General features: G+C 30.9%; 13 protein-coding genes and 1 pseudogene across 15 annotated transcripts; 6 read left to right on the forward strand and 8 right to left on the reverse strand.

The window, feature by feature from the left end:
• Positions 1-12,914: 12,914 nt before the first annotated feature.
• On the reverse strand, positions 12,915-16,262 carry LOC115697840 (uncharacterized). 2 transcript variants are annotated; one of them, XM_030624981.2, is made up of 3 exons: positions 16,101-16,262; positions 13,364-15,396; positions 12,915-13,245 (listed from the first exon to the last, which is right to left on the reverse strand). In XM_030624981.2, the coding sequence occupies exon 2, from the start codon at positions 15,335-15,337 to the stop codon at positions 13,409-13,411; it is 1,929 nt and encodes a 642-aa protein (XP_030480841.2). In that variant the 5' UTR covers positions 15,338-15,396; positions 16,101-16,262; the 3' UTR covers positions 12,915-13,245; positions 13,364-13,408. The 2 variants fall into 2 exon arrangements, with proteins under 2 accessions (XP_030480841.2, XP_030480842.2); XM_030624982.2 differs by lacking the exon at positions 16,101-16,262 and having other exon boundaries at positions 13,364-15,429.
• A 4,247-nt stretch (positions 16,263-20,509) lies between these two features.
• LOC115696781 (uncharacterized) lies at positions 20,510-20,932 on the reverse strand. The gene is made up of 2 exons (XM_030623665.2): positions 20,838-20,932; positions 20,510-20,744 (listed from the first exon to the last, which is right to left on the reverse strand). Exons 1-2 carry the CDS (start codon positions 20,930-20,932, stop codon positions 20,510-20,512), a joined length of 330 nt encoding a protein of 109 aa, XP_030479525.2.
• A 4,261-nt stretch (positions 20,933-25,193) lies between these two features.
• On the reverse strand, positions 25,194-29,379 carry LOC133039925 (two-pore potassium channel 3). The gene is made up of 2 exons (XM_061119052.1): positions 27,623-29,379; positions 25,194-25,828 (listed from the first exon to the last, which is right to left on the reverse strand). The coding sequence occupies exons 1-2, from the start codon at positions 28,765-28,767 to the stop codon at positions 25,681-25,683; spliced, it is 1,293 nt and encodes a 430-aa protein (XP_060975035.1). The 5' UTR covers positions 28,768-29,379; the 3' UTR covers positions 25,194-25,680.
• An 11,181-nt stretch (positions 29,380-40,560) lies between these two features.
• Positions 40,561-42,818, forward strand: LOC115697502 (very-long-chain enoyl-CoA reductase). Its single transcript, XM_030624530.2, has 4 exons — positions 40,561-40,947; positions 41,162-41,201; positions 41,678-42,432; positions 42,533-42,818. The coding sequence occupies exons 1-4, from the start codon at positions 40,879-40,881 to the stop codon at positions 42,599-42,601; spliced, it is 933 nt and encodes a 310-aa protein (XP_030480390.2). The 5' UTR covers positions 40,561-40,878; the 3' UTR covers positions 42,602-42,818.
• A 14,363-nt stretch (positions 42,819-57,181) lies between these two features.
• On the reverse strand, positions 57,182-60,021 carry LOC115696237 (uncharacterized). Its single transcript, XM_030623143.2, has 7 exons — positions 59,891-60,021; positions 58,660-58,725; positions 58,465-58,514; positions 58,312-58,376; positions 57,692-57,783; positions 57,533-57,604; positions 57,182-57,449 (listed from the first exon to the last, which is right to left on the reverse strand). The coding sequence occupies exons 1-7, from the start codon at positions 59,891-59,893 to the stop codon at positions 57,411-57,413; spliced, it is 387 nt and encodes a 128-aa protein (XP_030479003.1). The 5' UTR covers positions 59,894-60,021; the 3' UTR covers positions 57,182-57,410.
• Positions 60,022-72,108: 12,087 nt separating this feature from the next.
• LOC115697674 (probable methyltransferase At1g29790) lies at positions 72,109-75,101 on the forward strand. Its single transcript, XM_030624765.2, has 2 exons — positions 72,109-73,635; positions 74,726-75,101. Exon 1 carries the CDS (start codon positions 72,458-72,460, stop codon positions 73,610-73,612), a length of 1,155 nt encoding a protein of 384 aa, XP_030480625.2. The 5' UTR covers positions 72,109-72,457; the 3' UTR covers positions 73,613-73,635; positions 74,726-75,101.
• Positions 75,102-76,799: 1,698 nt separating this feature from the next.
• LOC115696245 (pterin-4-alpha-carbinolamine dehydratase 2, mitochondrial) lies at positions 76,800-80,122 on the reverse strand. The gene is made up of 7 exons (XM_030623155.2): positions 79,905-80,122; positions 79,759-79,805; positions 78,472-78,569; positions 78,082-78,167; positions 77,837-77,960; positions 77,665-77,733; positions 76,800-77,168 (listed from the first exon to the last, which is right to left on the reverse strand). The coding sequence occupies exons 1-7, from the start codon at positions 79,950-79,952 to the stop codon at positions 77,080-77,082; spliced, it is 561 nt and encodes a 186-aa protein (XP_030479015.2). The 5' UTR covers positions 79,953-80,122; the 3' UTR covers positions 76,800-77,079.
• Positions 80,123-81,707: 1,585 nt separating this feature from the next.
• Positions 81,708-84,668, forward strand: LOC115698159 (coatomer subunit zeta-1). Its single transcript, XM_030625337.2, has 6 exons — positions 81,708-82,066; positions 83,088-83,247; positions 83,668-83,815; positions 83,939-84,016; positions 84,100-84,184; positions 84,267-84,668. The coding sequence occupies exons 1-6, from the start codon at positions 82,064-82,066 to the stop codon at positions 84,324-84,326; spliced, it is 534 nt and encodes a 177-aa protein (XP_030481197.1). The 5' UTR covers positions 81,708-82,063; the 3' UTR covers positions 84,327-84,668.
• A 530-nt stretch (positions 84,669-85,198) lies between these two features.
• LOC115697727 (uncharacterized) lies at positions 85,199-89,362 on the reverse strand. The gene is made up of 9 exons (XM_061101616.1): positions 89,207-89,362; positions 88,044-88,682; positions 87,277-87,465; positions 87,086-87,177; positions 86,945-87,004; positions 86,788-86,857; positions 86,137-86,340; positions 85,594-85,893; positions 85,199-85,451 (listed from the first exon to the last, which is right to left on the reverse strand). Exons 1-9 carry the CDS (start codon positions 89,297-89,299, stop codon positions 85,350-85,352), a joined length of 1,749 nt encoding a protein of 582 aa, XP_060957599.1. The 5' UTR covers positions 89,300-89,362; the 3' UTR covers positions 85,199-85,349.
• An 8,784-nt stretch (positions 89,363-98,146) lies between these two features.
• On the forward strand, positions 98,147-101,850 carry LOC115697726 (uncharacterized). Its single transcript, XM_061101617.1, has 2 exons — positions 98,147-98,408; positions 99,561-101,850. The coding sequence occupies exons 1-2, from the start codon at positions 98,343-98,345 to the stop codon at positions 101,724-101,726; spliced, it is 2,232 nt and encodes a 743-aa protein (XP_060957600.1). The 5' UTR covers positions 98,147-98,342; the 3' UTR covers positions 101,727-101,850.
• Positions 101,851-102,310: 460 nt separating this feature from the next.
• LOC115696938 (uncharacterized) lies at positions 102,311-107,298 on the reverse strand. Its single transcript, XM_030623833.2, has 8 exons — positions 107,019-107,298; positions 105,219-105,444; positions 105,011-105,145; positions 104,282-104,504; positions 103,924-104,110; positions 103,133-103,317; positions 102,910-103,047; positions 102,311-102,563 (listed from the first exon to the last, which is right to left on the reverse strand). The coding sequence occupies exons 1-8, from the start codon at positions 107,113-107,115 to the stop codon at positions 102,435-102,437; spliced, it is 1,320 nt and encodes a 439-aa protein (XP_030479693.2). The 5' UTR covers positions 107,116-107,298; the 3' UTR covers positions 102,311-102,434.
• Positions 107,299-108,662: 1,364 nt separating this feature from the next.
• LOC115698073 (uncharacterized) lies at positions 108,663-110,905 on the forward strand. Of its 2 annotated transcripts, none has more exons than XM_061119053.1 (3): positions 108,663-108,843; positions 109,766-109,975; positions 110,428-110,905. In XM_061119053.1, exons 2-3 carry the CDS (start codon positions 109,790-109,792, stop codon positions 110,617-110,619), a joined length of 378 nt encoding a protein of 125 aa, XP_060975036.1. In that variant the 5' UTR covers positions 108,663-108,843; positions 109,766-109,789; the 3' UTR covers positions 110,620-110,905. The 2 variants fall into 2 exon arrangements, with proteins under 2 accessions (XP_060975036.1, XP_060975037.1); XM_061119054.1 differs by having other exon boundaries at positions 108,709-108,843; positions 109,772-109,975.
• Positions 110,906-119,195: 8,290 nt separating this feature from the next.
• On the forward strand, positions 119,196-122,599 carry LOC115696784 (wall-associated receptor kinase 2). The gene is made up of 3 exons (XM_061119055.1): positions 119,196-120,267; positions 120,430-120,582; positions 121,165-122,599. Exons 1-3 carry the CDS (start codon positions 119,292-119,294, stop codon positions 122,439-122,441), a joined length of 2,406 nt encoding a protein of 801 aa, XP_060975038.1. The 5' UTR covers positions 119,196-119,291; the 3' UTR covers positions 122,442-122,599.
• A 5,520-nt stretch (positions 122,600-128,119) lies between these two features.
• LOC115697923 (wall-associated receptor kinase 2-like) lies at positions 128,120-130,869 on the reverse strand (annotated as a pseudogene).
• Positions 130,870-140,650: the final 9,781 nt, after the last annotated feature.

The raw sequence follows: 140,650 nt of genomic DNA on the forward strand, positions 1-140,650 counted from the left end.
GCTATATATAGCCCTAGCTAATTAATTCTTTAATTAATATATAAAATAGAAGATTACACATTATTAGATGTATTAGCATTTCTTCTAGAATGACATTAATTTTTTTGTTCATAAAAAAATGACACATTCAAAATAAAAATACTTAACAAAACATATTTTAAAACTCATAAGCAACAACATGATGAAACCAAATTAATGATTGTATTTTATAATTACTCCGTAACCTTAAAAAATTATCGAGTAATTTTACCGACTAACAACTAATTAATTAAGCAAAAATTATTTCGAAATTTCTAATTAAAAAATTGTTCAATTTAATGGCTTATAAAATATTTAAATTTTAAGCATATGTCTAGCTAATTATTAATAATTTTCTTGGTTAAGAAAATAAAACAAATTAAATAAATAAATTATATATCTAGAAAATGAATTTAATTTTGACATAGGATGAGGACTAAACATGCGTCATTAATGAATAAATATTTATATATATAATAATTCAAAAAAAAATTATAATATGTCAATTTTGGAAGGTAAGAAGGTTGGATTTTAATTGGATAATATATATGCAAAAAGGCAAACATAAACAGTTGAATGATAATAATAACCTTTTTCGAATTTTTCATATTTGTCATGATAAATTATGTGAAATTAATATAATGTATTTAGATTAAAATTGTAAAAATAAAAACATATTGTTGAGTATGTTTCAAAATGGAATATTTTTAGGAGTGAAAGGATTAGCAAGAAAAGAGCCTGAGATTGTTGACTTTTGTACTGTACTTTGAGTTTGTTTGTGACTATATAGAATTTGTATATATATATATATATATAAATTAATTAATAATTTACATGTGAATTAATATATGATTATTTTTATATGTAAAAACATTTATTGTACCATTGTTATTGTTTGTTATTGGAAGTCTTTATCAGTTTGGAAGAGGGCAGGTTTTTTGTTAGGTGTGTATCCTAAAAAAAATCATATGGATGTTGATATAATTTATTTATATATATAAATATATATATATTTTGGGTTGCAACTAACCCTAACTTTGTGGCTTGAGCTAGTATTAATTAATTCTAATCCAACTAGTTTGTATTATACTTAGATTTAGTAAAAGTCATGTAATGAAACTTAGACTCTCTAAACTTTGAAATAAGGTATTAAAAAAAAGCCAATGTTGCTAGGGTTGCAGGGTGTGTATACATCCAGGTTGACAAATTGAGTAGCTCATTTTGTAGCGAAAAATGCTTTAAATAAAAATACTTGGAAAGGGGGTGTTCCTCCTATAGCAACTATGCTGCTTTAGCAGTTGATTTATCTCTTATAATATCTTTGAGCATTGTTATTAAATACCAGTGGTGCCCAACACTTTCTATAGGTGGCAACTTATGATTAGTTATTGATATTACTTAAAAACTATTTTTTTAAGTTATATGAGATCCGATACTTAATTAAACAAATAATAGTATAACATCAAAGAAGGTCCTAAGCACCAATAGTACATTTTAACAATTCTTAATATCTTTTTGATTTTTGTACTAGAAAAAAGAAAAAACTTTAAAGTTTGAGGTGAGGGAAGACATTTATATGATTAAAAATAGATTTATACATTGTTAATTTTGTATGTTTTTCTAATAATATAGAGAGAGTGTCATTGGGTTAGAATGGTGGTGGGAGCATCAAACTCTAATTGGTTTCTCAAAGTGAAAGTAATAATATTGTTGTTGTTATTTTTTATGGTGTGGAGATTTGATACTTTTTTTTTTTATGATGTTCTTAGTAAAGTTTTGCAGATTGAAAAATTACACATGGAATTGGGAACCATTTACACCTTATTATGTGTTAAAAATTAGTATAGCATGTAATGATATTCAAATAGAAAGGGAGAGAGAGAGAGGGTGATATGCTTTTGAAAAGGCTCCTTTTTATATATAATTGAGAGTTTCATAGTTTACTTGGTCAAAGCAAAGCATGGGCTTTTGGTATATTTTTGAGACAAATATTATTCCTTTTCTGCATGAGAGAGAGAGTTTACACCTTCAAAGGGACAATATTTCAATTTTCAATTCCCTTCTCATCTTAGTCTAAAGTCATTCAAAGACCAAGGCATTACATTATTGAGGCTACAAAATAGAAATATATAAATATTTTTTAAAAAATAAATAAATATAAATAAACAATATACATATATGAATCTCATTCATATTGGTATTTGTTGGCTAGGTTTTTAAAAGTTATTTGAAGCTCTAAAATCACTTACACTATATTTGGTGAAAGGGAAGGAAATTAAGAAGGTAGGAGAATATGATGGAATGATAGGATTAATTAGAAGGATGGAAAAATATTTTTTATTAAAATTACTATATTATTCTCTTCAAATATATATTATTTATTTGTTATAAAATGTATTTAAGACATTTAATACATTAATTTTGTCCTTTTCTCCATTTCTTTCACTTATGGAAGGATTGAATTTTGTACATTTAGAGAAAAAAAATATATTTTTCTATATTTTCTCTCTACTAAATACATGATTTATTCTCTCCTTCTAACTCTTTTTCTATTACTCTCCTTCCACTCAAAACTCATTCCTACCAAACCTAGTGTTATGTTATTAATTGGATAGCAAAATCATATCCCATCTAATTAAATAAGATATTTTTTCTTCTTTAATTTACATTTTATTCAAAACAAGTTTATTGCTCACTTCTATAAATATGACCACTTTTCTTATCTAGTATACTTGGAACTAGTCTAACTATAATGTAGTGCTTTGCTTTTTTCTTTTCTTTTTGTATGTGTTTTTTTCCCCTTTTGTAGTTAGTTTCAAGAATATATAAATAAATAATCAAAATCTAACAAACAATCAATCTCCATCATCAAAAACTTTATCCATCTTGGACTGACTTTTTTCACACTCTTTTGATCATATTTTCATTTATTTAATTTTCCCTATTATTGACTTGAAAGCCAAAGTCAACATATTCACCATCCACCCCACTTAGAATGTTCCTCACATAATTCATATAAAATATAAATTATATGGAAAGTAATTAATTAGTGAAATAATTTTTTTTATTGTAAGGTTATTTTGTATTTCTAAGATAGTTTTTTTAATAACAAATTTTACTTTTAGTCGCAATTTAAAAATTGCGGACTAATTATAAATATTAATTCTTATATTTTGACTAAAAAGTTTGTGACTAAAAGAATTAATCACAAAAATTACAATTTATTATAACTAAATTTATTTTTAGTCACAATACTTGTTATGATTTAACCTAAATTAGTGACAATTTGTATCTAAATACTATATTTTAGTCACAAGTAACTTTTTGTTGTAACTAAAAATTACATTTAGTTATAAAAAAATTATGTTGTGACTAAAAAATTATTGATAATGATAATTTTTTTATAGTGATTATTTATAAATAATAAAATTTGACTAGCTGTCTAAATACTTCGATCATTTGATAAAATTCGACCAATGTCTAGAATTTTGAAAACTAGCTATTTTTTTTTTTAAAAAAGAACACTCATGCTTTTTCCTAGAACATATAATATTGTCTCTTAATTATAGATTACATAAATAATTTTTTTTTTTTAAAAAAAAAAAAAAAAAAAAAAACCTTTAGGGCTTTGTCTTATTATTAGTATCCAATTCCTATAGTGTGAAAAAATACCCTCTTGGTTTAGATCCTTCAATATAAGTCAAAAAAATCACTTGACTTGTTCTAACAAAAATTGATGAAATGAGAGAAGCTTTTAATATTTCTTCCTCTCTTCATTATTTTATTAATTTGAATTTTATATAATATAATGAAGTAGAAGAGACCATATTTCTTTTCAAAAAATACTTATTTTTTTAATGGAGTCATTATGTATGTCATAGTTCCAATAAGTAGAGTAGTTGACTAGAGCTCAGTCTATGAATTATCATATTTATAAATATACATAAATGATATATTTTAGTAATTTATTTGGTAATTTTTCTTCTTTGATTTGGGTAATCTCACTAGATAGATTCTCTAATATTAGAACATGGTCTTATTAGCTACACTAGTCAAGACACCACTATTAAAAGACTGTCTATTTTAATTAGAAGAATTCAAAAAAACCTTGTCATGTTTCTTTAATTGTCAAATTAATTCCTAAGAGATGACTAGGTATGCACTTGTTTTGTTTTTTTGTTTTGAGTATTGTTTCACCATTTGTGGGGTTTTTTTTTATGATATGATAGAAATAAATTTGATCAAGAATTAAAAAAGTAAATACCCTTGTGAAGAGCCAAGTACTAAAGCAAGTAACATATACAAACATATATAAGGATAAATAGCAGTATAAGTTTAAAAAAATTTAAGTTTATAAGTAGTATAATTTGATGTTTATATTTAGTGGTATAAGTAATCAATACTTGTAAAACTGTAATTTTTCTCAAATTTGGTCAATATTATTATCTTAAATAGAGCACATATAAGACTTAGATTTTAGATTATTTGGTTTAAATAAAAACATGTAGTATCAGTTACTTTCAAATGTTCTTTTTATAAATTCAAAATGGAGTCTCTGTTGATGAACTTTTAGGAAAATTACAGTTTTACAAATATTTATTACTTATGCCGTTAAAATAAATATTGAGTTTATGCCGCTTACAAACTTAAAATTTTAGGTATTTAGCCTTATATGTATAAAAATATTACACATAATTATTTGTATTAGTTTTTTAAATTATACAGTCAGTTTATTTAAATAAATGTGATTGGTTAAAAAAGAAGAGATTATTTCATAAATACCAAAAACTAATGAAGAATTTACATTTTTATGGATCTACAATTTTTTTTTCAATGGAGTGTTATTTTTTCGTTGTTTTGAAATCAAAGTATTTTTATGTTACTTTAAAAAAAAAAAAATGAAACACCTATAAAAAAAATGGAATCCATAAAAAAAAAAATTAATTTTTAAGTGCATTGTGTAAATTTTTGTGAAAAAAAAATCATGTCACATAGATTTGACTTAAGGAGAGTGAATGGGCCTACTAGATTCAAGGGCCCTCATTTTGGTCCAATTTTTTTTTTTTTTTTTTTTTGAAATTATTTCACAAATACACAAAAACAATAAAAAAAAGTTACAAAAATACGATTTCACGGAATTTTAAATATTTTTATATTTTTTTTAATTTTATTTACAGAAAATACAGTTTTTTTATGTTGTACTCTTGTTAATTTATTGTTGATTTTTTTATTTTCTGTATGTTATTTTCATGTTACTTTTATGTAATTTTCTTGTTGTTTCTATAAAAAATCGTAAAAAAAAAAAAAAAAAAAAAAAAAATTCTAATTTTTTTTATAAAAAATTGTATCTTATATTATCCCTTCTGTTTTTAGAAAAAGACCATTTCTTTTCTTTCAAGAGGGTCTATTTTAGATTTGTGACAATGTATTTTAAGAAAGAAAAAATCATACTTTTATAGATCAAAAGAGATCGAATTTAAAAGGAAAATTTGATTTTTTATGCTTATATTTGATTAAAATTTTTTTTTAAACAAATAATAATTAATATTTGTAAGATATGACAACTTTTATGATATCCCTAAAATATCCCCATTTACATCACCCCATTTACACCATCGGACCACCCATCGGGCCACCCATCGGACCCATCGGACCACCCATCGGACTACCATCGGACCAAATCTGCTACTAATTTTTTTTTTTATATTTTTGTACATACAAAAGTAGCATCAGGTGACCATCGGACCACCATCGGACCCCATCGGACCTCATCGGACTACCAATTTTTTTTTTTTTTAATGTTTTTGCACTAAAAAAAAGTATGAAAAATTTGAGAGGGGTATTTTTAGGTTTTAGATAAAGTGGTCATATATTTTTAATGGTGATATGTATTAGTTTAGAAATAAAATATTAGGTATATGTAAGTATTAAAATCAAATTTCCCATTTAAAAAAGTTACCCAAGCCCCAAAATGTTTGAAGTATCCCTAAAGTCATTGTGTATAATAGTTCGTACACTTTTCATTCAAAGTTTTTTCTTAAAGTTGTAATAAATTACAAAAGTGAGCTTTGATATATTATACATCAATAATAGTATTCTTTATAAATAAAGTTGAAATGCAAAAGAAGAAGAAATAACAAAATAATTTTTTATTCAAAAAAAAAAAAAACAAAATAATTTTAGTCAATAAATATATATTATTTATATATTCCTCAAAGTTCAATGTATACATTTGGTAGGTTTGATTGGTGGTACATATAGTGTTTTTGTTTTGATTGTGTGAAGTTTTTCTTTTTGTTTGAAAAGTGAAAAAAAGAAGAAAAAACAATGAATTGTTATAAAATATTAGTATTATGTAATATTATAATTTAGAGAAAGAAAATAGAGAAGAGATGAGAATTTTCTGAGTGATTTATTCCAATAGGTGATCTCCTATTTATACACATACAAGAGTCAAATATTAAGAAACTAAGAGAAAGGGAAACTAAGAAAAAGGGAATGTTGATTACATTAATGGAAATAAATAAAAGATTTGGACATCCACATAATTAATACTATTTATAACACTCCCCCTTGGATGTCCATAATAACTGCCTCATTAAAAACCTCGCCGAGAAAACCCAGTGGGACAAAACTCGGTCAAGGAAAAAAGAGTGCAGTATGAAATTACTCCCCCTCATTTTGGCATTCGTGGAGATCCTTTAATCGACGCATTCCAATCTTGTGAACCATCTTCTCAAAAGTTGATGTTGGTAATGACTTCGTGAATAAGTCTGCAAGATTATCGCTTGATCGAATTTGTTGAACATCGATATCACCATTTTCTTGAAGATTGTGTGTAAAGAAGAATTTTGGTGAAATATGTTTAGTTCTGTCTCCTTTAATGTACCCTCCTTTAAGTTGAGCGATGCAAGCAGCATTATCTTCATAGAGAATTGTTGGTACTTCTTTATTAGATGTTACTCCACATGTTCCTCGAATATGTTGTGTCATTGATCTTAACCAAACACATTCTCGACTTGCCTCGTGAATTGCAAGTATCTCAGCATGATTTGAGGAAGTAGCCACCAGAGTTTGCTTTGTTGATCGCCAGGATATAGCAGTGTCACCGCAAGTGAACAAATAGCCAGTTTGAGATCTGGCTTTATGTGGATCAGATAAATATCCTGCATCTGCGTAGCCAATAAGTTGTGACCCACAATTATTAGAATAGAATAATCCTTTATCAATAGTACCATGGAGATAGCGGAGTATGTGCTTAATCCCTTTCCAATGTCTATATGTTGGAGCAGAACTAAATCTTGCTAATAAATTGACAAAGAAAGCTATATCAGGTCTTGTACAATTAGCAAGATACATCAATGCTCCTATTGCACTAAGATATGGTACTTCTGGACCAAGGAGCTCTTCATGTTCTTCTTTAGGTCGAAAAGAATCTTTTTCTACATCAAGTGACCTGACTACCATTGGGCTACTCAATGGGTGTGATTTATCCATATAAAACCGTCTCAAAATTTTTTCAGTATAAGTTGACTGATGAATGAAAATTCCACATTTTAAATGCTCAATTTGTAGACCAAGACAAAATTTTGTTTTTCCTAAATCTTTCATTTCGAACTCTTTCTTTAGATATTCCACAGCTTCTGAAAGTTTTTCAGGAGTTCCAATAATATTCAAATCATCAACATATACAACAATGATAACAAACTCAGGACTTGAACTTTTTATAAAAACACATGGGCAAATAGGATCATTTTTATATCCTTCTTTTAATAAATATTCACTAAGTCGATTGTACCACATGCGTCCTGATTGTTTTAATCCATACAATGATCTTTGTAATTTAATTGAGCACATTTCTCGATTGCTTGAATTATATGCATCAGGCATCTTAAATCCTTCAGGGATCTTCATGTAAATATCACTATCTAGTGATCCATATAAATAAGCTGTGACTACATCCATTAATCGCATATCGAGTTTTTCACTCACGACGTGCTAACCAAATATCTTAATGTTATTGCATCCACCACGGAGAATATGTCTCCTCATAATCAATACCCGGCCTTTGAGAAAAACCTTGAGCTACAAGTCTTGCTTTGTATCTCACAACTTCATTTTTCTCATTTCTTTTACGTAAACATACCCATTTGTATCCAACGGGTTTCACACCTTCAGGTGTTTGGACTATAGGTCCAAATACTTTGCGTTTAGCAAGTGAATTCAATTCTGCTTGAATTGCTTCTTTCCATTTTGGCCAATCTTTTCTATTTTGACATTCTTTGATAGATTTAGGTTCAAGATCCTCGTTTTCATTCATAATTTCTAGCGCTACATTATAAGCAAAAATATTGTCGACAATTACTTCGAGTCGGTTCCATTCTTTTCTTGTATTGACATAATTTATTGAGATCTCATTATTGCTAATATTTTTCAGTAATTGAATCTCTTCAAGAGATTTGTTTATGTCAACATCTTCCTCGAAATTTTCAGCCTCTTCATTAGGGCCATCTTGATTATTTGCTCCCTTTCTTTTTCGAGGATTTTTATCTTTGGAACCGACTGGTCTACCACGTTTCAAACGTGCTTTAGAATCATTAATTAATTGTCCTTCTGGGACTTCAATTCGAATTGGAGCATTTTCAGCTGGAATATGTGATTTTGTAATTTTCTTTGGGTCAGTGAATGCATTTGGTAATTGATTTGCAATATTTTGCAAATGAATTATTCTTTGAACTTCAAGTTCACATTGATTTGTACGAGGATCAAATTGAGATAATGATTGTGCATTCCATATAATTTCTTTTTCCAGCTGTTTCTTTTCCCCTCCCCCTAAAGCTGGGAAACTTGTCTCATCAAAATGACAATCAGCAAAACGTGCTGTAAATACATCTCCAGTTGTGGGTTCGAGATATTTAATGATAGATGGAGATTCATACCCAACATATAGTCCCAGCCTCCTTTGAGGACCCATCTTTGTTCGTTGTGGTGGAGCAATCGGAACATATACTGTACAACCAAAGATTCTTAGATGGGAAATATTTGGCTCCTGACCAAAAGCCAATTGTAGTGGGGAGAATTTGTGATATGATGTTGGCCTAATGCGTACAAGTGCCGCAGCATGTAAAATAGCATGTCCCCAAGCTATAATTGGGAGTTTTGTTCTCGTAAGTAATGGTCTTGCGATTAATTGGAGGCGCTTAATAAATGATTCTGCTAGACCATTTTGTGTATGTACATGAGCAACAGGATGTTCAACATTTATCCCTATTGACATACAATAATCATTAAAAGGCTGTGATGTAAATTCACCAGCATTATCAAGGCGGATTGTCTTGATTGCATAGTCTGGAATTGTGCTCGTAATCGGATTATTTGAGCAAGCAATCTTGCAAATGCTACATTACGAGTAGATAATAAGCAAACATGTGACCATCTAGTTGATGCATCTATCAATACCATAAAATATCTGAATGGTCCACATGGTGGGCAAATAGGCCCACATATGTCGCCCTGAATTCGTTCAAGAAATCCAGGGGATTCAATTCCAACCTTTACCGGTGAAGGCTTAATGATTAACTTTCCTTGAGAACAAGCAGCACATGAGAACTCACTGGATAAAAGAATCGTTTGGTTCTTCAATGGATGACCATGTGAGTTCTCTATTATTCTACGCATCATAATTGAACCGAGATGGCCTAACCGGTCATGCCAAATCACAAATAAATTTTTCTGGTTTGCGAACTTCTCGTTCACAATAACATGAGTTTCTATTGTACTTATACGTGTAACGTACAAACCTGAAGACAAACCAGGTAATTTTTCTATTATGCATTTCTTTCTTGAAACAATAGATGTAATGCAAAGATATTCAAAATTATTTTCATCTATTGTCTCAATATGATATCCATTACGACGTATATCTTTGAAACTCAACAGATTCCTTTTTGATTTGGTGGATAATAAGGCATCATCTATAATAATTTTTGTTCCTCTAGGCATCAATATAATGGCTCTTCCGGAGCCTTCAATTAAATTTGCAGTGCCTGATATTGTATTAACATTTGCCTTCATTCTTGATAAATTTGAAAAATATTTATCACTTCTAAGTATTGTATGAGTGGTTGTGCTATCCACCAAACACATATCATCACCATTATTTGTAGAATCATGTATAGAATGACAAATGTCCATTACTTGGTTAGAGGCTCGTGCTGATAACGTGTTATAAAATATTAGTATTATGTAATATTATAATTTAGAGAAAGAAAATAGAGAAGAGATGAGAATTTTCTGAGTGATTTATTCCAATAGGTGATCTCCTATTTATACACATACAAGAGTCAAATATTAAGAAACTAAGAGAAAGGGAAACTAAGAAAAAGGGAATGTTGATTACATTAATGGAAATAAATAAAAGATTTGGACATCCACATAATTAATACTATTTATAACATGAACTTAAATTTGTTCATATTTATGATGATGATGATGATGATGATAATGTCACCATGTGATGTAATAGACCAAGTTTGATGATTTATGAAATTATGAAATTAGAGTAATCATATATATATATATATATATGTGTGTTTTTTTTTAAATAATCACTTAATATGAATTCATAGTTTAAGAAAGTACTAGCATGTGATATTGGATATAATGTTTTTAGTGCATACTTGTTTAGTAGAGGAGAATAGGGAGAGGAAAGAAAAGGGGTTAAGAGGAAAATTATCCATTTTATTATATATTAACTAAATATAACTTCACAATAATAATTTAAATTGATAAATACTTTTTTTTATAATCAAGGTACTAAATATAATCTTATATAATTTATTAAAATTAGGGTTCTTAATGTACATAATGGAGATATAATCTATAAAAGTGGGTATAAATTAAAGAGTAATAAAATAAAGGTAAAAATTAAATTAAAAAATAAAAAATAAGTATAAAGTGTAATTTTCTAAAAGAAAAGCTTCGAAGAAAAAGTAGAGAAAAGTAAAAAAAAAATTGCTTGTTGGAAAGGAAAGTGGAGAGAAGAAAAAAATGGATAAAAAATTTGGGAAATTTACATGGTATACTAACTTTTGCTATTTTCTTACAAAAATACTGCCAGGCGATATTTATTACTTTTTTACTGTGTTTTTTTATAAGTTTCATACTGCAGTATACTGTGTTAAGTTTCACTGGTGTTCTACTAGTGTTTTACTAGTGTTCTACTGTTGTTTTGAGTTAAACTGCTTTGTGTTTTACTGGTGTTTTATAAAAACACAGTATTTTTGAAAAAAATTCCGTGTGACAGTATTTTTGTAAAAGTTAACCCAAATTCCAGTATTTTTGTAAATTTCCCAAAAAATTTTGAGGTGGGGACCCACAAAAAATGTTCTACTCCAATTTGGAGAGAAAATGGAGAGAAATTTTTTTACAAAACAACATCAATGTAAAATTACTAATTTGTTTTTGTAAGAATAATTTTGTTAATAAATTTAAGGGTAATATAGTAATTTTACAGCAACTTAACTTTCTTTCCTTTCTACTCACTAAACAACTAAGTAAGAAGGAAATAGATTTTCTATTCATTCCTTCTAATTTTCTATTGGTACCAAACATAGTGTTAATTAGATAATAATAATTAAATTAGTTAAAATATTTATTAGGATTTTTATTTTAGTACCCATAATTCAAATACATCCCTTTTTATAGACATAGAGACTGCATAATATATACAACTTTTGGAGAATAGAAGGAAATATAGTGATTGTTTGATATGTGTTTCTATTATTTTGGCAAAACAATATAAGAAGGTACAATTAATTATAGGTGTGGTCATAGAAAAGTGTAGCTATAGTATACCTTTTCATGCAATTATGCAATATTTGCTTTATTTTCATCTCATTTATTGACCTTAGAGCTCCCATAAGCCACTGCATTTATATTTTTAATTGTTCAGTCTATGTAAATTATTCAAATTTCACATTTTTTTTCTTCTCTTACTTATATACATGTTAGTGGTGCAGGTGGTGTAGTTTTTAGGTAATTTTTTAAATTATATCGTACGTGTAATTTTTATAATTTTCTAAATTGTAAAAGCTCAAAATTGCAAAAATTACACCGCCAAAATGTGATAGAGTATATGTTGCAATGTAGACATTTTGTACTATCACAAAATAATTCATTTTTATATTTAAAAAGAAATAGTAATTAATTGTTTAAATTTTCAATAGTTTTTAATTTTATAGTTAGAGGAGGTTGTCTTTTTTCTCCGGTGTGTCAGTCTTTCCTGGACATGTACAGCTTGGTTGGGGTTGTGTTTTGTGTTTTGATATTGCGATTCAATTTTTGCTACTATAATTAGTTTTGTCTCTGTGATATGATTTTTGAGTATTTTAGCCTTGTCTCTGTGACATGGTTTTGTTTTGTTTCGTTGTTGGTTCTTTTTTATTCTTCGATGACTTGCCATCAAATCACTGTTAGTGGTTGCGAAGAACAAGTTCTCTACGAATGAATAGGTTGTTAGTAGTACATTTACTTACCTTTCGATCGTATCTTCAACGAAAAATGTTTTTTGATTAAATTATATTCTATTATTTTAACAAATTATTATTAATAAAATTACCCGATTTATTAAAACACATTACATTAAAAATATTCATTGTAAAGAAGTGGATTGGTTTTGATAAATAAATGAATTGTTAGTATATGATAAAATTAAAAAGTATATTTAAAAATTAGTGTTTTGTAATATTATAGTACATAGTAATTTAAATCTCAATTATTAAATTCAAAACTACAAACTAAATCTCAATTATTAAATTCAAAACTACAAACTAAATCTCAATTATTAAATTCAAAACTACAAACAGCACTAAGCGGTTTGACAAAAATACAAATTTCATAGTACAACTAAAGGTTTAAATTAATGGAAAAAATAAATGATCAAATCCAAACAGTCAATAGGACAAAGTTTATTTAGAAGTTAATTCTTAGTACTATATTTTTGGGTGAAGAATGGAGGGGACATGTATTACACCATCTCCTCAAATCAAAATTATAATAGTAATACAAACTAATTCAAGATATTTGTAACTCAAATCAAAATTATTATAATAGTAATACAAACTCATTTAAGATATTTGTAAAGCTACAACCCCACCAAATGCTCTTCATCTTCATCTTCATCTCCATGTTCATTGTTCATGATTTTACCCCAAAAGAAAAAATGACCTGTTGAAGATTCAATGTTGAAATATTACAAGAATGTTAGTCAAATCAATCTTGTCTAAAACTCAAGAACATAATTGTATCATTCATAATAATAAGGGAAAGTTCATGAAGGAATTACATTTCGATACGGTGCCAAAATTGCTTGCTGCTGCTGCTGCTGCTGCTAATTTTCAGTACTTCGTTTCCTCTTCTGTTTTGATTCCCGCTTTTCATATGCCCCGAGTCTGGTGTTTTCTAGTTTAAATTTCGATTGTCGTTGCCTTCTCCTAGCTTGCCTAGACAAATTGCTCTCATCACCAGCAGATTGTTCTAATTCTACTTTACTATCTTCCAACTTAGCATCTGCAGAAGATGTTGCCTTGTTAGCATCATCATCATCCTTCACTCTCTTCTTTTTACCATGCTTTTTTCGATCATGTTTATCTCCTCCTCGAAGAAGCTCTTGTGTCATAAGCTTAAACTGGTGCCTCTTACTATTGGGTACCTTCCATTCTTTATCTTTATAGGGAGCCATCTGTTTCAGAGACACATACTTGTTTAACTCTTTGTCATCTGTTACAAATATCTCAGCAGCACTCAACCCGAATCTATTAGGTTTTATTTTCGAATACTTGAATCTTGTTTTCAAGTCTCCAATTGTATCTTCATAGTCTAGTTTATAGTATTCCTCCAACATGGCCTCTTTAGCTTTCTCCAAAAGAGCTGTTTTTCGCTTCCTCTTTCGCTTTTTTTCTTTACTCACTTCCTCTTTTGCCTCTCCATCTTCATCTTCATCATTACTATCGCTCTCTAGACCGTCGATCTTATGCTTTAAACTTCTTTCCCTTGCAGCTGAGAACCCGTCACCAGTTCCAAAATTGTCCCAATCTTTTGGAAGTCCAAGCAACTCATCTTCTTTATCGAAATCTGGTTTTTCCTCGTCTTCATCAGTGCCAAAATCTGGTACAGCATCTTCTGCCTCGTAGTACTTGTTACCAAACGCTTTCTTCATCATTCTATCGTACTCCTCGGGATCAAACTCATCCTCTATTTCTTTGGCGCTCAAAGGGAGAACCTCGTCATCTCCAATTCCAGCAATCTCCATGATTTTCTTAACTCTTTCATCCATCTCCTTCTTCTTCAAATTCTTTAAATGCCTCAATTCCTCTTCCCTCTCCAACCTTGCAATCTCCATCCTCTCCTCCTTATGCTTCCGCTGCTCTTTCCTGGCCTTCAATTTCTTCCTAACCGAGCCCTCCACTTCCCTAGCATGACCCAAAACTCGATCCCCGGGATTCTCTTGAAACCTATACTCATACTCCTCTTGCTTCTCAATCGCCTTCTCATCTTCCGACAACAGTTCCAAGTCCTCACCCTCAACACCCTCATCATTGTTCTTATCAAGCCACATCTTATTCATAAAGAACTTCTTCAAAAACATTGACTTTTCATGGTCTTCATCAAAAACCTCATCCAATGTCTTATGATACTCCTCATCATCACTCCCATCCTCATCCCCTCCACTCTTTTCCTTCAACTTCAACAAATCTCCTTCATCCTCTTCAACCTCACTTCCTTCAACGGCTTCAAGAAAAGCCTTACGCAACTCCTCTTGCTCCTCATTGTAAACAAGTTTAGTCTTGTTATTCTTTTCATCTTTATCATCAAATTCAGCACCTTCTTCAATCAAATGCTTAGCTACCACATCCTTCAAATACATAGCCTTCTTTTTCTTCTCTTTCTTCCCTTCTTCACCTTCTTCCTCATCAGACTCAGATTCGGATTCAAACAACTTGACATCCTTCTCCTTCAAACTCGGATCTTGCTTCCTAACCTTAAGCAAAGCATTAAAGAATTCCAAATCCTTCTTCTTTATATCAACATCGTCCTCATCATCCGACGAGGATGATTCATCCGAAGAATCATCTTCATCTCCATCAGCATCTGGACGTGCTCGACGAGGAATAAGTCCCTTCTTATTCAACTCCTCGTACCTCTGAAGATCCTCGCGCTTCTTGTTGTGCTCGTACCTTCGAGCAAACTCCTTGTCAACCTCAATCTTCTCAAATTCTTCATTATCTGAATCACTACCGTCGAACAGCTGCATAACCATTGTTCCTAAAAAATCACTGAATTAAACCAACTTCCCTAGTTCTGGTTCACAATGGCAATCTGCAAAAAACAGTTTCAATATAAAAATATGATAACAACATAAAATCCCCCTTACATATACTTTGTTTGGCTTAGGAGCATCTGGATAAAAAATATTGAATTTTTCAATTCAAAAGTCCTTTAGGGAGAAGCTAGGATGAATTATTTTCAAAATTACAATAATTTAAATCATTCATAATTGTTTCACAAGAGATCATCCAAAAAATTTAGTTAAAATAAAAGTAGAAAGTTTAGCTAAAAAGTCCATAGTTTTAATTAATTAAAAATATTATTACAGCATAAACAAAAGAATCAAATCAGTATATTATCATATTTCAAATTCAAACCCACTAACTAATGCTCTTCTTCTGAACTATTTTTCACAAAGGTACTGAATCAGAATGACAGATTATAGCTCAAAATAACATTGCAAGATATCACCTTTTCTTTTCAAATAAACATATATTACTTGCACATAATACAAATCTCTAGCTATATAATACCAATGCACAGAACAAAAGATTAAAATCTTAACTATAAAATATAACCTACTCTATCTCTATATCTATGTATGTATATATATACAAAGCTACAGAATGAATGATAACCCCATTATAGTTTATAATTATACAATAATACAAATTAAAACACAAATTGAACAAAACAATAAAGATTAAACGAAGATTACGAAAGAAAAATAAAATATATGGTTCTCCAAGTCTGACCTGAGAGAGAGAGAGAGAGAGAGAGTAGCTAGTGGTCCGGTCTGAAAGTCCGGCGGCGAAGGGGACGAGAGAGAATGGTCGAGTAGAGTACTGAGACAGCTGAGAGAAGAGAGGCCGATTATGGTTTAGGGTTAACAATGGAGAGTGAAAGAGAAAGAAAGGCGTTAAAATAAAATAAATAAATAAATAAAATTATTCTTTCTTAAAAAAAATGGAATAAATAAAATTATTCAATAGAAAATAATTTTAATAATAGGATTATTTTTATTTTTACACGTTAAATTAGTATTTTTATTATTTTGGAACAACTTAAATCACAACCAATATTTATATAGCAATATATATATAAATTTTCGGAGCAACTCAAACTGTAAATTTAAAAAAAAAATAATATATATAAAGTAATTTCCCTAATAAAAAATATTTATAGTTAGAATTTTTTTTTATTTTTTAAATACGATAGTTAAGATTGTTTAAAAAAAAAGTAGTCAAAAAACAACTATAAAAAATATATATAATTTGGATTTTTATCCAATTTTATTCAATGTTATTAATTTGGTGATAAATCATCTTCTTGAAATTTAATATGTATCAAATTATGCAATTTAATTATGTTGGACTTTTTTTATTAAAATTAGACAAAAATCTTGAAAATTTTTAAAAGACTTAAAAGTTTATAAAATATAATTTAGTACATGTTAAAGTTTAAGGCTAAAATCATAATTAGCCCAAAAAAATTATGTAGTTAGGAAAAATAATTAATAAATAAAATACTTAAATTAATTAAAAAGAAAAGTCACTCGTAAACACAAAAAAATTATAACAAAAAAATAAAACAACCTAGCTATAAGAGAAAAATATTATTAGAAATTAAAATTTGTTGTTCCAAAAAAATATATATGTGTTTTTTATTTTTATTTTTTTTATAAAAATATGTTTTATTAAATTAGCTATTTTTTTTTTTAAGTTTAGTTATTTTCTCTAATTTAAAAATGTTATATGTGTTTCCAGACGAGTGACACGTGGCATAGAAAGAGAAATACAGCCTCGAGCGGTCACTAATTAGATTGGGTTAAGGAAAAGGCTTGCGAATCCAAGAACAGATCAAGCCCAAAAGCTATGTGAAGATTTGTCCTATAGCACCTTGCCATCTGAAATTCGAAAGTCTTACTATCCCTCCAGAATCCACAGAAAACTAGGCTTAAGGTATGTCCAAAAGACACTCGGAAGGCTACTCAAAGGGCCTATCACAGACATTGACTACCCAAAAAAAGGTCGTACGTCTACAGTCTACCATGAAGAGAGACTCGGATTGACTCAACGACGATTATACCTTTGTCTAATATAAGATCAAATCTTGTCCCCTATGTCAGACTATGGTAGTGTGTACGTCCCACCTCTTAATACCTTTTTGCTTGACGATTTGTCCAGGCGTTTTTTTTTCAAGGAGAAATTTTTTGGCGACACGTGTCCAATACCAATTGTGATCCCCTATTGCCCAACTGCTTCTACGCACGGGCAAAAACTTTATTGGGGGCCCAACAATCAGATTATTACATGCATTTTACCCTAATAGTGGGCTTTTTGCAAAAACCCAAAGTGGGTCATGAGCATGTCCATACCTGAAATTTAGCCTATAAATACTCTTTGATTTATATACAAAGGGAGATCAAAAAGGAGATAGCTGAAGCTCTACCAAATTTCTTCTAAGCTTTCTTCCTCTCTAAGAGAAACCAAGAGGGCAGAATTAAGGTTTTCTTACAAACACTATTGTAAAAATATTACACGAGCCTATTAAGTCCAATACACTGACTCGTGGATTATGGCTCATTAACGCCTGAACCACGTAAAAATCTTTGTCTTCTTTATTACTGCATTTAGTATTTATCAAGCTCTTATTTAATTAGTTTTTGAAAAATTCAGTAAACAAAATTAAATATTTTTTAACAGTGTGAGTATTTAAGTATAAGAATTTTTATATATTTAAAAAATAATAAGTTTAATTTGTGGTGAAATCCCCATTAACATTTATAATTGTTACACATATGACTCTAATTAAAAAGAGTAGCGACAAAAGTACTCTATCTTACGATTTTGTTACAGCCGTACCTTTTTATGGGCATCAAGTGTCAACTCAGAAACACGTGGATACATATTATTGGACCACGTATTAAATAAGCTAAAGAAATATGTCGTCCCGTATTTCTGAGTTGGCACTTAATGGGCATAATTGGCACTTAACAGCAAAAAAAATATTACGACTGCAATAAAATCGTAAGATAATGTACTTTTGTTGCCACTTTTTTTTTATTAGCGTTATATGTGTAGCAATTGCAAATTTTAAGGGGGTTTCGCCACAAATATCCCTATAATTTATTTATAGTTGTATTATAATTGTCATGAAGTTATTTTTTTTAGTTGTTTTATAATTTATTTATAGTTGTTTTATAGTTGTCATGAGATTGATTTCTAGGTTTTTTTTAATTGTTTTTTTTTTTGGTTGAACAAAATATATTTTTGTAATTTTAAAATTTTAAAAGTATTTTTATTAATAAAAACTTTAGGTCGTAAAATTATAAATAAAACATAAAAAATAATATTTTTGAAAATTTCCCCTTAGATGATTTAATGTTCATCCATGACTTAGATTGTCAAGAATAATTTCCCTCTCACAAACTCACATTAGCTTAGAATCAATGTGAAGTAACTAATGTTGGTATAATCAATGTGTGCTTATGTTAAGGCTCCCATTAGCCCTTAAAAATCAAAAATAAATACATAATCTTATTTTCATACAATACAAAAAGACCTACAAAATATTAGAATAAATAACAAAAAATTGTTCCACAAAGAAAAAAAAAAAAATTGTATTGGGCCACACCCATCATTGTATCCACCATGTATCAAAGTGAAAATATACACAAATAAATCATTGTTATTTGCACTTGTACAAAAATACACCAACAAACAAGTGAACATCCAGAACAACGCAGTTAATTCAGTTGTCCACAAGGGTTAAAAATGCTTTAACTGTGTCTAACAATATTATTTGGTGACCGAGTTATCCTGATTGTATTCGTTACTTGATTTTGACTGATGTCATTATTTATTAATCCATGTCCTCAGCCTCTTTCTGAGTTTTTGTTTTGAAAGTCAGTGATTCTTGAGGCATTTTTTTCAAAAAAAAAAAAATAAATAAATAAAAATAAAAATAAAACAAATGAACATGTGAATTAGTGGTTCTCATAATAAATAGAATTGAGTTCTCCCTTTAGCCCTTTCCTACTACATACCCTATATTGGCCAACATGCTCATCACCAATCCACATTTTTTTGCCCTCTTCACACCATTTTCATCCATGTCCTTTCCTCATTTCCAACTTAAGAGTTTCGGTCAGGGCGTATCTTGTACACACTGAAACTGTTAGATTAATAGTTAGATTGATCGAACGGTTGTTAATCATTAATAGTACATTAAACAAATCTTGTAGTATAATATTAATATGTATTATGTTTTTTCAGGTAAAAATCCACATTTATAAACAAAACACAAATAAATCATTTTAAATAATTGAAAAAAAAAATCTCTTTTGGGGTCCTTGAAAGTAACATTTATGCAACTTGAGACTTTGTGAAATAGTTTACTTGTTTTTTTTTTTTTTATTTAAGCGTTTATATATTACATCGGCATAACTTGGGACTCGAACCCAGGACCTCCAATACACACGCACCTCCTATGGTCACTTGAACTAGCCTCAAGTGGTTAAAGTTAATGAAATTGAAATAGTTTACTTGTTTAGTATATATATAAAAGTAGAAAATTAATCAAAGAATATGCAAATTGTACCTTAAAAGTTTCAAGATGGTGAATTTCTCCTTTAGATCTTGTTATAATCTCCTAAAATTCACTTTTATTGTTTTTATCTGTAATCATGAAGAAGAAATATTATATTAGAAAATGATCAATATATCAATATAATATATATATATAATGATGACATAAAAGTAGTAAAAAATTGATAATTTTCTTACATTCAAGAATTTCATCATTTTTCTTATTAAAATACTCAAAAGAGGTACAAAAACAAAACAACATGAAACATGGGAAAAATATTATTTTCAGCATCACATTATCACTTTTTCATTTATTTTTTTTTCTCAATTATTGATCAAACATAAATGTATTAATAATGATCAACAAAAAGACATTATTAATTAGTACATTATTTTCAATTACATGTCAATTCTTATTTCTTTGCAGACATTTCTTACAAATACTCATCTAACATAATAATATTACACAAAAAAGAAAAAAATTAGGAAGAAAGCAAAAAACTTGCTAAGCAAAATTACAAAAGAAATTAAGGAAAAGCATAGAAACTCAAAAGAAAATAATAAAAATACTTTATTTATAGATGAAGAGAAGTATCAATTTCTGAATTTTCAAAACTTTTTGATGAAGATGAGCTAGCATTAGCTTTGGATGATGATGATGATGATGATTTGGTATTTGGCCATAGACTTGTAAAGGCACAAATATCATCATCATTATAAGATTGCTTGGAATGCAAGTCAAGTCCAAGTGAGAGTGATTGATGATTATGATGATCAAGATGAGAAGATGATGATGATGATGATGATGATCTTTTTTCATTAGTTGACTCAATCAACTTCTTCTTCTTCTTTAATTGTTCTTTCTCTTCTCTTCTCTCCTTCACTTTTTGCAATTGTCTAAACCTTTCTTGTAATAGAACAATTGAGGAGCTAATGACTTTGGTGTTGGCATCACTACTACTACTACTACTACTTCTACTATTGCTATGCCTTCCCATTTTTGTGATTGAAATCGAAATTGAATTCGAAGAAGTGATTCGGCTTGTATTTTTTTCTTGATGGGGTTGTTTTTGAAGGGCCAAAAATGAAAATTGATCTACATAATATATAGAGAAGAGAAGAAGAGAAGAGAAGAAGAGAAGAGAAAGAAAGATGTTGAATTGTGTTGTAATATGACTTTTGGTGTGTTGTAAAATGATTTTTTTGGGGGTGTGATGATGTATTCATCATGCTTGAGAATCAGCTTCTTGGTAACAAAATCCAAAGGGAAAGAGTCTAAGTGGTGGATGAGTGAGGAAAATGACTTCCATTTTTTTTCTTTTAATTTCTTTTTCATATTTTGGAGAGAGAGAGAGAGAGAGAGAGAGAGAGAGAGAGAGAGAGAGAGAGAGAGAGAGAGAGAGAGAGAGAGAGTGAGAGAGTCCAAAATGGAAAAGTGGAAAGTAGTATTTGGAAGGGAGTTGATGAGAGGAATCAATGGTTAGGTAATGGCTTGTGGCCTCTTGTCTTTAAAGAAGGTGTTTGTGTTAGCTTACAACTTTTTGGGAGGGATTTTCCTCTTGTTATGTTTTATCTTACAGAAATAGTAAAAGGCACTAGTAATAAACATTATTATAAGATATCAACAGTGTCTAGTACTACTTATAGTTAGTGTCTTATAAATAGTTAACGATATTTTATAATAATTATAAAATTAAATTATATAAGATTTGATATTTAATTACATTAATAGCTAACAAAAAATATTTATAAGAAGATCAAAGTGCAAAAGAAAAAATTTTAGGGAGGCTAAAAAATACATTTTTAAATAAAAAATTGGAAAAAAAAAATATTTGGGGGAGGCAAGACCCCCATATTAAATATACATATTCGTCCTTGCAAACAACCACATGACATTTTTAAGTGGTGTTAAGAATTACTAGTATTTTTTAGTATTTTTCTAATAATAGTGCTCGTACAACACCATAAAATGTCATACTTTTATTAGTATAATTAAAGATCGAATTTTTATATATTTTAATTTAATAATTATTAAAAAAGCTGCTAATTTATAATAATATCGAATACCACTAGTACTTTATAAGAATGCTACTCTTAAAAACCATAAAATTTAACCATTATGTCTTCTTCTTTTAGTGGAGAAAGGAAGCCAAAAAAGACAATGACTAAAGGAATATTGTTTTGGAGGGTTGGTGTCTATGATTAGGAGTTTAGGACCTTTGCACATGGTCATATAAAATATATATAAATATATATATATATATTGGTGTAGGGAATCCTATAGCAATTGCTAATTCTTTTCTTCCAAATAATATTATATATTTATTTATAGTTTACTTTACTAAACTATGTGTTCACTATCATTTCATGCACTCTTGTACGTAGAGCTATAGTCAGCAATTGCAATTGAATACTAGAGTTGAATATATACAATATTCAACCACTCCAAGATTATATAACATAATAATTACTATTATATTCGAGCTCAAATGGTTAGACATGTGATTTGTTCTTACAAAATTTAAGGTTGGAATTACCTACGTAGTGCATAGTAATTATTATTTCGGTATCCTAGAGTTGGATGAGGAACGATATTTAATAATTAGAAGATTTCGAGTATAATTGTTAAAATATTTAGTACAATCAAAATAAGTAAGAAATGTCTTCATTTATCACACTTTTAGGCGTGTTTTTAGAAAGTTACCATGTAATTAGCGATTATTTAAAAAAAAAAAAAAACATAAAAATAATAACAAAAAATTACAAAAGTACTGTACAGGATTTAAAATAATTTTTTTACTGTTTTTATGATTTTATTTACATGAATATTGTATTTTGATGTTATACTCTTGTTATTTTTTGTTATTTTGACTTATTTTCTTGTTACTTGTAGGTAGTTATTTTGTTGTTTTCTTGTGTCTTTATAGAATACTGTAAGATATTAAAAAAAAAACTTTAAACATAAAAATGTAAAAGTTTTGCCAAAAATAGTAATTTATGTAATTTGTAATTACACAATAACCACATAATTGGAGTACTCTCTAATTCTCATGGATGTAATTACATTGTATAATTACAAAATGTTACCATTTTTTTTTGCTAATTAATGTTATTAAATTATGTAATTACTAACTCATTTGCCAACACATAAAAATAAGAATTCGTATGAAATTACTACTTAATATTTAAATACATTTTGCATTTTAAAATAGAATGTAATTACTAAAATAATATAATTACACAGTTACTTTTAAACGTTGCTTAACGAATTTTGTTAGTTACACAAAATGTTGAAGAAGGAGCTTGTGAAGTGCAGTGTGAAAACAAGTTTTATTAATTATAAATTAAAACATTATAGTATTTAAAAATCCCATATGGTCATAAATTATAAACAAAATTTTTATATGTGGTAGTCAAACTTATTTTTATATTCATATGATTAAATATTTCAAACTCAGTAAATATAAAAAGTGAAGTGATTGGGTTTAATTAGAATTCTTGGACTATTTTTTTCCAACTTAAACAACATATTTTTATATAGTTGTTTTTTTGTTAACAAAAGTGGTTGATATATAGAATGAGACACACACAAAAGTGATTATCTAAGATTACAAAAATACCAAACTAAGACTTGCCCACACTCACTTGTTTTTATTTAAAACAATTAAAAAGAAAAAAGAACAACCTGAGTGAGATTTGTATGTTTGTGATAAATTTTTAGTTGTGAAATTGGAATCACTAGACAACTTTACCTTGTAAAGTTCCAAAAAAAGACAAGAAGAAAGAAAAGAAGAGAATATATAGCAATTATTTTTGAGTGTGGTACATTTAATATCAAAGTGTATATGAAATGAAAGGGGGGCACAATCCCTCTCTCCCAACACAATAAGAATCATAAAAAGAAAAACATGCCAAAGCATAAGATCACATCTTTCAAATTCTACAACATAACTACAAAATGGTAATGACAAAAGTATGTGTTTCTTTATCTCGAGCATTGTTTTGGGTATCAGTGGTGTTGGATGGTGATACTTAACAAATGATTAGCGATGTTACTTAACAATTATTAAATTAAAATATATAAAACACGTTATTTAATTAGATATATGTCAATATTAAATATGGAAGTCTTAAGTAAATCTAAAAAAAATAAGGTAAATACTATATTAAACTATACGTTTTGAAAAATTATTGATCAGTCGTATTGTTTTATAAATGACAATTTAAATTCTATATTATGCAAAAGGAACATAATGGTACCCTATGCTCGGTTTTGGTCGAACTATTTTTTTTTTATCATAACTTCTTAAATTCATATTCCTATTCCCTAACTCAATAGCTTTAACAATTGTAGTTCATTTTCTATCCTACTCCTAACTCAATTTTATTTTTTACTAAAATCATATTCAAAGTATAATCTGAATTGTCAGTTAACAAAACAGAAAATTCATGGTATTTTTAATAGTTGGTCTAGAAAGAAAATTAGTTTGATTGTTGACATTTGTTGGGCAATTTAGAAAGCTCGTAATAATGTGACACGTCTAGTATGGAAAGTAGGGAAGAGTTGAGGACTTGTGACATTGACAGAAGTAAACCTATTAACGGAGGAAGGCTCGTGAAATTGATATTGTACCATCTCTAGTAGTGGGAGAACACAGAGATGAAAGTGAATCCTATGTGAAACCAAATGAAAATAATATTAAGGTAAATATTGGAATCGATTTATTTGAGGGAGAAGGGAAGCAAGGAATGCGTTGTGTAGCTCGGAACCACCGTAGAATTATTATAAGGGTGTTTACTAGATGCACAACAAGAAGGGTGATGATAGAAATGGCCAAAATCCTTGGTATCAAGAAAGCTCTTAGTTAGATAAAACAAAAGAGATAAGGCCATGTTAAATTGGAGTCTAATTGCTTAGTTACTATCTAAGCAATTTGTAGCCATTAATACAATTGACTTCTAGATTAAGAGATGTCTTTATAGTTTTTATTAAACATTCTACAAATATATTAGTTCACAAATTTACTAGAACCTCACGTTTCTATTCATATAGTTTGTTCATTGGGTGTGATGTACTCTCTTGCTTGCCGAGAGAGTCTAAAATAATATTTACCCAAAAAAAATATGTTTCAAATACAAAAATTTTAACAGCATACATCCATTCAAGCATCATTACATGGTACCTTGATATTTAACAAGTAAATCAAGTTGATTCTAAACTTTTAACATTCAATAACCAAATCAAACCCCTCTTAAACCTTTGGGAAAACATATAGTAATGATTATAACAAACATATATTTACATACACATATATTGAGAACTTGAAATTTACATTTACATTGACAAGAATGGGATAGGAAGATTAATTTTTAACAATTCTTATGAAAAAAAATTCATCTGTTCAATTCAAAATGTAATTTTTATACTCAAGAAATGATAAATGAACTAATTTTCTTTTCTTCTTATTCGACTACGCTATAACGAAATAGTTAGTCACTCATTCACGCATCCAACCACTTAAGTTAGATTCAAAAACGCGATCTATAAAGTCAAAACTTTGTACAAAATCCCCAATCAGAAAAAACACTTTCATCAATTGTTTATTCTGATCATGCTGCAATCACCCGATGATCACGTGGCAATTTTCTTTCATAAACCTCAAATTTCGCAGACGAAAACGAGCTTGATGGATAGGAAACAAAACATAAATTTGAAAGAAAGAAAGAAAAAAAATGTTAGTAGTGATTAGTGATGACTGTCCATGAGATCTGCAAGAGTAATCTTTCCGCAGTTTCCGGTATCGAGCATATCAAACTTGTTGCAGATCAACAAGATATCTTTCTCTGATATCTTCCCCATTTCCTTCAGTTTGTATATGACAAATTCTGATTTACTGCAATACAAAAAAAACCAACATATGATAAGGCAAAATGGAAATTTTTATAGCATAATTAGATTCATATGGTAAAAATTTTTAAGAACTTGCTGAGTTCATATAAAGAAAAATACATAAGCATTTTCACAAGGACTCTTTCGGGAAGAGCAGGAAAAGTGTCTTTTTTAGCTTTTACTAGATCGTTCGCTCGTTTATTCTCAATCTATAGAATTACTTAGGCTTTTCGAAGAAAAGAAAACCAATCTACTATGGTTTTCTATCCTGGACTTAATGCAAACCGAATTAAGAATTTCCTTATAAAAGTGCTTAACGGTAACTAAATATCGATTACAGGTAAATATTCTTTCCTAACACTATCAAAGATAGCATTGTGCATAACTAATCACTTTCTTAAGCATTTCAACTCGATACAAGCTAACCAATATGAATCGCATGCACTCACGCATATGTTTATAACGTTTATTCCTCTTATGTAGATCGAAATCAACATTTCAAATATAATAATATGTTAATCTGTTCTAACAACATTACAGAAACAGCAGAAAAATCTCCTTCCTAACTACAAATGTTTTAAACAAAATCACAAGTTTTTCAACATCAACATCTTTTGTGAAACTATTCGACGTCTTGAGATAACCTTTCATAAACAACTTATTCGAGAAAATATTTAAAAATTGAAATTTTTGGTCAAAACCTTAAAGGGTATGTTTAGCTGGGGGTAATTGAATGGAAAAGGAACCGATTTTCATTTCATTCCTTTGTAAAGTCATTCTTTCTAATCGAAAGAGGAAAGGTCATTCCAATGTTATTCCATTCTATTCTTATTACCTTTCCTAAGGCACCTTGAAGATCTAATATACAAACATGAGAAATTATTATGAACAAACTAAACATCTTACTCAAACCGAGTGCTTTAGTCATTTCTTAAGAAAAAAAAAACAAACTAGACTCTCTGCCTAACCCTACAATATTTGGTTACCAAAAATCTATGCTATAGCAATTACTATATAGATACCTAGAAGGACTTGAACCTCAACCAGAAAACTATAACTTATTTAAAAGTAAATTATCGCTCTGTTTGGCTTAACTTCTATAAGTTTTTTTTAGCTCTTAAAATTAAAAAAGTTTTTTCATGGGTGTTTGGATAAAAAATGAAAAGTCAATTTTTAATTTTAAAGTCCTAACTTCTTGCAAAAAGACTTTTGAAAGTTATTTTTAAAATTAAAATAATTTACATATTTTCTAATTTACTCATAAAAGTTTTTTTTTCTTAATGATATCCACACATTGAAAAGTACTTTTCATTAAAAATAAAAATTCATATAATAGTTATCCAAACAGTAAAAATAACACAAAGCTTTTACTTATTTTATATTTCTAGTTATAAGCAAAAGTAGAAGATCAACCAAACAGAGCCTTAGCGCTGAGAATTTACATTTGGTTGTCAATTGGATGATGAAGTCAAACAATCAACCAAATGTCCTAGTAAATTTGAATATTTCATTTTTATTCCTTTTTTTGTTAATATTTAACATTGACTTTCCCACCAATTTTGGAAGGGAAATGAATAGTATTCTCACACACAATTTCATTTCTTGATGTCTTAAAAATCATGATACTTTTTCCCTATGAAAACTTCTTTGTTAAAGAACTAAGATAGTGATAACTAACATCTCAAGTCAAGCCTAAACAACAAAAATAAGCACTATATAATACCAAAAGAAAAATTTTCAAACAAGTTTACCAAATTATCAAACATTTGAGAGTCTATAGAAACATCCAAACACATACCTAACAAAACCATTGTTGTCAATATCAGCAGCAAGAAACTCAGAGATAGTCATGTCTTGACCAAGAATCCACTTTGCCATTCTCCTATGTCTTTTATCCACTCTTGCTTCAGCCAAATAAAGAAAAGCTCTAGCAACGGCGAGCGTCGAGACAAGCAACCAAACCGAGGCGAAAATTCGACCAGTCATTGAGTTGAATGCCCTATCTCCATACCCAACAGTAGTAACTGACATAACTGAAAGATAAAAAGAATCCAACCACCCAAGTTTCTCCACAAAATGCATAACACCAACTCCTAAACCAATACAAAGAACAACAACACCTAATGCTAAAGCAACTTTCATTCTAATCCTCATTCTCCCTTTCTTGAAATCAATTATATATGATCTAGCATTCTCTTTTTTCTTCTCACCAACACCTTTAACACCCTTAACACTTTTAAGTAAATAACCCTCTTGTAAATCAAGAACATAACTAACCATCCCACTAAGCAAAATATCAACAAAACCAAAACCAACCAACACAAAAAGAACAGAAAAAAGCTTAGTTGCAGTACTATTAGGAGTGATATCACCATAACCAATTGTACACATTGTTACAATACAAAAGTACAAAGCATCCACAACAGGGTGAGTTTCTTTAGCCACAAATTTTTCCTTATTCAAAGAGTAAATCAAAACCCCAAAAGATAAATACACTAATAGAAGAATGAAACCTTGTCTTACAATAGATGGGGTACCAAATTGAGGCTTGGAAACTACAGGGTGGTGATTGTTGTCATTTATGACAGCCATAGCTGGTGCTGTTCTTGATCTATGAAGATTGGTTTTGTTCCAAGATGGGTAATTTGGGTCTACAAGCCAAGAAGATGAAGGTGGGCTAGTTGGGTCAAGAGAGAGAGTTGTGGAAGAAGAAGAAGGAGAGGTTTTTGATGAGTTTAAGGAAAGGTTTAAAGCATCAAGTATTGGGGATGATTCTTGTGGAGAAGAAGGTGGACCAAAGATTAAACGGTCTTTAAGCTCAGAAGGGGTTAATGGGAGATGGATTTCATTGTTTTCAGGGAGAGTACATAAATGGGTCAGCGGTGGTGGTGGTGGTGGTGGTGGCCACCTCCTCACATAAGGCAACAATGGCTCTTTCTCCATCTGGGTATGCCGGAAAAATCAAAAAGTAAGGATTTTTACTAACACCCCTTTTCTTCAATGGTCAATGTGATTATCAGAATTTGAAAGAAATGGCTTAAAGATTGAATCTTTATCGGTTTTCAACCGACTAGCCGAGAGGTCTGAGAAAGAAAGAGAGAGTGATTGAATCAAATGTGTTGATTGATTAGTGTTATGGTATGATTGAATCGAATGTGGGCTAAAATCATGGTAAAGGAGAAAACTTTGGTTTATTTTTGGGTTTGGAGAATCAGATGATTATTTTGTATGGTTCTTATATGTTCGTGAAAATTTAGATTCGGCTGTTCTTTAGGAATATCCTAGATCACGCGCATTTGAAGCGCGTGGGGTTTTGAATTTGATTATACAATAGGTAATTAATACCTTATCCAAACCTTCCATGTTGGGTTTAGTTTTAGTCCTTACTATTATTTTGTGTTTGTTTCGGTAGATTTTTTATCTGTTTTTAGTATTTGAGAGAATTTTTTAGTGTAATTTGTTTCACATATTGTAGCTATTTAGAATCATTTGTAAATTTTTAAATAATTCTGATTCTAAATAGTTTACTGCACCGAAAATAAAGTTCAGATAATTATTTACTACAAGTATAAAAAAAAAAAAATCACGCGTGCAACAAAATATTATTATTATTATTATTATTGACATACATTCTTTCTTATTTTTAACTCAGGAAGGGAACGAAATCAATGTCATCTTCAAAAATATAATTTTTGGTATGGTGGATAAAGTAATATATAAATATATATTTAATGCAATAAAATAATAACAAAGATATATCATTAAAATATTGTTTTTAAGACAAACTTAATCTAAAAAAAAAATCATTTAAACTTTTAAATAAATAAAAAAATCAAGTGGATTCTTTCTTTCACAACTGCTATTAAATTTTGAGAATGAGTGATATGCTTAAATATTAAGTATATATAGCTCAATTTAATGTAGGACAATGACTAGAAAAATCAAAATATCCTCATAATTTTTCATTTTGACACTTAGAGTTTATTTATTTGTTTATTGAATTGAGTGTATTTTACTAGCCAATTGCTAGCCAATATAATTGAATTTTGAGAGATAGGGTTGGAATTTAGTATCTTCAACCATAATTAGTAGATAGATATATTTCATACTAATAATGCAAATTTGTGACATCATGTAATGCTAATTGACAAAATGTATTTTTAATTGATAGTGATTGACATAGGATTGGAGTATTTACCTCATTTTTAGTCTCTTTAATATTTTATCATTTGTTAACTTAGTTTATAATTTGTTAAGGTATTTTTTGTGTAGTTTTAATAGAGTGGTTATAAATATATTTTTGGGTGATTGTATAGAGAGTCATAGACATAGTATAATTATTTGAAATTTTTACATGAAAAATCCATTTTGCATAATTTATTACCTAAATACCTCTACACGCCTATGTCTACATTTTTACTTACAAAGTTGGTTTTATTACACAAATACCACTTAGTCATCATTCCATCAATCATCAATCAAATCCTACTCTCTTCCCTCTTTTTTTTTATTTTCTATCAATCAATCCATCATTTCACTCTCTTTTTTTCTTCTTTTCTTTTTCTTTTTAATTTTATTTCAGTTTTTAATTTTTTATTTTTAATTTTATTTCAGTTTTTAATTTTTTATTTTTCAGTTTTTAATTTTTAATTTTTTTTCCATAACAATTCTTCTTTTCTGTTTATTTTTAATTTTTAATTGTAAAGCTAGTTTCTTATATATTGTTGCTTAGGTCTAGGATTGACTTCTATCAATCAATCCCTCATTTCACTCTCTTTTTTTCTTCTTTTCTTTTTATTTTTAATTTTATTTCAGTTTTTAATTTATAATTTATAATTTTATTTCAGTTTTTAATTTTAAATTTTTTTACATAACAATTCTTCTTTTCTTTTTATTTTTAATTTTTAATTGTAAAGCTAGTTTCTTATATATTCTTACGAAGAAACGGACCTTGATAACATATGGAGCGACTGTGTAGAGAATAAAGCCAGAAAGAGTATAGAAATCATTGTGCTTCTTATGTATGTTTGCTCAACAAATAATGCAGAGATTTCATTGTCAACGTTTCTGGGAAAAAAGCTAATGTTGGTGCTGATGTTCGAACCGAGGTTTGTTTTCGGTTTCTTTTTGGTTTTCTCCCATATTTGAAATTTTACACCTTCTGTATGTATTTTTTTAATATGTTTTTTATCTAGTTGTTTCCTGTCCATTTTTATATCATCAATGGGTAACAATGAGATTTATCATGGATGTTGATGTTCAAAGAGTTTTTCCTGTATTTTAGTTTGTATACAGTTGTTTTGTAGTTTTATTATAGTTTTGCTACTTGCATATGTTATTTCACTATAAAATTAATATGCAACTATTTGCACAAAACTTACTATGTATAACTACTATTTTTTAGTCCCCATCAAATTAAATTCTTGCATAATATATAAACTATCATAAAACGATAATGCAACTATTTGCACTTGCATACAGTTGTTTTGTAGTTTTATTATAGTTTTGCTACTTGCATATGTTATTTCACTATAAAATTAATATGCAACTATTTGCACAAAACTTACTATGTATAACTACTATTTCTTAGTCCCCATCAAATTAAATTCTTGCATAATATATAAACTATCATAAAACGATAATGCAACTATAAGGCAACCAAAACAAAAAATAAATCAAAATGTAACTGTATATAACGTAGATGTATTATTCATAAGGTTTTTTTAAAAATTTTCACATCATACATTGTTTTGAATTTGGTGGGAGGTCCAGATCTGTTTGTTACAGATCTACATTTCATGAATCTGGATTTCGATATTAGGGGGAGTTGTTTTGATCGAATAAAACAGAAAACAAATGTGTAATTTCAGTTTCTTCACAGTTTTTCTGATTTTTTTTTTCGTCATTTCAGTTTGGATCATTGCAGGTATTTTTTCCAGTTGATTTTGCCAGAATTAATAGTTGTATTTTTCTCGTTTTGGTTTCATTTTGGTTGTTTTGCGGTTTTGAAACGAGCGCGTATTTTCATCTTCATGGTTCGCTTCCGTATACCGAAGGCTTAGTGCATGTGGTATTTTTGTAAATATTTGTATGTGGACTGTATAAATGTTTAATGGGCCGGCCCAAAGTATTTTTGTAATTTTTTTTCCTTTTTTGTATTTTTTTGTTTTTTTCCCTAATTATTTTTTAAAGTAATTTATGGCATAAATATTTAAATTTAATTTTCGATTATAGATAAACTCTTAAATTTAATTTTTGACGGTAATAATACATAAATTATATTTCTAGAACTTCCATAAGTACTTGGTCGTTAAGTGTCAAGTTATTATTGACATGTTATTTTTTTATTGGTATATTTAAATTAATTTTTAAATAAAAATAAAAATATAATAGCATGGACCAATCAAGGATTATCACGTGAAAATTTACTTGACACTTAACAATCTGATACATATAGAAGTTTCATAATTATAACTTATGTATTATTACCATATTACTGCCAAAAATTAAACTTAATCTTTATTTACAACTAGAAGTAAAATTTATATATTTATGTTTCAAATTACTCTATTTTTTTTTTATTTATGCTAATTAATATAGAGATTTGCGAAATATATATTAAAATTTGGGAAAGTTCTTTCTTTATATTTATTCTTATTAATTGGGGTATTTTATTCTTAGTATTTTAAAAAAATTATAATTTAAATTATTTTATATTATAAAATATATTATAGTTATACGAGATATTTTATTTATTTTTTAAAAATTTATACTGCTGAAAATAAAATGTAATTTTCAACATTCGACTACACACATACTTATTTTTTTATAGGGCTTTTTTTATTTTTACACTTCAAAATAGTTTTTTTTTTTTTTTTTTTTTACATTTTTACAGAATTCTACATAGACACCCCTATTGCAACTAGCGCTTCAACCTAAATTGCAACAAAAAATCGTATAGAAACTCTTAATGCAACTAGCGCTGCAACCACTTTAGAAACTCTAACCGTAAATTTTAAAAAAAAAAGTTAAAAAAAAATAGTATATGGGGTAATTCTCCTTTTTTATATATGTGCAATTACTTAATTTAAATTTTATTTTTAACATCATAAATTATTAATAATTTTTTTAAAAAGGAGTGAAATGTCATGTAAACCTATAATTGAGTGATGTCCCTATAATTGCTTTGCTCTCAAATGTTTAATTATTAAATGGGCCAAATGATAGGTTCACTCTCTCAATTAGTTTTTTTTTTTTCCTTGAAAAGGAAATCCAGGCTAGTTATTCCTTCTGTAATGATAGTTTTGAATAGTCGACTCCATAGTCTTATATTTTATTTTCGGAAGTGTCTTAAGCAAGGGTCTGTGGTCCTCAAGTCTGGAAGATGATTCATGATCTCGGAGGCCCTGGTGCTTACGCTGACGTGGAAACTTCACCAAATAAGGAGTTGGCTAAGTTAGTTATATCTAATTAACTTAACAACCTCGTTTCTTGCAGCCACCGACTTTAGGATCTTGATCCTAAGCTTATAAATACTACCTTGACTCAACATTTGAAGACATGATTGAAAAACGAGTTGGAGAACTCTATTCAGACGAGGTTGAGAGTTTGAGAGAGAGAAAGATTGAGAGGTAGAGAAAGAGGTGCGTAGAAAATAGAGAGATAGAGTTTGGGTTTTGCTTAGAATCTTCTGTAGATGAAGAAGATTTTTAGGTGTAAAGTGTGAGAGTTGAAACACTTGTGAGGACTCAGCAGAGAATCTTGTGTCGAATGTATTGTACCTATTCTTGCTTAATCAAAAAAGAAAAAATTACGGTGGTGTTTCAGAACTAGAGTAAAGCCATAAATTATATCAACCTATCGGACTTGAACCTGTACATATCTTGGTATTGATTTCTATATTTTTGTATTTAATGTTTTTGATTTAGATATTCTGTTTGCTCTTATTTTTATCTGATTGTTGTTCTTAATTATTAATATTGTCATTGATAATTATTTGATTGTTTAAAATTTTAATCATTTTAATTCTACACTACTAGTCTTAATTTTCTCACAAAAGAGAGAGAAAGCGATGTTTTTTCAACAAATAATATTATAATATTGAAATTTAACAATAAATAACCTTACAAAAAGAAAAATAGCAATAAATAAATTGTGTAAAAAGTATTTTTTTATCATAAATAAATATGTAATTAATATGTCAAACAAAAAAAAAACAAGTACCCTCCTAAAAAATCATTACACAAATTTTCAAAATATAATAATTTTATCTCAAAACAATATAAAATATTTTTTTTTAAAAAAAAATGTTGAATAAAATAAAATATTCATAGAAGGATATGAATGAACCCCTTCAAAAAACAAAAAAAAAACAAAAAATAATAATTAAGAGAGAGAGAGAGATGAAAGCGCGTGAGACTGTGAAGGCATTAATAATGTGATACAACTTGCAAGTGCCATTAATTATTTATGAAAAATGCTAAAATCTACTCTTAGTATTAGTTTATTAATATTTTTTAGTAGTAGTGTTTTTATAAAAATACTAAATATTTCATTTTTCCAAAAAAAAATGTTAAATATTTCTACTATATTTATCTTTCTTTAATATTATTTTTAATACGCAAAAAAAAAAAAAATACTACAATTATGATCTCACACACATTATTATTTAATATATTGTTTGTTTCAATTATAAATATTATCACACAATTTTTTTTTTTTTAAATAAAATAGCATCAATGTCATGTAGTGGTTTCAACATAATTTTTTTATAAAGTATTGCTATTAGGTACCAATAGTACCTAGTACCTTCTAGACGTATCGCTTTACGATTGGTTAACGATACTCTCTAAAAATTATTACATTAAATTATACAAGACTCGATACTTAATTACATCAATAGCAATATTAACACGTAGGAAGTTAGTAGGCACTACTGGCACCTTTTAACATTTCTCTTTTTCATAATAGCACCTATATATTTATAATAATATAGCATTCTTGTGTTTTGTCAAAAAAAATAATTTACATAAAGTATCCTCATTTAATCACTGGAGATACTCTTCAAGTTTTCATTCCTATTTTTATAAAAGACATAGTTTACTTATCTTATTAATTATGTTCTTTGAGTGATATATCATCATCTACAAAATTTTATTTTTCTCAAAAAAAAAAAAAAAATCTATATTACAAACAATAAATCTCCAGTCCAACCTTCTTCCATACAGAGAAAATATACATATCTTTGTTTAAGTAGAGCCAAAATTCATTCTATTTTAATTTAAACTACATAATATATTAAGGAAAGTGAATATAATAAATAATTGAGTCTTTAGTGTTTTGTGCTCATAATTGTTACATATTTTTGGTCAAAAATTAGAATACAAAATGGCCTTATTAGGAATCCTAGGTGACACCTTCCAAAATCCAAACTTGTTTTGTTTGACATGTATTTGTTTTGTTTTCTCTATTTTTGACATTTTGTGTCAATGACAACACCACTCCATGTCATCAACTTATGTTTTATGAAAATGGTCACATAAATGATAAATCAAAAATACATGTTTTTCTTTTTTGAGATTGAAAAAGAAAAAACAAAAAAAAGTATAATGCTTATGTATAGATATATCACATAAAAATGAAATAAATTTATTTTTTAAGGAATATATTGGAAATAAAAAAAATATAACTCATATTATTATATCAAATTAAATATAGTGACAATCCTCAATTTGTAATTGCTTATACACTATCTGAAGTTACATGGTCATATTTGCTGGAAAGTCTTTTGTGATTATGGTAATGGATGTGTAATAGTATTCTCTCTTTTTAATTAAGTATTAACAATATATTGAAGAAAAAATATTTACTAAAATGATAAATACTATCTTGGACACTGTATTTTTTAAAATGTTAAAAATAGAATTATGAATTAATTTTTTTGTTAAAAATAAAATTTAATGATAACCCGATATAGATGTATTATGACAAAACTGGTTATATTTTTTATATCTAAATTATTTTTCAATTGGTTATATTAAAAAAAATTGTTAAAAATTGAGTTCAGTGTAAAAATATATAGTCTATTTTATCATTTAACAAAATAAAAAGTTTAATCAGTAATTTTTACAAAAAGCAGAGTCTAAAATAGTATTTACTCTTTATTAAATACTAATAATTAAAATTTTATTTTCAATACATATTTTTTATGTTTGAATAATACAAGTTTAGTCCTTTGTAATTTAGGTAAATACCAATTATTAAAGGCCCTTTTAATTGGTTCAAAAGAGTTCCCTCATTATAGTTTTGGTCCAATGTATACTTGAAGAGAAAAGAAAAAAGTTGAGTCATGACTACTTTTGTAGTCCCCTAACTTGGTCATTGATCAAGCTTTAGTTATAAGATGTTAATTTTTGACTTTATATATGTATATTAAATATTACACTAAAAGGCCAAGTGGGTTTGATATATTCAAAATTAAGAGACTAATAAATCAATGAGAAAACCTTAAGTCAATGAATGAAGATTCTAAAATATGTAAAGAAATAGTCAAAGTGAAGTGAAATAGTGAGTTTAATGCCTAGCTAACTTTAAAGATAGAGGATGAGGGAGGGCTACTCTTTTATTGAATAAGCTCTTTTCAAAACACATTTATTTGACCAACCAATTTAAATTTAAATTCTTTAATTTATATATTTATGAAAGCAATTAAACAACATTTATTTATAAAACAAGAAAGGTTGAAAATAATTGAAATTGGAGCAACATTTTTAATTTTTAGTTGTTAAGGCATGTGCCAAAATTTGAGTAGCTTGACATAAATTGGACACTATTTTTGAACATTTTTTGTAATAAATTTTGTCAATAAACTATATATTTAGGATCAACCTAAAGTTAATTGAATCTTAGATAGCAACAAAATTATTAAATCTTTTTTCAAAAAAGAGAAAGTGGCATTTTGTAAAATTACTAAAAATGTGTATTTTTTTTTAGTTTTTGGTCCCCTCAGTTGGGTGTGCCCTAGGCCGGCACTTAGTCCGCTTTTGCCTAAGATCCTGTATATATCATGAAATTTTATTATAATATATGTTATTAAATTAGTAGACAATTACTGTGAATCGGCTACACTACACTACATTTTTACAGTGTAGTTTGTGCAGTTTTGAGATTTATATAGTGTAGGTGTAATTTGACAAATTGTTCAAATTGCATGTGCAGTGCAATCCAACTCATAGTGTCTAACATTCTTGTGATGTGTAATATCACTATTAGTATAATTCAATATCGAATTCTACATATTTTACTTTAATAAAAATTACAAAAAATTGCTAACTAATTATTAAATGTCACTTCATAGTAGTGTTTGACACCTTGGATAAGTATCCATGCTTAAAAATTTAAACTACCAAACATTTAGTTCAACAATTGCTTTACAATCAAGTCTAATCCCTATACTAAATGTAGTAATTTTGTGGGCCTTAATGTGAAAGCAATCAAGCCCAAGTATATCTCCTTGATTCAATTGTTCTCTACAACGGGCTTAATCATCAAATGGGCCTTATTCCTTTAATCATTTAGCAGGCCTAAGTCCAAATGCCCAACACAAGACATGGCCCATTCACATCCCAAATTGAGTGCATCATTTTAAGATTTGTAGCTTCAAGCCTTCAACTCTCCCACGATGCACTAGCCAAGAAAATTGTGGTTTCCTTTGCCAACTCATTATTTATGGCTATGTTGGTACTATAAATAGGGAGTCTAAGAAGTGTTCAAGGGATGAGATTTTTAGCTTACCAAGCTCATTTATTATTATGAATCTTGTGTAATTTATTGGGCAACATCAATAAATTTAGACCAAATACGACACAAAACTACAAATTAGCAGGAATTCATATAATATGAATTTGAGCTTCATATAACACAATAAACCCACATACATGACACGAAAACATGAATGGTTTAGCCCGAATGCCTAATACGATAAAAAAAATAATATTTTAACATTTTAATACAAATATATTTTTATTTGTCAATTATATATAAATAAAGTATGAAAAAAAATCTTATGAACTCTCATTTTATGAGTTAACATATTGAGTATTTACTTGCAAGTATTTAAATTTCAATAATTAATAAATATTTTCAATGTAATTATGTATAAAGTATCTGTATTGTTAAATAAATATATAAAATTATAATTTAACCTAAGACTACATTCTAGAAAGGGTATCCTTTCTCTTATAAGAGAAACTAAATAAATAAATACAATTTTTATTCTATGGATCTAATTTAATAATGTGGCAAATCTGGTCGATTTTTAATATTGATATGATTAAAGTCAATATAAATGCCTCTGTTACTTAAGGGCCTTTTTGTTTCGGGATTGGAGGGTTTGCCCGTAATCATTATGGAGCTGTCATTTATCATTGGTTCAAACAATTGCCTGGTCGTGTCTCTTCTCTTTTGGCGGAGGCAATTAGGTTGAAGGAAGCTTTGAGCTGAATCAAAGAACAGGGCCTAGATCAAGTTGTTGTTGAGTTGGATTGTAAAAGCATCATTGATGCTCTGTATAGTTCAGTTCCTTTATTGTCTCCTTTTAATTTAGTTATTTTTTTTATTGTCGTACTTTAATGTATAATCTTAACAATATTTCTTGTGTTTTTGTTAAACGTTATGCGAACAAGGTAACTAATTGGTTGGCGACTGCCACTTGTTCTTCCTCGGGTCGTGGCTACGGTAGGGAACTTGCCCCTACTACTTTTCAACTATTTTGGTGGATGATTTGTCTGATTATGAATAAGATGCATCTCTTTTTGTCAAAACAAAAAACAGAAAAACAAAACAATGTGACTAACCCTAAAATCATTAAAGAAGGTTTTAAACCCTAACCTCCTTTTTTGTAGCAATAACAAGGTGGGCTCAAATAAACTCAAACGTGGACCCAACTAAGAAATTTGGACTGAGAAAAGCTTGGATCTAGCTTGAAACGAAGCATGATACAAATTGATCGTGTTGGGCCTACTCTCTCAAATATGGGCCATCACATTACGACCCACATTTGAATACGAGCATGTCACAAATTCTCCAAATGCATGAAAACGTGAGTTGTGTCGGGCCGACCTTCCCAAATATGGGCCATCACAATCCACATTTGAATATAGGCCTATCCTGTCACAAAGTTTCTAGGGGTAAGTTGAAAAATGCCTCTTTTATTCATCAATTAATCAAATTTACCTCTAATTTTATATTTATTTGAAACTTACCTCTTTTTATATGTATTGTACCCAAAATACCCTTACATAAGAGAATCACATGGAGAGTATCTTGAAGTGATAAGGGTAAAATTGGTACAATATTTAAAAAAATAGGTAAAAATGATAGATTTTTAAAAAGAAGGTAAAAATAAAAGAGGACAATATAAAAAGGGTATAGAGTGTAATTTAGGTGTGAAAATGTAAGTCGTGCCAAGTTAACTCATAATTACAACTTTAGTAATGTTTACTATTTTTTATTCCAACCGAACTCAAAACCCGTTTTCCAATATACCCAAATGGAGAAAGAGTATTACCACACCTGAGGAGGCGGCTGCCGCTGCAGCTGCCGCCGCCACAAATACTATAAACGACACCAATTACCCTGTCGTTTGTACACTTTTTGTATTGTCACAATTGTGTACTATTTGGTTATAGTGTGAATGTGATACTATCAACTATCAAGAACCTTTAGCCGTTTGTGTTGGTTTTGGTTGGGTTTGGTTGACAATGAGTGTGGGCCCCACACATCTCTAAGGATGTTAATCCAACGGTCTCAAATCGTTTAATTCATTTCAAAGAAAGAAAATCAAAGCTTAGTCCAACAAGAAAGAAGTTTAGAAAAAATAAACATTAGAGACAAAATTTTGTTGAACAAATTATAAAAATACGTTAGTACCGATTTTTTTTTTTTTTTTACGTTTTATTTTTTTTTTATTTACAAAAAATGTCTCTTTAATTTCAACAATAAAATATATATTTTTTTATTTTATAGTTGTATTATAGTTATCTTGAAGTTAATTTTAGTTGTTTTATAATTGTCATGAGACTGATTTATCGTTATTTTTTAGTTATTTTTTTAATGAAAAAATTATTTTTATAATTTTAAAATTTTACAGGTGTATTTTTATAAATAAAAAACTTTAAGCCATAAAATTATAAATAAAACATAAAAAAAGAAATAATTTTAAAAAACACAAAAATAACAAAAAAAAAATTATAAAAATATGGTATGTACGAAGTTTCTAACAATTTTACAATTTCTTAGATTTTATTTATATAAATATAGTCTTTTAGTGTATTTTCATGTTATATTCTTATTATTTTATTGTTCATTTTTTATTATTTATATATTATTTTGGGGTTTTTTCATTTTTTAAACTTCAAAATAGTTTGTCTTTTTTTGTATTTTTATAAAAATCCACATAACAATCAACAGAGCAACTTAAATTACAACCAAAATCCACATAGCAACCTATATAAAAATTACTGGAGCAACTCAAATTGTAAATTAAAAAAAAAAAAAATTAAAAAATAGTATATGGGATAATTCCTTTATTATTTTTAATGTTGTTTTGTTATTGTTTTGATGTTGTTTTAATATTGTTTTTTTTTTAGTATTTTAAAATATTTTTTTTATATTTTTATAAAATAGAGTAAAAATTAAATATATATATATATAAATATTAGTATTTCATGTAATTATTTGTTAATATATATATATTTTTAAAAATTCTCCTAAAAAAATAAAAATAAAAAAAAAAGCCCAAAGCTTTGTAATGTATATCTAATCTAAGAAAGTTAAGAGCCTAAAGTTAGCTCTCCTACCCCAACTACACTCCATTAATTTTTTCACTTACTATCTTCCAAACCAATTTCCTACCTTCATTATCCCATTTGGATCCCCATCTTCATTCCCATTTATTCTCTCTTTTGGTAATGGATCTTGCATAAGATTGGTACTTAAAGTTAAGAGCTTTATTCTTGTTTTTCTAGAAATTTGTTCAATTGAGTCTTTTCCAAGATGAAGGTAAACGTAATCTCACGAAGTGGTAGAGAAGTAATCAAGGGTGGCCTTGAGCTCAATGACTCTGTAAGTTCTTTTTTTTTTTCTGCAAATTTTTGGAAAATAAAAATTGGGTTTATGAGGAAATGGAAGAAATACGATATAGTTTGAATCTTTTCCATTATTTACTTGTTGGGTTTTGATTGAAATGATAAAAAAAGAAGGATTCGGTGTGAAAGATTCAATTTTTTTGTTACTTGAAATTTGACTATAGACTTTGATTTTGTGTTTTTTTTTTCAGGCCACTGTGGATGATCTACAGGAGGCGATTCATAAGAGAAGTAAGTAATTGTTAATATTCAATTTTTCAATTGTTTTGGTCAAAATTAATTTTCACTTATAATAACAATGAATAGACTTTAAGTTCAGTTATATGATTTCTTAGTGTGATTTGAGAAGATTATTTTACCTATTAAGAAAGGAGATTAGTGAAGTTTTAATTAAGTTTCAGTTCATTTTCACCATGAATATTGTTAATTTGTTAATTGGTACATAATTAAGTATTTGTAATAAGCTTTTTCTTTCACTTTCAATTGAAGAAACTGTTATAGTGTTATGAATGTGTGTGTAGATTTGGAATTTAGAAGAATAAAAATGGTCTGATTTTGTTTCAAAACTTTGATTTGGCTTGGTTTATATTTGGTTATGATCCCTAAGATCTTTGATTCCAAATGAATTTGTTTCAACACCTTTAAAACAAGTCTTGAATTGGTACTCTGAGCACAATAATTTGACTTTCATTACCTTAAATAAACAGCAAAAAAGTTCTACCCTTCAAGACAGAGACTTACACTCCCCGTCCAACAGGGATCGAAAGAGAGGCCCGTTGTCCTCAGCTCGAAAAAGAGTCTCAAAGAATACACCAATGGAAACTCCAATGACTTGACTGTTGTGTTCAAAGATCTCGGTCCACAAGTTTCATACCGAACTCTCTTTTTCTTCGAGTACTTAGGTCCTTTGATCATTTACCCTCTATTTTACTACTTCCCGGTGTATAGGTACTTTGGATTCAAAGACGAGCCTGTCATCTACCCCGTGCAGACGTTTGCCCTTTACTACTGGTGTTTCCATTACTTCAAACGCATTATGGAAACGTTCTTTGTTCATCGGTTTAGCCATGCTACCTCACCACTCTCAAATGTTTTTAGAAATTGTCTTTACTATTGGTCATTTGGATCTTACATAGCTTACTATGTTAATCACCCTCTTTACACACCTGTTAGTGACCTACAAATGAAGATTGGTTTCGGGTTTGGAATACTATGTCAAATCTCAAACTTCTATTGCCATATCTTGCTTAGTAATCTTCGCGGTGCTGATGGGAGTGGAGGGTATCAAATTCCACGCGGGTTTTTGTTCAACATTGTCACTTGTGCAAATTACACAACCGAGATTTATCAGTGGTTAGGTTTCAACATCGCTACACAGACAATCGCCGGTTATATCTTCCTTGTTGTTGCTGCTTATATAATGACCAATTGGGCCCTTGCAAAGCACCGTCGCTTGAAGAAGGTGAGTGAATCCTTCGATCGAAAATTGTAATCATTTCTTTGTTATTGCATTGTCTAATTTGGAATCTGTCAATAAGTTAATCTTAACTTGTCATTTGCAGCTATTCGATGGAAAAGACGGAAGGCCTAAGTATCCTCGCAGATGGATAATACTACCACCATTTCTGTAGAACAGTTTAGCGAGCTAGCTAGCGATCGATCGAGCAATGTCTACTATTTACTTTTTGCCCTCCAAACAGTATGAATTGTTAGAGCTCCATTTTCACCAGAGCTGATTTTTTTTTGTTGTTGTTGTTGTTGCATTTTTCAGACCCAAATTTTCTAGTGTTTTTAGTTTAAGTTTACAAATGTAATGGATTTCAATGAATAATTATTCTAGTTGGCTAAGTTGTTCTCTTGCATTGAATCTTCTCTTAAATAAGAATATGACTTTAATATGTAACATATTTATGTCATATATGTGCATGGAGTTACAGTTTGAAAGCTAAATCGCTTCGGTTTGGAGGGTCGCCATAACTAAGACCGAACGCTTTGCACCATGTACCACACCAGCAGTAACTGCGCTTTTTGCAGATGAACGAACACACAACACGAATCTTGACAGCCCGTGAGATGGATTTTGCAGCTGCTAATGTCGGTGTTGCTTAATCATCAAACCAAGTTTGTGTTTTTTTGAATGGAAAATCAATCTTATTAACCATCAAAATCAGCTACCAAACAAGGTAGCAAATCTACCGAAACTTTCTCCAGGTGAAAAGTACAATCGAAGTAAAATAGGGAAGTTTTTGCAAAAGTATGAGCAATCTTATTCACTGATCGTTTAATAAAGAAAACAGAGACATTTCTTAACTCAGACAATAAATTATTACAATTATTAATAACACAACCAAATAAAGACACCGTAAAACATAAAACAAACCAAGTTTGTGTTTCATTAAACATATAATGAAAAAAAACACACAAACTTTCAAAATACCATAAAACAAAACCTCAGTTTGTGTAACAATTATGTTAGTGATTTGATTGAGTATTTACAAAGTTTGCAAATCCATATAGAAAACCATAGACTTACAACAAGAGTTTTAATTAACTTCAATTTTTATAGAGACATAAGTTCACATTTAAATGGGAAAATCTTATTTATTCAACTTATTGTTAATTCTTTACTAGATTTCTTTTGTAGAATAGTGAGTTTATCATTAATTTATTGATATATGAGTAGTTTATTATGTTATATATTATATCAGTGTTTAAATATATATTTTTTTTTAAAAAAAAAATAAAAATTATAAAATAGTGGTGATCGTACGAGGAGTCGTCTTTCATAAACAAAAGAAACGAGAACAAAAGTTAGGAGTTAGACAGTTAAAGAGGTTGTTTTGTTTTTATGTACTTCTGTATTTTTTTCTCTTTCTATGAATGAAATACATAAAAATGTTATTAAATACTTTTATGATATTAGAACACTCTATAATATAAATTTATTTTTTAATGTGACATAATTAAAAATGTTATTTGCATGTCTTACATAATTAGTGAGAATCTTAAAAATGAGTGAAAAATTCATTATATTTGCTTTCTTATTAACTCGTATATTTTAAAAGTATTTTATAACGGATGAATTTTATAATTAACAGATTAATTTGTTACTCTGTAATAACAAATATAGTATGAAAGAATACAATAATATTCCTGCAAAATTAGTTAATGCATTTCTTGTAAGTATTTATCGAAATTCAAAATACAAACTTTTATTTATCATAATTTGTTTATTATTTTTATGGTATCAGAGCACTCTATAATATAGATTTATTTTTTAATGTGGCTTAATTGAAATGTTATTTGCATGTCTTACACAATTAGTGAAAAGCTTAGAAATGAGTGAAAAATTCATTATATTTACTTTCTTATTAACTCGTATCTTTCAAAAGTATTTTGTAACTGTTGTGAAAATTCTATTGCTTTATAATTGCGCAAGTGTACACAATCACAAACAAGTAATACAATGATAAGTAAATCAAAGTTCGTCTCCACAGGGACTTTTTACTAAATAATGTTAAATCAACTAAAAGTAATTCCAAGAATTTCAAATAAAAATAAAATAAAATCACACATTAATGCACGAGAAAAATTTATAGCCTTGGTTCTAAACTTAAGAACTAACTTTTTAAGCTAAATAAACTAAAAATGAGAAACTAAAAGTGATTAAAATGGTGGTAATTTCAGATTTGGAAAATAGACTTGGGTGATTAATTTCCACTTGTATGTCCCAGTTGATACAAAGAATGACACAAAGAATGACACAAAGAATGACTCAAAGCAATCCTGGGAAAGTTAACAGATTTCAAAAAAACCAGCAAGCTTTTTCCAAAACTTGCAATAAACCATTCACAATCTCACAATGCATTCCTACATCAGTTTAGATCACAAATAGCCCAATAGAGCATCAAATCCTTAGTTATACATGGTAGCAAAATATTCCTATTTCACTACTAATTAATACCTAAAAGAAAAGGTAAAAATCATGCATCAATTAGAAGGGTTCAACTAGGTCTTACTTTTCCAAGTAGGATCTAGCTTGCTAAATGTTAAAAATGGCCAAAAATTAACATTCACTCAACATTTCATCACAACTAATTGAACTAAGTCAAGATTACTTCATCATTGCAAAGTCAAAACACTAGTCCATACAAGGGTTCATAACCACCCAAATCTCAAAAAGTTTAGTTCATAACTGAAATTTGAAACTCAAAACCAGAAAATGTATTGTTCATGAAGTTAAAGAAAAGCTTAAAGAGAAGAAAATGATACAAAACGAAGTGGAGAGCAAGAGAGATGAGTGTTGAGCTCAAATCCTTCTTTGAATTTTGCCTTCTTCTCCTTCTTCTCAATCTTCTTCTTCTTTGTACTCTCTTCCTTCTTTGTACTTAGAAACTTTTTTTTTCTGCTGTAAGGTTTTTTTCGTACTCCTCTCAAGTGCAGCCAGCCTCTCTTCTATTATCACTCCCTCTTTTTCTTTTTGCTCCCCAATTAGGGTACCAAAGTTTACCCTAATTGGAAATCCCAATCATCACCCACTTGTCCTTCATTTTCCACATGTTTGTTGAGTCAATAGCCAAATTCCGCCACCTCAGCTCGTTTTTCTTTTCATTAAAGCCACTTTGGACTATCGCCAAAATAAACTTACCTGGCCGACAAATTGCTACGCGATGAGTGCTACAAAGAATGCCACCAAGAATAATCATTTTCCTGCTCCTTTTCTCCTTGTCCCAAACATTTTCAAATACCTATTCTTGTATTTTTTTTCTGCTTAAAACACATAAAAACAATAACATAAGTCTATTTAACACTTACTAACACACACACTTTCATTTATTACAAAGACACAACAAACTAGACACAATTACACAATATAAACATTAATTGATCCACAATTCACATTAAATTCAAGCTTAAAGATATGATAATAACTCTAAATCTTAGAGTTATCAACACCCCAAACTTAGAATCTTGCTCGTCCTCGAGCAATGACAACAAAAAATAAACAAAATAAAGCACACAACAAATTTTACACAAAGACTCACACACAAGACACATGAGAGATTCTATAGAAATTCAAGATGGCCTAGCGAACATTGACGCCCTCAGAAAAAATGGAATTAAATGGAATATGAAATTGCTTGCCGTAACTTTATATGCTGCCCCTTTAACGTTTTTGTCATTGGATAACATTAATATTTCCCAAAAGTCACCTAATCACCAATTTATACAAGTATATCCCATCTAAACTTTGAACTTTCTGCAATTACCTTAAACTTTTTTTTTTTCTTTTTCATTCACTTAAGCTCCATAAGTTGGATTAGTGCACTCCTCTCCACTAATGTAGTCTAAACTTATCCCCTTGATCAATAGGACTTTATTAGGCTTGTAATGTTAGGCTTGGGTTAGGGTATGGTAAAGGATGTATTTTAGCTAGCTCAACACCTAACCACTTCACTTGTCAAAAACCGAGCCTCTTCCTAATGATTTTTTTTTTCTTGACTCACTTCCCTAATTCAATACTCACAAGTACTTGATATTAAAATTAACTTCTCTTGCTATGTTTATTCTCTTTTTTTTTTTTATTTATTTAATTCAAATGGGTGAAACACCCCAAACTTAGTTGCAAATATATATATATACTTTTTTTTTTCTTTGCTGATTTTTTTTTTTGAACTAGAAAGGAATTTAGTACTATATTATACTTATATATAGCAAGAGAAAGTTATTAAAAATGCATACTAATATACCTTGTGAGCTAATTCCCCCACCCCAAACTTACAACCCAACATTGTCCCCAATGTGGCTAAAAGTATAATCTTGAATTAGCTCGCCACAAATTACACTCACCACACTCACCCCAAACTTAATGTGAAACTTGGCTCTTGACAGGTGAGCAATTAAGTTAGGATATATGTGGAAATGCAATTTAGAATGGATGTGATATGGATGATCGGGTTGCACAACAAGAATAGGCTAAACGGCTCAAACTTGGGTGACTAGGGAAAAATGCATTTTATAGGGAAGGTTAGAAAAGCTCAAACGTCCAAGGATGGCCTAAATCATTTCTAAGGGACAAGTCGAACTAGGATTTCGCTTCAAGGAGATACACTAACCAATTCTAGATGCTAAAATTACATGTGAAATAATCGTATGAGAAATGCAAAGCATGGTGGAAAAATACAAGTATAAACTAGTGAGGAGAGACTAAGGGAAACATCCATAATATCCAACAATGCAGCATGATAAGGCAACAAAGAAGAAATTCATTGTGTTGGGATAGTGTGCAAGTGGAAAGAAAAGAAAATGCCCAAAGTTAAGAAGACCGCCAACAAGAATAAAAAGAAATCACTGCATGAAATTCCTAAGTTTCATTGCCCGGCAGCTGAGACAAAGTATCACGAGAAGGTGGACAATCGGGAATTTTATATGGAGCGTGGATTAGTAGCCGATATTGAGGATATCGATGAGTTGCCCGAATGGGTCAGTGCAACGATTCATAAGCGAGATTGGGGACTTTTTGTCCAACAAAGAGAGCAGGCGGTCATGGAAGTTGTCAAGGAATTTTACGCCAACTTCCTATCCCAAGAATGGCCCACTGTAGTGGTGGTGCGTGAAGTCCCAGTCTCATTTTCAGCTGCAGCAATCAACGATCTGTTTGGGTTAAACTCTGTCGAGTGCCAATACTCCGCGCAAAGAGGGCAGGTGAGCGACGAGACTGTGGGTGACATGATGCCGATGCTCGCTAAGCCAGGATCTGAATGGAGTTTTGATAATTATGGCAATCTTCGATTTCGGCGCACTGATTTGGAGCACGAGTTGAAATGTTGGTATACTACATTCGTGCAAACTGCTCTCTGCCCTACTTCACATGATTCGACCGTCAGCAGAGACCGCGCCTGGATGCTCTATTGCATTAGAATGGGCTGGGATGTTGACGTCGGGGCTGTCCTTGCCCAAGAGATTGCTGATTGTGCACACAGGGGGAAAGGGAAGTTATTCCTCCCTGCTACCATTACTGCTCTTTGCCGCAAGGCAGGTGTACCCATATGGAAGGAAGAAGGCGCCCTGAATCCTCGGGGGCCTATAAATTTTGGTCCACCTCGAGCCCCGAAAACAACGCCTACCCCAGCGACGTCCTCAGCCACGGAGCCTCCCGTAGATCGCTTTGCTCGCTTTGAGCAAGTGCAACAACAAATGTGTGGTCGATTGCACGCGATGTGGGATTATGAGCAGAAGCGTGACGTCGTCATGGAACGTGCATTCAAGAGGACTACGCCCCGTTTTGATCCCAAGTTCCCGGACTTCCCTCAGCATGTTCTAGACCCGTGGGGAGGCCCATCAGCTTCGAACACAGAGGAGCCCCACGAGGACTCCGAGTAGAGGGAGTTTTTCTCATACCTAAGCTATTTTATATTTTTCTGTTTTGTGTTGTTTGTGTTTAGATTGTCTTGTGCTCGTTGTATGTTGTCTTTTGTGTTTGGAACTTTTATTCTATGTTGTTTATGTGTTTGTTAGTTTGGCATTGAGAGTTTTTTTTTCAGTTTTTCGGTGGCCTAGTGTTCTGCTCGATGATGATACTTTCCGCCCATTCCATTATTGTTGCTGCCTAATTTTACTGAAAAAACTGAAAAAAAAACTCTCAATGCCAAACTAACAAACACATAAACAACATAGAATAAAAGTTCCAAACACAAAAGACAACATACAACGAGCACAAGACAATCTAAACACAAACAACACAAAACAGAAAAATATAAAATAGCTTAGGTATGAGAAAAACTCCCTCTACTCGAGTCCTCGTGGGGCTCCTCCGTGTTCGAAGCCGATGGGCCTCCCCACGGTCTAGAACATGCCGAGGGAAGTCCGGGAACTTGGGATCAAAACGGGGCGTAGTCCTCTTGAATGCACGTTCCATGACGACGTCACGCTTCTGCTCATAATCCCACATCGCGTGCAATCGACCACACATTTGTTGTTGCACTTGCTCAAAGCGAGCAAAGCGATCTACGGGAGGCTCCGTGGCTGAGGACGTCGCTGGGGTAGGCGTTGTTTTCGGGGCTCGAGGTGGACCAAAATTTATAGGCCCCCGAGGATTCAGGGCGCCTTCTTCCTTCCATATGGGTACACCTGCCTTGCGGCAAAGAGCAGTAATGGTAGCAGGGAGGAATAACTTCCCTTTCCCCCTGTGTGCACAATCAGCAATCTCTTGGGCAAGGACAGCCCCGACGTCAACATCCCAGCCCATTCTAATGCAATAGAGCATCCAGGCGCGGTCTCTGCTGACGGTCGAATCATGTGAAGTAGGCGAGAGCGCTTGCACGAATGTATACCAACATTTCAACTCGTGCTCCAAATCGTGCGCCGAAATCGAAGATTGCCATAATTATCAAAACTCCATTCGTATCCCGGCTTAGCGAGCATCGGCATCATGTCACCCACAGCCTCGTCGCTCACCTCGCCCTCTTGCGCGAGTATTGGCACTCGACAGAGTTTAACCCAAACGTATCGTTGATTGCCGCAACTCGAAAATGAGACTGGGACTTCACGCACCACCACTACAGTGGGCCATTCTTGGGATAGGAAGTTGGCGTAAAATTCCTTGACAACTTCCATGACCGCCTGCTCTCTTTGTTGGACAAAAAGTCCCCAATCTCGCTTATGAATCGTTGCACTGACCCATTCGGGCAACTCATCGATATCCTCAATATCGGCTACTAATCCACGCTCCATATAAAATTCCCGATTGTCCACCTTCTCGTGATACTTTGTCTCAGCTGCCGGGCAATGAAACTTAGGAATTTCATGCAGTGATTTCTTTTTATTCTTGTTGGCGGTCTTCTTAACTTTGGGCATTTTCTTTTCTTTCCACTTGCACACTATCCCAACACAATGAATTTCTTCTTTGTTGCCTTACTCACTGCTGCCCCTAAACACAACAAGAACTCGTACAATGTACTTCACTGTCTCCAACCCACTCTTGTTCAAAAACTACTACTTTTGCCAACCCACACCACACCAAGTAACTTTTGACACCTTACACACAATCCACGTAGTACTCGGCCATGATACTTCCCCTGTGGAACTCTTCCACTGTCTAATTTATCCAACAACACAAATCAGTTCAAACTTGCACTATTTCTAACATTACCACTGCCAATTCACACCATTTCACTAATTATCACCATCATAAAACCCACGGCAGAGACAATTAGACATGCAAAGTCACACCGAAAAGTTCCAAATTACAACCCCAATGTCAACTATCAATGTAACCAAATTAACCTCTTGTGCACTCAATGAACTCTCTTCCCTGCATCAATCTGTTCACAATCAGTTTTTTTTTTCTTTTTCTTCTTTTTCTTTTTCTTCATTTCTCTTCTTTTCTTCACTGTCAGCCGCCTCCTCTTTTCTAATTCTCTTCCCTGCCTTCAATCATATGCCTAGCATATATATCCAATGCATATATACCCAAGCCTTTAAAAGTCACATCAGGCCCAATTTCTTTCTCTCCTTCTTGCTTTGTTTTCTCTTTTTAAATAGATGGGCCCATAATACTAAATGCACAGTTTGCATTTAAAATTTTAATACACCACAAACAATTGTATTTAATTAATTGGGAGACTAAATAAATAAATAAAAATTAAGAAAATTAATTAAAACTAATTTCAAAATACTAAAATAAATATTTATGCAAACTAAATAAAACCAAATAAAAGTCACTAAAATAAATTAAAAATACTTGAGAACAAAGCTAATTTAATGCCCAAAAAAATATAAATAACTCTATTTTCATAGAGTTATCACACCCCAAACTTAAAACTTTGCTTGTCCTCAAGCAAAAAGAAAAATAAAGAAAATAAAACAAGAGGCAATATGACACTAAAATTGGTGATCTCCACATTTCCTTAAAGGTTGATTAATGAACATAGCTTAGAGAAAAATAAAAAGATTGTCCAATGATTGTGAAAAATTCAAGCACAAGTTTTATTCCAATTTTGATTACTCCAAGTGTGTGTGTGAAATGCCTTTTATCAAAATATTACTTGCAATTTAGATCAATTTATGTAAATATGAATTAAGCACAAAATCTCTAAAGTGACAAAGTCTCATAGGTTTGTTTTTCATCTCTCTCTCCACTAATGTAGACAAACACGAACCAAAGATCAAAAGGACTTTTTCAAGCTTGTAATGTAAGGCTTAGGTGAAGGTGGTTAAGAGAAGTCATTTTTGGCTCAAATCACCTAAAAACACCTTAATTTTTCTAAAACCAAAATGAGACCTCACACTTACTTCCTCAAAGAATATCCCACAAAAAATTTGAGTATTAATATTGCCATTATTTATTGCCCCAAAATTTTCCAAAATAATGTGCTCCCAGGAGTTATAGCAATGCCTTAGCATAGCATTTTTTTTTGTGTCTCGCTCCTGCACGTCGAAGCAATGCTATAACACACAGGACTTCAAGCTTCTAAAAAAAATCATGCTCTTTTTTTTTTTTTTTTTTTTTTTTGCAAGGGCACACCCCAAACTTAATTTTAAACACACTTTTTTTTAAGCCCCTAAACTTAAGTTTGAACACTCTTTTTTTTTTCAAGGGGTGTCACACCCCAAACTTAATTTTAAACATTTTTTTTTTCCGAATAACTAACAATACAAATATAATAATGGCAATAAACACAAAATATGGTAACTCTCCCCCAACTTAAAATTCAATATTGTCCCCAATAGTGAGAATAATAAAGTACCACAATGAAAACACTCACCCAATTACCACTCTACCAAAATTGCACTTCTCACATCCCCTTCATGACACAACAAACAAATATCTTAGAATAATATGGTGCTCAAAGGGTATATGGTGGAAAAATTTGTATTTGGCTAGGCTTACATGTGGTAAAAAAAAAATAAAGGGATCAATTATGCGCAAAGGGGGTGACTAGGGATGAAATAATACTATGGTTGGCTCGAAAGGCTCAAACAGTCCAAAAATGGCCTAAATCATGTCTTTGGTTAAGCATTGTCTAGGATTTCGCCTCAAGAGAGAATCAAACAAAATTCTAAGACTTGTGAGATCACAAAATCATATATTTACACAAACTTTTACCAAATCACACACAATAAAATGATCAAGGCATTCGTGCTCAAAAGTAGACATATCTCAATCAACATGAAACTAGCACAAGAATTAGTCACAAGCTCAAACAATATTTACATTTTTCAACAAGCTATGCACCCTATCAATCATGTATTAGAATGTGGAAAATCACCAAACCAAGGCACATATGCCTCAATTTTTTATTTTTTTTTTCAAACAAGCAAAATAAAATAAAAAGAAAAAAAAATTAGTTTCCCAAAACATGTTTAAGCACCAAATTCTCAAATATGTGTAAGCAAGTTTAAAATAAATAAAGATGAGTTAAAGAAGAACTCCCCTAGTCAATGATGCGCAAAATTGCTTGTGTCAACCTCCATAAGTGCGTCCAATTCCATTTGACTTTATGCTTGCACCTATAAGAGAGAAAAAGAAAAGAAAGAGAGAAAAAAAAAACTACAATGCAATTGTCAAAACCATTTAAGATTGCATGTTTATTGAATTTGAAACAAAATAAAGACAAAGTTTAGAAAGCTTGGGTTGCCTCCCAAGAAGCGCTTGATTTAAAGTCGTCGGCTTGACTTTTTGAGAAGCACTCATCAAAGAGCGGCTTCCGCCCATAGAGAGTGGCATATGCCCTCACAAATGGGTCTTTGTCATGAACGCTCTCAAACTTGGCGAGATATGAAATTGATGAGCGCAAATGTTCAACTTTTCTTGACTTCGAAGAATTGGCATGATGGATGCCAAGGTACCATGCCAATGGTGGAGGAGGAGGTAGTGGCCAAAAAGGATCTTCATAAACATAATATTCCATTACCATGAGCTCTTTGACTTGAGGAATGCAAAAATGCTCTTGTTGAATTTTTTCAAAAACTAGACAGTTTTGCTGTGATAATGCTATAGCATTATGAGCAGCAATAAATGTTAACCAACTTGGAATGCTTGCTTCCTTATCTTTTATTTCACTACTTTGGATTGAAGTGAGCTCTTGTAATTGCTCAAAATTTTCCCCAAGTATCTCCAACTCATCACCACTCCTCAAAATGACATTTTCATTTTCTTCTTCCTCCCTTGAATTTTCCATATCAATACCCAAAGTTTCATGGGGTTTAGCATACAACTCATTGACCAAAAGCTCAAATTGATTCTCCAATTTCTTCAATGATGAAGCTTGGCTTTGAATTAAGGCATCATTTTTCGCCATGAACTCCATCATCAATGCCTCAAGTGAGCTTGGTTGAACCATTTGATGAGGCTCTTCTTCTATGTTGAACTCTTGAAAATCCTTCAATTTCTCATCATTTGGTACTTGAGTGTAAGTGTCAAAATTTGGCTCCAAATTGTTGTAGTTGTCCTCCCAAACATGGTCATTGTTTGGACAATTACAACACCACTCATTGTACTCCGCCATATCTTCCAACATCCAATAGGCTTCATCAATTGATAGTTGGTAGAAATTTGTGGTACCATTTCCTCTTTCTACCCATTTTCGTGTGCTTGGATTCAATTCATTGAGGAAGACCTCTAATTGACACTCTTTGGACAACCCATGATATGGAAACCTCACTAGAAATGTCTTGTATCTCCACCATGCTTCATACAAGGGCTCCAAGTCATGTTGAACAAAATTCATAAGGACTTGTAGATGAGACATCTCAAGACCTTGCAAAAGAAACCAAAACAAGACAAACAAAGCGTAAAATAGAACAAGGAAAATAGAATGAACAAATGAAAACTTAAAAAAAACAAATTGATAGTAATTAAGTTCCAAAAATAAAATTTCACTAAATCAATCCCCGGCAACGGCGCCAAAAACTTGTTGTGAAAATTCTATTGCTTTATAATTGCGCAAGTGTACACAATCACAAACAAGTAATACAATGATAAGTAAATCAAAGTTCGTCTCCACAGGGACTTTTTACTAAATAATGTTAAATCAACTAAAAGTAATTCCAAGAATTTCAAATAAAAATAAAATAAAATCACACATTAATGCACGAGAAAAATTTATAGCCTTGGTTCTAAACTTGAGAACTAACTTTTTAAGCTAAATAAACTAAAAATGAGAAACTAAAAGTGATTAAAATGGTGGTAATTTCAGATTTGGAAAATAGACTTGGGTGATTAATTTCCACTTGTATGTCCCAGTTGATACAGCAATGACACAGCAATGACTCAGCAATCCTGGGAAAGTTAACAGATTTCAAAAAAACCAGCAAGCTTTTTCCAAAACTTGCAATAAAGCATTCACAATCTCACAATGCATTCCTACATCAGTTTAGATCACAAATAGCCCAATAGAGCATCAAATCCTTAGTTATACATGGTAGCAAAATATTCCTATTTCACTACTAATTAATACCTAAAAGAAAAGGTAAAAATCATGCATCAATTAGAAGGGTTCAACTAGGTCTTACTTTTCCAAGTAGGATCTAGCTTGCTAAATGTTAAAAATGGCCAAAAATTAACATTCACTCAACATTTCATCACAACTAATTGAACTAAGTCAAGATTACTTCATCATTGCAAAGTCAAAACACTAGTCCATACAAGGGTTCATAACCACCCAAATCTCAAAAAGTTTAGTTCATAACTGAAATTTGAAACTCAAAACCAGAAAATGTATTGTTCATGAAGTTAAAGAAAAGCTTAAAGAGAAGAAAATGATACAAAACGAAGTGGAGAGCAAGAGAGATGAGTGTTGAGCTCAAATCCTTCTTTGAATGTTGCCTTCTTCTCCTTCTTCTCAATCTTCTTCTTCTTTGTACTCTCTTCCTTCTTTGTACTTAGAAACTTTTTTTTTCTGCTGTAAGGTTTTTTTCGTACTCCTCTCAAGTGCAGCCAGCCTCTCTTCTATTATCACTCCCTCTTTTTCTTTTTGCTCCCCAATTAGGGTACCAAAGTTTACCCTAATTGGAAATCCCAATCATCACCCACTTGTCCTTCATTTTCCACATGTTTGTTGAGTCAATAGCCAAATTCCGCCACCTCAGCTCGTTTTTCTTTTCATTAAAGCCAGCTGGACTATCTGCCAAAATAAACTTACTGGGCTGACAAATTGCTACGCGATGAGTGCTACAGCAATGCCAGTCAGCAATAATCATTTTCCTGCTCCTTTTCTCCTTGTCCCAAACATTTTCAAATACCTATTCTTGTATTTTTTTCTGCTTAAAACACATAAAAACAATAACATAAGTCTATTTAACACTTACTAACACACACACTTTCATTTATTATAAAGACACAACAAACTAGACACAATTACACAATATAAACATTAATTGATCCACAATTCACACTAAATTCAAGCTTAAAGATATGATAATAACTCTAAATCTTAGAGTTATCGTTATGAATTTTATAATTGACATATTAATTTATTACTCTGCAATAACAAATATAGTATGAATACAATAATATTCATGCAAAATTAGTTAGTACATCTCTTGTAAGTATTTATCAAAATTCAAAATACAAATTTTTATTTATTATAATTTCTTTTATTATTTTTTTACGTATACGTTTTTCTGTGAAAGCTTATTATATGATTCTTTTAATTTATTAGTCTACCACATTTGGAAAAGTAAAAAAGAATTATGAATAGATAAATCCTATCATTGCTACAATAAGAGGACAATATATTTTTTCAATGTAAAAACACAAATAATATAAAAATGGAATACTATTAACATCAATTTATTTGGTGTCTAAGAGCAGTTCCAAGGAGACTGCAAAATCATTATATGGTGTATGTATTTGATCCAAGGAGGCTGCATATCATGCAGCATTTTGTAGATTTTTCTATGCCGTGCACTGTAGTCACGGCATCTTCTTTTTTTTTTTTTAGTTTTTTTTTAATAATTTAAATAATATTTATATATATTTATATTATTATATTTGTAAAATTAAGAATTATTTTTTGGGAAATTTTTTAATACACATTTTTAAAAGTGATGTACGAATCTACTTCTATTTATTTTGGCACCCGATAAACTTTTTTAGTCTATTTTTTTTATATAGTAGTATACATTATAATTATTTAAGACATCCTGTAAAATTTAAAAAAAATTTAGAAAAATTTAATACGCCGAAAATAATGCACTTCTTTAAAAGTGGTGCACTGATTTACTCCTACCTGTTTCAGCATTCGGGAGACTTGTTTAGTCTTTTTTTTTATGGTCGTGTACATTATAGTTATTTAAAACATCCTGCAAAATTTTAAAAAATTTAAAAAAATTTAACATGCCGAAAATAAAATTCAAACTTTCTGTTGCGTGACTCTTTTATTTAGAAGAATACATTGTAAAAGCACCTTATAATATTTTTTTTTTTTGTGTAAATTTAAATGTGAATATTATGTTATTGCAATATGATATTTTAATTTATCGAATTTCGCCGATTTTACAGTATTATTGTCTTTAATCACATTAGTAAGTTTATTTAAATTATTAGTTAAATATAAAAATTGTGGTAATTTTTGTTAATTAATATGATATTATTTTTTTTTAATTTATTAAAAAATTAATATAATAATAAGGAATATTTTTTTTAGTGTAATTTTTGGTGTTGTGGTTGGAGTAGAAATAATTTTTGACACCAAATTTAGTGATAGTGTAACACTAAATTTTGTGTCTCCTTAGAGATGCTCTAAGTAATGATTGACTTAAGGTTATCCCTTAGAAGATATACTTATACTCTTTGTTAAGGATTTCTTATCTTTACAATTAATTATAGTTGCATGGGCAATATTTTATCATTTTTTTCAAAATGAATGGTGAGCATCAATAGGTCAATAACATATAGTTCATTGGAAGAAAAGAGTGATGAACAAAGTTTAACATAAGATTTTCAGCACACACAATTGATCATTAAAATTTATTTGCATAGAGACATTTTAACATGATTCTATTAAAATTTCTTTGGTTTAACTAAGAAAATTGCTAAAAAGTAACACTGACACTTAATACCATCTTTGGTGTTATACAGTTATCGATGTAATTAAATATCGGATCTCGAAAATAACTTTTAAGGAATATCGCTAACCAATCGTTGAGCAACACTTATAAAAGGTGTTGGACACAACTGGTGTCCAATAACAATACTCTTCAACTAATTCATCTTTTAAAAGTTATGAAATTCATTTGAAAAAAAAATTAGGAATACATATGCTCTGGATTCGAAATATGGAAGTTTCTAGGATAACCAAAAGGAAATAGCAGAAGCATAAATACAGTCAAAATGTTTTCACAACTCACTACATAGAAATCATTTTTAGATACAAAATCAAAGCACTTCATAGTGTCAATAATAATCACACACATTATCAAGCCTGTGTTTTTTAATCAATCATCGTCCTCAAGAACACTCCGACGCCTCTGAATCTGGAAAAGAAAAGGGGATTCAAAGGAAAACTCCAAATGCTTTTCGTGAATTAATTTGCTAACATGGCGAAAAATGGACTTACTGTGACTTTGGTTTGTTTGCTTGTTTGGCTGTTGATTTGTTCCAATAGTGTTATCAGTCTTTCTTCGGAAACCTGTTAATAGAGCATTGAGCATAACTTTCTTCTGATCAAATTTACTCTTAAAGAAACGTAGATTGGATTGAAAAATGAAGACCTTACCTTTTCAGCAATTTGGCCCATTTGAGCAGCTCTCAGCAAAACATCTTCGACGCCCCTTGCTTTCTCGGGTTTCACCAGAGCGATTCGAGCAACTGCATAGACAATAATGTGTTAACAAATTAATGATACACATTGCTAAAGAATCATGTCTAATTGCCTATGCTCGCAATTGAGTTCAAGAATGGTGCTTTTTTACAAGGCCAACAATTTTCAGTCCCTTTCAATTACACCGAGCTAAATCTAGTCACCAGTACCAAGAAAGAACTACAAAATTTATAATTGCTTTTCACAAGCCAATTATGTAGCTAACAGTAAGGTACATATTACCAAGATAGATTTCACACCAAACCAAATGAACCGAGTTAATTCTAATTTTACGTTTCTTTTTGAGAAAACAAAGAACAAACAATTACCCAAAGAAAATGTGATGTCACAATTGCTAATTCAATGGAAAATTGGACGAAATGGAATTTTCTATTAGAACCAAACCAATAGAGGGACAGACTTAAATATGGAACAACCAAAACAAGCGCAGATGGAATTATCACTTAAGATGAGAAATTAAGAAAAACAAGCTTCCAAAATCATTACAACATAAAAACGTATGAATGTAAGCTTACTTCTTTCACGTGCTTCAGAAGATAAAATTTGACTAAGCATCATCTGCCTTCGTTCATCTGCCTCTCTAATTATTCACTCAAAAACATTACAATCAGACCCTAATTCTTAACAAAAGCAAAACAGTATTAAAGATAACTAGATTTAGTTAAAACCTCTTAGCATCTTCTTGTGCATTCTGCTGTTCAGGATTTGATTGATTTGCCTACTCATGAATACAGTTTAACAATGATCAGCAATGCAATTTCAGATAAACTAAAAAAGTCTCATTTTTCAGTAGAAAAACAATTTTTCTATACATTAAAAGAAAAAAAAAGGTACTCATAATAACGGAGAGCCATTAGGCTTACCATGCCATGCTGAGCCATAAGCTCCTGCATTCTTCTCTGTCTGATAGCTTCCAATTCAGGATCAGCCTAAACCAAATATAACAAAAGAGAGTTAATACACATATAAACACACATGTAGATGCACATATCCATACATACAGATGTTACGAGAGGAGAAAAACGCAAGCATGATTTCAAAACAGCGTTTCACAGCCAAGCTTTGAAAGATTTTATTTTTTCATTAATAAAAATATTTCTTCAAAAAGATTTATGAGAATCTTTCAGAATCATCCAGATGGCTAGCTTCAAACATACTCTCAAAACAGGTAGCTGCTAATTTCCCCAACATTTGATGTAACTAATCTACAAAGAACATGAATATCAAAACTTCCTTGCATATATAACTACATATGATCCAATCCAATTGAGAATTTTGTAAACTCCTAACATACATTTTTCTAATCTTGTATTGCATTTCTTTAAGTGTAACTCGATTCCTCTACCTATCAACATATAATTTTACAGGATTATCTATTTCCTCACTCTGAAGAACTCGAAATTAACTATGACAATTCTGAGTACAATTCATTTTCTTTTTGGGTTTCTTCAGCAATCAGTTGTAAAATCTAATACACACCCCCGAGTGTGTATATATATACATATAGCCAATCTTAGAGAATCCCAGTAAACGAATTTTGTAATTAAATCACCAAAGAACATGAATATCAAAACTTCCTTGCATTTATAACTACATATGATCCAATCCAATTGAGAATTTTGTAAACTCCTAACATAAACTTCTCTAATATTGTATTGCATTTCCTAACATATAATTTTCTACGATTATGAATTTCCTCACTCTGCCAAACTCAGAAATTAACTAAGAAAATTCTGATTTCTGAGTACAGTTCATTTTTGGGTTTCTTTCAACAATCATTTGTACTAAAATCTAATACACACACACCAGCGCATATAAATATATATATATATATATTTATATATATATAGCCAATCGGTTTCTCAAATCAACGAACTAGAAGTACACAGCACACTCAGTACTCAGATAATCAAACAACTTTGACGTAGAAACAGCTTATAGTTTCGAATACCATTTAGATAATCAAAAAATTAAGAACCCTAATAGTGTGTTTGGATGAAGAGAAAAAAATTAAAAAAAAAAAAAAACAGGAAAAAATATAAAATAATCATAATAATAAGAATTGGAAAAGAGGGAAAAAGAGAATGAATTTACCATTGGAAGAAGAGAGTTTGAGTTTGAGAGCTTCGATCTGGTTCGTCTTCAACAAAATACCTTTTGGTTTTCCAACGCCATAAATATTTATATTTCCACCCAAAAATAAAAATTAATCTATTTAATTAATTTGTGTTTTTTTTAGAAACTATATCATATGCTATTTTTAATTTTTTTTAATAGTGCGTTTAGAAGTAATTGTGTAATTATCAGGTAGGGTAATTATTAGGGTAGTAATTACACAGTATAGTATTTACACTATATTTTAAAATGCAAGGTGTGTTTGGATATGAGAATTGGAGAGTGTAATTTGAACCCTCAATTACTTCCAATTACACAGTTACAGTGTAATTAATGGTCAGACAAACATACCAAATTGTGTAATTACGTCTAATTACACACAAATCCAATTACATTGTGGCTTTCCAAACGTACCCTTAATTTTCAGTTTGGGTTGTTTAAGTGCTCTCTTTATGTAGGTTAGTATGTGAATTTTGGTTACAATTTAGATTACTCTTTAGTTGCTATTGAAGCTTCTATGTCGAATTTGCAAAAAAAAACTATTTTGAATTATAAAAATAAAAAAATATAAAAAATTAAAGTAGATTAATTAATTTATTATTTAATTATTTTAAAAAAAATCAATTTGTATTCCATAAAATAATAAGTACATCCTAATATATAAAAAAATTAAGTTCAAAATAATTTTTAAAAATCATTATTAATTTTTATTTTTAATTTTTTTCCCATATTATTTTATGTTAATTTTAATATTTTTTTTAAATTTTACTTTTATAATTTTTTAAAAATAATGTATAGTTTTTTTTAAAATAAAATTTCACATACTTTTTTATTTTAATTTTTTAATTATGATATTTGAAATATGATTTATTTTTGTTTGATAGATATATTTTTTAAGAATATGAATCAAAATAAAAAAAATTATAAAAAATAATATAATTAAATATATATTTTATGTAAAATAAAAATTATTAAAATAAGGTGTATTTATAAATTTTATATCAATTTGGATTTAAAATATTTTGTCCTTATAATAGATAATGAGTTATTTTTTTTTTGTTATGAAAGAGGCCCTCCTCTTTAACACTTTAACATTGCTTTTTTTTTTCTTTTTTTTCTAATCAATTAAAGTGATCGTGTTAAAAAAAAATTGTACATGGATCGTAATTACAAGTTTTGTGTAAGTTTAGCCATTACAATAGACTTGAAATCAGCAGAAATATTATGCTGATTAAAAATACAATCTGACGAAAAACAAGACTCTCTAGCAAGACAATGAGCAGCCCTATTTGCAGATCGCTTAACAAATACATGTTAATATTATTATTGATGCAATTTAGTATTGAGTCTCATATAATTTAATACAATAACTTTTAAAAAGTATCACTAACCAATCACATATATCACTGTGCCATTCGAGGTGAACATCACCTTAATTTCTCGTGACTACTATTTAGAAAAGTATATTGTATTGTTTTATTTTATAATTAGTCATCATCATTTATTAAAATCATGTTACTACAAAAGTAAAAATAAATAAATATCAAATAACAGTCTTTTTAAAGAGTGTCAAAATTTTTTATATCACTTAAAAATATAATATTGGGAAAAAAACAAAAAAATACAAAAAAGGAAAAAAAATTACAAAAATACTTTGGGCCGGCCCATTAAACATTTATACAGTCCACATGCAAATATTTACAAAAATACCACATGCACTAAGCCTTCAAATTTGTACGGAAGCGAACCATGAAGATGAAAATACGCGCTCGTTTCAAAACCGCAAAACAACCAAAATGAAACCAAAACGAGAAAAATACAACTATTAATTCTGGCAAAAACAACTGGAAAAAATACCTGCAATGATCTAAACTGAAAATGACGAAAAAAAATCGAAAACTGTGAAGAAACTGAAATTACACATTTGTTTTCTGTTTTATTCGATCAAAACAACTCCCCCTAATATCGAAATCCAGATTCATGAAATGTAGATCTGTAACAAACAGATCTGGACCTCCCACCAAATTCAAAACAATGTATGATGTGAAAATTTTTAAAAAAACCTCATGAATAATACATCTACGTTATATACAGTTACATTTTGATTTATTTTTTGTTTTGGTTGCCTTATAGTTGCATTATCGTTTTATGATAGTTTATATATTATGCAAGAATTTAATTTGATGGGGACTAAGAAATAGTAGTTATACATAGTAAGTTTTGTGCAAATAGTTGCATATTAATTTTATAGTGAAATAACATATGCCAGTAGCAAAACTATAATAAAACTACAAAACAACTGTATGCAAGTGCAAATAGTTGCCTTATAGTTGCATTATCATTTTATGATAGTTTATATATTATGCAAGAATTTAATTTGATGGGGACTAAAAAATAGTAGTTATACATAGTAAGTTTTGTGCAAATAGTTGCATATTAATTTTATAGTGAAATAACATATGCAAGTAGCAAAACTATAATAAAACTACAAAACAACTGTATACAAACTAAAATACAGGAAAAACTCTTTGAACATCAACATCCATGATAAATCTCATTGTTACCCATTGATGATATAAAAATGGACAGGAAACAACTAGATAAAAAACTTATTAAAAAAATACATATAGAAGGTGTAAAATTTCAAATATGGGAGAAAACCAAAAAAAAACCGAAAACAAACCTCGGTTCGAACATCAGCACCAACATTAGCTTTTTTCCCAGAAACGTTGACAATGAAATCTCTGCATTATTTGTTGAGCAAACATACATAAGAAGCACAATGATTTCTATACTCTTTCTGGCTTTATTCTCTACACAGTCGCTCCATATGTTATCAAGGTCCGTTTCTTCGTAAGAATATATAAGAAACTAGCTTTACAATTAAAAATTAAAAATAAGAAGAAAAGAAGAATTGTTATGTAAAAAAATTTAAAATTAAAAACTGAAATAAAATTAAAAATGAATGAAATTAAAAATAAAAAGAAAAGAAGAAAAAAAGAGAGTGAAATGATGGATTGATTGATAGAAGTCAATCCTAGACCTAAGCAACAATATATAAGAAACTAGTTTTACAATTAAAAATTAAAAATAAAAAGAAAAGAAGAATTGTTATGGAAAAAAAATTAAAAATTAAAAACTGAAAATAAAATTAAAAATAAAAAATTAAAAACTGAAATAAAATTAAAAACTAAAAATTAAAAACTGAAATAAAATTAAAAATAAAAAGAAAAGAAGAATTGTTATGGAAAAAAAAAATTAAAAATTAAAAACTGAAAATAAAATTAAAAATAAAAAATTAAAAACTGAAATAAAATTAAAAATAAAAAAATAAAAACTGAAATAAAATTAAAAATAAAAAGAAAAGAAAAAAAAAAGAGAGTGAAATGATGGATTGATTGATAGAAAATGAAAAAAGAGAGGGAAGAGAGTAGGATTTGATTGATGATGGATGGAATGATGACTAAGTGGTATTTGTGTAATAAAAGCAACTTTGTAAGTAAAAATGTAGTCATAGGCGTGTGTGAGTAATTTTGTAATAAATTGTGTAAAATGGATTTTTCATGTAAAAATTTCTATAATATTTTATTATATTTTTAAAAATCTAAATTTTTTTAAAAACCTGTTCATTACGGGTGGGTCAGGTTCAACCTGATGGACCTAACAAGTGAGTTTCTGTTTAATTTTTTTGGACAGACCGAGTTTCAGGTTGGACCCGTAACCCGCAAGCCAACTCGGCCAATTTATATATATATATATATATTAAGGGTGTATATTGGTCGGTTTGATCGGGTTGTACTATACTTTTTCTAACCCAGTATAAATGAGTTGCAAATATCTAATTGTAACCAATCTTATATATAAAATAAAAAGTTTAACCACTCAATAATTTCATTAATTTGGTCGTGTTAACCTGTCCAAACCAATTATTATTATTATTAATTTTTAGTGTTTAAATAATTAGATTTTAAAAATATATATATAGTATATATTTCAAGATTAAAATCATTATAGTCTAAATTAATATTAAAAACTTAAACATAGAATAAATATAAATTGAATAAACATTAAAGTATTATTATCTAAAAAAAATAGATTCTAAATGTTAGCTTCAATATTTAAATATAATCAAAATTATCAATTAAAAAATTCAAATTTCTAATTAAACACTATAAAGTACAAACTTTATATTGTAAAATAAGTTAAATTATTAAACATAATTTATGTAATATATTATAGACAATTTTAGTAAAAATACAAAAATTGATATATTTGTTTTATTTGAATTATTATTGATTTTTTTTGTTATTTGTATATTATTTTTTATATTGTTTTGTTGTTATTTTTATGTGATTAACTTTTTGTTTTCTTGTATGTTTATATATAATACCGTAAAAAATTTTAAAAAAGTAATCTTGAACATAAAAATGTAAAAAATTTATAAAAGTTGATGTTTTATGTAATTTTTCTTATATTTATGAAGCAGTTTGAATTATTTGTTGAGTTATTTGAATTATATTTTTTTTTGTGAGTTTATTCAATTTTGGTTGAGTTTATGTAATTTTTTTCTGGGAATTTTTTAAAAAATATTGAATTTTAGATAAAAATTTATAATTTTATTATCACACGAAAATTTTTACAAAAATATTGTATTTTTATAAAAAACACTAAAATTACAAAACAGAACAATAAAAAACAATAATGAAATAACTAAATAAAAACTCAAGATAGTATAAATAAAAAAAAATATACAATATTTAAAAAAAAATTCTGGTCTAAAATAAAAAAAAATTAAAAAATTTAAATATATATAATGTAAAAATCTTAAATTTATTGAACACTCATATATAAAAGATTATTTTTTTATTACAATTTACAAAATATAAAACATAAAAAAAATGGAAAAGTTAAAAACCTAGGTGCCGTTTGGTAACATTTTTGTTTTTTAATTTTTAAATCACAAAATGAAAGTAAAACTTTTACTTTTAAAAATTTTTCTTTTGAAAAACAAAAATGCGTTCTGTAACCACTTTTGTTTTTCAATTTTAAAAACAGAAAACAAAAGTGTGTTCTGGAAAGTTCATTTTCATTTTTCATTTTTTTATTTTATTTACGTCAGGTCTAGGTCCAGGGTTGGATTTGGGTTCAAGTCAGAGGGCGGGTTCAGCGCCAGGGCGGTGGGGGGATTTGGGTCCGGGTCATGATCGAAGTCCAAGATATTGATTAAGAAAAAAAAAACTGTTTAAAAAATATTGAAAGCGACTTTTTTTGTTTTTAAAATTTTGATTCTCAATTAAAAAATTAAAAAGTAAAAATAGTTTTACAGAACATATTTTTGAAAAATATTTTCACTTTTTCAATTTTAAAAACAAAAAACTAATAAAAAAAATGTTACCAAACGACACCCTAATTTTTACAAAGCCATCCCCGTCTGAGCTCCGACTCCGAGTACCCAACCTCACTCACCCCTCCCTTTCTCTTCTCTTCTCTTCATCTTCTCCGTTCTCAGTCGCACGGCGCACCCGCAATCAACCCCACGAGGCCCACGACACGAGCCACCCCACCCCCTTCTCTTCTCTTCTCCGTTTGCCTCTCCTTCTTCTCTTCGTCGGGTCGGAGTCCCACCAGTAGTCACCCGTTGTCGTCGTCGACCGGAGCCCGACCTTCGACTACCACCACCACAACCACACGCACTACTCAGCAACTGGTATTTTTTTAAAAAATTATTTTTAGTTTAAACAGATAGAAAATATATATATTATATGATAAAGAAAAAATAAAAATAATATATAATTATATGTACGGTTTTTTAAAAAAAAAATATATTATGTTTTTTATTTTTTTTACATGCAAATATTATTAAAATTATTAGAATTAGTAGTTAGATTAGAGTTAAATTTGTGTATTTTTTTTTGGTTAAATTCTATCTGAAATACTACATTTTTAACAGATTATGTTATTATTGGAAAGTTGTGATTATAATTTATTTTATGTGTTTGTGTGTAACAGTGGTGGCAGTTTGATACTTAATTATTTGTTGCTCGGTGTATTAAAAAATTAAAATTATTTATAAATTATTAGAGGAGTTTGAATATCTTACGTATTCATCCATAGTGAAGTAAGTTATGTGATTAACTGTACTTGTACTGAGTGAAAGTAGAAATGTATGTTAGAGGTGTTTGAATATTTTATATATTTGTTCGTAGTGAAGTAGGTTCTGTGATTAACTGTACTACAGTGATTGGTTGGATTACTATTTTTATATATTAAATATATATTGTATTGTTATTTGTTTATTTTTCAGATTTAAAAAATGGTCGATATAGAAGATACTAATGAATTTGGATCATCACCATCTGCCAATGACAACGAGAATGAAACAAGGGACAAGAAAAGGATGAAGAAATCAAGAACAAGGAAAAAATCTCCTGAAGGAAGAAAAACATCACATGTTTGGAATCACTTTGAAAAGTTATCTAAAGATGAGAATGAAACTCCTAGGTGTGAGTGCATTTACTGCGGCAATGAGTTCTCTTGTCCTACTAGCAACGAGACGACTCAATTAAACAATTACTATCGAAAATCTTGTAGGCAAAGCTCGTGTAGGAATAATGAAAGTAAGCAGAAGGTATTAAGTTTCGAGACGCTTAAAGAAGGAGAAAAAAGTTTAGTTGCAGTTGCTTACAACAAAGAAGCATGTAGAGTTATTGTGGCAAGGTATATTGCAGTTGATGAGTTGCCTTTTCGACACGTCGAGGGAGTAGGTTTTAAAGAATTTGTTCGAACCTTGCAACCTAGATTTGAAATCCCTTCTAGAATTACTATTGCAAGGGATGTTCTCAAGAATTTTTGTGAAGAAAAGGAGAAGTTGAAGAATAATTTGAAACATCAAAGGGTGTCCATCACCACTGACACATGGACATCAATTCAGAACTTGAATTATATGGTGATAATGGCACATTGGGTCGATGATGATTTCAACTATCAAAAAAGAATTATCACATTTTGTATAGTGAAAGATCACAAGGGAGATACAATTGCGAAACACATTCATGAGTCTTTGGATGAATGGGGCATTACTAAATTATTTGCAATCACAATTGACAATGCTTCTTCGACTGATGTTGTTATTCGTAGCTTGCGACAGAAGTACAGTGAAATGGCCAATGGTCTCATATTAAATGGGAAATTTTTACACATGAGATGTTGTGCTCACATCATCAATTTGATTGTTGTTGAAAGTCTAAAAGAAAATAGTCATTCAATTTTAGCTATAAGAAATGCCGTGAGATATGTGAGGTCTTCCCCTGCCAGGTTGAAAATGTTTAAAGAGCAAGTTGAGAAGGCTAATATTGAATGCAAGGGACTCTTGAAATTAGATGTCCCAACAAGGTAGAATTCTACTTTTCTTATGCTTAAGACTGCTTTAAAATTCAAGGATGCTTTCAAGAGTTTGTTGAAAGATTTGAACTACAGGGCTTATTTTGATGAGGTTGACAAAGATGGAAACAAGAAAGACGGGCCGCCTATTGAATTAGATTGGGAGAATGCAAAGGTCTTTGTACAATTCTTGGGAGCTTTCCACGAAGTCATTGTGAAGTTTAGTGACTCAATATATGTCACTTCAAATAAGTATTTCATTACGATTAGTGGAATACAACAACATTTATATAAGTTGTCTCTTGCAGAAAACGAAGACCTATTAGTGAGCATGGCTAAGAACATGAAGGAGAAGTATGATAAGTATTGGAAAAGTATTGATAAATGTAACGAAGTATTCTTGATTGCCTTAGTACTAGATCCAAGATACAAGTTGAATTATTTCAACTATTACTTCCGTAAATTGCATGGCCCAATCAAGTCCAAGTTGATGGTGAATAAGATTGAAATGACTCTTAGAACATTGTTTGAGGTGTATGGTGGTGGGAATGAGCAATCACAATTACAACTATCAGTTCCACTGAGCCAAGGTCAAGACACTAGTACTACTACTACAAATGCATCAGATTTTTTCTCATTTCTTTGGGATGACATTCAAGATGAGTTTGAGCAAGAAAGGATCAAGCAAAATGGTGAAATGACAAAAAATGAATTGGATAAGTACTTTTCTGATGATACTGAACCTTTTAAAATGGGTCAGCTTGACCACTTTGATATACTGAAATGGTGGTGTGTAAATTCATCCAAATACCCGACCTTGTCAAAAATTGCTCGTGACGTCTTAGCTGTTCCAGCTTCTACAGTTGCTTCTGAGGCGGCTTTCTCCATTGGAAGGCGTATTTTAGATCCTTTTAAGAGCTCATTGAATCCGACATATGTGGAAGCTTTGATATGTCTGAAAAATTGGTGGAGCCAATCTCATCAACCTATCATTGTTCGTGAATATGAGGATGAAGAAGAAGGTCTACCGACAATAGCGGACCTTGCAATTGGTATGATTATGATATACTTTATAATTTTATATTTTATGTAGATTGCAATTATTAAATTTAATTTAATCATATTAATATTTGTATTAATAGCTTTGTTATTGAAAATATAGATGATACTACTACTACCACCGCTACTGCTACACCCACTACCTCAGGCGATTTCTAGTTCATCAATGCAGTCAACATCAGTTAGAAGATCTTTATAGTAAGTAATAAGTGTTGATTAAGTAAATATTTTTAATTTCATATGTAAATATTTTTTTTAAAACATATTATCTTAAGATTTTATTTCTTTGATTGTTAATTAAGAAAGATTCAGAACTTTGGAGTATGGATGATGCAATGACAGAAAAAGAGAGTAACCAAAGCCAAGTCATCTAACAACTTTCAAGTTTCAACTTTAGGAACCCAAGCCATTATGTAATATCTTTATCTTTATATATATAACGTGTATGTAACAGAATTTTTAGTTTAACGTTTTATTCTTCTTTTTGCAAAAGTTAATGCCAAGTTAACCCCTCCGCTAACTCTAAAAAATATACATAAACAATGAATACTTATTAAAACCTAATCTCGTTCTCATCTTAATTTCTATCTCTCATTCACGATATTCAATTTTATTCTAATAGCGATTGTGCATTATTTTTTCTCTTTCCATGCGATTCTCAAGAGAATTTACTTAGGTTTTTGGGTTTGATTGAATTTGATAAATCTATTCAGAAACTCAAACTTTTTATTGGAGATTATGAAATCTTTTTAATTTCATGGCTATGTATCAATTGCCCTTCATTGTTATTTATATTTGTTTTAAAATTAACAATATGTCTATAATAATTATCTCCATTAATTTTTTCATCATCTCTATACTCAATTTATAAAACTCAGTCCTAAATTTATTTTCATTTTCATCTCAATCTTAACACTTTTCACTATTTATGGATCTTAAACCAATTAATTTTTTTTTTCTTTCGATTCGTTGAAAAACGAGTTACCTCATCGATCACTGCCATCTTCTTCTCGTCGAACGCCCGCCTCATCAAGATTTTCAAGTCTTTGAAACAATAGCATTGAATATCATCAAGTATAGTTTTGTTCATTAGTCTCTAATTAATTCATGGATATTGTAGCCAACATATTAGTTTCAGTTATAGATTTTAATTGTATATATTTTATAGAGTAATTTGTGGCATAATTAATTTTAGTTGCAGATAAATATCTAAGTTTAATTTTTGACAGTAATAATAATCAAGTTATATTTCCGGAACCTTCATAAGTATTTGCTATTAAATTAAGTGTCAAGTCAATGACCACGTGCAATTCCTGATTAGTTTAGATTATTATTTTTTTTTATTTTTTTATTTATAAAATAATTTAAATAAATGGTTTTCTTAGCTATACTAAGTTTAAGAGAAGGTGTTAGATAAGCTTAAGTTAGTTAGGCCTTTTATTTTATTTTAAATTAAAACTATACAAAAAGTATTCTACTTTATTTTAAAACTAGAAAAAATATTTTCCTATCAAAAATTAATTTTATATTTTCATTTGAAACTTTGTATTAAATATTTTTTAATATCACAATCTTCATTTAATTAAATTATAGATAATTAATGAAAAATACAATAAAAATAATTTATTAAATTATTTAAATAAAATCAAACATATATATAATTAAGTATACGTCACCTTACTTTTGACTAGTTTATTTATTTTATAAATACTTATATGGATATTGAATTTATAAATATATATTTTTTTTTGAAAATTAGCGCTCATTAATAAAATAAATTTGGATCTCATGGTTATTATAAATAATGTTAGCTAGAATAATTGACACTTCAACCATACCAGTTAAATTTTAGGTATACACTCATTTAGTGACATTGTGAGCCGTAAAATTACAAAATTTAAGAATAAAAGAAAAATTACAACTCAAAAAATAATTAGAGAGTCTATTACACTGCAGTATATAGTTATCAATACTCCAGACGAAGCAAGTCCCTTGCAAAGCCTTGATATCTTAGAGTTGCTCTCAATTAAAATAAAATAGTCCTTCCATTCAGCTGCTGTCTCTAGAGCCAGCTGGCAAACTGCAACTTCATCAATAAGAGGATCGTAGAAAGCGAGCATGTTGGTAGCAACTCTAGTAGGAAGAGGAGTGAATAAAGAGGAGCCATGAGCATTTTTTGGTTTAGACATTATGGATATTGAGTATGCAATAATATGAATATAATATGTACTATGTATGAGTTATGGAGTATGGATTATGGGTATGGAGTAGGGGTGTGCATTAAGTCATCTAATTCAATTATAACCAATTGATTTAATGCTAACCGATTCAATTAGATTGGATATCTAATCATAATTGGATTAAATCGGATGTAAATTTTAAAAATCCAATCAGATCGGATTAGTTGTTGGATAGGACGTCCAATCCAATAGATAACCGAACCGATCCAATTATTATCTAATTATATTTATACATTTTTAAAATACATTTATAATTTTATATATTTAATATATTTTTTAAAATAATATATCAATTGATTTAATATATATTTAATACATGAGATTAACGAAAAAAATATTAAATCTAAAATATTATTTTTATCTTTCTAAACGCTAATAAAATTGTCAATGCACATTGAATAAGTTTTATTTTTTTGCGATTTTATTATGGGATTATGAAAATTAAGTTAGACTAGATTAATATTTATTATGTATGTTGGATTATTAAATTTTAAATTATGTTTCTCATATATATATATATATATTAATAAAATCAACTTAAATGGTAGCTAAAATAGATTGGATGGATCCAATTCAATTCAATAAAAGTCAGTTAGTGCATCCAATGGTTGAAACTGATCCAATTCAATACATCTACTGGATCGGATCAAATCGGATGACTCAATTCGATTAGATTAGATCGCATGGCAAAATCCAATATCCAATAAATAATTAGATTGGATCAGTTGTGTCAAAATTCATTAAATGTGATCCAATAAACACATGTAGTATAGACTTTAAATTTTTATTCACATTTTATTTTGAGACTCTTTAGTTTTTATTATCACGAACATGAAGTTTAATGAATAATTTTTGGTAATTATTTAAACTCATGAATTCGGTCAATTCGTCCGTTACTATTTTTTAAACTCGAAATTCAGCCAATTCGTCTGATGTTCAATCTTAATTTTTAGCACTTTTTATTTTAAAATGCTCTAATTAATAGTAACACTGTAAAAATTATTAAAATAATATTATATTATTTATTAATATATATTAAATAATTACATTTTTTTACTTTATGACAAAATAATAATAAAAAAGAAAAAAGAGAAGATATAAAAAAAAATATTATAATTAAGTATTCTTTTTCATTTTAATGGTAAGTATTTATTAAAAGATGCCAAAAATAAATTCATATCATCAAATATTCTTAAAAGCATTTTTATTTGAGATGTTCTTAGTGAGAAGAAGGATACATATGAGTTCTTTTAGATAAAAAAGATTGCTTTTTTTTTTTTTAATTTTAAAAGGAATATGAACAAAGAGTTTGATACCAAAAAAACACTCAATTATAAGAAAGTGTAACTAATATGTGTGGAAGCACAAAAAAACAAAAAAAAAATTGAGATGGAACAAGATGAAAGGAGCTTTTAATAATGATTTAAACAAGTCATTTGTATGAAAAAATAATTACTTTTTATTAAAAAAAAAAAAAAAATTGCAAGTAGGCCCTTTTCCCACATGCTATTACAATTTCTTTCTTTTTTTGAAGAGATTCTATTTACATAATTTAATTAATTTATTTCCCCAATTTGCATATTTTAAATTCAATTTCTCAGATTTACAATTAAAACAAAATAAAAAAACATCGGATCCCGACAAAAATCTAAATTAAGTTTTTTTTTTTCTTTCTAAAACACAAGTATTAAACAAGTAGAGCCCACCTAAGTTTTTGTTTCATGATCAAGTGGCCACAAATTCCCAAGTGAAGAAATCTTGAATCTCAAAACTTCAACTTACCCACATCAGATTTCACCTCATTCTCCTCAAATCTCAAAGCTTTTTCGAGTTTAGACTCAAAAAGCACCGATCTTTGAGGAGAAGAATGAAAATGGGTTTCACAATGGGTCTGAATCTTCTTCTTCTCTTAGCTATGGTGGCCACAAACATACTCTCACTTTACCATCTCTCTTCCAACATTCAACAACCGAATAATCTCAACCCTTCATCAAACCCAACTCAAAATCAAGTCCCTGATTACCTAATTCACCAACTTCAAACCATACGCGCCACCATAAACCACCTCACGCGCCACCACAATCACCACCCCGAACAACAACACTCAAAACCCACTTCAATGCCTTCAGATCTCATTCTCTACTCTCAACTTTCTCCTATAGCTTCATCTTGTCATAACAACCCAGAACTACTCTTTACTTACATGAATTACACTCCTTTCACTCTCTGTCCACTTGGATCGGATGATGTTGTTGAGGCCCTAATCTTACGTGGTTGTCACCCACTTCCACGCCGCCGTTGTTTCTCTAAAACCCCACAAAAACCCTCTTCATCTTCACTCCCTCATAACCCTTTTCCACCTAAGCTTTTAGATGAAGTTGTTATGTGGAAAAAGTACTCTTCTTGTAAGAGTTTTGATTGTTTGAGTAAGCTAAATCCCAACATGGGTTTTGATATGAACAATGAAGTTTCAAACTTTTTGAGTTATAAGTCTGAATTAGACCTTCCTGTGCCTCAACTTCTTCAGATTGCTAAGGCTGCTAATTCAGTCATTAGACTTGGTCTTGACATTGGTGGTGGAACAGGTACATTTGCAGCTAGAATGAAACTTCATAACATAACTGTTTTAACCACTACATTGAATGTTGTTGCTCCTTACACTGAGGCTGTGGCATTGAGAGGTTTAGTGCCTCTTCATGTGCCTTTGCAGCAACGGTTTCCGATTTTCGATGGGGTTGTGGATATTGTGAGGTGTGGTAGAGCTATTAACAGGTGGATTCCTTCTGCAACACTTGAATTCTTGTTGTTTGATGTTGATAGAGTGTTGAGGAGTGGAGGGTATTTGTGGTTGGATCATTTCTTTAGTAAAAGTGTGGATCTTGATAAGGTTTATGCACCATTGATTGGGAAATTGGGTTATAGGAAAGTTAAATGGGCTACTGCTAGTAAGACTGATTCATCTGGTTTGAAGAATGGTGAGGTTTACTTGACTGCTCTGCTTCAAAAGCCAATACCAAAATGAGATTTTTTACTTCTTTTTTTGAGGTAATGAGCTTTATATCTATCTGTATATATATATCTATATCTATATCATTTACTGTTTTGATTAGTTTCCATATGAATTTTAGTTGGTGGGGTTGGTGGTGTAGCTATAATTTCAGTTATTTAAAGTAGATCAATGAGTTTATGATACTCAAAACTCAGATCTTTCTGAGTTACTAGTTAGGTTGTTTAGATGGTTTTAATGTTGGCCTTTTTTGTATTTTGAACTCAATTGATGTATCATTTGAGATCCAAAGATCATACATTTTAGGAAGTAAAATCTTGAAGAGAGTATATCATAATATGTTGATCCAATTCATAGTGATGGCTTTGTATGAGAATTTATTAGTTTTGGTGTTTGAATAGATAGTGATATCAGATTTGGTAAGCAATAAAAGATCTGATTTATTGCCCCAGCTCATAAAAATTTCATCTTTATTTTTGGGTGATATGTTCTTTATAGTTTCCCCTCATTTGTTGGGATCTTCTTAGAGTTTTTGAAAACAAAAATGAAGCAAAAACCACTTATAGTTTAGTTTATGCACTTCCAAAATTTGAGCACTGATAATATTATGCATCGCTGAAAAAAACGAGCTCCTACCCAAGAGGGGTAGCTCAAATGGTTAGACACGTGGTTTGCTCTGAACAAGTTCTTAGGTTCGAGTCTCTCCTGGGTGCCTACATAGCAATTTCTATGGTTTCCTGATCCCAAAATATTATGTACCACTAAAAAACCGAGCTCCTACCCAAGAGGGGTAGCTCAAATGGTCAGGCACGTGGTTTGCTCCCAATAAGTTTTGAGGTTCGAGTCCCTCCTGAGTACCTACATAGCAATTTTTATAAATTCCTGATCCTGAAATATTGTAGGGTTTGGTAGGAATCTTAGTTTCGAAAAAAGAAAAACCGAGCTCCTTGTTGAACCTCAGATCTTGAGAAAGCAAATCTCGGATCTACTAACTTTTTGACCAATAACATATTCATAATCATAATTAAATCAACAACATCTCAACAATGAACATGGCCCTACATTATTTTTAGATAATGATCTTACTTAATCCATTTTCTTGATCTTAAACTTTTTTTTTATTTGCAGGAAGACTTTATAGAAAGGATTACTTCTGTTCAAGATTTAAAGACTTGTCTTTTCTCACTTTGAGAAGATGGATATAATAAGGCTTTGAAAATGGAGTAAGAAAGAAAACATATTTATTTCCATTGAAGGTGGGTTATATTATACTTTTTCTAATTGGTTTATTAAGATTAGGGGGCAAAATTTGTGGAATAGTAGATGAACATAGTTGGGATAAAAGGTGAATTTGTAAATCCACCAAAAGATCCAATTGAAGAAACAAAGAAAGAAAGAAGTGATAATCTTTTGTTGGCATCTTGAATGTTTTGTAAGATAAAGTTATTATTCCTTTAATTTTTTTTTTAGAAATAAAATATTGTGAAAAAAAGTTAAGCTTTAATTTGAGACAGTTCTTAGCAAGAAAATGGTGAAAGTTGTATGTGAGGTTATTATTTTATTTCATTGCAAAAGCTTTGAGTCCATGTTAGAAAAGTTTAGAAGGAAAAACTCAATAAATGTCTTGTCATGCTAATTGCTTACTCCACTTTGTCTTCACATTTTTCTTTATACTTTTACAAAAGCTTTTATTATGGTAATATTACTCTAATATTGAATGTACATCTTCATACAAATTTTTCTATTAGATATTGAAAATTATTGATCCCCATTGTTTCTTTCATTGGATGTCTTGAAGTGTAAATCTTAGCAATTAAGTTATTGACTATTGAATTAAATAACAATTAACTTCTTTACACTAAAAACAATTAAATTATATATATATATATAGATATATAAATCATATGTTCCTCATGTGTTATATTTGAAATGGGGCCATTTTTATTTTTTTTCTTAATTTTTTTAAAAAAACAGATCATGTTCTTCAATCTAGTTAGTATTTAGTAGCAATTGAACTTGGATGATATATTTGTTGAAAGAAATTATTATTATTATTATTATTATTTTTAAAAGAAACAATTATAAATAGCAATCGATGCCATCAAATACACTTAAAATTTAAGATATCATAAATTTATATTTAATTAACATAACTGTAATGATTAATATTTGATTAAAATAAGAGAAATACTTAGATGACACAAAACAAGACCCATTGTGTCTAATGTCTAATACTGTTTAATATCGCTATTTGTGTAACTCAATATCAGTTCTCTTGTTAACTAATTAGTACCATATAATGTCGCTATTTTGCTATTTGTATAATTCAATATCAGTTTTCTTGTTAACCAATTAGGAGGAGTAGCTTTATCCAAACTTTTATTTTTTGATGAAAAGCTTTATCCAAACTCAGTAAGCTTGTAAGAAACAAAGAGAGGAGATTGGTTTGGTGGTGTGGTGAGTGAGAGGGGTGACCCATGGAAAAATTAGAGGGCTCTCTCAGTCTCAGGTGTCATGTCACTATCAACTCCCACTAATACAAAATAGTACACCATGCATGGGCATGCTACTTCATGGAAATTATTCACACAACAAAACAAACAAAGCCCATCACAAAAAGTTAAATCATTGACAAAACTTTTGACAAATTAGATAATGATAATGATTATTATCTATTATATTGTTTACTCAACCACTATGCAACAATGTCATGCAAAATATTTTACAAAAAAATAACACCTTTATTGAGGTGTTTTGATATGGAATATAAAATTTAAATTAAATTTGAATAATAAGATATTTGTATTTTTAAGTATATTTTATTTTTTCAATTAAAATAGTGGTGATATTAATCCCCTCAAACGCATGAGTTTCATATTCCCTTCAAATCTACTCCATCCAACTGTATTCTCTCCAATTAAAATTCACATAATAAACACCCTCATTAGATAGCGTTTAATTAAAAAAATAAAAATATAGTTAGAACAAAAATAACATTCTAATACTTTAAAATAAAACTAAACAAAGAAATACAATAAAAGTTATTTCCTTTCTATTCCATTTCATTCATTCTGACCAAAGCCGAGACTCTTTTTAAACTAATACAAATGGTTGAATGTTTTTGTACACAAGTGTGTCAAATTTACAATATATCATTACTTAATTTTGGATACATTTATAAGAATTTTGACTTTGACCAACATGATAAAATTTATGCAATTTATTTAGCTTGGAAGGTAAACATTGTCAACACTTCACTTAAACTCCATAACATGAGATATTTAGGTGTGATAGAACAAAATATTACTCAATGTAACTCAAAGGAAACATCAATTTTGTAAGAGAAGAGAAACATACTAACAAGTTAACTAAGTAAGTACCTCTTAGATGTCTACTTAAGACCAAAGCATTAACATGAGAAGTAGAATAAGACCGTCTTTATTGGTTTCCCAATTATTTATATTCCACAGAGTTCGGAAGGTTTAGTCGGAAACTTTCCTCCTCAGCAGGTGATGCAACTCGAGTTTATTGATCTTAGCAGCAAGTATGAAGTCATTCTCGGTCAATCCACCTGATTACATTACAATTTTAAGAGTACAGCAAAAGATGTCAGTTCAGTGCAGCAAATGCTTAAGCTTTGCAATAGAGACTTTGAAAATTTCAACTAGAGTTCATAAATAGAATTTGGATATTTGGTGGGCAAGTTCATTTATGTACATGATCATCCAACCTATGTTGAAAAATTTCATCTACAATTAACAGTACTATAATTATGTTGAGCCAGGAGATAAAAGTTCTGAGCCAATTTAGGAAAGAGACAAGGTGTTTCGAAGGGCAACCACATGCAAAATGAAGAATTTCAAACCCCCTAAATGTACTAAGGCTTAGATATCTCAACATGTGTGTGACATATTCAAACATAATTTAAACATCAAATCTTTAATAAAAAATGATTTGATGTCATGTAACAATCAACCACTACAGAATATGATTACTAAGTAATTAACTACACTCAAGAACATGATAGACATAATTTAAACCATAGTATGATCAATGACAAAGCTCACCAACTGCATGTGTCCAGATCTCAATTGTGACATTGTTCCATCCAACAAGGTGAAGGTCAGGATGATGACCTGTGGAAGCGAATTGACATAATTTTCAAACAATTCAAAAATCAATCATACATGGAACATTGGAAGCATATTTGTATCCGAAAAGAATGAAATTGCAAGATACCTTCGGCTTCAGCAACATCACCTACAAGCTTGAATAATTCCAATCCTTTAGTGAAACTCTTAACTTTGCATGAATATTTCAGTTTCAGTTTGCCATCTTCATTAATCAGATTCCAACCATCCACCTGAAAGTGTATAACAATAAACACAGAAAATTTTTAACCTTTTTTTTTGACATTAGAGGAAAGATTCAAACTTTGGACATGATACTAATCTAGATGTAAGCAAAGGCATTCAACCACAAACCTTTTGAATCAGATGATTTGCTGATTCTTCGGTCATGGGTCGCAAATCCTTTGCACTGCAGGGCACACATTTCTTTGTTGACAAATCTGACATATAGGCAAAAAAATAAGATCATTTTTTTTCTTACTGTAGTACAATCTAAATAACACACTTTTGACTTTTATTTCATCGTATAAGTCTTAAAAGGGCCAATTTCCATTACAAAATAAGGTCAGTATCATCAAATTCTGAAAATAAATAGACAAGCAATAAGTGACTGAGGCTAATAGAATCCCGAAAACACACATTCTATTGGCCAAAGATTATCCATGGAAAGAAATATCAAGCTACACATAGAGGTTGTAGGTGTGGCTCACAGCGAAGGATGGTTAATTAAAGGTCTACACGCACCTTGGCCGGTGCAAAAGGTTCTAAATCCAGAAACTGGCTTTCTACTTGTTGACATCGCTTCATTGTTTGGAAGTATCTCAGATAATTGGGTGCCGGCACTGTAAGTATGTAGAAATTTATCTACATTATATACTTTCAATTCCAAAAATGGTGAGGGAAAAACAAAGTGAATTATGATGAAAGGATAATTAAGAGCCTCAAATTTAAGTCTTTAGATACTCTTGTATTAGGAAACAACCCCAAATGCATGGAAAACCAGAACAAGCTTTAAAATACTACCAGGGGTTAGAGAATTATGTCTTAGGAAACTCAAATGCTACCGAAAAAGAATTATTAGAATATTGATTTTAGTTGAGCAAACACAGAAATCCAAATACAAAGCATTGCACACATTGATGGTATAAGCTACACAAACTAATATCTTTTAGCATCATTCTTTAAATTTAAATCAAATTCTCTGAATCCCAAACAAAAGTGTGATAAGACTACAAACATGTATATGTTAGTAGAATATTGAAGACATTTCCTTTCAATTAGCTTCTCTTTTCCACATTCAGACCACATAGCTTATGCTTAGGACTTAGGAGATGCAGCACATACCCATGCTCGCAAATACGAGCGGGTAAACAAAATCAAATCCCCATAAACTAATGGTGATTAGCTCAATCCAACTACATCTTGATATCTTTTTCACATTTTGTTGTCTCAATGTATGTCTAACTTCTCATACCTCTTCATATCGGTTCATCTACTTCGGATATCAGAGCACAAATTACATAACTACTACAACACCCTAAGTTCAAGTTCAATTTCCTGCCAGTGAAGACATCATCATGAAGAGCTGATAAGATATTTCAATACTATAGAGTTAATCACCATTATTTCCAACGACTTAACTGAAAAGTACCCAATGAATCTCTCTGCTGATCATAAATGCAGCCAGATTATAAGCAAGCTAAACTCTGGACCTAAACATCTTCTCTCTTAGACATTTCAACAAACACTTGTTGTTCACCAACCCAAAATCTAAGTACCAACACCAAAACACAACCAATACAAACACCCAACTCAATTTGAACAACCCATTAATCTTCATTAAATACCAACACAATGTCTAATAACACAAGAAATAAAACTCTAATCATATCCTAAACCCATCACGAGAAGCCATTATTAAAAAAAGAGAAGCTAGTTCAACAAAGATGGTTCCTTTATTCATAACTCATACAGACATTCATACATACATATATAGCAATAAATAATAATAAATCAGAAAAAAAAAAGTACCGTCCATGAGCTCCAACCAAGCTTTGAAACGCGGATGTTAATGGCACCTGCAATGATTACAGAGCAAAACAAAACAATAAATTTAAGAGACTAAAAGAGAGAGAGAGAGAGAGAGAGAGAGAGAGAGAGAGAGAGAGAGATGGTACCTTGGGTGTGAGCTTAGAGAGAGAAAGAAGAGAGAGACGTAGAAACATCTGGTTGGTTTGAGAATTGAGAATTGAGAATTGAAAGAGATTAATATGAAATCATAATACAAATTGAGTTACACAGGATGAGTCATCACCATTCTATTTCACACCTTACACCTTAGCAACTCCACCATTGCTATTGGTCACAATTAGCGATATTCTCTAAAAAATTATTTTCTTAAATTTAAGAAAATCTGGGTTCAGTTACGGACCCAGAATTTTTACTTTGTGGGACTTATTTATCATTAAAAAAATATTTATACATATATTATAATCAATCTTACTAAATTTATTTAATTTTATGAGACCTATTCTATTATTTTGGTCTATAATTATCAAATTAAAAATATTACATTTAATTTTTTAAAAGACAATATTTTTATTAATGGGGGCTTACTTATGGGTCCGTCCCTTGGGAGGCTACTAATAAGTGCTTTTTAAAGTACGTTTAGATATGAATTTGATATGTGAATTTGTAATATTTTATCTAACAAAATAATTAATAATTAGAAATTAATATTTGTTAGAAGAATTACCATATATATTATTTTTTTAATTTTTTTTTTCAAATTTACATTTTGAGTTTTTAAAGTAGTTGCAGCGCTAGTTGCAATAGAGGTTTTTATACGATTTTTTGTTGCAATTTAGGTTGCAGCGTTAGTTGCAATAGGAATTTTTATGTAGAATTCTATAAAAAAGCAAAAAAAAAAAAAAAAAAAAAACTGTTTTTATGTGTAAAAATAAATAAGTCTCTATTTTTTAGTAATTATTATTTAAAATAAGATTTATTTTTTAGTTATTATAGTATAATTATACTTAATTTTCATAGGAGTCATGAGAATTAGTTAGTATAATTAAAATGCCTCTATTTTCTTTAATTATACATTTACAATGTAATGATATAGTCAGACAATTATGTTAAATTATCTAATTTTTTTTTTTTGAACAATTAATAAAATTCATCGAAAAATAAATAAGCGTTGAGTACATCATAAAGGAAGAGATCGAAGATTCTTTATGCAATTTAGCTCACCATCTACCCTAAGTGCGTGCGCAATTAATTCATGCATAGTCATATTGGCCGAATGATTTGCATAAATAAAGGATGCCTTAGGAAAATTGAACAATAAATTAAAAAAAAAAAACATCAAAAAGAGAGCCTAAAAAAATCTCTAGAAATAGGCATAGAACAAATATAAACAATCAGGCTCAAAAGAAATGAGAGTAAGTCCAATTCCAGCAACAAATCCATTGCAACCATTATTAGAGGTATGATTTCCGCCTGAATAATTGTGAGATTTCCTTGAATCTATCTTAATCTAACTGAAAAAATAAGATCTGCTGCTAGAAAAGTTGATACCTATTCTAAAAACATTAAATAAATATATTTAGTAACTTCATAAGTAAACGTTAAAACAACAAATTTAAAATTATATCATATAAATTAATAATATAGTAAAATTTTGAAAAAGAGAATGTACAACTTAAAATTCGATCACAGGACTTCCACACGCGCATCCACCCTCCCATACTTACTTGGCCACTTGAGTTAGCCTCAAGTGGTTAAATTGTCTAATTACATCTAAATCTAATTACACCATAACTTCCAAATATACCAGGGTCGGGCCTGGGCTAGGTCCGCACTTAGTGGGCCCAAAAAATATTTTATATTTAAAATTATACATACTTTTTTAGTAGTTTTCGAAAATATTATATATTTTTTAAATAAAGGCTCTAACAATTTTTTTTCTCCTAAGACCCACCCAATCTCAAAACTGGCCTTGAAACACACCCTTTAGTTATTAAAGCATAACTTATTAATAGAGTTTTTCTTTTCTTTTATAGTGAGTAAGTATTGTTAAGAATGTTCATCCGATTCAATTTGTACTATTTTGCTCATAGTACATTCGATCCTTACAAGTGCGAATTTCATAGGGGTTAGTTTTTAAATAATAAAAATTGGGGGACCAAAATTGAATTATTTTTAATTTCACCAAAGAAAACGTAAAATTGGTGCAAATTTCAGAAAATTGGGTCTCACTCCTTCTGAAGAACTAACTTTCGACTCCGCCAAAGCTCAAAGATTTTCCGGGAAAGTTTTTTCTCAAGAAACAAACATGGTTAGTTTTCCTTCTCACTTTAACATTCTTTTCCTTCTCTTCAAATCGATCCTTACATTGTTCGGTTTTTATATGAAAAAACTGTGATGTAATGACTTCAAAGGCCTCAATTGTCAGTTTGTTAGTACACTCGATTTGAGGAATTACACTATATGGCTTAGGTTAGGGTTTGAATTTAGTGTTTTTAGTGCTTGTAATGTAGATCTAATTGTGAATTGAAAGTGATCTGTATTTCTAGTGCTTCACGCACGATCTTTGGGTTTGGATCCAATTTTTTATTAGGTCTAGATCCTGCACGTTATGTTTTTTGAAAATTATGAAATTATATGTTTTTGAGAATCTTATATGTGCTTATACACATATCAATGTTATATAAAACTCTGTTGAAAGAAAATTATGCATTTCAATTGAGAGCTTGACTAATTATTTGATCAATTTGGATCAAAACAATTATATTTTAATTTGATTATTTGTATGGTACTATTTTAGCTTTAAACAATGTTATTGAGCAAGAATTCTTGTCAGAATGTAATAATTCCTTTGTTTAATGATTAAATTTACTCATTAAAATATAATTTGTTTATTTTGCTCTCTTTTGTGATCATTTCAGTTTATATAATACTGATTAATTCTGAAGTTAGATCAAGGTGATCAGCTCACTGTACTTTCTTGACTGAGTCTAAGACCAGTCCTTTTGATACTCCTCTAATTAAGGGGAATTTTATTAATCTTTCTGTTCATTTCTGTGATTGAGATACTTGGTATCCTATCAAAATACTTAGTCATGAAAATAAATAGACATTAACTAGTTATCTATGAATACTATGTTCGAAATGTGCTTTATTGAAGTGTATATGTTGTGTTTGAAGTTGTAAAACTTTTTTGCCCAACTATGAAGTGATTGCTGCAATTATTTTCTCATTAGAAGTTTGAGAGTCAGTTGCTGTTACCCGAGTAATGGTTTTGTGATTTCGGTTGTTTTGAGATTTTTAATTTTTCGTTTGCCTGTTTCTTTTGGCAGGAGGCATGCCCGTCTGTGAAAAACATCCTTCTCCTTGATTCCGAAGGAAAGCGTGTTGCTGTCAAGTATTATTCAGAAGACTGGCCCACGAATAGCACAAAGGAAGCTTTCGAGAAAGCAGTGTTTACCAAGACCCAGAAAACAAATGCCCGGACAGAAGGTAGCCTTTCTTTCTATTGATTTTCTGTCAAGGCGTTTCTTTCCAAGTCCTTATAGGTGAGCCATGTGCCATGTAATCTTTCTTTTGTTTCCTTGGATATCCCCTAGAATTAAATGATCTGTATGCCTGTAAATATGTGGTCTCTTAGTTGTAAGTTAAATGCAAATATAAAACTCCTAGTTGTTAGTTGTTAGCAAGTTTTGCGTGCCTGTCGGTTTTTCTTGAATCATGCATATTAATAGGGTTATTTCCTTGAAGGATTTTGAAATGGGATTATAAGCATTGCACGAGCAACAACTTTTTGTGCTTTTTAGTTTAGATATCATATAAGTCTATAAGATATTAATCTGTCTCATCAAGTCGACATTTTCTTTATTTCGTTCTTGTTATCATGTACTTATAGTTATACTTAATCTACAGCGGAGATCGCTATGCTTGAGAATCATATTATTGTCTACAAGTTTGTTCAAGACCTTCATTTCTTTGTTACGGGAGGAGAAGAAGAAAACGAACTCATCTTGGCCACAGTTCTTCAGGGCTTCTTTGATGCAGTTGGTCTTCTTCTTAGGTTTGTACTTTTTCGTTTTCATAATCTCTGCATATGCCTCGTTTCTTTAAGTTCATTTTCAAATATTTCAGCCTGATGTTTTCAATGCTTTACCATTTTGTATTGGTTTCAATCTTTTTCCAGAGGCAACGTAGACAAGAAGGAGGCACTCGAGAACTTGGATCTCATTCTATTATGCCTCGATGAAATTGTTGATGGCGGGTATGCAATCTTCCTCTGTTGCATGAAGCCTTAACACCGTCCTTTTTGTCGTTGACATGTTATGTATTCTCGTCTTTGTGCAGAATCATCCTCGAGACTGACTCTAACGTTATAGCACAAAAGGTGGCAAGTCACAGTATGGATGCAGGGGCACCATTGTCCGAGCAGGTACGAACATTCTCTCCTCAGAAATGATTCAAACAAAACCAATCCTAGTTTCACCATTCTTAATACATTTTCGGTTTTGCAGACAATAAGTCAAGCTCTAGCAACTGCTCGTGAACATCTAGCGAGATCTCTTCTTAAATGAAGAGCGTCTCAGATTTTAACAAGAGAATCGAAAAGGGAACGAGTAATTTTGTGTGATCGGAGTGACTTGATGTGCAAGTCTTATAATTGTTGACCTATATAACAAGTTTTCACCCAAATCAAAATGTATTTGCATATGAGACTTTCTACTTCCCAATATTAGAGTTCCTTCTTTTCTTGTCGGCATTAGTTTCCTTTTGGTCAAATATTATCTTCTCTTCCCAACTTTTTCATTTCTTCTTCTTCATGTAAACTTGATTTAGATACATATATATTAAAAAGAAAAGGGGTATAATATAATTCCAAACTTAATCCAATAAGAAGCTAGTTTGGCTGTGATCAATACTCTTAAATATTGATAAAAATTATTTTGGAAAAATTTGTAAAATTTTATGATCTCTTTGAGCTTTTAGAACATCATTTTCTGTTTGTTTGAGTAAAGTTTACCCCCTAAAAGAAGAATCATACAGAGAAAGAAAAAGAAAATAATGGTATTATTTATAATTGTCAATACTGACATTTTGTAATGAAGCAAAAAATGGTAACTAATCTTTACTTTCTTTCTATTATAATTTCCAAACCATAATATTCTTTCCTCATTTCTTCTACTTTCTTTAGATTACAAGTACTGAAATCATAATAATGAAACACCAACTCAAGTAAATACCAAAAGATTTTTCAACTTTAAGTTTGATATTTCAATTCAAATAGTATAATATGGGGGGTAAATGAGAGTATTCTTTATGTATATTGTAAGTATAAAGAAGGAACACACTCATTTTATTTTATACATAAATAATTTAGAAAGAAAATTAGAGTTCAAACATGTGCAATATATATAATATTTGAACCTTATCAGTAAATTATTCGAAATTTCTCAAAAACTGGTAGTTATGTTTATTATAACTACAATGTACACGATCGTGTAAAAAAATTAGAATATTACGATACAAATGTCGAAAAACACGGAGATTACGGTAGACATTCTTATAATATACATATCTTCTTATTATTGTTGCTTCAACTAAACTGGATTATCATGTCTAATCACTTTGGGGGTATCATGAGAAGTATTATCCCCTTCTTCCACAGTCTCTTCATGTGGACCATGTCTTTCCAATTCCAACTACATAAATATTTAGCAAAAAAGAAAAGAAAAAAATTGTTTCAGACAAGTGAACTCATTGGATGAGAACATAATCTGAATTACTCGGAAAGAAATCACCGGCCGTTGGGGGCAAGTTATTCCGAGAAACTTTGTTACGAACCTGTGCATGAGTTTCTGCCTCATGCTGAAACATCTTAACCAACTCTTGTAGTTCCATCTTCCTAACTCGAACTTGTGCTTCGGTGATCGGTTGTTTTAGTCCAAGATAAATCAACCCGATTATGATTAGGATGATTCCCACACCAAAAAGGATGGCTGCGAATAGCCCGAATGCATATGGTGTGTTTTGTGCACCGGGGATTCCGTCAACATTGATTCCGAATAGCCCGGTGATTATGGAAAGAACTAGGCCACATCCACCGAAGACGGCTAGGTTGTGCGTTACTCTAAGGCTTCTGTCCTGTGTTATGAAGACGAAGAACTTATTTTTTCTGTTTGGATAACTATTATATGAAAATCAAAAGGTTCTTTTCAAACTGTTTGGATATCATTAAAAACCGATCTCAAAAATCGTTTTGGAAAAACTAAAAACCCTAGCTTTTTTCGAAGAGACTTTCTAATTCTTAAAAGCTAAAAAAGAGCTTATAGAAGCTGAGTCAAACAAGAAATCATAAGTGTTTTTTTTCATTTTATGTTAGCGAACCTGCAACCATGCGCGAACGGTGCTCTGCATGACATCTTGAATGGTAAAAAGCCGACCACGTACGGCTTCTTGCTCCTCGATCATTTCTCTTGTACTCTTTCTTATTCCTTCTAGTAAGATTCTTGTTGTGTTTCCTTTCAAATGTTGGAGAAGCTCAAACACTATCTCTTCTCTAGCATGAAGTGACCACTTTACTCTGATAACCTGCAATGGGAGAGAACCACAAAATCACCATTTGAGCAACTCCTCTTAAGTATTTATGGATGATTATTATGTCTAGTTTAATCGTAAAAGTGTGATTCGTTCTATTATTAAATCCTTATATAGTTAAGGGGTTTTTCGGTTTGATGAATATTCCATTCCGATAAAAAAAAATTAAACCCTTTTCCTCTCAACGGAAAATTCAAGGAAAAATATACATTCTCGTAATTTATATCAAAGTGTCAATTACAAATTGAATTGTGGAATTACGAAACATAATTTTTAAAAATTGGATCTTTAATGAAAATGAAAGACCTCTTTTCATGCTTTTGTTTTGTTCTATCATTTAAAAATATAAAAGAAACACAACATTGGAAAAATTGACAATGAGCCAAGTCAAATGCAAAGAAAATTTATTTCAAATCAAATATTAGAAGAAGTGACATATACCTGTCTTGATAACTTTCTGATTTCTTGATTTAGAATTACACTAAAAAGATTCATATCCTCTTGGTTTCTCCTATTCAAAAGGAAATTTTTGTGTCAACAATGTAGTTATTGCGAAACCAACAGAAAACCCGAAAGTGTTTAGTGGTTACGGGAAAACCTGTTCATAAACTTCAGTTCGATTTCATCTGCTGCGCCAAATATGGATTTACGAAATAACCTACAACAAAGGAACATGCCCAAAAGATTTAACATCAAGTAACTGAGGATATAACAATCGCCATAACATCAATATATGTACCTATCGTCCCATCGAGTTAATCGAGAAGTAAGATGTGCTATGATTTCGTGCACTGTTCTTGGTGTATTGTAACCTCCAGCTGAAAGAAATTCCTACCCAATGCAGAGCCAAAAAGATATTTAGTATGTTATATGATATTGCAATTCTTCTAGACAAGTCATTAGTTTTTTATTTTCACCAATCTGATTTACCTGAACTTCTGTAATACCAAGCACATTTATGTTTGACACAGGTCCTTTTAGATGGAGTACAGTAACTAAAAAGTTTTGTGCTTGCCACGATCGAAGCACAACCGGGATGTCATCTTCGTCAATAAATGGATCGCCGGCTGATTGTCCCAACAGCTCGAATAACAGTCCTCCAGCAACTCTAACTGGGACCTGAAAGTGGATAGTGTTAGGATAACTATATAAAGAAAAATGTTGAGAATAATTTGAAAAACTACAAACAAATTTTTTTATATCATGATGTACGTTATAGTTATACTAGTCTTCCTGCATACTTTCGGGAAATTTGGAATAATTTGCATAGCCGAAAATGGAATTCAAACAGTCATTTGCACCAATGCATGTTTTATTCTATACGCGTGTAACTGGCTATTTTGAACTTTATTGTAAATTATTCAGAATTTTCCGAAAACAAACCGAATGCCTATTACAACTACAATATACAACATCATACTAAAAAATTGGGATATAATTAAAAGTCCTTACCTAAGAAACTCCATCAAAAATACAAGTAAAGGCTAGAGATCAAAAGTAAAGACTCTCAAAGTAGAGCAGTTTTACAATTAGTGTTGCATTGCACCATTATAATTTTCCACATAGGCAAATGGTGATAAAAAAGCACCCTTTTCACCCCCAACACTTCCCTATGAACTATTTCTATTATAGAGTGTTATTAAACAAATATAGTAGCAAAATAACTACAATTGTTAAAGCATAAAAAGTAAATTTACCTCATAAAGTAGGTGTTTCATTTTTTCACTTATCAATTTACTCTCATCTCTCAATGCCAAACTAATGGCAGGATGCAACCACTGAGCATTACCGAGCCAACTGTCGATAGAAGGGTGACCTGCAGACACATGACACCACCACACGGGCCCTGCAGGACGCTCCCAATAGGGAGCAGCTAACTCTGCAACAGTGAAGTTGTATTCATCATCCATCGAATCGAGCAGCTGAGATGCCCAACCATCATCAACTTGTACGGTCTGTACAAGCTCGGAAATCCTACTCCATCCTATAGGTACCCAATGGCTACCAACATCATATTTTTCAAAGCTTTGAACTTGTCCTGGCTGACGAACCGGGCTACCTCTATCGTCATCAAAGGAAGGAACACTACTGGCTCTTTGCTCAGTCCTTGACTGATTATCGCCATTGATGTGTTGTCTATTCGGGGTTTTAGAACCGGGTTTGGGGTTGGTTGATTTATTTTGGCCTCGAATAAATTCGAAAGCACAAATTAATCCATCAGTCCAGAGTTCATTTCCAGGCATGGTATTGTTATCCCTACTTGGATAAAATCTATGGCTTTCGGGTTTAGTTGTTCTATTTCCTAGCAAATAAGTTTTGTTATCAACTGTGAAACCCTGGTTGTGTTTCATTCAAGCATGAATATAAAGATCAAATGAGTCTCAAAAGGATCAAACTGGATTATAACCCGACCACCGATGTAAGAACTGACCATCATAAATATAAGAGAAAAGAAGTGACTAAATTAGCTATAATGGCATCATAAATGGTCCAACACCAAAGATAAGCTACAAAAATGTCATCTTTTCATCCCAATCAAAATATTAAGAATTTCTAAAAAAATCCCACAAAACCCCAACTTTCACACTCCCAAACTTATACACGAATATAAAATTAGAGACCCCAAAAGAACCCAATTTGGCATTTTGCTTAATTCCAATTTTCATGAATCGAAATTACTAACTACCCAACTACTAAAAGTTAGAAACAATGCCACCCATAAACTCCAAATTAAGAAATTGCATAAAAAAATACACTATTCCCAGTTTCTAATTTCTATATACAAACAATTATAAGCATACGAAGAACATAAATGGGAAACCAGAAAGTAATGAAATTGTAAAGAGAAGAAGATAATTACCAGGGGAATGAAGTTAAAGGTGAACACTTTGGAGATTTTGAAGTGAGTTTTTGGTAAGTGGGGAAGGAAGGAAGGAAGGTGAAGAAGGTTCATAGAATGGTATATATGAAAAAGTAAAGATGGCTAAGCAATCACACAGCACTTCCCACAGGAAAAAAGTAAATATATTTATATTAAAATAAAATTATTGGGTTAAGAAATTTAATTCCTTTATTATTAAACTTAAAATAAATACGGTTAAATTAATTAATTAATTATTTTTTTAAAGTAGTCATAAGCATATAAGCATAGTTTAATGGTTTTTATATATTTGTGTAAAGCCTATTAAACAAAGCCATAGATTTGCAATTCCTATTGGGAAATTTGAAATTATATGCATATTAGGGATTAAAATTGGTATCCTAATCTAAAACTATACATAATTTGTAAAAGGGTAATTATATTTGCACCCCAAAAATATATAAGTACACCCCATATCTAAGTTTACCCCCTCTTTATTTTTAAAATTGTTATTTTTTATAAAAACACCCCATTTTTATTACAAAAGTAGGTCTTGTTTAAATGGAGAAGTGCACCCCATATTTTTTTATAGAGACCATCTTCTTCTTTTAATCTTTAATTAGAAAATCTCTAACCTCCCTTTTAATCTCTATATGTTACTACTCAAAGGATTTTTTTTATAAGGTAACCGCCATTTTTTTTGAAAGAAAGGTAATCACCATTTTGATTTTTCTATATATAATCGCTGATTTATTTTTTTGTGTGATGAATGTTCTTTAATTATTTAAAAACTCAAAGAATCATGTTTTGATACCATGAAACAATACTATTTTTATTATTTTTGGCACAATAAAAAAGAAAGTTATATCTTTATATATTAAAAGTGCCTATCCTGTTAACGTTAAACGTTAACAAATAAATAAACCCAATAATTAAACCAAAAAATTAAACAATTTTTTTTTTTTAAATTAAAAAAAATATCTTACCAAATATCTCTCTAACAAATTTATTAGGTGATTTCTTTGTACTCTATTGGGTGATTTTTTAAAAAAAACAGTTTATTTTTTTAAAAAAAAATTTATTCATTATTCAAAATCCATATCTACAGCTATCTAAATAATAGTCTTCTTCATCGTTATTCACCAGATCTCTCAGGTGCCATTAATTTCTATATATTATATTTATATAAAAACAACACCATGGTTAACACATATGTGTTCTTTTTCTTAACTTTTGCTACAATATTGGTTCAATCAAAAATCGTCGAGTACGACGATTATTGGAAAAATAGAGCTGAGGAATCCCAAAAATACGCCATTGAAGCTTACACTTCAAATGCACAAATCTTTGACTGTTTCATTAGGTGCATTTTGTTCTTCACGGAAAACTCAAATAGAGTACAATTTTGCAAATCTTTTACTATATACAAACTTTAAATTTTGCTATCAACTTAGAATGCAACTCAATTCTGTTTCTAATGTAAAATAATGAAACAGAAAATTGTGAGTGCAATGCACGACTACTGGTGTTAAGGTAGTTTATTGCATATTCTCAACAATAGCTTCGCCAACTTTAATGATATATGTATTGTGTCATTTTTTTTATTGATTACTTGATCTAAATAAGAATACTGGACATGTAAATAAATTACTAAAGAGATTTATTCCAATGCTATTACACAAATTTATGATTTGAGTATTAATGTAAATGGGTAATCATATGTTTGTCGCTCTCTAGGTACGCATAGTTACAGGAGACAATCTTCAAACAGCTAAGGCAATTACTTTGGAGTGTGGGATACTTAATTCAATGGAAGATGCTACTCATCCTACAATCATTGAAGGAAAGGATTTTCATGCGTTATCTGAAAGGGCACGAGAACAAATTGCTAAGAAAATAACGCTAAACAGAAAAAGTAGCCTTTTTCATGCTCACCTTTTGATGCAGGTACCACTTGTTTACATTATCAGTGTAAATACGAAAATTATCTGCTACTCCTTAAAGTATTACCCAATACTCATTTCCACCTTTTCTTGTATTTATTAAATTTCTGAAGATGCATAGTTATAAAGCTTAGGTTTTTCTGTTTAGATTTGTGTTGTGTATAATTTCAATCACTTGCTTTCTTTGTTTCATAGGATGGTTAGTGGCTGCAGGTGGCCTTTTTGGATTCAAATCTGTCAGCCTTTCACCAAGAAGTGAACACTAGCTCCAACGTTATAAAATTATAGTTGAATTTCTTATTCAACAGATTGATCTCTATGTGTTCAATAAAAAGATTCAATGGGGTTTGGTTTCATAGTCGAAATTTAACAAAGGTATTTGGCAAAAGTTGATGAGTTTACAGAAACTCTAATTATCGAAATCTACAAGTTTTTTCTTCGATATACACATGAACTTGAGTTGGCAATATATACATTTGCCCGAGGAATAACAATAAGTTTATGAGTTGGCATTCTTGGGCTATACTAGCTTATTCTAATTATTACATGACATTTTGCTCTGATTTTCTTAGTTTTACAACACATTTGAGTGGTGTTATCTGATTTTCTAATTACTTTTTTACAGATTTAAGTGGTACTATAGCATATGTTGAACTTGATGACAATACAAAGAGCCTATTTGCTGTCAGGTTTGCAGATGTGTAGTTTTAAAAAGATAAAATAGTTTTACATGGCTTTCATAAGTTGATTTTTTTAATTCAACAAATTATGCACACCATGTCTAATCATCTTGAATGAAAATATTGCAGGAACACCACCGCTTTGTCGACACTACCATATTCAATTTATCAACAAAAAAATGGACAATCCAATTATATGCGGACCCGACTAGAATGAAAAGTGCAAAATACAAAAATTACACTATTGTCTCTATCAAAGCAAATGAAGATTGAAATCCACCAATGAGTATCATTAATTTTCTTATCTACAATTTTTAGACATGTTATCTTCAACTATCAATATTTTAGAGATTGATTTTTAATTTTCTTTTTATCTTGCACTCATTTAAGTAATGTTTCTTTAAGTATTAAAACATCAATTTTTAGTTTATTTTTGGATTAACTTAAGAACATATTTAAATTATCTAGCTTTTTAAACACTAATATATTGCATTCGGTATTCACTTTTAATTGACAAAATTATAAACTATAATATTTAAATACACATAATAATAATCTCACCTAATAACTAATAATATTTTTTCTTTAATTTTTAATTGTACCATTTTTAAATAACATAGAAAAAACTAGCATAAAATTCAGTATACGTGCCTCGCACGTAGCTTTTTGCTAGTATATATATATATGTGCAGACAACAATATAAAAAAATTCTTGAAGTAATACAAAGAAAGTGAATACTCTATTTATATACAATCTCACTTTGTAAATGATTCATACAATGAAACTTTCATATGTGTTGCTATTTATTTTTCTATCGTTCAAAAAAGAAAAAAAAAGTAAATGAGGTGTATTTATTAGAAATAACTGATTTAATTATAAATTCCTTAAAAATTAATTTTATTTAATTTTAAAATGTCTATTTTTGTCATTTTACACAAGGTTAAGAATGTATATAAAATTTTGGGGTGTACTTAATAATATTAAGGGTGTAAATATAACTACCCTTTGTAAAATGGGATAACTTTTACTTAAGCCCAATTTTACCCCCCTCATTTCTAAACTCTCTCTCTCTCTCTCTCTCTAGCGTTTGAAATTGCACCACCACGATTCCCCACTCGAACGAAGAACCCACCGAACCCACCACCCCACGGAGGGAACCCATCCACTGAGCACGCGACGAGCCTTTCCCCTTTCGATTTTTTAATTTTTTTTTTCTTATTGATTATGGTGAAAATGTTGTTAGTTGATAGATTTAGGTTGGATATGTGCATTCTTGATTAGATCTAGGGTTAGATTGAGTAGATCTAGGGTCTGTGATCTTTCTGGGCAAGAAAATCCGATTTTCTGGTTTGATATGAGCTTGAAGATGAAGGCCCGATGCATGACCCGATGGTCCGATGCATGGCCCGATGTAGGGCCCGATGGTCTGATGCCTATTTTGGATTTTTTTTTTTTCTATTTATAGGACTGACCCGATGGGCCCGATGTAGGGCCCGATGGTCGGCCCGATGGTCAGATGCCCATTTTGGATGTTTTTAAAATTTTTTCTATTTATAGGACTGGTCCGATGGGCCCGATGTAGGGCCCGATGGTCGGCCCGATGGTCAGATGCCCACTTTATTTTTTTAATTTTTTTTTTAATTTTATAGGACTGGCCTGATGGGCCCGATGTAGGGCCCGATGGTCAGATGACTGGCCCGATGTAGGGCCCGATGCCCACTTTAATTTTTTTTTTTTTTGTTTATAACAAAGAGAGAAGAAGAGAGTGGGGAGGCGGTAATATAAATGGGAGTATTTTAGGGATATTCTAAAATGTGTTATATCCCACAAATATTAAATGTTATGTGTTTTAAAAAAAAATATTAAGTATATGTAAATATAGAAAATCAAATTAAAGAGAAAATTGAAGCCATAGATTTAGTTTTGTTTCTCAATAGTAATTTAGTCAAATAGTTTGATTTAACAAAATGAAATAAATAATTAAGAAATGAAAAATAGTTCACATATTTGGTCTTATTTTGTTTTTTTTTTATTCTGAAAAAAACATTTTTTGAGAATTTAATATCATCATTTCTCAAATTAGTAAAATATTTATAATGCTCAACACAAAATTAAAACAGATAAATCCTATGTGGGAATAAGGTTTTGTTTTGTTGGGCTTAGCTTAAAGTTTCATTATTAAAAATAAGAACATATTCTTTATCTCTTTAGAGTTTATATATTAAAGGTTAGAAATTGCTGTGTTCCAATAGAAATATTAAATTATAGGTGCGTTTGGAAAACTACAGTGTAATTGGATTTGTGTGTAATTGGAAGTAATTACACAATTTGGCATGTTTGTCACCATGTAATTACACTGTAACTGTGTTATTTGAAGTAATTGAGGGGTTCCAATTACACTTTCCAATTCTCATGGCCCCTATGAGAATTGAATGTAATTACATTGTGTAATTACTAAAAACTTTCCATATTAAACATTAGCTACTAAAAAATATTATTTTCCCATGTAATTACTAACTATTTTGCCAAACAAGATATTAAGAATTCATATGTAATTACCACCTTATATCCAAATACACCTTGCATTTTAAAATATAGTATAATTACTACACTGTGTAATTACCACCTTAGTAATTACTCTACCTAGTAATTACACAGTTACTTCCAAACGCACATAAGATTACAATTCTATAATAAATAATACAAAGGATAAAATTATAAATATTTAAGAATATTACAACACTAAATAAAATATACACATAAAATAGAAAATATAGAGAAGGAAAAAAAATAACAACTCAACACAATAAACTACACACAAAACATAATATATAAAGGATAACTCAAACAATTGATTTTCTATACAAATGTTTGTAAACTAAATCAACTTGTTCTTGTTAAATAGTATAAAAAAATTATGTTACACCATCAGAATTGTATTTGAAGACTGATGTCAAACACAAAAAAAAGTAAAGCAATGAGAAAATATAGATTAAGAGAGAGAGGAGTCAAAAAAATGTTAATTAATATTTTTACCTCTTGAATTATAACATATGCATTATTGTGGCTCCTAAAGTTTTGAGCCTGTCACATCATTATATCTCTTTGATTTAAAAGGAAAAAAAATAAGTATTTTTAATAACATTATTATACTAAAAATTAATCAATGATTAAAAAATTAAGTAAAACTTTTAAATAATTTTTTTTAAAATTAATTACACACGTAACACAATTTTATTAGAATATGTTGTCCAATTTTTTTTTCAAAATACGTAGTAGTTTAGGAGGAAGCCAGGTGGCACTGGGACCTACGTTACAGGACACGTTGCCCTAATTACTCCTAGATCCCTTTATTTCAAAGGACAATGACAGATTAGTCATCTCCGCGAGTATTCGGCTAGACCGCGAGCGTCCCTCGTTTGTTCCTCTCCATGAGTAAAGTATATCCGGAGAACGATATAGGAGAAGTAATGAAAGATGACGTGACATTCAAGGACTAAGACATTGTACATGCATTTAATGCAGCATGAGAGAGAACATCAGACACATTACTCTGACAAGCGTATTCGAGGGTTTAGGCCTATTATTCCTAGATCTCACGAGCCCCCATCCATTAATTGACGACTGCATAAATGAGTCATCAAATCATAAATAAGGGATAAATTACATCCCACCAAACTATAGACAGCTTAAAAACCTATCATAAAATAGGCAATTATGCCCTAAGTCAAGTTTGAGAAATTATACCAAGTATGGTGTAATTGAAAAGGACAACAGTGATATTTTACCACTATTACGAGCCCATAAATACTCCAATGATAAATAAAAATGGGGGGCCAAGAAAAAGCTCTGTAACAAATACCCTCATAAATACAATAACTCGTGGACTAAAGCTCATTAATGTTTTAACCACGTAAAAAATTTCTCTTCTAACTTTTATTAAACACTTCATACAACCTTAATTATTGGTTGCCGAAAATCTTAGTTAATAGAATATATATGGGTATAAATTATGAGTTTTTATATTTTTTTTTATCTAATTAAAAAAAGTCTCTTATTTTTACATTGTATAGCTGGCTTTGTTTCATTGGTAAAAAAAATTATTCAACAAAAAAATAAGATACAAAAATATTAGTTTAACTTTAGTATTTTTATAAAAATATATTTGTGATATAGTGTAAATATAATAATTTTTTTTTCTCAAATTAACTGGTTAAAATCTAAAAAATTAAGTAGTTTTTTTTTTTTTTTAAGAAATTAGAAATTAGAAATTTTCTTTTATTATTGGATCAAAATTTAATGATTTAATATTTTTAAAATTAGTATTTATAGATAATTATTTTTAGTAAGGGTAATTCAAAGTGTTCCATTTATATTATGTGTAGATATTTTTATTTAATAATTAGGCATAACTACTAAGTGTAGATATTTATAAATTAATAAAAGAAAAAATGTAGATATTTATAAAGGCTTAGTTTAGATATTTAGTTTAGGTTGAATTTTAGAATAAAAAAAGAAAGTGAAAATTGAAGAATATAAATAAATAAATAGTATTGAAGCAATTTTTTAGTGTAGATATTTATACCTGTATAGAATAAAAGAATAAAAAAATGTAGATATTTTTAAATGCTTAGGGTTAGATATTTTTGGGTTAAATTTTTAGAATAAAAAAAAAGAGTAAATTGGAGAAAATAATTAATTAAATAGTATTAAAACAAATTCAAAACATCATCTCATATTCTAAAATCACTTATATAAATATACAATTATAGAACTTATATAATTGTGTTGTACAAGTATTTTTACATGCTATATATCATCATAAATTTATAGAAGAATTCAAAGATATAAATTAAATCACATTTCGTTTGCAATTGAACTATTAAGTAGAACAAAATGCCAAATCATTGAACGAAGTATAAGAAATTAAAAAAAAAATACACAAATTTGGATAAATAAAAAAAATAAGGTAAATGATAGTAAGAAGAAAACACTAAACAATGTAAACCTGGTTTTTCATACAAACTAAGTGAAAAGAGTTTTTCAGAAAAATATTCAGCTAATAGAAATCTGTAGAGTTGAATTAATTTGAAATTTTAGGTCTAATAATAAATATAAACTAATTACCATTGAATCAGCATGGCCCAAACAACTTTTAATTCTTATAAAACCCTAAACTCAGATCAAAAATACTCTACACAATAAATAAAATTAAACATGACTTTGAAAAATAAATAAATCAATATAAATGAAAGTAAAAGAAAAAATATCAGAACCTTTTGATATCCATGATCAAAGTGAGCATTAAGGTAGCACAGATAGCTAGCGTGAGATTTGAGAACAAGAGACTTTGGGTTCGAATGGGTGTCAATTTTTTTGGAGAAAAGTGGCAATGAAGTAGGTGAAGCAGGATTGGGGATAAGTGACGAGAAGATAGTCGGTGAACAAAAAAAATATATAATTGTATGAAAAATACAATAAACCCACTTCAACCAGCTGCAATAGAAGGGTATTATTGTCCTTTAAGCAGGACGTGAAGATGAGTCTTATTATATATAAGATCTCAGTTTTATATAGATATATATAAAGATATAGATAGATATTTTATTTAAATTAAAAGAAAGTGATGAATTCAAAATAATTAATCAAATTTACATTATTACAGAATTATTGTACAAATTAAATTAAATTTAAAATAAAAAATTTGCACGAATTGAATCTCTAAAACTGTCTCCACCTCTATTAGGAGATTTCCCATCCTATTCTCACTCCATTTGGAGATTTCTCGCTTTATCGCTTATAGAAAATAAACGAGAATGAAATTTAAAATTTTGAATAATTTGTGGTATAAATACTTAAGTTTAACTTTCAGTTACAAATAAATAGTTAAGTTTAACTTTTAGCGGTAATAATACTTAAATTATAATTCTGGAACTTTTGTAAATACTTAACTGTAAATTGTTAAGTAAATTGCCACATGGTAATTTTTTTATTGGTCTAAGTCATTAAATTTTTTATTTTTTTAAAAAATTAATTTAAATATACCAATAAAAAAATGACACGTGAATAATGACATAATATTTAACGTAAGTACTATTACCGCAAAAACTTAAACTTAAGTATTTATTTACAACATGGAGTTAAACTTAAGTATTTATGCCGCAAATTACTCTTAAATTTTATATTAGTATTCTAAGTAATTTAATTATTTAAAATATTATAAAAAATTATTTTAAAATAATTCCAAAATTAAATAAAATAAAATAAATAAAATATGGGGTTGATCTTCTTCAACCCATCATCATCATTTCAGTCACAGGTAACTAACTAACTAACCCTAGCTTTTTTTGAATTTAAAAATTTCAATATCATCCATTTTCCAATCTTATTATTTACAGATTTTCATTTCTGTGTTTGTGGATTTATCAGGGCCAACCTTAGCTTCTTCTTCATGATTTTGATTAATGGTTATAATTAGCCACAAGTCTTATTAAACAGTTCCAAGCTCAGCTATGGCTTTCTCCTCAGCTCCTCGCTCCAATATTCCTACCGCTTCTTCTTCTTGCCACCACTCTAAGGTTTGTACACATATATATATATTTATATATTTAATAATAGTTGATAATTTTGCATATAAGGATCATATCACTGAGAATGGAGTCTTATCTAGATAGTTGAAATTTTGAGTCTTTTTATGTTTTGAGAAATGCTAAGTTCGTTATCGGTACATTTCAATATCGGGTCTTCGCATTTTTGTTTAATAAATAACATAAAAAATCTCTAACCAATTGTGAGGCGATATCAGTATTGTGTTGAGTATCTTAAGGTGTCAAACAACAATAATCTTATGTTTTATGGACGATTGATAAAACATGGCTTGTAACCATGGTTTTCCATTTTTATTTAATATGTAATATGAAAAATCGCTAATCAATTCTGAGACTACATATTGGTGTGGTGTCGAGCATCTTAAGGTATCAAATAATAATATTTTTATGTTTTATTGGGTGATTGATAAAACATAGCTTGTAACCACGGTTTTCCTCAGCCATAAGCGAGGCTCCCGAATAAAATTTGGGAGGAGGTGAGTCTAAGACAAGTGAATAACAACTTAGGCTCCTTACAGAGAAAAGGAAGGAAAAAAATCTGGGGTTTGGATAAGTTTTCCTGGGAACTAGAGGTGGCGTTTGGTTGAGAGGAATGAAAATATAGGAATGAGAATAAGAATATGAATGGAATAAAATTTAAAATATATAAAAAAAAATTGATAAAAAAATTATTAAATTTTTTCTCATCATGTATTGGAATGGTCTTTCCTTCCATTTTTAAAATGGAATTGTCATTCCACCAAAATTTTGGTAGAATGGCCATTCCATTGAAATGTCATTCCAACACTTTAATATGCAACCAAATAAAGGAATGAAATAGAGATTGTTTCCTTTCCTTTACATTCCATTTTATTACCTCCAACCCAACGCCACCTAATTAGGCTTATTCCCTTTTGATTTGATTCTTTATTAGCTATGAATATTGAAGCTATTTGTTGATTTATTTTTGTTAATTTATGTTCTCATCTGGTTATTGGTCATGCAACAAATCTTCAGTGTTTATAAATATGTAATACATTGTGTTTTTGTACTAATATCAATACAGAAATCAAATTACTGATTTTGAAGAAATGAGTGATCGACTACTAATAATTGTGTGTGTGATGCTATTTTTTTTTGCAGTTTTTCTCTTTGAGGCTAAATTCAAAGCAAAACAAAGTAAGTTTTGTGTCAAAACTTGAAAGAGAAGACACTTCTTTGAAGATTGTTAAGTCAGTCTTAAATAACAAAAGGTTAAATATTAGTGACAATGGAGCTACTGAGCCTGCTAGGATTCTTCTGGAGAGATTGTTTGCACAGACCCGAAAACTGGAGAAACAAATGAGTAGATATTCTCAACTCCCGGATCAAGATGTTCAACTCGGTCTTAATCTTGAAACATTGGAGGCTGATCTTGTGGCTGCATTGGTTGCATTGAAGGAAAAGGAAGATGAGTTACATGATGCAGAGAAGGCGGTTTTTTTGGAACAAAGTGAATTAGACCGAGCAAAGAAGGAGTTGGAGAAGCAGGAGAAAGAAATTGTTGATGCTCGTTGTAAGTATGAAAAAATCGAAGAGGAATTGAAGCAAGCTAATTATAGTTTAACTTCTCAAGCTAGGGAGATTGAAGATCTTAAACGTCGGCTTTGGGAGAGGGACTCAGGCATTACTACTTTGCGTTCTGCATTGTCTTTGAAAGAAGGTGAAATTGTTAGAATGAGAAATGAAGTGATGACAAAAGGTGAAGAAGTTGCTGTGATTGATTCTAATCTAAAATCTAAGGCTCAGCTTCTTAATCAAGCCAATGAAGTAGTGAAGGAGCAAGAAATTGAAATTCAAGGACTTCGAAAAGCTTTACAAAAGAAAGATGAAGAGCTAAGGGCTTCTATGACACTGAGGGAGATTGAAGAGGAGAAGCTGAAAGTTGCAGAATCGAATTTAGAGAAGAAGACAATGGAGTGGTTACAAGCCAAGGGAGAACTAAAGAAACTTGCAGAGAAAGCTTCCAAACATGTTGAAGAAACTAATGAGACATTGGATGACTTTAGGAGAGTGAAGAAACTTCTTGTTGATGTTCGGTCTGAGTTGGTTTTCTCTCAGAAAGCTCTGGCATCTTCCCGAAAAAAGATGGAAGAACAAGACCAGGTGTTGGGAAAGCAGATGGAAGAACTTGAAGAACAGAAGAGAAGTGTTATGTCTTATATGACTAGTTTGAAAGATGCCCAAATAGAGATAGAAAGTGAAAGAGTACAACTAAGAGTTGCAGAGGCTCGAAATAAGGAGCTCGAGCGGGATTTGTCATTAGAGAGGGAGTTGATAAAGGGGTTACAAGAGGAGTTGAAGAAAGAGAGATCTTCATTGCAGCAGGCAATGCAGGAAATGTCTTCTCTCCAACAGAAGCTAGACCGAAAAAGTTCTCAATTCGAGGAAACACAAAGTCTTCTTCGGGTTAAGGAGTCAGAATTGGTGGAGGCTAAGCTGGAAATTCAACATTTGAAATCTGAGCAGGCTACACTTATGGTTGTATTGGGTGAAAAGGATTCGGAACTCCTGATTTCGAAGAAGAAACTTGAAGAGGTGAGCAAGGAAATTGCTGACCTGAAGATGCTTTTGAACAGTAGAGAGAACCAGCTTATTCAAGCAACTGCATTGTTAAAAGAGAAAGATGAACAAGTTGGCATAATTCAAAATGAACTGAATCAGACGATGAAGAAAACGGTTGAAGCTGAAAATGTGGTAGAAAGGATTGCTGAGCTTACAAACAAATTGGTTATTTCTATAAAGGATGAAAGCAGCCATGGGATTTTCGAACAACCATGGGAAAACCAACTAGAAAATGAGCTTGAGTTAACGAGAGAGACCTTACGAAGAAAAGAAATGGATGTTGTAGCTGCTCAGAGGTCTCTTGCAATGAAAGATGAAGAGCTTAAGGCCATTAAAGAAGAAACGAAACAAGATGCTAATGATCTAAGAAAGCTTTACTCTTTAGCACAAGAGAGAAATATAGGCGAGGAAAGTTTCGGGGACTTGGCAATTGAGAAGCTTCAACTCGAGGCGTCTCAACTAGAAGTTGAAGCTGCAACCAGTGCTCTTCATAAACTTGTGGAAATGAGTCGAGAACTTTTGAATAAAACTACACCAAGCATCGAGGTTGATGATAGCTTTGATCATTGGAAGAGCACGGGAGAGAACAACGAATGTTTCGCTAAGGTTACAACTGAAGTTTTTCGGCTTTCTGCTTTGACAGAAGAGCTTGTGAAGGAGGCTGCTGTTTCAGGCAAGAAAAGTAAATGCTTAGCTTTCGACTAGGATTTGTATAAATCATTCCTTTGTTAGTACAAGTGAAAATGTGTATCTTCCATTTCTAAGTTGATTTCTTTTCTTTTACAATCTATGAAGGGCCAATAATTAATGAGCTTGATATATTCATGAATTTTAGTGTACAATGCCTATTTATTTCCCATTGACCACTCAAAAAAGTGCAGGAGTACAAATAGTAATTACCTTGCTTGCTCAGCTAAGAAGTTGCAGCAAGATAAGTAGGATAGGAATGAGCTTGATAGGAGCTAAGTGCTCGATTGATCGGTGCACAATGATGGCTCGCAATGTATCTTAGGAATGAGCTCGATAAGAGCTTAATTGGTGCTCAATCATTCTATGACATGCGCTTGATATTTACTCGATGAATTGTTAACCGTGCTTGATAGTTCTCGATAGGTGTTCGATGACAGTGAATTTATTTTCAATTTTTTCTTGAATTCTTTTTCATTATCTTTAACACAAGTGCGATTGTTCACAATGATGGTCAAAAGCATAACCTAGTAGTTCCACACTTCTCACAAAGAGAATGTTCCAAGTTCGAATCCCCTTTCTTCGAAATAAGAGATTGAAACGGAACAAATAATCCAAAAATATATTAATTTATTACTTCCATTGTATTGTGTTCGAGCAGCAAGCAGTGATATTCATATATATATATATATATATATATATATATAAATATATATTGTATTTTGTTTATAGCACTCTGAGAAGGATGTTAGAAAGGTAAGTGCCTTCTGGGTAAGCTGGGTCAATAGGATGGTCACATGCTGCCCCAGCCTGTCTAACCAACGTAATCTTTCTTCCCGCCATTGCTGCAGCACCCTGTTCAGAAGTTAAAAAAGAAAATTATTTTCTGTGTTATGTACAGAACATCGAACCATTATAAGGTGGCGCTTTATAAATAATTGGCGCGGGTTCTCTATATTATTAAATTAAAATATATTTGACCCTATATTGAATTGGACCAACTTATTATTTACCGAAAAAAAAGAATTGGACGAGCAACAAGATGACACCTTATTATGGTGCTTGACACTATAGGTGCCCTTTGAGTTTATTGGTCTATTTGAGTTTCGCCTTTTGTTCGATGTATGGAAATTGTTTTTCGTACAAGATCGATTCTTTTGTGCTCGTAAGCAAAACATGATTACGTTTTTAAATAAGTTACCTGGAGAATCTTTAAGAACATCCCGCTTTGTGTCATGGCTCCCGAACACGAACAAGTCATAAGAAGACCACCCTTCTTTGTCAACTTCATTGCTAGGCAATTTAGATTTCTATACATGCCCGTTGCGCTTTGTAAAACCTGGATTAAGAAACCGTTGATTATGTGGCAAAAACCAGAGGAGTTATATCATGAGAAGCACAAACCAGATGATGGAAAATTATACCTTTTTTCGCGGAGCTAGTTTTGGAGGATCTAAAATGACAATATCCCATGATTCATTTCTAGAGAGAGCACCCTTCATGAATTCAGTTGCATCTTCTCTTAGGAAACATATTCGTTCTGGATCCATGTTGTTGAGAACAATATTTTCTGTTGCTAACTCTAGAGCTGGCAATGATGAATCGATACCTGAAAACAGATGTCGTAAGAATAATCTTGTTTCGCTGTAAAACGAGCATCTAATTTCATTTTGTTTTATGTAAAATCCAGAATACCTCAGGTTGTTCCTATATTTTATTATGAATAATGAATAAAAGTAAACATATTTATGTTAGGATCTCGCATGCATGAGATTGATTAATAGTATATAATTACTTGGATAGCTTTTTCTCTTGGATGAGCTTTCATGAGTGAGTTTTACCCAAATAGTTGTATCAAGTAGTATCAGAGTCATGCTCCCTCAAGCGAGACCAACATCACAGACAGGGTAACCTATAGATTAGGCTCAGAATAGACCATCGAAGAGTGAGCCACTGAGGACGTTGGCTCCAAAGAGGGTGTATTATTAGGATCCCGCATTGACCAAGTATGAAATTGGTTAGAGGAATATAACTACTCGGGCACACTCCTCTTTCAAGCTAGCTTTTGGGAGTGAGTTCTACCCAAGTGGTTGTATCAGCTTACGGTTAAAATCTTAACATTGCGGATCAATTCCATACTAGTAAAGTCATATTTTAGCATAACTAATTTCTTAGCAACATAATCTATGAAATAAGGAACAATCAGGAGGAATACCAGTGACAGCAATGGCGCCTCCTCGTGCTGCATTCAAAGCAAAACCACCACTATAGCAGCAAATATCAAGCACTTTCTGACCACCGGAGATTGTTGATATGAAATGACGATTCTCCCGCTGATCAGCATAAAACCCGGTTTTCTGGCCTTCAAGTGAAATTGCATAACAAATCCCATTTTCAACAACCTGAATGAATAGCAAGACGGCATTAAAAGTCAAGCCATCTTAACTTACGGGTACAAAAGAACAGATTTGATAGAACAACATAGGCGATTTGTAGTTATATGGCAAGAATCTACATAGTTTAGTTTGGAGCACCATGCATGAACTGAGACAATAACAATAAGAATTTCACACCTTTGTTCTGTGAGGACAAGTAGATGAATTCATTTGCTTCAAATTTGACACATCCAATCCTTCTTCTTTTAAAATATCTATAGATGGTCTCCAGTTTATGTGATTAACTTCACTAATTCTACTGATGCAGGCCTCTATTTGTGGTTTGTACTTTTCCACCCAAGCAGCTGATGATGCTATTGCAGCTATATCCCCAAACACATCAACAATTAGTCCTGACAACCTGTGTAAAGTAATATGACATTGTAAGTAAAGGTGGTGAAATGATAAACTAAGGTTCCAAACTTTTCGAGACAGTTCGGTATCTCCCTGTGTAATGCCTCCTAGCCCTCTATTTATACCAAGTCACCTTAGGACTATAGGATAGCTCAATTAAAGCCACTAAGAATTTGACAACTCAGTCTCTAAAATCCTAATCAGTTATACTAATGAGACTAATATTAAGGTTTAACATATGAACTTAAGGATTTCCCACAGTATAATAGCATCATCAAACTAACCTTACTAAAACTAAGAACCCCAACAAGTTATAACTCATCATCTATAATTTTGACAAGGCTTAACATTTGGCATATCTAACCAGGATGTGATATTGAACAAGAAATCCAATATGTCCTAAAATAAATGTACAACTCATTCGACACCAATTGGATCTTCTTTTCATCATCAATATGAATGGATTTGCAATAACTGTTTGTAAACATGAAACTGTTGGGCATAAATTATTACCTGTCGCCTTCACTATTCACAAGTCGATAAGCATTTGTATTGGCTGAAGGAAGCCCCAAGCTTTTACGCAATTCTATTGCTGCATCGATCCTTGCTTCGAGTAGTTTCATCATGTCCAATGCACATGAAGGGTCTCTAAATCAAGAATGGAATGTCATTGCGACGAAAATGTATTAGCAAGCTCTTAAAGCTTAAAATAAAGTATCACCTTTTCGCTTCTTCTTCTAGCTGCATCAATCGAACACAGAACATTGAGGAAGAATTATACATGCCCCAACCAATCGGTTTTTCTTCACCGTCAGCAACCAGCACCATATCACCAGTCCCCGGTGGCGGTCTACCAATTATTCTATCAACGGCTCCACTGTAAACCATTGGACTTCCATCCTTGAAGAGTTGTGTCTTCCCTTTCTTCAACACAACTTTTGCCAAACCTACCTTACCCCAAAAACATAAAAGTTTAGGAAATCTAGAAAATGTTGACTAATTAACTATGAATTTTACCACAAGCCATTTTTGTGAAGTTGAACATAAAGAAAACAACACTAACAACACTAATTAGTAAACCTACAACATCAGGCATCTATTCAGTCCATTCAATAATTGGGATTCAAATGAAATTGTCAAGACAAGTTTTTTTTTTTCTTTTTTAGAAAAAGAGACAGAGGTCACTTGTCTTAGACTGACCCCACTTAAGTTTATTGAGAAACCTCACTAGTGGCGGAGAAAAAACGTGGTGACAAATATATTTTAATACAAAACATAACATATCTACTATCAGAACTAAAACAACTCCTTCATAGGATAAATCTAATCATACAAAATGTCACCCCAGTCACTGCATAAACCACATTTTCTCCCATATCCTCAGCCACATACTATAAGATTGGCTTGGCTTTTGGTGTTACCATGTTACTATGACATGATTAAGCATGAGAGTATCTTATGAGGACTCCATAGTTTTGACAATTATTAAGCATACAATAATCAAAAGGTGTACTAAATGAAAGTTACATGATGTTATGAAGTTGCTGTATCTATCCTCATTGATGATTATAACCAAGTTAATCCAAGGGCTGGCAGTAGATTTATCTATACGCATTTCGGGTTATGTTCTCTAATTACATTTCTTAGATAAAAATTAAAATAGGAAGTGAGTCTTAAAAAATGAGCTTCAACTTGTAATAGAGAATGGTTAGGGAGCTCATTACTTCTGTATACATCTACTATCAGAACTGAAACAACTCCCTCATAGGATATATCTAATTATACAAATGTTTCCCCAATACCTGGATAAATCTAAATAGGAGAAATTCTCAAAATATTTTGATATTAAAATCCAAGTTGCCACTCAAAAAAATTTAGTTTTCTCCCATACTTCCACTAATGAACTCTCTTTTTCTTCAAAAATTCTGAAATTTCTCTCAGTTAAATGTGGGTGCAACTACAAAATCCTCAGCCACATACTATAAAAGAATGAGAGTATATCAAGTTGCTCTCTCTATCTGCATTGATAATTATAACCAAGATACAAGTGTATCTCTACTTGGAGTCCTTTCCATTCCCAAATTAATATATATTTGGAAAAACATTCTTCTTTTCTTGCAGCATTTGGAGAACATTCTTGAATGAACTAATTCACTCATAAATGAGACTACAAAAAAGCATTGAAAAATAAATATAGAAATTAGCATAAGTAGAACAGGAGTTTGGCTGAAAAAGAAGAATGAATTTTCCAATACTCTCAGCATCCAAGAATAAGTAAACTTCATACATACATAACATTCATTACATCCAAAAAAAAAAAAAAAACACCCCAGAAGAGATTCACCAATGCCCATCAAATATGGAGTGTCAAACTGATTTGACCAAAAAAAAATATACAAAAAATTATTGCTACTAAATGCAATTCTACAGACCCAAAACCTGAAAAGTTCGTTTCATTTTACATTAGAAATTTATATATATATATATGTATGTGTGTGTGAGAAACAGTGAAAGAAGAGACCTTTGGGGTGGTGAGCAAAAGCAAGTTCTTGGAGAGTGGATATGGTTGGCAAAGAACAAACAGTCTTCAGTAGCTGAAGTGGAACCTGCCGCTGCATCAGAGCTTCTCCTGAGTTGAACTTTACTCTCCGTTGGCGGAAATAATGCCGGAAACTCGCCGGAAAAGCTTCAAACTTTTCGGATTTGGGGTATCGGGTGAGGGAGCTCAGTGAGTGTGTGTGAGAGTGTTTTTTTTTTTTCTTTTCTTTTTTCTTTCTTTTATTTCAATTATATTATTTACCTCCTTACCAACAAAAAAATATAATTTAAAGTGGTAATATTATTTTGGATTCTCTTTTTTGTAATTTTATTTTGTTAAATGATAAAATAAATCTTGTATTTTTTTAAAATATTTAAATAGCACTCTGAGTTTAATTTTAGACAATTTTTTTAATATAACCAACTTAAAGACAATTACTAACACGAACAAATGTAGAAAATTTAACTAGTTTTATAACACATCTAGGTCAGATTATTATTAAGTTTTATTTTGACAAAAAATCAGTTCACGGTCCTATTTGTACCATTTTGGAAAATACAAGGTCTATTTTATCATTTAACACAATAAATGGTCTAATCTATAATGTTTGCAAAACACAAGATCCAAAATAACATTTATCCTATAATAAAGAATTTTAAAGTTATCTAGGATTTTTTTTCCTCTATTTTAAAAGATAAAATTAGAGCTTCTCGTTCTTAAATTTATAACTACCGGAAGGCTAGACCCGTTGATTTTCATTGAACTTAGGTGCAACTTAGTCGGAGTTATGTTTTGCTATTGTCATTCAATTTTTGCTACTGCGATTAGTTTTGTTTTGTGAGATGTTTTTGAGTATTTTAGTTCTATTTTTGTGACATGATTTTGAGTGTTTTAGTCTTATCTGTGTGACATATTTTGAGTGTTTTAGTCTTATCTTTGTGACATGGTTTTGAGTGTTATAGTCTTGTCTATATGACTATGACATGATTTTATTTTGTTTCATTATTGGTTTTTCTTTGTTCTTTAATGGCTCATCATTAAATCACTGTTAGTGTTGGAAATAACAAATTTTTTGCAACTTAAGAGGTTGTTTTTTGAAAGCACAAATACAACTTTTATTAATTTGCCAAATTAGCCAAAAGACAAGACTGTACCTCAACAGGAACATCACCCTTATTGAACACTCAATCTGAAAAAGAATAAAAAATTCTAACAAAACTATGAGCAACTATGCTAGCAGATCTTTAATAAACAACAAAGAAATATTGTCTAAATATGTAGAAAGTTTACGACAATCTTAAGAAGAAAGCATAGGTAATGAATTTCAAACAACTTGTAATTAAAGAGTTGTTAGTAGTGCAGTTACGTACCTCATACAATAGTTTAGTACTGAAGCTACGAGGTTAAACTTGCTGCAACAGTTTCTACTATTGTGCCTTCTGAGCGGTAAATGAAATAAAATATAAATATTTTTAAGATTAACTGTGATTGATTATTTGATTCGCTTTTTTAATTGTAATCCTGTTCGTATATGTCCCAATTAAATTGAAGACTATTATTTAATAAAATTTCATAATTTATTCAAAATAATAATAATAAATGAATTTTAGCAATTGTGTTTTGGACCCCAATCTTAAATAATCTTTTACAATTTAGTCCAAATAGAATATCATTTCAAACCTACTTTCTCATCGTTCTCCCTCTCTCTCTCTCTCTCTCGCTCTCGCTCGCTCGCTCTCTGTTTCTTCGTTTCTCTCGGCAGTCGGCACCACCCAACTCCGGCCTACCTCTCACGAATCTCCACCAGGTATTTTAAATGTTTAATTTTTAAGCTTGAATCAATATTTATGTATGTTGTTTAAGTTTTGTGTTTATTGCTGTAATTTGTTGAGAAAGTTTGAGTCTTGATCTGCCTATTTAAATTTTGAAGAGTTGGGATTGAGTTAATTTAGGGTACTTTTGATTTGCTCTTAGGATCATTAGCAAAAATTTGGTCTTTGCTTCTGTTTCAGCAATTTGGGTACTCCTCCAAGCTCCAACAAAGTTATTCAATTTTGATTTTGAGATTGATTTTCCCTAATTTTGAGCTGTATTGTATTGTGTCTAAATGTTTGGCTATAACTTTATTTTCTCATCATGACAATTAAGAGTTTGTTTGTATTACTTTTATTCAAGATTATATTGTATGTAAATGTCTATAAATCATTTTGTAGATAGTATTATCTTTGATATTTAGGGTTCTAGTTCATACATGAAACAGAAAGAATGTTAGAATATCAGACTGATTCATAAAATGACTGATCTTGTAAAGAGTTTTATTCTTAGAGCTAATTAATGAACTGATCATCTTAACATGTTTGAATGTCTAGACTTTGAAGAAGAAATGTAAACACTATTGAATTCTTGTAATTAGCTTCCATTATAGTAAAGAGCTCACAGTAATGGAACAAAATCACTGAAACAAAAACACTTGCAAATCTCAAGCTCAACTAAGCCCCAAACTCAAAGTCTAGATATTAAATATCTAAACATTTGGTTCTTATTATAATAGTCTCTCAAAACCTTTAGTCTTGTGGACCTTAATACTATAGTTTAGTCTAGATTATTAGAGTTAAGTTCAGGAAATAATCTGCAAGCTAATATTTTGGTTTGGCAGTCTATTGTGAAACATTTTTTTTTGACTGATTTTAATTTTTAGTGAAGTAAGTGATTGTGTGTTGATTCTGCAGTAAAAGGAAGTTTCACTTTCAACGATGAATAAGGGTAAGATTTTTAAGCTAGCAAAGGGGTTCCGTGGAAGGGCCAAGAATTGCATAAGAATAGCAAGAGAAAGGGTGGAAAAGGCGTTGCAGTATTCCTACAGAGATCGTCGAAACAAGAAGCGAGACATGCGTTCCCTTTGGATCCAACGGATAAACGCTGGCACTCGCCAACATGGGGTACATACACTCTCTGTTACTTACTTTGTTTCACCTATTTGTAGTAATTTTGAGTTAGATTTTTATATTTTATTCCTTGTCTATACATATTCTTCTAAGGGATTGCTGATGATGGTATAGACCAAAACTCATTACAACTATTGAGAGGCTTCCTTCCCCAAAAGATTTCTAAATTATTCTCTTGAACTTCTGACATAAGTCATTCTTATTAGTTAAATGTTTCTCCAAAACTTGTGTTTGCTTCGCAAAATTTAGTTGGAAAGCATAAGGACCTGCCATTTTTCTCTGCAGTTCTTGTTTACTTTGGTTCTGAATAATTGCTGAAACTGGCTGTTAATACATATTTAAGACCGGAAATAACAGCTTCACTCTACTCTCTTCTCTGATTCTTGTTGTTAATCGCCTTTCACTTCTTAGCAAGACATCACAAAATCTTGATTGTTTTGTTTCAGGTTAATTATGGAAACTTCATGCATGGTCTTATGAAAGAAAACATTCAGCTGAACAGGAAAGTTCTGTCCGAGTTGTCTATGCACGAACCATACAGCTTTAAGTCACTGGTCGACATCTCTCGCACCGCCTTCCCGGGAAACAAGCACATTGTTTTTCCTCCCAAGAAAGAAGGCATTTCAATAAATGTATAATCGACCGATAGAGCTCTATTCATATGGAAGAAACAGACAATTACCACAACAATTCTTCATGGGCAGATTGTTTAGAGACAAATTAGATAGGAATGGACATATTTTCACAGTTTTTGTGGTGTCCTAATGATCTAGTTAGCTGGGATTTTGAATGTACTTTTCAACTGTTGCTATTACTGAGAGTTTCTTCAGAACATTTGAGTTTATGATAATGCAAATCCACCTATTTATAGTGTGAGAAATGTTGACCATTATTTGTTATGATTGATCATATTGGCTTTAATAATTGGTATCTTATTATATCTAACATTATAACTACATTAACATGTATATACATGTATGAATTTATAAAAATTGGAATTCTATAGCAATGAGCTAAGTTTTTGTCCACACCACATTTTCTCCCAAGTCTCTTGCTAATGACATGAATTCAGTCACTTTGTTCTGAATCTCATTCATTTGTTTCATACATTCCTCAACACCAATCTTAATTGCATCTTAGTTTACTGTTAACATGAGTTGAATAGAGAATAGGGTAACCAAACATTGACTCCAAACACAAAATTTCCCTTAGAAACAAATCCATAAACTCATCAATTCTACTACTCATCAAGTAATATAGTTGAACCATTAAGATTTAATTATAAAATTATTTACAAAAAATCCTGCACTTATTATGAATAGAAGAAATATCAGTCAACTAAAAACTCAAAAATATCCTTTGGTATGTTATTATAGAATATGAATCAATAATATGTTTACCAACAGTTAATTATTACTTAATTTGTAGTGTAAAGGAAAGAAAAGGAATCATTCAATCATATATATTAGCTTCGTTTCTTCAAAAAAAATAAAAAAAAATTAGATACCACATTGATAGAAGAAGACAAAGGTGATTTTCTAGCTACCTATTAGTGACACATATTCTAGCTTAGGATTAACTGAAAAATAAAAACAAAAATAAGTTTTCCTTAAATGTCACCAAGACTCTTAACCAAAATATACAAGATTTAATTCAAGAAACGCATAATGTGGAAAATTTACCGCTACGATTGGTGGTATTAATATTCATGAAGATTTTAATCATAGAAGAAGAAATTTCTCAGCTTATTATTAAACAATATGTAAGTAATATAGTTGATGATGAATAGCTAATATGTAAAAATTATGTTTTAATTTTCACCAAGTGAAAAATCTCTAATAAACCACAAAACTAACATGTTCTCAAGAATGAATGAACAACTTAAAGGACAATGAAAATGCACTGCCGAATATATAAATATGACACTCTTTCAAAAGTATACACTACTCCTCATGGAGCTCGAAACATAGCTATCGTACATACTCTTGTCATATCTATACTTTACTCTCCTTCACTCAGAATTGGAACGATGAGTGGTTTCATCTCCTCCTTCACTATGTCATTGTTTATTCTATGAGTCGTCTAGAGTGCCCCTTTGATCCAAAAAAGAAGAGAAATCCAAGTACTTAGTAAAATCTAGATTGGGAAAAGAATGTGTGAAGAAATGAGAGGACTTGTTGTGAGTTAAAGTAACAAACAATACAATAGTAGGCATCTATCTAATCAAGGTTTACCACTTAGATTTGGTCTAGATTTGTTATGGAAGGCTAAACCCCAATTTAAAATTTTGGTGGCAATACTTCCCAAACTCCACTTCTATTTTGCCAATTTAAGGTTCTGTTGAAAACCCTCTGTGTTATTTGCCGAGTTGGATCATCTACGTGTGATTTTCAATTAGATTTGCAAACGGAAATAGAGTTTGAGAAGTATTGCCACTAAAATTTTAGATTGAGAGTTAGTTGTTACAAAGTGTAAAAGTTAGAGATATAATATGTACATTATCATCTTCTGAGCTTGGTGGTCATTATTGTTAAACAACAAAGTGGTAGCTACTAATAATGCATACTCAAAATAATGAAAGAAACTCAAATAAATAAAGAAAAAGGCTATAACATACAGCATCCATTAACCTACTACTGCAGTGACAACCAATGTCAGGTGAAGCCTGCACCAAAATAAAGAATAAAACTAGCCATCTTAGGAGTTCAAGGTGTTCCAAAAGAGCAAAAAAATCAAAGAGCTTGCAACCTAAACAACCCAAAAATCTATTAAGGCATACAAATTTCAGTTCACATTCATATCCCTATCAACAACTGATTTGAAAACTAGAGCGCCTAGGCAAAAACACAACAATTGTTTAGAGACAAATTAGATAGCAATGGACATATTTTCACAGTTTTTGTGGTGTCCTAATGATCTAGTTAGCTGGGATTTTGAATGTACTTTTCAACTGTTGCTATTACTGAGAGTTTCTTCAGAACATTTGAGTTTATGATAATGAAAATCCACCTATTTATAGTGTGAGAAAATGTTGACCATTATTTGTTATGATTGATCATATTGGCTTTAATGAATGGTATCTTATTATATCTAACATTACAACTACATTAACATGAGAATAATACCAATGAGCTAAGTTTTTGTCTACACCACATTTTCTCCCAATTCTATTGCTAAAGACATGAATTCAGTCACTTTGTTCTGAATCTCATTCATTTGTTTCATACATTCCTCAACACCAATCTTAATTGCATCTAGTTTACTGTTAACATGAGTTGAATAGAGAATAGGGTAACCAAACATTGACTCCAAACACAAAAATTCCCTTAGAAACAAATCCATAAACTCATCAATTCTACTACTCATTCCTTCTAATTCCACACTGCGAATTCCGTGCTGCTGCATTTTGATTTCGACAAGTGTCTGAGCACGTTCTGTTGCAAGAATTACAAAGTGGCAGAAGAAACCAGTCTCATCCTGCTCTTGCAGTAGCAATAGTAATAGTAATATGTGTTTTAAGTCATTCCATTTTCTTACCTGTCCACAAATTTCAAAGGTGAAAATCAGCTCACACATTTGATGAATAAGCTTGTCATGAAGGTACATGGCATTTTGATAAATCCATTGACCTTTCCTTAGTGTAATCTTATTGACTCTTTTGTGATTAGTCCTACTATGAAGTTCAAACCACTTCAGGTAACTCCTCTTCCCTTCTTTTTGAGCATACTCGATCGCCTTTTGCCTTTCCTCAATCAAAACCGCAATCTTCTTTTCCATTTCCGACATGTTCCTCACTCGAAACTCCTCCGAATCAGTAGCACTTTCTATCTCGAATTTGTCATCTTTTCCATTCCTCAACCAGTTGAACTTAGTATTTCTTGCTAGATAATAGTGTTTGATCAGTTTGAGCTTCCTGGACAATGAGCTTGAATATTTTTTACTCTTAATGATTTTAGGACAAACATCATGATCTTTTTCTTTCTTGAGCACTTTATGTTCATCCTTAAAACTATTAGCTCTTTCGATAATCAATTCTTCTGGTTGTGCAGCCTGTGAATTTTCACTTGAAGTGTTACCATCATCCTTAACATCAGCTCTTTCACTTGTCGATTCTTGCACTTGCACCACTTGCGAATCTTTACTCGAAGAGCTGAATACCAACGTGATCAAATCCTTTTCTTCCTCTGTAACACCAGCCCCTTCACTTGTCGTTTCTTGCACTTGCAACATCTGTGAATCTGTATTTGAAGAGCTGAATTCCAACTCGCTCGAGTCCTTTTCTTCCTCTGTAACATCAGCTCTCTCACTTGTCAATTCCTGCAATCGCACCACTTGCGAATCTAAAGAGCCCAAATCTTTTTCTTCCTCTTTAACATCAGCTCTTACCCTTGTTGACCCTTGGGATTGAATGTGTGAAGAACTACCATCTTCAGTACAATTAGATGTCAAAGCACTAAGCCTCTTGTTCAGTTTTTCTTTTGCTTTCATCAACCTTTCAATCTCCCTATTCACAAGAATGATCATTGATGTTACTAAAGAGCCACCATCTTTTCTACCATTGTATCCAAATTCTTGTTTCAGACACTCATCAAGACTTTTCTCAACATTTACTAGCATTGTGTCATCATCAAACACAGGAGAAAAAATCGGGTAAGTTAGAATGGATTCAAAACACAAAACTTCCCTTAGAAACAAGTCAAATATTCCACCAATTTCACTGCTCAACCCTTCTGATTCTTCACAAAACTTGTACTGTTTAGTCCTCATAAGAATGTGTTGAGCAGCTTCTAACACAGAAGCCATTCTCCCCAAGTAAACGGTCTCCCCGGGCTCCTGCAGAATCATTAGTAACATGAAAATTTGTTTGAAGTTATGCCACTGCCTAAACTGTTTCAAATTTTCTGCTGAAGCAAACATGAGTTCACATATTTGCACACAAAGCCGCCTCGAAATCTCCTCAACTTTCTCTTGAATCGAAATTATAATCTCGGTGAATCTATTGCTACTCATAGCATGATCAGCCCACTCAATGTAGGAAAACTTCCCTTCTACTCGAGCTTTCTTCATCGCCTCTCGCCTTGCCTCCAAAAACTCATGAATCTTGAACTCGAGTTCGTACTTATTTCTCACTTTAATCTCCTTTGAACAAACCGAAACCTCCTCCTCGAATCTCTCATCTTTTCCATCTCTAATCCAGTTGAACATAGGCTGTTGATAATAGTACTTAATTAATTTAAATTTCATTGAGAATGACCTCGAAATTGCATCATTCTTAACGATTTCAACACTAGTCTGAACATCCTCTTCTTCTTCTTTGAGACAATTAATCAAACAACTGTTCTTCAACTCTTCATCAAAACTAACAGCATCATCTTCCCTTTTCTTGACCCCTTCAAGATCATCATCTCGCGATTCCACAACCTGAAAATCTTCATTCCCCAAAGTTTGGATCAGCTTCTGGTTAAGATTTTCCTCTTCTTTCTTCAACCTCTGCATTTCCCTCTTCACAAGGAAGAACATTGATCTGTTAAGACTGAGATCCTTCAAAATCTTGAATTTCAAAGACTCCATTTTATCAAACTCTTGCTGATGAAGCATTTGATCTTTCTTGAGTGTCAAGAATTCAGAAACTATGGAGTGATGAAGATGATGATGAATAGAATGATTGAGCTGTTGAAACTTGAGGTCAACGTTTTGAATTGACTTTTTGAGGTGTAAAGACAGTTCCTTTGTGGTTTCTTCTATCTGGGTCAGTGTCAAGTTTTCGTCTTGGGTTACATTCGCCATTGTTGATTATTCTCAGAAGAAAGAAGAAGAAGAAGAAAGAAGAAGATAATGAAACAGAGAATTTGAAATGGTAGTTAAGTTCGGTATTTTAGATGAGACACGTGTCAATCTCACTAAATTAAAGAACCATGTGAAGAAATACTATTTTTGAGTTTATATTTGGCAAAAGTTATAAATTACTTTTTATATGACAAATTAAATCTTGTTTTTTTTTTTTTTTCAAGAAAAAAATCTTCATTAATCAACAAGCAAAAAAAACTAACTTATTCTTTCAAAAAAAAAAAAAAAAAAAAAGCCAACTTACAATCTCAACACAACTCAAGCCCACACCTACAAAGAGGCCATTTTTAACAATAAATGAGATAATTTTTTTTTTAAATAAAACTAAATAATATTTTAAACTGATATTTTATCAAAATAAAATTTAATAATAACTCAATATAAAAGTATTATAACAATACTAATATTAGTAACATCAACAAATTTTTCTTCTTGCAAGCATAAGTCCAAATTCATTATGTCTAAAGTATGTTTCACATCTCGTTTCCATGTCTTAAAGTTAGACATATTCAGAATTTGGATGGAAGCCTTATTGTTGTTCCGTAAACTCAAAAAATTAAAACTTAATCAAGCTGTAATGTGAAGAACACTATGCTGGTGCAGAGTGGAGGTAAGTGAGTGCGAGAACGGATTCCATGGAGTTGTTTGAGTAGCAGCAGTAGCACCAATGGTGGCACCAGGATCAGAGGTAGAGGACGACATTGAGAAATGTCACAGTAGCGATTGATACCATGTAATGTGAAGAACACTATGCTGGTGCAGAGCACCAAGAACCAGAACAAACTAGAAGAATTCCTTGCTGGTGCAGAGCACCAAGAACCAGAACAGAGATTTTGAGAGAAAGAGAGTAATGATGTGGTAAAACCACACCCTCTCAATATGACAAAGTCTTTATTATATAGGCACTCAAAGTTGTTACAACATAACAGAAAACAAAACAGAAAAAGAGGTTAACAACTTAACAGACACATATAACGGTATTAACTACCGTGACTGTTTACACAAGCTATATGAGCAATATAATTAAAAATAAACTCTTCTTTGTGGTGAGAATATAGCACACAGATGATCTAATTTCATGAAGTTAACAAAATAAAAAAAAATTACATATCAATTAAGAATTTTTACTTTTGGACAAATAAATTTCTTAAAATATATATATCTGCCATGTTCGTCCTCTACGCCATCCAAAAGTGGGATGTGCCTTCTCCGCACGAGGTCAGTTGGTTTTTTTACGTGAAGTCTACCCTCAAGCAAGGCAGGTCGGGGTACTTCTACTTCTCTCAGCCTAACTTCAAATGGTTGACGGGCACCGTGGACAAGGCCGTGAGAAAAATTAGGAATTTTGTTGACAAGTATTACATGGTTGGAGGCATGGGCACCACTTATACTCGGTTCCAATAGATCCCTATTTATTACCATAGACCCTTAACGCTAGCTCTTAGGGACAGAGCTCAAAGGATTGCTCAACTTTCGGATGATGCTCGGAATATCACTTTGTTGACCTTAGAGGACAACTTTGTGGAGTACGGGCTTTATCCAAAGGATTTCGTTCCTCAGCCTGTGAAGGAGAAGAAGAGGAAGTCCAGTGCTGGCCGGACTGAGGGAGCTCATCAAGAGAATGAACCCATTCAACTGAAGCGTGAGGCTAAGTTGAAGGGAGGTGCGGGAGCCAAGCAGTATGCTCAGGAGCATTCTAAGCAGGAGGATGAGGTTGAGGAAGAGCAGGAGACACCGCCCCATTGAACATACGATTCAGATCAGGGAGCCCAATCTGCCTGCTCGGGCATCCACCCTGTAGCAGGAAAGGGGAAAGCCGTCCTAGAGGAGCAAGAAGACTCGTCAGATGACGATGCCCCATCAGTAGTTGTTCGGGCAGATGCCCCTGCCAAAGTGCAGGGTACTCCATCTTGATTTCATCCTTCTTATTATCATGCCTTCATATTTTTCATGCTTTTTTTTAACCATGTTGCTTTCATTTCGTGCAAACATGTCTCGGAAAAAGCTTGAGGCTCTAAAGAAGAGAGTGGGAGGAAGGTCGGGCTTATCTCCTCCGGCTAAGAAGTCTAGGGGCGGCAAGACAACCCCATCCAAAGGGAAGGCACCAGCCGAGGTGGTCATCGACCTTTCCAAGGAGCAAACATGACTTGTTTGGCACAAATTGTTTTATATTCTCACTTTTAGTCAATATTGTTTTTAAAAAAACACTAACCAAACATAACTTGTTTTTAAAAACTTCAAAAACTATTTTTTGTTCTTATTTCTAAAAACAATTTATTGAAAACAAAAAACAGAAAACAATACCAAACATGCTCTTAGTTTTTTTTAAAATTATTTATTGGATTTTTAATAATTTTAGTTTGATTTTTTAAGATATGTGTTTATAAATAAAATAAAGTATGAAATATTTTTTTTTCAAAATAATTTAAATTTTTAAATAAATTTAATATTTGTTAATTGCATTAATCAAAGTTTAATATTTTTAATATTTGTTAATTGGTTTAATATTTTTATTAAGTTTTTTAATTATTTTTAAAATTAAATTTTTTAATAAAAAGGATTTTTTTTTTTTTTTTTTTTTTTTTTTTTTTGCATTAATCAAAGTTCAAGGGATAATAAAATGTTAATTTTTTAACGGTAGCAAAAAACTTAATACAAATACATAATTATGTAACTGTTATATTTTAGAGAAAATTTTTAACAAGTGGTATATTTTAGGGGACATGATTAGCTAGTGTCAAAAGTCCAAAAATAAAAATACTAATTATTTTATTTGTAATAACATATAAAGCCGTCAGTAATAGGAAATGTTAAATTTGTCCAATATTTTCCACAAAAAATATCTCTTTAAACTCTTCAAATAGAGACATTCCTATCACTATCAGTAGGGACAAAAATAATTAATAATGTAACTATGATAGAATTTTCCTATATAATGAAACAACTTTTCCTAGGTCATTTATTTTGTAATATTAGTCGACCTTCATATTCATGAACTGATGTATTTGGCCAGATTAGAAGACTTAGAAAAATCTAAGGTTACCTTTAGTAATTATATATATATATATATATGTATTTATGTATTAATTTAACTACTTGACCACTTGTGTTGTGTTGTGTTGTTCTTTGTTACTAAACAAACCAAAGAAAAGTATAGTAAGAAAAGTACTCGATGAAAGCTTATTATAGGTGTGTTGAGAAAGACAATAATAGTAATAATTTCAATAATATAAATGTTACAAAAAGAATTTATAAAACAACAATAAATTATTTTTACTGAAAATATATTTTTATAAATAAAAAAATTCAAAAAGAAAAAATGAAAATTTGTCCATATCAACATATTTTTGTAATTATTTTTTAAAATTTTTGTTCTATTATATAAATTTTTCTACAAAAGAAAGATAGAACTAGACTACTATGTATATATATATATATATATATATATATATAAATGTAAGAGATGAAAAAAGAAAATCTTATGCTACATAATTCATCATTATTATTAATATTATTGTTATTATTAATGGAAGTACTGAAGAAGAATAATTACTTGTGGTGCTGTCTCTTTTTGATGGTGTTATGGGCATTAATATCATCAGTAGCAGCAGGTCTTACTATGGTAAACTCACCCAATTGTCAGACAAAATGTGGAGATGTTGAGGTGCCATACCCCTTCGGAATCGACGACGAAAACTGCGCCATTAGTAAAGATATTGATCAGTACTTCTTGCTCACATGCAACACTACTAATACTACTGATGGTTCTCCTAAACTAATGTTTGGTAAATTGGAGGTTCTGAAGATCAATGTGGAGAACGCAACTATGAAGGTTGTTAAAAGCTACTCCTACGATTGTTATGATAAGAATGGTACCTTAACTCGTAGAAGCAGACGAGGGCTAACATTGAGTAAGTCGTTCACGCTGTCAGATTCTGAGAACAAGCTCTTTGCTTTCGGATGCGACACACAAGCCTTCATGTACGCTTCAAAAAATAATTTTGGGAGTGGGTGCATCTCCATCTGCTATGAAAATGTAAAGATGTCGGCCCAAACCTCGTGTTCGGGTTTCGGCTGTTGCCAGACCTCTGTTCCCAAGCATATCAAGTATTTATCAGTTACAACCAGTAGCTTCAATAACCACACCAATGTATCCTCGTTCAACCCGTGCGGGTATGCGTTCTTGGCCGATCAAAATAGTTTTGACATATCAAAAATGCGTCTCGATTCTAAGCCTGAACAAATCAAGAATACTAGCGTTGTGGTGGATTGGGTTGTGGGAAACCAGACGTGTGAGGAAGCTCAATCCAACTCATCATCATCTTCCTATGTGTGTGGAGAAAATAGTGATTGTTACTATTCGGAGAATGGTGGTGGATATCAATGCCGTTGCAAACAAGGATACGAGGGAAATCCTTATCTCAAACAAGGATGTCAAGGTATTTTTCGAAAATTACTAAAGAAAAAATGTATTATATTGGCTTAATCTGCCTTGATGGCCAAACTCGACCCTGAACTTATATGATGTCAATTATATCATGTTTCACATTTTTTCTTACTAATTCTGTTTTTGTGGTGCTAATATCTTTGGTTGGTGGTAGACATCGATGAGTGTTCAGATCCTACTATCATACCACATTGCAAAGGATGCAAAAACATACCTGGAAATTACACATGCAAGTGTCCACTTGGGATGCATGGAGATGGGAAAAATGATAATTGTCAAGGATTTCGTTTTAACACATTTGCGACAGGTAACTATAATTGTAGCAATCATTCATTAATTCTGTAAATATATCATATACAATTATTATATCAAAATGAGTATATATGACAAAATAATTTCCTTCAAACAAAATAGAATCCATTATACAATTTATTTTCGGATTATTTCATATATATTTATATGCAAAAAAATGATAAATTTTTTACATTTTTATAGAGCTACTGTTTTTTTTTTATATATATATTTTTATGGATTTTTTTATAAAAATATAGATTGTTGTTTTTTACTTGTTTTCGAAAAAATGTCGTTTTAATATTGTTGTTAGGGGAAAATAATGTATATTTTTTTTTTTTTTGTTATTTTAGAACAATATTATTTTGATATTGCTATTAAAGAAAAGTAACATTAAAATAACATTTATCAAAAAGACTAAAAAAATAAGTGACAACATGTGAAAAAAAATCTATAAAAATTTAAATAAAAACAGTTTGTAGAAAATAAAGAATTATATTTTTAGATATACTATGGAAGTTCTCTTATATTTATTATTTTCATAGAATTATTTTTATATCATAATTTATTATTATTCATATATATATTTGGCGTGTAGTTATTGCAGCAAGCCTTCTTTTGATGGTAATAGTTTTACTCATTTTCTACGACTACAAAAGGAGAAAGAGAGAGAAGATATTCAAACAAAATGGTGGACTCTTATTAAAAAACCAAAGAGTGAGAATCTTCACCAAAGCAGAGTTAGCCAATGCAACCAATAACTACAACCAATCTAATTTCATCGGTCAAGGTGGCTTTGCTTCTGTTTACAAAGGAGTAATTATACTAAATGAAGCTAATAGTATTACTAACACAAGTACTCAACTAATAGCCGTGAAGAAACCAAAACTTGAGAAGGATGATCAAAATAAAAGCATACAAATAAACCACCAACAATTCCATGAAGAAATCGCCATTGTTTCTCAAGTCAATCACAAGAATGTGGTCAAACTCTTAGGCTTATGTCTTGAAACAAAAATCCCACTTCTAGTTTACGAATTGGTACCAAACGGAACCCTCTCTCAACACATCCATGCTAAGGGATCATCATCATCATCTGCCATGTTAAGGCCTTGGAAAACTCGACTACGCATTGCATCAGAAACCGCTCTCTCCATTGACTATTTGCACTCTTTAGCTCAACCTCCAATCATTCATCGAGACATTAAGTCGACTAACATTCTTTTGGATGAAAACTACACTGCAAAAGTGTCTGATTTCGGTGCCTCGGTTTTGATCCCTCCAGGCCAGACTGGCATAGCCACAACAGTTCAAGGGACTATCGGTTACTTAGATCCAGAATACTTGACTACTAGTACATTAACTTCGAAGAGCGATGTTTATAGCTTTGGTGTTGTTTTGGTGGAATTGATAACTGGAGAAAAGCCGATCTCAAATGGGGTTAGGAGGAGTGGAGCGAAGAGTAATATTATTCAGTACTTTGTTTCAACGGTAAGAGAAAACAAGGGTAAGAAATATGTGGGTAAAATAGTGGATCCTAATGTTGTTTACGATGAAAATCATGAGATAGAGATAGAAACAGTTGCTGAGCTCGCAATGAAGTGTTTGGAAGGATTCGGCGAAAGAAGACCGACGATGAAAGAAGTTGCAGAAGAGCTTGTTTGGCTTAACAAAGGCATTAACAAAGGCAGTAGTAGATACTATAATAATGCTCAACAGAATAATGAAGAGACCAATCAATTACTCATCGTTGATCATGGTGATCAATCATCTGTTATGAGTAATATAGATATTAAGAATAAGGATCAAATTGTTGAGTATACCACATTTGATGTGTCAGGATATGATGGGGAATCATCAATTTCTCTTCACTAGCACTTTTCACAATATAGTCGTGTCAAGTAATGAGTTTGTTAAAACTATTAAGACTTAGTTTGCTCTTTGTACTATTTATAATGAGTATCACTATAAATACATTTTATAATGAGTATTCATTTAATAAGACAGTTGCTAAAAATTTGCAGCTTTCTAACACTTCAAGACGCAAGATTAATATAAAGGTAAAATTGTGGTATTTTTCAAACTTTTCATCTCCTTATGCGTCCCTAATATAAAAGGGTAAACACAGTAAGCTCTCAAACCCTAAACACTTCTCATCTTCGTCTCTTCTTCTCTATCTAAGAAAAACAAACACAGTTAGGGTTTTCTAAGTGCTTGTTTAGCTGTGTTTTTCAGTTTTTAGTTCTCAGAATTGTATTTTCAAAAGTGAGAATATAAAATAATTTTGTCATTTTGAAAATTTAATGGTGTTTGGTTCAGATTTTTAAAAACTATTTTTAGATTTTTTTAACTAAAATTACACCATACCCATCCTACACCAAACCCAGACCCGAACCCAAACTTGGACCCCAGACCCCAACCCTAACCCAGACCCAAATCCAGACTCGAACCTGGACCCTAGACCCCGGACTCCAGACCCCGACCCTAAACTAGACCCAGACCCAGACCTGAACTCTGACCCTAACCCTGGACTTTGGACCCTGAACCAAACCTAGACCCAGACCCAAATGCAAGACCCGGACCCCAAACTTGAATTTGGACCCAAACTTGGACCCCGAACTTTGACATAGACTCAAATCCAGACCTTGGTCCCAGACCCGGACCTGGACTCGGACCCCAAATTTGAGACCCCGACCCAGACTCAAACCTCGGTGAACTTTCAACAATACTGATTTCGCCCCTAAAATAAATAGATTGTTAAAAATTTCCCTTGAACTTTTACATTTACTAAAATTTAGTCCTTATGCTAGGTTCTGTCTCATCATTCTGTTTAAATGTTGACGTGTATTTGTAAATTAGCAACTTTGCCCCCTAAATCCTTACAACTATCAAAGCGTACCTCCTCAAAATAAAAATGAGAAAGATTCAACATTTTTTTTCAGTAAATCTTAACTTATTAATTTAGATATTAAAAAAAATCATTTTGAATGAGTAAGAAAATTAAAATTTTAAAACTAATTGAGTGATTTAAAAAATTATTTATTTTTTTTTATTAAAAATCTATTTATTTTTTTTTTATTAATATTTGTTATTTGATTAAATATTTTTATTAAGTTGTTTTAATAATTTTTATCAATTATAATTTTTTATTATTTTCAATAAAAAAGGAAATTTGATAACATATAAAGCCATCTCTAATAAGAAATGTTAAATTTGACCAATATTTTCCACAAAAAAATATCTCTCTAAACTCTTAAAATAGAGACATTCCTATCACTATGATAGAATTTTCCTATATAATGAAACAACTTTTCATAAGTCAATTATTTTGTAATATTAGTCGACCTTCATATTCATGAACTGAAGTAGTTGGCCAAATTAGAAGACTTGGAAAATTCTAAGGTCACCTTTAGTAATTATATATATATATATATGTATTTATGTATTAATTATTTAACTACTTGACCACTTGTGTTGTGTTGTTCTTGTTACTAAACAAACCAAAGAAAAGTATAGTAAGAAAAGTACTCGATGAAAGCTTATCATAGGTGTGTTGAGAAAGACAATAATAGTAATAATTTCAATAATATCTAACAAGAATAAAATGTTACAAAAGGAAAAATGTTTTTGAAAATTTTCCATAATTATAATTTTACGGCCTAAGATTTTTAATTACAAAAATACACTTGTTAAATTTTAAAATTACAAAAATACACAGTTTACTCAATAAAAAGTAAAAAGAACAATGAAAAAACAAGCAAAAAATAATATTATGACAACTATAAATAAACTATAAAACAACTAGAAAAACAGTAAATTATTTTTACTGAAAATATATTTTTGTAAACAAAAAAATTCAAAAAATAAAAATAAAAATTTATCCGTATCGACATATAATTTTTTTTTAATTTTGAGCCATTGGATTACTATTAAATGGTTGTGATTAATTTGGAAATTAAATAAAAATAAATAATAAATAACTTGTAACCTGAAAGTGACCTAATCATTTATTTCCTTATAAAACTTTAATTAACATTAATTATATTTTAAAATTAAATTAGTTATAATTATTAATTAATTTTTTGCAATTTATTACTATATAAGGATCTTTTAGCAATTTATTTTTTTATACTTAAATTATGTAAAATTTTATAGCAAAACTTTTTATAATTTAAAATTATACACATATAATTTCATAATTTAAATTTTATTATACTTGTAATCTTAATTTTAAATTATTACACTTAATTATTTAATTTTTTTATTTAAATATTTAAAAAGTAAAAAATGAAATAAGTTGAAGGATTTTTTAGAAAAAAAATGGTTGCACTTGTTATCGATTGATTAGCTTGATGCCTCATACTTAGTTCATATAATTGTAACAAAATAATGAAATATCATTTAAAAATAATTAATTATTTGAAAATTTATTATAAGAGGAGAATTTTAATTTTTGTCAAAAGAAGTTTAATTTTTGTAAAAAAATAAATTTTATTGTAAATATTATAATTAAATGGCTTAATTATTAAAATAATTCAAGTAAGGATTTAAATATAAATATTAATTGCTAAAAGAGGTCTTGTTAAATATTTAATTAATTATTTTAAGAAAATAGTTAATTATAATTAAATAATTCTAAAAAAGGAATGTCTACTATTTAATTAATTATTTTAAGAAAATAGTTAATTATAATTAATTAAATCTAAAAAAAAAAAAAAGTCTACCTATTAGTAACCTGTTATTACAGGTTAAAGAAAAATGTAACCATATGGTTACAATAAAAATGTAACCATTGAATAGTCACCCATATATATATACACATAAATATAAGCGTAGATCTCATAAAAATTATAATATGTTTTAAATATAAAATATAATGCACTCTCCTTATTTTAGTTAATTAAATATTATACATGCATATAAATGTGACCTATCAAAGTTTATAGTTAATACATTTTTTAATTAACATTACTACTATTAAACTGAGTTTCTAATATTTTAAACATCACTCATTCTATATTTAAATTACTTAATGTAAATTTTCTAATTTATTGAATAAAATATATTTGAAAACTAAAAAAAATTATCATATTTTTTTCAATGGACATACATAAAGTTTCAGTCGCTGAAAATCTTAATGTAAAACTTTATTGTATGCGTTGTTCGATATTGGCCCCCTACTCTTTAATTCTAGCTCCGCCCCTGACTAGCAGCAGGTCTTACTATATGGTAAAGTCACTCAATTGTTAGAAAAAATGTGGAGATGTGGAGGACCCGTACCCCTTCAAAATCCACAACCAAAGATGCGCCATTAGTAAAGATATTGATAACAACTTCTTTTTAAAAAATTAATAATAAACCCAAAATCAATTTGTACATAAAAAGTACTAATAATATAAAAAAATTTGAAGATTAGTGGGAGTCGTCATATTTTTCTTGTTCTTTATGTGGACGACATTTTACTTACCAGCAGTGATTTGTCATTACTAAATGAGACCAAAATTTTTATGTCTACCATTTTTTGATATGAAGGATCTTGGAGAAGCATTTTTGTTTTGGAGATTGAGATTCATCGTGATAAGAATCGAAATTTTTGGCTTATGTCAAGAAAGTTTACATTAATCGTGTGCTCAAAAGGTTCAACATAAACTTTTTGTAAGCCTGGTTCTGTTCCTATTCTGAAAGGAACAAATTTACTAAGCAACATTGTCCCAAAAATGACTTAAAAAGAGAAGCAGTGAAGAATATCCTATATGCAAGTGTAGTAGAGAGTTTAATGTATGCTTAGGTTTGCACTAGACCTTACATTGCTTTCATAATCGATGTTCTTGAGAGATATTTATCTGATCCTAGCCATGATCACTTGGTTGTAGCCAAGAAAGTCATGATATATTTGCAAAGAACGAATAGTTTTATGCTTGTGTATAAGCATATCGACAATCTTCGAGTTGTTGGTTATTCATATTCAGATTTTGGTGGTTATGTAGATGATTTAAAGTTAATTTTTGGCTATATTTTTACTTTTGATGGTGTAGCTATTTCTTGAAAAAGTGTTAAATAGACTTTAATCACATCATCTACTATATTTGTTAAGTTTATCGTATGTTATGAGACATCTTTGCAAGCTTTATGGTTAAAGAATTTAATTTTAGAGATACGACTAGTTGATTCTATTTCCTCTCCTATACTAATCTATTGTGATAATAATATTGTTGTATTCTTTTCAAAAAATAATGAGATTAGTAGTGCTTCAAAACATATGAAAATAGAGTATCTCAGTATTAGAGACTTGGTCAAGAAATGAGACATTGTGATAGAATATTGTAAGACCAAGTTGATGTTTACAGATCCTCTAACCAAAGGATTAAGTGCTATGTTGTTTAACAAACGTGTTAGTTGATATGAGCATTTTATAATCTTTTGCACCTTTGGTTAGTGGGAGTTTCTTATTCTATCATTTGAGATTACATTTATATGTAATTTACTTGTTGATGTTATGAACTACTTTGTGGGCCAATAATTTTTTTGATTATTGGATGTTTATGCTTTCAGTTATGTTTCATTATATTCTCAAGAATAATTGAATTGAAAGCATGTTTTAAATGCAATTACTTAATGACAATGATATTTTGTTGGCTTAATTTTTAAGCATGTTTAGTGACACTTACTTATTTATTAAGTAATGTGTGGTTAATTTTACTAGCTTATTTATTAAGCATCACAGTATCAGTGAAATTGAAGACTGATAAGGATATTATGTTATTTTAAATTGATCACATGTTGAACATAATTCCTTACCACACTACTAGACTTGTTGACCATGTCGATTTAATACTTTGGTATTTGTGATTATGAATGTCTTTTGTTGACTTAAAAACAATATGACTGTCATAGTTCATTATCAAATGTTAAATTGGACCGGTATGTTGAGATGCTATCAGAGAACTATCATTTTTAAAGTGGCCACAAATATTTTTCTGTTGTTCAACCCATGAGTCATTTTCAAACAAAATTATTTTGATATATAATATAGATGTATTAAAATTAATGTAGCCCAAGTGGGAGAATGTTAGACTTTTTATTTGGGCTTACATTAAATTGTATTAGTTCTATTAAATCTTTGGTTGATTGGATAGTTCTTTGCTGTGTTAGCCCATATTGTTGGTGATCAATAGTTAATGGGCTTAGCATCTGTGTGTGTTAAGTCTAGGTAAAGCAGAAGTGTGGGCGTTTCTAGTTGACTAAAGCCTTTGATCATGAGCAGGCCCATTCCAACTAGGGTTATGTAACTAAGTCCCCTTCCTAACTCTATAAATACATATTGTCTCATTACAATTGTATACTTTTAATAATTAGAAAAATAAAACTGCATCTGATTTATAGACCTAGGGAGGGAAACTTAGTTAATAGTATTACACTATCAAATTGTGGTAATTGCTATGAATTAATCAGGTAGGCAACCATAATTATTATCTAATTAGTGTATATATTATAGTGTTCATTGTATACAATTTTATATCTTTGAATTATTAATTTATCTAACAACCAAACCATAACTCATGATACAATTTTGGTATTGAATAAATGTTATATTTAGTGTGATTTTATAAAAATAAAATAAAAAAAAAAATTCCCGCAATTGTGTTCCCTAATTTTAATATATGCCACTACATTGTGAAAAGTGCTAGTTAAGAGAAATTGACGATTCTCCATCGTATCCTAACACATCTAATGTGGTATACTCAACAACTTGATCATGATTCTTAATATTCGTAATACTATTAGAAACTGATGATTGATCACCATGATCAACGAGGAGTAACTGATCAGTCTCTTCATTAATATTTTGTTGAGAGTTATTATAGCATTTGTTATTGCTTTTGTTAAGCCAAACAAGCTCTTCTGCTACTTCTTTCATCGTCGGTCTTCTTTCGCCATATCCTTCCAAACACTTCATTGCAAGCTCAGCAACTGTTTCTATCTCTGTCTCATGACTTTCATCGTAAACAACATTAGGATCCACTATTTTTTCCACATATCTCTCACCCTTGTTTTCTCTTATTGTTGAAACAAAGTATTGAATAATATTACTCTTGACTCCGCTCCTCCTAACGCCGTTTGAGATCGGCTTTTCTCCCGTTATCAATTCCACCAAAACAACACCAAAGCTATAAACATCGCTCTTCGTAGTCAATGTACCAGTAGTCAAGTATTCCGGATCTAAGTAACCGAGAGTCCCTTGAACTGTTGTGGCTATGCCAGTCTGACCTGGAGGGATCAAAACTGAGGCACCGAAATCAGACACTTTTGCAGTGTAGTTTTCATCCAAGAGAATGTTGGTCGACTTAATGTCTCGGTGAATAATTGGGGGTTGAGCTAAAGAGTGTAAATAGTCAATGGAAAGAGCGGTTTCTGTTGCAATGCGTAGTCGAGTTTTCCAAGGCCTTAACATGGCTGATGATGATGATGATCCCTTAGCATGGATGTGTTGAGAGAGGGTTCCGTTTGGTACCAATTCGTAAACTAGAAGTGGGATTTTTGTTTCAAGACATAAGCCTAACAGTTTTACCACATTCTTGTGGTTGACTTGGGAGACAATGGCGATTTCTTCATGGAATTGTTGGTGGTTTATTTGTATGCTTTTGTTTTGATCATCCTTCTCAAGTTTTGATTTTTTCACAGCTATTTGTTGAGTACTTGTACCAGTAATACTATTAATTTCATTTAGTATAACTACTCCTTTGTAAATAGAAGCAAAGCCACCTTGGCCGATGAAATTAGATTGGTTGTAGTTGTTTGTTGCTTTGGCTAATTCTGCTTTGGTGAAGATTCTTACTCTCTGGTGCTTTAACACTAAACCACCATTTTGTTTGAATATCTTCTCTCTCTTTCTTCTTTTACAGTCGTAGAAAAGGAGTAAAACTATTATCATCAAAAAAATGCTTGCTCCAATAACTGTACATGCCAAAACATATATATATATCAACATTACTAGTATATTATGATATGAAAATGTCCTATGAAAAATGATGAAGAAATTGTATAATGAATATTTTGTTTGGTCAAATACTCATTTTGATAAATAATTGTATATGAAGTATGAATACCTGTTGCTAATGTGTCAAAACGAAATCCTTTACAATTTCCATTCTTCCCATCTCCATGCATCCCAAGTGAACACTTGCATGTGTAATTTCCAGGTATGTTTTTGCATCCTTTGCAATTTTTTATGATCTTAGGATCTAAACACTCATCAATGTCTATACCACCAACCAAAGATATTAACACCACAAAAAACAGAATTAGTAAAAAGTGTGAAACATGATATGATTGACATATATAATAATATAAGTTCAGGGTGGAGTTTGGATTAAGGCAGATTAAGCCAATATAATACATTTTTTCTTTAGTAATTTTGGAAAATACATACCTTGGCATCCTTGTTTGAGATAAGGATTTCCCTCATATCCTTGCTTGCAACGACATTGATATCCACCACCATTCTCGGAATAGTAACAATCACTATTTTCTCCACACACATAGGACGATGAATTCGATTGAGCTTCCTTACATGTTAGGTTATTTCCCACAACCCAATCCAGCAGAACTATAGGATTCTTGACTTGTTCGGGCTTAAAATCGATCGAGACGCATTTTTGATATGTCAAAACTATTCTGATCAGCCAAGAAAGCATACCCACAAGGGTTAAACGAGTAAACATCTTTGTGGTTATTGAAGCTACCTATTCTGAGTGATAAATACTTGAGATGCTTGGGAACAGAGGTCTGGCAACACCCTAAACCCGAACACGAGGTTTGGGCCGACATCTTTACATATTCGTTGCAGATGGAGATGCACCCGCTCCCAAAATTATTTTTTGAAGCGTACATGACGGCTTGTGTGTCGCAACCGAAAGCAAAGAGCTTGTTCTCAGAATATGAGAGCGTGAACGAGTTACTCAATGTTATAGATGTTCTGGTTCGATTAATTGAGCTACCATGCTTACGGTAACAGTCGTAGGAGTAGTAATGCTTAACACTCATGGTGGCTTTTTCCACATCAATGTTGGTAACTTCTAAGTTTCTTCCATATATTAATTTAGGAGAACCAGAAGAAGTGTTGCAATTGAGCAAGAAGTGCTCATCAATATCTTTACTAATGGCGCAGTTTTCGTCGTGGATTCCGAATGGGTATGGGACCTCAACATCTCCACATTTGTTCGGACAATTGGGTGACTTTACCATGGTAAGATCTGCTGCTACTGATGATGGCCATAACACCACCAAAAAAAAGCAGCACAAGTAATTATTCTTCTTCATTTCCATTAATAACAGCAATAATATTAATAATATATAATGATGTATTATGTTATGTATACTTAGTAGTTATTAGCATAAGATTTTCTTTTTCTATATATATAGTACTACAGTAGTACTATCTTCCTTTTCTAGCTAGTTGCCTGGTTCCTATCATCACAGCCTGTTTGACTTGGTATTATTATTAATATATATACATATATATATATATTATATATGTTATGCAGTTGACCTGGTTCTATATAATATATAGTAAAATTATTATATTTATTAATAATGTTATATCTATTAGTTAGTACAAGTAAATTTGACAAATAAAAACTCATCATAATAATTTGTGATGACATATAAAAAACAAATATAATAATTTCAATATTAATTTATATTTCTGACTACAGTGATCAAGTTGTAGGAAGAGTTGTATATATATATATATTTAGAAGTAAAATATTATATATATATATATACACATAATATTAACCTTGCATTGCATGCATGTAAAATGATTGAACCTGGAAATCTTCCAAATTGACCAGGTCGATATCGATCGATCGATCGATAATTGGAGAAGAACAATAATGATGAACTAGTCTAGTATTAATTATAAAATAATGAGTTGGAAAATTTCATACAATTTAGAAAACTACAAGTTGTAGTTGCACTTGTACACCATGCATGCATGTATATCAAGGTATCTTTCGACTTCGTCAACACTGATAGCTGCCATGGTTGGAAATAATATGTATGAACCAACCATCGATATATATATATGTATACATATATATATATATATAAATGCATATGGATCACAAAAAAAAATGCAACTTAATTAAACATTAATATATATAATGAGCCAGGGCAGTCTTAAATATTTTAGTAGCTAGTCCTCTTTTAATTTTAAAAATTAAGTCCATAAAATTAAAGTGTAATTTATAAATAATATTTTTAAATATTATCAAAATTAATAAATAGTAGTAATAGATTTTTTTTAGGCTTAATAGAATTGAAAATAGAAATGGAAGTGACCAATAACAAGTTGTTAGCCCTCTGAAAAATTAGGTTCATAAAAATAAAAATAAAAAAATAAAAAAAACTAAAAGGCATTAAAGAATCGAAAAAAAAAATATATTGGACCTTTTTATTTTATTTTTATTTTTGGGCTATGTGCAGTAGCCCTACTTGCACATCATATAAGGATCGGCCCTGTAATGAGCACTTGATTAATAAGTTTCAATAATTTTGTCCAAGTCCTATTTTTCTAATGGTCATTAGTATGTAAGGGAATATGTCACATGAAAATTGATGTTTTGCAAAAAAAAAATAATTTATTTCTACAAATAATAGTTACTGAATCGTGTTGGAAGAGATAGCTAAGTTTGTTAGTCTCTAGAATTTAGTTAGTTAGTGATGCAAGCTAGTTAGTTACTCTATTACTGTTGTGATCAAACCGATCACAATGACCAAATATCAAGAACAACTTAATTGATCTAAGTCTATGACAGATTAGCAAAAACTCAACACAAAAAGATTGTCAATAAAAACAGTAAAACAAACTGAATTTAACAAGAGAGAATGAAATCAAGATTCAGCCATTAAGGTACTTTCCATTAAACGAGTATGCGAAGAATACATTGTACATCAATTGGTGATTCAAACTAGAGTATAAGGAAGAGAAATTGAACTCCAAACTGAGCACACCAGAAACTGGTTTCTCGACAACAGTACACAACAATCTCTCTGCCTCTCTCTCTCTCTCTCTCTTATTTTTGTAAATTGAAAAATGAATCACACCTAGCTAAGAGTTAGTTGAGTCTATTTATAGACAAACCAACATAACTAACTTAACCATAAAACCGGTAAAGCAGTTAGAAAGTCCTAAAGAACATTCAGCTAAGGCTTAGTTTCTAGGCCACTTTACAACATTTCCACCTTGGCATAGATACTTAGACTTAGAGAACATGAGTATAAAAAGCTGAACTTTGATGGAAGATATGAGAAACTCATCCAATTTCCTTGATGTTGACCAAGTTTAGACAGTGTCTAAACTTGGCTTGAGTGACACATTTTGTAAAAATGTCTGCAGGGTTGTGGTCAGTGCAGATTTTCTTCACTTGAACCTGTCCATTGGCAATGATCTCTCTGATAAAGTGTAGTTTGATGTCGATATGCTTTGACCTATCATGGAACATAGGATTTTTCATTAAGTGCAATGCACTTTGGTTTTCACAATGGACAGTCATGTCCTCAGAGTTGAACCCGAGTTCTTTTGAGAGACCTTTTAGCCACAGTGCCTCTTTTATTGCCTCAGTTGCAGCCATGTACTCGGCCTCTGTGGATGACAGAGCTACAACTTTCTGCAGGTTTGACTTCCAGCTGATGCATCCACCTAAAGCTGTGAAGATATAACCTGTCAATGATCTCCTTGTGTCAATGCATCCAGCATAATCAGAATCGACAAATCCTTCAACCTCACAATCACTTTTCTCTGTAGTTTTGTAGATCAAACCCATGTTCAGAGATCCTTTAACATACCTCATAACCCATTTTACTGCATCCCAGTGCAGGTTTCCAGGGTCAGCAACAAAACGACTTACTATGCTCATGGCATAGGCCAAGTCAGGCCTTGTGCATACCATGGCATACATCAAGCAGCCTACACAGTTAGCATATGGTATGCCATCCATGTTTCTCCTTTCTTCCTCAGTTTGGGGAGTCTGCTCCTTAGTGAGCTTAAAGTGTTGAGCCAATGGTGTCATCACAGGTTTGGCTTCATTCATGTTGAACTTCAATAGGACTTTCTTCAAGTATCCCTGCTGTGTTAGCATGATGAAACCAGGTCTCTTTCTCCTGATTTCAATTCCAAGAATTTTCTTGGCTTCTCCCATATCCTTCATCTCAAATTCACCTTTGAGTTGACACTTCAACTCACTAATTTTGTGTTTATCCTTGCCTACTATTAGCATGTCATCAACATACAACAGAAGGTAGGTTTCCTTGTCAAAATAAACACATGGATCATATTTGCTCTTGGTGAATTTTATTCTTGACATGAACTTGTCAAATCTGATATTCCATTGTCTGGGTGCTTGCTTTAGGCCATAGAGGGATTTGTGTAGCAAGCATACCTGGTTAGGATTACCATTGTCAAATCCCTCAGGTTGCTTCATGTAGATTCTCTCATCCAAAGTGCCATGTAAGAAAGTTGTCCTCACATCCATTTGATCTATTTCTAGATCTTGAGCAGCAGCTTTTGCCATAATGGCTCTAATAGAAGCTTGTTTCACCACAGGTGCAAATATATCATTGAAATCAACACCTTCTCTCTGAGTAAATCCCTTTGCCACAAGCCTTGCCTTGAACCTTACTGAATTTTCATTAACTCCCTCTTTCTGTCTAAACAGCCACTTGCTATCGATCAATCTTTGCCCTGGTGGTCTGTTCAAAACAGACCATGTTTTGTTTCTGATCAATGACACTTTCTCTTCATTGATTGCCCTCAACCAGTGTTCCCTGTTTTTGAATTTCAGTGCCTCCTTGTATGTAGTGGGTTCAGAATTTTCGAGTTCACTGGCAGCAGCTAGTGCAAATGCAGAGAAATCTGCATAACCAAGTCTTGAAGGAGGTCTGATGCCTCTTCTTTCCCTGTCTCTGGCCAAGAGATAGTCATCAAGATCTCCTTGTGTTTCATGAGATTGTGCTTCAAGCTCTTGAGCTTGATTCTCATCTGCTTCTGAGTCTTTGTCTGTGCAATGTGACTGATCCACCTCAAGATTGACTCTGCTATATGCCTCTTCTGTCTGCAGTGTTGGATTTGGTAATGGTTTCATGGCCATTTCTTCTTCTCTGAAAGTGACATCTCTACTGATAATGCACTTTTTGAATCCTGATTCAAGACACCAAAGTTTGTATCCCTTAACACCTTCAGGATATCCCAAAAACATACATTTCACTGCCCTAGGCTTTTGTTTGTCTTGCCTCACATGAGCATAAGCAGTGCACCCAAAAACCTTTAGATGGTCATAGGTTTGAGCTTCTCCAGTCCACTTTTCTTGTGGTGTCATGAAATTGATACCAGTGGAGGGACATCTATTTATTAGATAGCATGCTGTGTTCAGAGCTTCACCCCAGAATTTTCTTTCTAAACCAGCTCCTTTAAGCATGCATCTAACCCTTTCAAGCAGTGTCCTATTCATCCTCTCTGCCAGGCCATTTTGTTGAGAAGTGTCTCTAACTGTCAAGTGCCTAGCTATCCCTTCTTTGCTGCAGAACTCCTTGAACTGGTTTGAGCAGAATTCCCATCCATTATCTGTTCTAATCTTCTTGAGTTTCTTACCAGTTTGGTTCTCAAGGAGTTTTCTCCAATTGACAAATGTGTTGAAAGCCTCATCTTTGGTTTTCAAGAGATAAACCCACACTTTTCTTGAGTAATCATCAATGATACTCATGAAATAGTAAGCACCACCAAGTGTAGGAATTCTTGAAGGGCCCCAAAGATCTGAGTGCACATATGCCAACTGTTCTTTGGTTGTGTGCTTTGCTGGTGTGAATTTCTGTCTGCAGCTTTTGCCATATATGCACTCCTCACAGAAATCCATCTTGCATGACACCTTTCCTTTAAGAATTCCTTGCTTCTTCAATTCCATCAAGCCTCTTTCACTCACATGTCCCAGTCTCAAATGCCACATCCTTGTCAAGTCATCATCACCTGTACCTGTAACATTTGAAGCTAGGCCAGTAACTGATTTTCCATTAAGAAAATATAAACCATTTCTATATATTCCTTTCATTACAGTAGTGGAACCTTTAATTACATTGAGTGAGTTTTCATCAATTTTGATTTTACATCCTTTTGAGGCTAAAACACCAATTGACAAGAGATTTCTCTTGAGTTCAGGAACATACCTGACATCAGTGATGGTTCTTTGAGCACCATCATTCATCTGCATCGCAATAGATCCAGTCCCTTGAATTGTGCATGCCTTGTTGTCACCCAATAAAACAGTACCCCCTGTTTTCTTCTCAAGATTGCAGAACAGTTCTTCACAAGGACACATGTGAAAAGAACAACCAGAATCGAGTATCCATTCTTGTCCAGAATCTGTGTTTGACACCACCAGAACACCAGCTGAGTCATAACCATCAGCAACATCAGCTTATCCCTTTTCTTTGTTCTTTTCTTTCTTCAATTTGTTCTTCAAAGCAAGACATTCATCCCTGAAATGCCATTCTTTCTTGCAATAGAAACACTTCTTGTCAGTTGTGTTTCTTGAACCTGTCTTTGCTTTCTGGTTCCCTCGATCACCACCATGTTTGTAGTTCTTGTGCCCTTTCTTGTCATGTCTTCCTTTGACAAATAGACCTTCTCCATTGTGCTCTGTTTTATCGTCTGATTTGCTTTGAATTTCCTTAGAATTCAAGGCAGCTTTCACCTCAGACATTGTAAGAGTATCTTTGCCATAAAGAATTGTATCAACAAAGTGTTCATACAATTTTGGCAAAGAACTCAGTAGGATTATAGCTTGGTCCTCTTAATCTAGCTTCACACCAATATTGTTCAAGTCCAGAACAATCTTGTTAAAGTCATCTAGGTGTCTTCTAAGCTCCTTGCCATCTTCCATCCTCAAGGTGTACAGTTTCTTCTTCAAGTACAGCTTGTTTGCAAGGGACTTCTTCATGTAGATCGTAGCAAGCTTTTCCCACAGTCCAAGAGCTTTCTCCTCATCTGCAACTTCTCTCAGCACTTCATCTCCTAGACTGAGTAGAATTACAGAATGTGCCTTGGTCTCGATTTCTTGTTTCTTCCTCACATCTTCAATTGCTTTCAATGCATCTACATTAATGGCTTCAGCAATGCCTTGATGTACCAACAAGGCTCTCATCTTGATTCTCCAAAGGCTGAAGTCATTAGCTCCTGTGAACTTGTCAACCTCATACTTAGTTGACGCCATTTCTTGATTTCAATCTTGCTACAGTGAGACTTTAATCAAACACTTCTTGATCTCCTCGATTGAACCTAAGCTCTGATACCATTTGTTGTGATCAAACCGATCACAATGACCAAATATCAAGAACAACTTAATTGATCTAAGTCTATGACAGATTAGCAAAAACTCAACACAAAAAGATTGTCAATAAAAACAGTAAAACAAACTGAATTTAACAAGAGAGAATGAAATCAAGATTCAGCCATTAAGGTACTTTCCATTAAACAAGTATGCGAAGAATACATTGTACATAAATTGGTGATTCAAACTAGAGTATGAGGAAGAGAAATTGAACTCCAAACTGAGCACACCAGAAACTGGTTTCTCGACAACGGTACACAACAATCTCTCTGCCTCTCTCTCTCTCTTATTTCTGTAAATTGAAAAATGAATCACACCTAGCTAAGAGTTAGTTGAGTCTATTTATAGACAAACCAACATAACTAACTTAACCATAAAACCAGTAAAGCAGTTAGAAAGTCCTAAAGAACATTCAGCTAAGGCTTAGTTTCTAGGCCACTTTACAACAATTACAATATTATGTTATATTGATTGATTGAAACTCTTGCTCCTGTAATAAATTAACAATTCTTTTTGTTCATTCTCTTCATGTATTTCTTTCTCTTTCTTTAGTTTCTCTTTCTCTTTCAATCTCTCTGTTTTACTTCTTGACTGTTATCATGGCAAAGAGGTTCAACATAGTATCAGAGTAGTTCCCTTCTCTTGTAGCAAACATGGCAATCGACTCTTGGAAACAACACTGCAGATCCAACTATGCATGGACCTCAGGCCACAAACAGACCACAAGCTAATCAAACTTTTCAAGACCCTATTTTCTTCAATCACAATATTTCAATCTGATTGAATGATCATAACTTCCTTCTATGGAAGCAGCAGGTACTGGTTGTTATCAAGGGAAATCGATTGCTCAAATGTATTAAAGAGGCTCCTCCAGCTGGGTTCTTCACCAATGAAGATCGAACAGTGAACAGAGTCAATTTAGCTCACACTGAACAAAGTTGTCCTTCAGTGTGAACGAAGTTTTCCAGTTTATGTAAAAACCTTTATCTACTCATTGGATGGCTAACAAATGAATCCTGAGGTATATAAGTTGTACTCTAGAATTGGGTCTTCATCTCACAAATCCAGTGTCATATGACTTAGTTGCTTAGTGTGATGTTGATTGGGCATCAGATCCAGATGACAAAAGAAGTACCACTAGCTTTGCTATATTCTTTGGCTCGAATTTGATAGCCTGGAGGAGTAGGAAACAGCCTACCATATCTCGGTCTAGCACAGAAGCATGAATACAGAAGTGTTGTCAATGTTACTAATGAATTAACTTGGCTACATTATTTATTTTCTCAACTTGGAGTTGAATTTCATCAACCTTCAATCATTTGGTGTGACAACCTGAGCACTGTTTTGCTCACTCAAAATCTTATTTTTACATGCTCGAACAAAACACATAGAGCTTGACTTGCACTTTGTAAGGAAAAAGGTGATGGATAAAATGGTGCAGATCAAACATGTCACAATCTATGATCAACTAGGTGATGGATTAACCAAAGCCATTTCAAGTCAAAGATTTTTGGACTTCAGACGCAAACTCAAAATTGAAGACTTTTTAATTATGAGTTCGACGGGAGGTGTTGGAAGACAGTTAAATCTGTTAGTCTCTAGGCTTTAGTTAGTTAGTGATATCAGCTAGTTAGTTACTTTGTTATACTGTTCTGTTATTGATTGGTTGTAACCATCTTGTATATAAACTCTTACTCCTAATGTAATGAATCAAAAACTCTTTCTGTTCATTCTTTCCATGGCTTTCTTTCTCTTTCTCGATCTATTTCATTCTCCCTGTTTTACTTATTGACTGTTATCATGGCAAAGAGGTTCAACAAATTATAATTGAAAAGATTTGCAGTAATAAGTTGATTACTTGTTCACACATAAACAGTACTTGTAGCAAGAAACGATTGCAGAAATAAATAATGCAGAATTTAAAGATTCACGCAAGAAAATTATATGTAGTATCACTATTCATTCGAATGGTACTAGTCCATGGTGTTGGGTTTTATGCCCTAAATAAAACTCATTTCATATAATCATATTTACTTATTAATATAGATCAGAAATAACATTTAATGTTGCATGGTTCACATGATTTATTTCATGATTATATGTACATAATGTATAAATTCATCTGAAACCCTTTTCACATACTTGATCCTGTTTGTTGTGTTGTCAACACATTGGAAAGTAAACATGACTATGTGAATAAAGTTTCCTAGATTTATCAGACACAGGGTTTTACTGATATGATAATCTACAACAGAGTTTACTTGCATTTGGAGAAATGCTATGTTCTTTCCAGAGCATTGGTTAAAGTAAAGCTCAGGTTGGATGCATGGAGTATGCATCGGAAGGGACCGATATTGAACTTTGACTTAGATTTATTAAACTTACCGTAATATCTATTCAAGTCAATATCGCCTAGTTGATCCTAGATTAAATGATCTTAATCCTGTTATGATTAGGCTTAATCTCAAGAGGCTAGTGCAATTGAGTGATAGCGCTAATATAAACATGGAATCTATAGCTTCTATCTGGCGAATAGTAAGTAAAGGATGATCTCCTTCGAGCTTGACCAAACAAAAATAAATGGTGGAGATCTCATTTCACATAAGCTGAAATATCATTTATACGAGGTTAAGTGTTTTAAGGATAAAATACATTGTAGGGTGTAACGGTAATCTAATCCCTTTACGGTGTAGATCATTCATATAGAGGATCATTGATCAAATTAGGATTATAACAATGGATAACTAATGATGTGTCTATATGGTGGAACATATAGAACATTCTATATACTGAGAGTGCAATTCTAAGTTCTATGCGTGGATTCAACGAAGAATTAATAAGTTAGTGAATTTTAGTAATAAATTCTTGATCTGCTTATTGGAAGCTCGGTTATATAGACCCATGGTCCCCCAACTAGTTGAAATAATATTGCTTGTAAGACTCATATAATTGGTTTTGATTAATCAATTATAATTCTCAATTTAGACTATGTCTATTTGTGAATTTTTCACTAAGTAAAGGCGAAATTGTAAAGAAAGAGTTTTAGGGGCGTATTTGTTAATTATGATACTTTGTATGGTTCAATTAATAAATATGATAAATGACAATATTATTTAATAATTATTTATAGTTATTAAATAGTTAGAATTGGCATTTAAATGGTTGAATTTGAAAATTGGCGTTTTTGAAAAAATCAGATGCAGAAAAAATAAAACTGCAAAATTGCAAAAAGTGAGGCCCAAATCCACATTGCATGGCCGGCCACTTTTGTAGGGTTTTCCCTCTGATATTTTCATTATTTTAATGCCAAATAATTCAAACCTAACCCTAGTGGAATGCTATAAATAGATAGTGAAGGCTTCAGGAAATTTACACACTTAAATTTTCTACTTTTTCATTCAGAAAAAATTGAGCCTCTCTCTCTCCCTATCTTTGGCCGACCACTCCCTCTCTCTCTTCTTCCTTGAGATTTCGAAATACTTAGTGTTAGAGTAGTGCCCACACACAGCAAGTGATACCTCAATCATAGTGAGGAAGATCGTGAAGAAAGACTTTCAACAAGAAGGAGTTTCAGCACTAAAGAATCAGAGAAAGAGATCCAGGTTCAGATATTGATAATGCTCTGCTACAGAAAGGAATCAAGGGCTAGATATCTGAACGGAAGGAGTCATCATATTCCGCTGCACCCATTGTAAGGTTTCC

The sequence above is a fragment of the Cannabis sativa genome, chromosome 7, assembly GCF_029168945.1.
Source record: "Cannabis sativa cultivar Pink pepper isolate KNU-18-1 chromosome 7, ASM2916894v1, whole genome shotgun sequence".
Lineage (NCBI taxonomy): Eukaryota > Viridiplantae > Streptophyta > Magnoliopsida > Rosales > Cannabaceae > Cannabis > Cannabis sativa.

What these genes read in the sequence shown, in the direction of transcription:
- LOC115697840 (XM_030624981.2), bottom strand. Translation starts at nt 15,337, where the DNA reads ATGGTTATGCAGCTGTTCGACGGTAGTGATTCAGATAATGAAGAATTT.
- LOC115696781 (XM_030623665.2), bottom strand. Translation starts at nt 20,932, where the DNA reads ATGGGAAGGCATAGCAATAGTAGAAGTAGTAGTAGTAGTAGTAGTGAT. An exon ending in ATTGTTCTATTACAAGAAAG is followed by an intron (nt 20,745 to 20,837) that starts GTTTAGACAATT and finishes TAATGAAAAAAG; the next exon opens with ATCATCATCATCATCATCAT.
- LOC133039925 (XM_061119052.1), bottom strand. Translation starts at nt 28,767, where the DNA reads ATGGAGAAAGAGCCATTGTTGCCTTATGTGAGGAGGTGGCCACCACCA. An exon ending in GACAACAATGGTTTTGTTAG is followed by an intron (nt 25,829 to 27,622) that starts GTATGTGTTTGG and finishes TTTGTATTGCAG; the next exon opens with TAAATCAGAATTTGTCATAT.
- LOC115697502 (XM_030624530.2), top strand. Translation starts at nt 40,879, where the DNA reads ATGAAGGTAAACGTAATCTCACGAAGTGGTAGAGAAGTAATCAAGGGT. An exon ending in GCCTTGAGCTCAATGACTCT is followed by an intron (nt 40,948 to 41,161) that starts GTAAGTTCTTTT and finishes TTTTTTTTTCAG; the next exon opens with GCCACTGTGGATGATCTACA. An exon ending in GGAGGCGATTCATAAGAGAA is followed by an intron (nt 41,202 to 41,677) that starts GTAAGTAATTGT and finishes TTAAATAAACAG; the next exon opens with CAAAAAAGTTCTACCCTTCA.
- LOC115696237 (XM_030623143.2), bottom strand. An exon ending in TTATGGCTCAGCATGGCATG is followed by an intron (nt 58,515 to 58,659) that starts GTAAGCCTAATG and finishes ATTCATGAGTAG; the next exon opens with GCAAATCAATCAAATCCTGA. An exon ending in GCAAACAAACCAAAGTCACA is followed by an intron (nt 57,450 to 57,532) that starts GTAAGTCCATTT and finishes TTTCTTTTCCAG; the next exon opens with ATTCAGAGGCGTCGGAGTGT.
- LOC115697674 (XM_030624765.2), top strand. Translation starts at nt 72,458, where the DNA reads ATGAAAATGGGTTTCACAATGGGTCTGAATCTTCTTCTTCTCTTAGCT.
- LOC115696245 (XM_030623155.2), bottom strand. Translation starts at nt 79,952, where the DNA reads ATGTTTCTACGTCTCTCTCTTCTTTCTCTCTCTAAGCTCACACCCAAG. An exon ending in CAAATCATCTGATTCAAAAG is followed by an intron (nt 77,961 to 78,081) that starts GTTTGTGGTTGA and finishes ATACACTTTCAG; the next exon opens with GTGGATGGTTGGAATCTGAT. An exon ending in TGATGTTGCTGAAGCCGAAG is followed by an intron (nt 77,734 to 77,836) that starts GTATCTTGCAAT and finishes TCGCTTCCACAG; the next exon opens with GTCATCATCCTGACCTTCAC.
- LOC115698159 (XM_030625337.2), top strand. An exon ending in GCAGTTGGTCTTCTTCTTAG is followed by an intron (nt 83,816 to 83,938) that starts GTTTGTACTTTT and finishes ATCTTTTTCCAG; the next exon opens with AGGCAACGTAGACAAGAAGG. An exon ending in GATGAAATTGTTGATGGCGG is followed by an intron (nt 84,017 to 84,099) that starts GTATGCAATCTT and finishes GTCTTTGTGCAG; the next exon opens with AATCATCCTCGAGACTGACT.
- LOC115697727 (XM_061101616.1), bottom strand. Translation starts at nt 89,299, where the DNA reads ATGAACCTTCTTCACCTTCCTTCCTTCCTTCCCCACTTACCAAAAACT. An exon ending in TTGGTATTACAGAAGTTCAG is followed by an intron (nt 87,178 to 87,276) that starts GTAAATCAGATT and finishes TGCATTGGGTAG; the next exon opens with GAATTTCTTTCAGCTGGAGG. An exon ending in TTAACTCGATGGGACGATAG is followed by an intron (nt 87,005 to 87,085) that starts GTACATATATTG and finishes CCTTTGTTGTAG; the next exon opens with GTTATTTCGTAAATCCATAT.
- LOC115697726 (XM_061101617.1), top strand. Translation starts at nt 98,343, where the DNA reads ATGGCTTTCTCCTCAGCTCCTCGCTCCAATATTCCTACCGCTTCTTCT. An exon ending in CTTCTTGCCACCACTCTAAG is followed by an intron (nt 98,409 to 99,560) that starts GTTTGTACACAT and finishes TTTTTTTTGCAG; the next exon opens with TTTTTCTCTTTGAGGCTAAA.
- LOC115696938 (XM_030623833.2), bottom strand. Translation starts at nt 107,115, where the DNA reads ATGCAGCGGCAGGTTCCACTTCAGCTACTGAAGACTGTTTGTTCTTTG. An exon ending in TTTTGCTCACCACCCCAAAG is followed by an intron (nt 105,445 to 107,018) that starts GTCTCTTCTTTC and finishes GGGGTAAGGTAG; the next exon opens with GTTTGGCAAAAGTTGTGTTG. An exon ending in TGTTCTTAAAGATTCTCCAG is followed by an intron (nt 102,564 to 102,909) that starts GTAACTTATTTA and finishes ACTTCTGAACAG; the next exon opens with GGTGCTGCAGCAATGGCGGG.
- LOC115698073 (XM_061119053.1), top strand. Translation starts at nt 109,790, where the DNA reads ATGAATAAGGGTAAGATTTTTAAGCTAGCAAAGGGGTTCCGTGGAAGG. An exon ending in CTGGCACTCGCCAACATGGG is followed by an intron (nt 109,976 to 110,427) that starts GTACATACACTC and finishes GTTTTGTTTCAG; the next exon opens with GTTAATTATGGAAACTTCAT.
- LOC115696784 (XM_061119055.1), top strand. Translation starts at nt 119,292, where the DNA reads ATGAAAAAAGAAAATCTTATGCTACATAATTCATCATTATTATTAATA. An exon ending in TCTCAAACAAGGATGTCAAG is followed by an intron (nt 120,268 to 120,429) that starts GTATTTTTCGAA and finishes GGTTGGTGGTAG; the next exon opens with ACATCGATGAGTGTTCAGAT. An exon ending in TTTTAACACATTTGCGACAG is followed by an intron (nt 120,583 to 121,164) that starts GTAACTATAATT and finishes TTTGGCGTGTAG; the next exon opens with TTATTGCAGCAAGCCTTCTT.